General features: G+C 34.7%; 1 pseudogene; it reads right to left on the reverse strand.

The window, feature by feature from the left end:
* Positions 1-84,848: 84,848 nt before the first annotated feature.
* Positions 84,849-85,861, reverse strand: LOC100617432 (glutamine synthetase-like; annotated as a pseudogene).
* Between the last annotated feature and the right edge of the window lie 58,318 nt (positions 85,862-144,179).

Genomic DNA, 144,179 nt, shown 5'->3' on the forward strand with positions numbered 1-144,179 from the left:
CAAATAACTGATATATCTTAATAGACATAAAGGAAGTGACTACTACTAAGGCTCAAAACCATCTATGTGCTTTCCAATCACTGCCTGGTTAGATTAAAGCTCAAAATCAACATGAAATTAGAAGAATAAATAAAGATAAAAGGAAGATACTGTATGCAATTATATAAAATCCAATCTGGCTTATTTGAGCAAGCTGTTGACTTCAAAACATGAAAAATGAACAAAATTAAAATCATTTGCTCTATCTCGATTTCTTTTTTAACTGATGCAAATAGTCACCATAATGGGAAGGCTCAAAAAAAGCTTCAGTAAACAAACACTTAATCTCCTTGCCAAACAGAGAGACATGGCAGCCCAGAGCAAAACTGATTTCCAGTACAAACTCATTTTCAAGGCATTACAGAGGAAGATGGCAACAAATATGCAAATTTTCATCTTCCAAAACTACAGAAAGTAACTGAAAAGAAAACAAGGCAACAGAAACTTTGAAATGAGCCTTGAAATAACTATAATTAAAATACTAGGTAGAACAAGTAATTATAACTAATTAAGCTAATTAACTATTTATTAAGCTAAGGGAAGGGAAGGGAATTGAGGAGATCTAAACTTACACCCCCAAAAGTCAGTATTCTAACCCACTAACAACTTTCTGTGCTAATCTAATTAATTCCTTAATATCTATTTAAGATTAAGGGAGGGGCTGGTAGAAGCAAGGATGAGGGCCAAAGTAGTCTCACAAACTGGAGTCCTCTTTGGTTCTGGCAGAAGTCCCACTATGAAGAGCAGAACTGCAGGACCACACAGGATCAGGAAGAGAGTGGTGATTTAACACACATTGTCCACTGGTGTAATGTAATCACTCACTCTACCACTTCCTTAAGATGAATTGATTGATGGAAGGTCTGTCCCCAAAGATCAACTCCACCAACTGTCTCTCTCCTCCAGAGAAGAAACTGTCAGTGTGTATTGTCTTTTAGCTCTTGAGTGGAGTTTTGGAATGTTGGTCTTGTTTTTGCCCTGCAGGATATCCTGCTTTTAGCAAAGAGCTAATCCTTACAACAGTTCCAAATAAATCAAATCATCCAGAGAGCATTTGGATATGAAATGACAAGGTGTATAACAAGTAAATATAAAATGTAACAGATCCTCTTGATTGTTTACATTGATATCTTTTCTTAAAACAAACAAACAAACAAACAAACAAACAAACCCTTACTTTCCATCTTAGTTCAATACTGTGTATTTGTTCCAAGGCAGAAGAGGTGTAAGGGCTAAGCAGCTAGGAAGGGTCTGAGGCCATATTTGAACCCATATTTTCTAGGCCTGGGTCTCATTCCACTTAGTCATCTAGCTTCCCCTTATAATGATTTATTTTCAGCAGTAATGATAGTGTATAGTTAAAATTCATCAACTCAAACAATACACTATGAGAAAGGTAGAAATGACAGAAAACTTATGGTAGTAGATAGAATTTTGGACTTGCAGTTAAGAAAATTTACATTCAAATCTTTCCTGAGATGCTTAATTGGGTAATTCTGTGAATATCAGAACTTTTCTCATTCCTAATTTGCTCATCTATAAAATAGAGATAATATTTATATCTATCTCCTAGGGTTATAATGATCATCAAGTGAGATAACATGCAGAGAGCTTGGAAAATCTTAGAGTCCTATATTAATGTTCTTATAATTTTCAATTATCGTAGAAGAGAATGAGTCACACAAGATTAGAAAGGATGGAGGATTATCTGGAATTGCAGATATAATCCTTTTATCTTTTCCCATATATCTAGTCAACTTACAAATTTCCTTTCTTTGATTGTTGGCACTATCATTATATTTGTTATTTATATTCTCAAAATCTCAATATTATGTTTTACTAGTCATTTTTTTCCTAATTCACCTATCCAAGAGTTTGCTGAATCTTTGTTCTACTTCTGCATTTCTAGCTACTGTCCCCTGCTCTCTTCTCATTCAGATGTTACTATGCTTCAAATCTTCATTTGCTGTCATCTGAAATATTACAATTACTTCATAACAGGTCTCTCTTAAGTCTTTCCTCAGACCAGTCCATCATTTATAGATTTACCAAAGCGATGTACCTATAGTATATATCTAGCTTTGTCATCCCCTCCCATAGTTTCTTACCAGCTCTAGGATCAAATATTATTTCTTCTCATCACACATCTTACTTTTTTTCTTTGTATCCCTCATGTTTAGCACAGTACTAGATGGATTGAAATTTCTTAATATATGCTCTTTCTTTCACATTCAGACATACTTTTGTAGCCTGTATGTTTTGTAATTAAAATAATTATTACTAAAGTAATATAATTACATTACTTATCAATAAGTATGTGTACTCACATATTTTTTTATTTGATATGTGTGCAATTATAATAGTTTAGAGACAACTTCTATAGAAGACAAAGTTAGGAAAACTTGCCTGGAGGTAACATAATTTTGAAGGCAGTCAGGAATCAATTTCAAGGACTTTTAAAGTATGGAAAATCACATAGAATACTTCAGTCAAAAAAGAAAAACAACTTGGGATCCGTGAACCAATAATTAGGGTTGTTTTTCTATTTCTGTAATACATTCCTGAAAATAATTGAATTTCTCTTATAACTGTTAATAGGAATTTATTGTGTGTATATATGTATATATAGACATCCACAGTGTTATGATTAAACTTTTAGTTTCTCTGCTAAAAGTATTATATTTTTATGAGGTTTTTTAAAGATTAAGAAATAAAGAAAATACAAAATAAGAAAGCACGTGCCTACGAGGGCTGAAAGGCCCATTCAATTTCACTTACTACATCTTGGGAAATTCCTGTCCCTAGAAGCAGAAACTGAGAGAGAGCCTGAAGTAGGCGGAGTTAGTTTAAATAATAATTTGTTCTCTGCCCAGGTGAGAATTCAGGTGAGGTTACAAAGAATTCTGGGAAGTGGCTAAGTACTTCTGGGGATTGAAGTCCGGGGTTCAAATCTCCATTTTTACAACACACATATATAAAAATGTGTGTTAACAAATAGTCTTTAGTATAAACTTTTTCCATATCATGCCAAATTTTTAACATCATAAAATTAGCCCTTTATTTGCATAATATTTATTTACTTGTTTGAAAGCTTTTTCCTAAAGAGAACTATATGTTCTTTCTTCAAATAAAATGTTTCTTAATTATTTGTTAAAATTAAAGAAGTTGTCTTAGTACAGTAATAAAGATGACACTAAAAAGCCCTGGGTATGAATTCTACCTACGGACATTTATTGGCTGGTTGTGTGATATATTTTCCTCACAGAGTTGCTTTGAGGATCAAATGATATAACAAATTTAAAACTCTTTGCAAAACTTAAATTGTTATGTAAGTGATAATTGTTGTTGTTTTATTATAGATACAATCATGGAAATAATTCTGTTCATATCCAGTGTACAAATAGAAGATGAATGCAGTTAAAAATGTCAAGGTTTTCCTGATGTTTTTGTGAAAATGAGACATTATATTAATAGCTTTGAGGCATTTAACACTTTAGGACTTCTTCAGTGACTTGCATCATTATTTGTAAGAGGTTAGTCAAAGGATCCTAGATTGCAAAACAGTAAGTGAAAATATAGAATACTCAGATTAAGATATGTTGTTCATCTGAAACCCATTTTATTAGATCAAAGAATAAATATCCTTTAACAATTACTACAAATGGACAATGACACAGGGCCCAGAATTTGAATAAAATGGGGTTACTGAATTGGGTCATATTTAGAGTAAGTCCAGTACTCTCAAAAAACAAAGCAATAGTGTACTCCTTGTAAAACCTTATTTATTTTATAATATACATTTTCATTGACATATTTTTTCATTATCCAGATTTCTACTACATATCTCTTTCTGTCTTTCCCAGGATTGAGTCTCTTTTAATAAAGGATTTAAAAGAAAGAAGAAAAAACCTAAAATAAATAAATAAAATTTATTTGTTTGTGACATTAAAATATTCAATTAACCCCCTCTCTCCCTCTTCTCCCTTCATTAGAGAAGACATCATTTGGCCAAAACAAATATGTATATAAACTATATTTTACTTATTTCTATTCATCAATTCTTTCCCTGGAAATGGACATCACCTATCAGATTCATGGTTAGGAGAAGAATTTATAAACAAGCAAGAGACAAAAAGAATTGTGAGCTGTAAAATATAATTTTAAAAATTGTTAAATTAAAGAAAAAGTTTTGTATAAATAAAATGAATGTAGCCAAGATCAGAAGGAAAGCAGAAAGTTGGGGAAAATTTTATAGGCAGTTTTTGGATAGTAATTTTATATCTAAAACATATAGAGAACTTTGTCAAATATAAAAGAATATGAACCATTTCCCAATTGATAAATGGTAAAAAAAAATAAAAAAAACTATGTGAAAAACAAATTTTAAAATGGTTTTAAGTGTAGTTTTCCATATTCATGAACCCTGAACTTTTCTAGGCAACAGAGGGAGATATCTGTTCATATCTCTTCTTTGGCACCCAACTTTTCTTTCATAATTTTACAACATTCATTTACAATCCTAATGTACCACAAAACATATTAGTAAATAATTTGGGGGCATAAGGTACCCATTCTTATTGTCAATTATCTTTTAGGGACATATATTTAGGGACATAATCTTAAATTTCAAGATACTGAGATTTTAATCAATTTATATTCATAATTCCAGATTGATTTCCAGAATGCTTGAATCAATTCACATCTCCATTGACAATTCATTAGTGAGACTGTCATTCTTTAACCCCTCAGACACTGAATATTTTTATCCTTTGTCAATTTCTGCATGTGCGATCAAACTACAAAGGTATTTTGATTGCATTTATCTTATTTTTTAAAATTTGGATCATTCTTTTATATGATTGTTCATAATTTACCATCCTTCTAGGAACCAATTCCTTATTGGGTAATAGGCTTAGATATTTTAACATCAGTCTTCTCCCCTGAAATGCTATGTTAATATAAATAGTAGAATACTAGAATTTTATTGTATTTAAAATTTGAATTTGATGGAAATGGCATACTTAGGTAGTATTGCATTTACGAAAGTTGCATCATTTGACTACTAGTGATTCACTTTTTTGAAATTAGAACTAAGTCAGCAACCTCTTGTATGATCAGAAAAAGGGGCCATATAGCTAGAGTTTGAATAACACCCAGTCTAAATGCTGTACTTGTAACCAATAAAAGTAAAGATGATAAAGAGAATTGGAGGAAGTCTTCCAGCACATTGGATATATTTTCTATGAAGGATGTATGGAAATAGGTGAATAAGTATCACACTGAATGAGAATATGGTATAAAGGGCTCTTAATCTGAAGTCAGAGGACCTGTTTTCAAATCTTGTCTGTTGGGCTTACTATTTATGTGACATAGGAGAAAGCACAATTATCTATAAAATGAGGAATTGATAGTCTCTTCCAGCTCTCAATCTATGATGTCATAATCATAATAACAAATAATGACAATATATTTATTAGGGCAACTAGGTGGTACAATTGACAGAATGCTAGGTCTCAAGTTGAGAAAATATATCTTCCAGAGTTCAAATCTGGCCTTAGACACTTATCAGCTGTGTGGCTCTGGACAAGTCCCTATATTTTATTTGTGTCAGTTTCTCATTTGTAAAATGAGAAGAAGGAAATGACAAATCCCTATAGTATCTTTGCAAGAAAACTCACGATGTCATGAATTGTTGAATATAACTGAAATGAAAAAAAACACAAAAATATATAGTTTTTTATATATGGATATTTATGTAGTATTTATACAACATTTTAAATTGGTATTTATATAATAATTTAAAGTTTGCAAAACGCTTTATAGACATTCTCATTTTTAAGTCATTATCTTCTGCCTTAGAATTGATACTAAGTACTGATTCCAAGGAAAGAACAGAAGGTCAATAGATTAATCAAATTCCTGGCTGGCTTTCCAGGCTGTGAAGAGTTAAATTTGGGGTGGGGAGTAGGATTTTGAACAAATGTCAGTCCATAGTTTATTAAATACAAAACACTTAGTTTAATATTGGGAAATATGGATAGAAAATAGGAAGGAGGAAAGTGGAAGTAATCTTACAATAGCTTGTAACTATACCGCAGATCCCAATCCTAACTAAATTTCTCTAAAAAACCCTAAATCTATCTTTCTCAGAGGCAGAAAACCCTCGCCTACTCTCCTACTCTCACTCTCTAATCATATAACTACTATTTATCTACTTTATATGTCCAGGTTATTAGTAATCATTAAGGCTACTAAAGCCTTAATTCTGTTCTCTGAAAGTGCTAGCAGCACAACTTCTCCTCAGTAGAACTAGAGTTAAAAAGCCCCTTGCCAATCTCTGCAACTCACTAACTCCCCTTGGCCATACCCTTCTAACTCACTAACTGACAAGTTGCACACCAGGGGGTTTCTTACTGAAAAATATTATTGCTCCTTTTCCTCTTAAATAAGAAAAAGAGAGAAATTAATAAAAGCTCTCTTAACATATATCATTCATTTTTGTAATCTTTTAAAAATCAAAAACCCACATCCTATATCCATATAAACAAGGGATGAATCATATTTTGAGAATAACTTCTTGAAAGACAAATAGATCTTTTGGGAAAAGAGGTATAAACATTTACTGAGGAAAAAACTCTCTTTTACAAAGAAGAGTTGGTAAAATAGGAAAGGAGATACAAAAGGTCAATCAAGAAATTCATGCCTTAAAAAAATAGAATTCGACAAGTGGAATCTAATGACTGAAAATGTCAAAAATATCCTGAGAAAAGCAACTGACCTAGAAAATAAACCTAGGATAAGTAATTTAAGAATTATCAGGCTACCTGAAAGCCATGATCAATAAAATAGCTCATATATCTTTCAAGAAATTATCAAGGAAAACTGCCATGATATCCTAAAACCAGAATACAAAATAGATATTAAAAGAATCCATTCACCAGCTCCTGAAAGATATTCCAAAAGAATAACACCAAGGAATATTATAGCAAAATTCCAAAATTCCCAGGTCAAGAAGAAAATATTGAAAATCTGGCCCCAGATACTTACTGGCTATGTACCACAGGCAAGGTTCAGCCTCACTCATGACTCCAGGGGTTCCTGGTGGCGAACGATCAGTCAAGAAAATAACAAATGGAAGACAGCTGTATGTTTATAGCTATGGATATCTGATAGCTGCTCTGCCATCCCCAGGCTTGATGTTTATTGATGTTTATTTTTATACCCATTTTCTTGGCACACAGATACATTACCTAACACACGTGTCTAAATAGAGATAAATAGATAAGTGACACATTAACTTTTAACAAACCACTTGATTAATATTCTATATTCTTGTATTGTGATTACAGATTCTTCACAGAATCAAGGTTTCACACAAGATAAATGATTTTGTTACAGGTGTCTTAATTTTCTCATTACCCTGTGAGAAGTTTTGAGCTAATAAATAATCAAGGAAAGTTACTTGTTGCTTTTAATAAAAAGAAATAATCAATCAGACAGTCTTAAAGACAATTCAACAATCATATCATTGAGGTTGAGGGGTACTGGGAACACAATTCAGATTTAATATTAGACTGATCATTTTTCATGGAGTTTCCCACTGGTGAGTTACTGGTTTATGAAGTCGAGTCACAGAGGCATGTTGAAGCTTAGTGTACCTGTATGTTTTGTATGGGCCTTTATGATTGATTTGTGTGCTGGCTTCATGAGAAATGTTTCTGTAAGTGGGAAAGTTCTGGGCTTGACTTGTAGCTACAATTTTACTGGGAGTTATGTGCCTAAGTAAAAGTTAACCCATGGTAGTCTTTGGGGATTGGGTTTGAGGGTCTGATCTTTTGGTGATGTTTTAGAGAATTAGGGTACAAGTATTTTGCTTTTGCATTATTCCTTCTGAGAGTAGGGGAAATGATAATTATGTCAATTCCATAGTTAAGGGACATTGATGAGAGAGGTTATGCAAAGGGCATAGTGTGGCCTCCTTAGTTACCACACATGACTGTCAAGGCATCGTGGCCTGATGGCTCCCAGCAGCTATGTGACTCTGGACAAGTCACTTCATTCTGTTTACCAACAGTTTCCTTATCTACAAAGTGAAGCAAAAAAGGAAATGACAAACCACTCCAATATTTTTGTGAAAAAATGCCAAATTGGATCAAAAAGTGTAGAACCTGACTGAAAAAAATGAAAAACAACAAAAATCCCTATTGAAGTGTTTAAGATTATGTCAACTGCTATTATATGCAAACTGAGGAAATCTTAAAATTATCTACCTCCCTACTAGAAGACTGAAATAGTTTATCCAGCTAGATATTTAGTTTTCCAGCTCTCAGTTTTTTACCTTATCTTAAATATTTGTAACCAGCATCTGGAACATGTGCACAGTTCTACTGCCAGTATATCCCCTTTGCAGAGAGATTGTGGAGTCTGATTCTAAAAGTCTGGTGACACTGTAAAATAGAATCCTAGAGAGACATTAGAGCATGTGTAGACTGACTGTTTCATATGGTCAACCATATGGCAAATAAGAAGTTCTCTGATTAGATGCAGAAGCATTAAAAAAAGATTCATCTCTGACATTTTGCTCTTCTATTGAACTATAATGGATTGAATCCTTTTCTGACAAGTAAGAATTAATGTTATTGTAAGGAATTAAAATAAGAGTCTGAATTCTTTTATTTTTTTGCTAACAAAGTGTTAACTCAAAATAGACAAAGACAATAAAGAATTCCCTTTCATATCATGAAAGGAAATCCCTTTCTCCTTTTGTCCTCTGATATCAATAAATGGACTGGGAAAACAGGCAATGGTCATTTTGCTTCATTTTTTCTCTTTTCTGTTTTAGATGAAGGAACTTTCATTTTGTGGCTTTCAAAAGGTCAGAGAGACTATGAAGTCTAGAAGTTTGAACCCATTAAAGGTTTTGTAGCCAATCCAATATTGATGCTCCAAGGAGAAAGAAGTGACTTTTAAGAAGAGAATCCCAGCCCAGTAGTAGTCATTTGACAAATCATCCTTTTCATTACTGTCCTACACTTCATGACCCAATCTGGGGTTTTCTTGGCAAGGATACTGGAGTGGTTTGCCATTTCCTTCTTAAAATTACTTTACAGGTGAGGAAACTGAGTTAAATACCTCTACCATATATGAAAGTGAATTTGGTTGGACTGTTATGAAGAAAATGAAGTAAATGTAAGTCTACTTTCCCAGATGCTGAAGTGGGATGATAGAGAGTTTATGCTTAGATTGCAGAGGATAATATTTAGCCTTTTAACACCTTTAAAGTAAATATTCTTTGTTAAAATTGAATTAATGTTAACCAGCTAGATGGAAATGCCATACTTGTCACTAGTGGTTAAAAATTTGGGGAACAAAACCAGTAAGAGAAAAATCTAATGGCCAGTCAAGAACAAAGGGGTACTTCAGGATTCTTTTACAACAAATTCTGAAAGGTAAATGAAGCAGGCTTTAGTTTGGAATAATGAGCTCAAAGCATGTCTTGCTATAAAATTCCAGTCATTTTTTAAATTTAAGGAGGTGGAGTCAAGATGGTGGCTTAGATGCAGACCTCTCTAAAACCTTTCCCCACCAATCAAAAACAAAGTATGTTGCGGGGGGACATAAAATCAAATCTAACAATAGGACAGAGCTGGGGGACCCTCCTGCTGGATTCAACTTAAAAGGTACATCAAAAAAAGCCTGAATTCCTGAACTCTCAGGTTCAAGGAAAAGGAAGGAGAAAGGCCCAAGGACCCCTCCCCCACCTACAGTGCTGAGTTACCAGGGATGGCTTGAATCTCTGGGCAGACAAGGGCTCTAGTCTGGAGGGGTTGCCTTGCTGGTATGCACCAAATGGCATAGCATTCAAAATTTTAAAGGAGAAACTATTGGAGCTTAAGGAGGAAATAGATAGTAAAACTGTACTAGTAGGAGACCTGAAGCTTCCATTATCAGATCTAGATGAATCAAACCAAAGAATTAATAGGAAAGAGGTAAGAGATGTAAATGAGATCTTATAAAAAATAGAGAAAATAGATATATGGAGAAAAATAAATAGGGACAAAAAGGAATATATCTTCTTTTCAGCATCACGTAGTACATTCACAAAGACTGACCATGTACTAGGACATAAAAACATGGCAAACAAATGCAAAAAAGCAGAAATAATAAATGCAGCCTTTTCAGATCATAATGCAAATAATTAGTAATTATTAAGTATATATGAAGAGGCAAGTGAAAAATAATTGGAAATTAAATAATATGATTCTCCAAAATCAGTTAGTTAAAGAACAAATCATAGAAACAATAATTTCATTGAAGAAAATGACAATGATGAAATATTCCATCAAAATCTATGGGATGTAGCCAAAGCAGTACTGAGAGGGAAATTTATATTCTGAGTGCATATATTAACAAATTAGGAAGGGCACCTGTCAATTAATTGGGAATGCAAATTTTAAAAAAGTTAGAAAAAGAATACATTCAAAATTCCCAGATAAAAACAAAAGTAGAAATCTTAAAAATTAAAGAAGGAATTAATAAAATTGAAAGTAAAACAAATATTGAATTAATACATAATATTATAATCTGGTACTTTGAAAAACCAAATAAAATAGATAAAGTACTGGTTAATATAATAAAAAAAGGAAAGAAGAAAACTAAATTAACAGTATCAAAGATGAAAAGGGAGACCTCTCCTCTCATGAAGAGGAATTAAGGAAGGCAATCATTAAAAACTATTTTGCCCAATTATATGGCAATAAATGTGGTAATCCAGTAGATATGGATGAATATCTACACAAATGGAAATTGTGTAGATTAACAGAAGAACTAGAATACATAAATAATCCCATATCAGAAAAAGAAATTGAACAGTTCATCAAAGAACTCCCTGAGAAAAAATTCCCAGGACCAGATGGATTTACAAGTAAATTCTATCAAACATTCAAAGAACAACTAATCCCAATATACAAATTATTTGACATAATAAGCAAAGAAGGAATTCTACCAAATTTATTTTATGACATAAATATTATATTGATTCCAAAACTGGGTAAATCAAAAACAGAGAAAGAAGACTACAGACCAATTTCTTTAATGAATATACATGTAAAAATCTCAAACTACTAGCAAAAAAAACTGCAGCAAGTGATCACAAGGGTTATTCATTATGATCAGGTAGGATTTATAAGAGGAATGCAAGGATGGTTCAATATTGGGAAAACCATCCACATAATTGACCATATTAACAAATAAAACAACAAAAATCACATGATTATCTCAATAGATGTGGAAAAAGTCTTTAGCATTCCTATTGAATACACTAGAAAGTATAGGAAAAGAAGGGTCTTTCCTAAAAATAGTAAAGTGTATATGTCTAAAACCATTAGCAAACATCATTTGCAATGAGGATAAATTAGAAGTCTCCCCAGTAAGATCAGGAGTGAAACAAGGATGCCCATTATCACCTCTATTATTTAACATTGTACTAGAAACACTAGCAGTAGCAATTAGAGAAGAAAAATAAATTGAAGGCATTAAAATAGGCAACGAAGAGACCAAGCTATCAGTCTTTGCAGATGATATGATGTTCTACTTAAAGAATCCTGGAGGATAAACTAAAAAACTAGTGGAAATAATCAACAATTTTAGAAAAGTTGCAGGATACAAAATAAACCCAGATATGTCGTCAGCATTTCTATATATCTCCAACACATCCAGGCAGTAGGAGTTAGAAAGAGAAATTCCATTTAAAATCACCCTAGATAATATAAAATACTTAAGAATCTATCTGCCCAGACAAACACAGGAATTATATGAACAGAACTACCAAACACAAATCTAATTAAAACTAGATCTAAACATTTGTAAAAACATTAACTGCTCATGGGTAGGATGAGCTAACATAATAAAAATGACAATCCTACCCAAATTAATTTACTTATTCAGTGCCATACCCATCAAACTACCAAGAAACTTTTTTACTGAATTAGAAAAAGTTATAACAGAGTTTATTTGGAAAAACAAAAGATCAAGAATATCAAGGGAAATAATGAAAAAATGTGAAGGAGGGAGGCATACCAGTACCAGATCTTAAACTATACTATAAAGCAGTGGTCATCAAAACAATTTGGTACTGATTAAGATACTGAAGGGAGGATCAATGGAATAGAGTTGAGGTAAATTATTACCTCAGCAAGATGATAAACCCAAAGAACTTAGCTTTTGGGACAAAAAATCCTCTATTTGACAAAAACTGCTGGGAAAATTTGAAAACAGTATGGGAGAGATTAGGTTTAAATTAATATCATCCACCCTACACCATGATAAATTTAGAATGGGTGAATGAATTGAATATAAAGAAGAAAACTATAAGTTAATTAAGTGAACATAGAAGAGTTTACATGTCAGATCTATGGGAAAGGAAAGATTTTAAGACAAGCAAGAGTTAGAAAAAATTATAAAATGTAAAATAAATAATTTTGATTACAATGATGTGAATGAAATTTTCCACCCTGCAGAATAATTTTAATATTCCCAGAAAGTATGTTCTCCTTGCATATGCATGCTTATTCATCTATGCATTCAATGAAAACATCTTTTATATAACTTTATATTTGAATATTTTTATTTATTATGCTTTCCTAAAATTAAAGTCATGGGAGTTTACAAATTATGCTGATGTAAGCTGTTGGAAAGGGATCTGAAAACAGATAGTTTGCTCTAGGTATTAAGTATTTCTAGGAATTTAACTTGCAAATAAAGTGATACTTCATCCTCTCTCACTGACTCTTCTCAAATATCTTATGGAATAAATTAGAATCTTCTTCATTCCAGAATCAGATAAGGTATAATTTGATTCCTTCATGCAATAATTATGAAACAGACTTAACAATCCGTGATCTCTTACTTAATCCTTATAATTATACCACTGAGCAAAAAGCTGTAGTCTTTCTTTTTTTTAAAAGGCAATTGATATTCTCTTCTCTGAAAATGTTTTCTCATAATTATGTTCTGATTTTATTTTTTCTTACACATGCAGAAGAATTCAAAGACTATACCTCAGACTTTAAAGAAAAATTAGACTGAGATTTTCAAATGCCATTGAACTACACATGTATAATTACCTGTTGAATTCATACCTTTCTAAAAGAAACAACACAATAATTAAAATAATCTTGTTTATTGAAATTTCTGCAGTAAGTATTAAGGAAAGATATGTAAAGTATCAATTTAGCTTGTTTACTGCTGTTATGGTTCTTTAAGGGGTTTTCAACAAATCAGAATATTTAATTAATATTCTGATTCTATCCATAAACCACAAAATTTGCTTTGCATTTTTTCAAAACTTCTGCCATAATCTTTAGTACGTGTTCAAGTCTAGGTTGAGAAGTAACAAAACTATATGACACAACCCACTAAAAATTATGGAGATTATGCCCTTTAACAACATGTAAAGGAGATGAGTAATGACTTTAAATCACTAGAAAATCAAGACTATATGTCATACTTTTTCCAAATATCACTAAATGCAATACTTATATTTATGTGCTCAATAAACAATTGTTGAATAAATACTTGCACTTGAAATGAGTGAATTCAATTAATCAAACAATACAAAGGCAAAAAGAAATGCAAAGAGATAGAAATGAGAGAAGGAAGGAAGGAAGGAAGGAAGGAAGGAAGGAAGAAAGGAAGGAAGGAAGGAAGGAAGGAAGGAAGGAAGGAAGGAAGGAAGGAAGGAAGGAAGGAAGGAAGGGAAGAAGAGAGGAAGGAAGAGAGAAGGAGAGGAGAGGAGAGGGGATGAGAGGGGTTAGATGAATTCTTTCAATATGGTATCATGCAAGAATAATACATTTAGAGTCAAATGACCTAGATGTGAATCCTTAGCTGCCTACTTACTACCTCTATCACCTTAGACAAGTTATTTAATAGCTCTTGGCTTCTGTTTTTTCATCTGTAAAATTAGACACTTTGATCTCTAAAGTTCCTTCGTATTGCATTATTATCTTTTGAAATGCTAGTTTGTGGGCTACCAGAAGTACTGGATAAATACATGTCCCATATGTTTGATTGACTGATTATTCCCTAATTTTGATTAATTTATTCTGCTTACTTTTGAACATAAATTGCAACTTTTTCCCTCATGGTTTTCATAATATAGCAGAGCAGATGACCATGGATTTGATTTTTTTTAAGGAAAAATGCAATCTAGAGGGAGATATATAGATTAGAAAATCACTTAGTGAAACTAGGATTATAAGGCAGGTAACTGTAAATCTTCTTTCCTATTATTTTAGCTTTTCTTTCCTATCTACCCTCACAGTGATAGTAGACACAATTAATCAACATAGAAGAATAAGTAGTATTTAGATTATCTAACTACTTAGGTAAGTACTTAACTGGATGATCAAAATAAAAGAAACCAGAATGGATAAGACATAAGAATACCTTATTCTAAATTATATTGTTTGAACAGTATAAATATTTTTATTTCTCTTTTTTAGTCATTAAGAATTTCATATTCTCCCTAACCCAACTCATTCCCCCTATTCACCAAATAGCAATGCTGAAGAAAAAAAGTAACGGAAAAGAAAAACAAAATGTTTATAACAGATTCATTTATAAATTCAAATTTCTTTGTTGTCCAAATTTAGGTGTATACACACACACACACACACATGCACACACACATATATTTATATCAATGTTCTGTAAACCTCAAAATTTCTTAGACTTATAAATGTTGGAAAATTTCACCATTGGGAAATTTCATACTTGAAAATTTTCCTAGTGATTATCCTAAGAAGCAACCCCTATGTAGCCTGGCAATTGTTCCTGCAGGTGCTATACTTCATTTATATCAAAGATTCAGGAAAGATTGTTCTTGTCATCATAGTCTTTGGCACTGTTAAGTGTTTCAACATCAGACACTGAGAGGATTTTATCAATGAAAGTTATGTTAAAGAAGAGTCACTACCATACATTTTGCCACTGTACCCGAAGTATCATTTCATCTTTCCATGTGACTCACAGCTAAAATGCTCCATATTTGTTGCCTCCCAAATTAAATTCAAACTCCTTGAAAAAAAAACTGCCTTACTTTACTAATTATATTCCAGAGCTTAGCACAATTTATAGGTGCTTAGTAAGTATTCAAACTCATTCATTCATGGACAATATTGGACAAGTGGAAATGGACAAGTGAAATATTATATATATATATATACACACACACACATATATAAATTTAAATAAATAAATAATTGAAAAGATTTTATTGACTTGATATGCTTTTTGCAGAAAAGCATTGACATATTCAAGTTAGAAACAGGGGAAGAGTTTTGTATACACTATTTCACATAGCAATTTTTAAATTTTCAGTCAAATAAAATGTTCATTTCAATCGGACACATATACATATATACATATATGTGTCTCATTCTGCCTAATTATCTACTACTTCTCTTTCAGGACATAAACTTTTTTGTCATTGATCTTCCAAAATAATCTTTGATCAATGAATAGATCATAATTCTAAGTCTTTTAAAACTGTTCAACTTCACATGTTGATGTTATAATTTAAGTTGTTGTCTCAACTCTGCTAAATTCACTTTAAATCAGTTTGTCCAGATTTTTCTTGATAAACTGGCAATTGGTTTATTTTATTTTATTTCTTAACATAGAATACTAATATTCCAATAATCTCATATACAGTAATTTTTCAACAAATCATAAATTTGGTATGAATCACTTTCTTTTTCAATTATTTGATCATTCAAAAAACAATTAATAAAATTATTTTATTTTTAATCCCTTTGAGGTATATGCCTACCATTAGTATTTCTGAGTTAAAGATTATTTACAATTTAGTGACTTTGGGGATAAAGTTCTAAATTGTTTTCTAGATAGACTACACTGATTTATGACTCTGATCACTGTTTATCAATATGGCTCCTGTTTTCCCAAAGTCCAATCCAACATGTCATTTTTCTTACTTTTAACTTTAATTTGATGGATGTAAAATAGAATCTTAGAATTACTTTAATTTCCATGCAACTAATCATGTAGAGTTTATTTTAATGTGGTTATAGATTATTGTTCTTCTCTTGATAACTGTCTATAACCCTTGAATATGAGAATGATTCTTATTCTTATAAATTTGAATCAGTTCCTTATATATCTTGGAAATTTCACCTTTACCATATATGTTTACCAGAAAGATCTTTTAATCTATAAGTTAAATAATTACCTCTTAACATCAGATGAATTTGTTTTGTGTAAAACTTTTACATATGTAATCAAAATTGTCTATTTTACTTTTAATGATTCTAGATGTTTTGTTTGGTTCTGAACTCTTTCCCACAAATCTCAAAGTTAAATTCTTCTGTATTATCCTTTGAAAAATATAATATGATCCCATATATCAAGGTCATGTATACATTCAGATAATAATTTGGTACATATATTGAGGTATTGATCTAAATGTACTTTCATCTAAACTGCTGCCCACTTTTCTCAGCAATTTTTGACAAGTATCGATTCCTTAACTTAGCAGCTGAGATCTTTATTAAATACTACACTATTAGGTTCTTTCCCTTTGATATGTTATATACATAATCTGTTCTACTGGTTGAACTCACTATTCTTTGACCTGAACTCAATTGGTTTGATGATGATTGCTTTGCAGTATCATTTGAGATATTATTTTTTTCTTCCCACTTTTCCCATTATTTTCCTTGAAATTATTGACCTTCTGTTCTACCAGATGAATGTTGTTATTATTTTTCTAATTCTATAGAGTAATCAAATGGCATGGAAATGAATAAGTAAATTAATTGAGGTAATAATCATTTTTTTCTTATATTTGCAGAGTATCCAAAGCAATTAATATTTTTCCATTTATTTAGGCCTATCTTTATTTGTGTAAAATGTGTTTTGTAGTTGAATTCATATAGTTTCTTCATGAGTCTTGTCAGGTAAATTTCCAACTTTCAAACATTCTGTAGTTGTTTTAAGTAGAATCTGTTTACCTACCCCTAAAATACAACAAACACACAATCATTTCATTAAACCAAAAGACCAACCAAGGCACTATACGAACACTCTCTTGATCACAGCTAGAAAAGAATCATCTTTTTCTGATGTGCCATGAAAAAAGAGGCATGGAATTAAAAATCAATCAGTTCAAATGACATAAAATACCATCTGTGTGGTATTTGAAAACATCAATAATGAAAATTGTCCTCTGAGGAATTCATATTATCAGGTTCTTAGTTTAAAAATAAATAGCAACTCCACATAGACAAAAGTCTTGTTTTTCACAAATTATCTCAGTTATTCCTTTCCTAGACATACATCTTCATTTTCTTTAGTAACAGTAAAAACAAACACAAAACACAAAGACCAGAATTGAAGAATATCTCAAAGCATGAAGCTGCATTAATTGATTCCATGTAGACTATATTTTTAATCCAAAAGGCAAAAAACATTTTATTTCAAAGTAGAATTATAATAATATTTTTGCAACAATTGATGTGACCGATCCTTCTAGTATTAAGTATCTGTTGTATGTTAGGCAATATTCTAGTACAAGGTGTTATAAGGCAAAAATGAGGATCTCTTCACTCAAATAGCTTACATGCTTTCAGAAAAGAAAATATATGCATGTATGCATATATACAAACTACATTCAAAGTAGTAGATACTTGAGAGGGCAGAGCAAAATGGCAGTCTTATCATTTGGGATAGTGAGATCAAAAAATAATTAATTCAGAGGAGCACTTGATGAAAACCATGGCTAATGCTTTAGCAAGGGAAATAATAAAGGAGTGGTCAAATAGGTAGTTGGAAATATAATAAAGAGCAGTGAGACCAAATAAAACAAAGCAAAACACATCAGGTATAAAGAAGATAGTCTTTAACTTCAGGATGCATTAAATCTTATTGCATTATGCTCATTATCTGTCTGTTTGGCTGTTACCTATCTATCTATCTATCTATCTATCTATCTATCTATCTATCTATCTATCTATCTATCTATCTATCTATCTGTATGTCTGTCTGTCTTCCTCCTCCTCCTCCTCTATTAGCATATAGCTCTTGAGTGTCTCTTCATGTTCACATTCTCTTTTCTATTTATTACTTTGACCCACTAAACGTACCCTAGTACCCCAAAAGACTTCATGCTTCTCAGAGAGAGAAGAAGTAGTTATAGAGTTCTGAAACTCCAGCTCCATAAAGATTAATGGCTAAAAACAAGTTATATTTCAAATGAGTGGATTAAGATCCCAATGTTTTAGGTTGAGGGGACCAATTAGGCAATGGCAAAAAATCCATAAGTAAATAGATCCCTTACTTCAGTGCTTCATTGATTTCTTATCACATTTATATGGAGAACTCTCTCCTGTTCATTCTAGATCACAATCTGACAGTGTCTTTGTAGATAATTTAATGAGTTGTTCTCATCTAAGTTATGCATCACTTGATGACTTCTTCTCTGTCCATTAGCTACTCAGATGAGAAGCACAAAATTCCTCTAAAGTTTGTAATCATTTTCTTCTCAGTTTGGTGGAACACTCATCTAAACATGGGATTTTTTGGGGGGTCATTTTTTTATTACATGTAGAAACAATTATTGTTTTCTGACATTTTAGGATTCTGATTCTGTCTTTCCCTCCTCACTGTCCCTTCCACCAGGGTTAAATAGAGTGTATAAGTTATAACAGTGTTTTAATCCAATATATATTTCTTTTTGAAAATATTTTAAAATATTTTCCACGTTTCCATGATTCATTTTCTTTCTCTCCCCTTACCCCCCCACCAGAGCCAACAAACAATTCCACCAGGTTGCACATGTTATCACGTGATTTCTATTTCTATATTATTCATTTTTAATATAGAGTGATCTTTTACAGCCTAAACCCCAAATCACATACCCATATATAGATGTGATAAGTGATGCCATATGTTCTTCTTTTGCATTTCTACTCTCATAGTTCTTTCCCTCAATGTGGTTAGAGTGCTCTGGTTTGTTCCATTACTACTAGTAGCAAAGTCCATTACATTGCATTGTTTCACAATCTTTTATTTTCTGTGTACAATGTTCTGGTTCTGCTCATTTCACTCTGCATTAGTTCATTAAGGTTCATCCAGTTCATTGAGAAATCCTCCAGATAATCATGTCTTATAGCACAATAGCATTCTATCACCATCATATACCACAATTTATTCAACCATTCCCCAATTGAGGGACAAACACTCACTTTCCAATTTTTTGCCACCACAAAGATTGTAGCTATGAATATTTTTATACAAGTATTTTCCTTATTATCTCTTTGGAGTACAAACCTAGTAGTGCTATTGCTGGATCAAAGGGTATGAATTCTTTTAAAGCCCTTTGTGCATAATTCCAAATTCCTTCTAGAATGGCTGATTAATTCACAATTCCACCATTAATGTTCTGATTTTGCCACTTCCCCTCTAGCATTTATTATTTTTCTTTACTGTCATATTGGCCAATCTGCTGGTATAAGGTGGTCCCTCAGCATTGTTTTCATTTTCATTTCTTCAATTATGAGAGATTTAGAACACTTTTTCATGTGCTTATTGATAGTTTTGATTTCTTTTTCTTAAAACTGCCTATTCATGTCCTTTGACCATTGGTCATTTGGGGAATGGCTTGATTTTTTTTTTTTACAATTGATTTAGTTCTTTATAAATTTGAGAAATGAGATCTTTGTCAGAGGTTTTTGTTATAATATTTTCCCAATTTGTTGCTTTGAATACATATTTCCATATTGCTTATGACATGACAAAAGATAGGCATGTCATAGACACAATAAAAAACTCATAATGAATGATTTTTACTCTACTCTTTATAATTGAATGGAAAATAGCTTACTGTGATCTATAATCAGAATCCAACAGCTCTTTTTTTGGCTACACATAGTTTTTTTTTGTTTGTTTGTTTGTTTGTTTTTTATCATGCGTCCCCTGTGAATATTTTAGAAACTAGCTTTGATTCCAATATTTTTATTTCTACATACAGTTTTCTTCTGGTTCTGCTCACTTCACTTTGCATCATTCCATATAAGTTTTTTTCTTTTTTTCAGTAGTGGTTTTGCTAGTCAAAGGGTATACATGGTTTTTTAGACCTTTGGGCATGACTCCATATTGTTTTCTAGGATGGTTGAATCAGTTTACAGTGACCCCAATAGTGACAAGTGCCTGGTTACTGCCACATGGGAAGGTGGTCTGAGCTGCTCACATTTGCAGTGGCAGAATTGCCTGCAGGCTCTAATTAGAGCACTTGAGGTAAAAAACAGACTGGTGCTTTGAGAGAGGGACCCCAGAGGACATTCGACCCTGTTTACAAAAACTGGAATAACTAAGTCCCAGAAAAAACAAATACCAAAAAAATCCTGAAACTTGTGACAACATACCCCAGTACACTAGGAACCCTGGGACTCCAGCAAAAAAGTCAATAATTAAGTCTATTGGCTTGACTCCTAAAATAAATAAGCAGTAAAAAAAACAAACAAACAAACGAAAAAGAACAACAGGCTCATAAAGAGTTTTTGAAAGACCTTAAAAAAAGACTTTAAGAGTCAAATGAGAGAAGTTGAGTAAATTTTTTTTTAAGAGCAATACAAGAACTAGAGCTGAGGGTAGCAGCATGGAAAAAGAACAAATTTTTTTAAAAAGTCAAGAAAAAGGCTAGAAACATGAGGAAATATCAAAGAAAAATAACCCTCTACTAGTGGGGGTGGGGAAGAGACTCCTTTCTTCAATTTATAGCCTTAGAATATTGCCTAAAGCACTGAGAGTTTAAGAGATTAGGGAAGGGCTTTGATGGTGAACCTTTTGGAGGCCCAGCCCCACCCCACCCCAGTGACCACTGTGCCATACCCCTCCCCCACAGTGAGTGCTAGGTATACCCTGCTTCTCCCCCTTCTCCCATTTACCCCATAGGGGTGAGGGAAGAAGCTATCCCATTGGACTGCTTGGTGGAGAGGCAGGTGAAGTGAGAAATGTCTTCAGTGAATGTGGAGAGGGGAGAAGAGTGGCCTGAGCGCTCTGCTCTCCTCCAGCTCTTCCACCTGTGAGCAGCCCACTTTACTGCTGGGCAGAGGGGCAGGGATGTAAAAATGTCCTCAGGCAAAGTGGAGAAGGGGAGGGGAGGGACAGGTGGCCATGGGTCCACAGAGAGTACTCTGTGTGCCATCTTTGGCATCCATGCTATAGCTTTCCCATCACGGGTCTAGGGTCACATAGTATTTGTCAGAAGTGGGATTCAAACCTAGCTTCCTTGGCTTTGAGGCCAGCTCTCTATTCACTATACTATTCTTTCAAATATATGCAAAATCTATTTTAGTTCCTATTTTCTTTAATTTCAATATTATCTTGGAGAAAATGCTTTATATTCTTTTGAGAAATGACTAGAAAAAAGGGAAACTTAAGTGAACCATAGAACAGATGCAGGAGGAAAATATTTGGTCTAATTTTCTCTGACATTACACCTGTTGTATTATAAATGCATGGGATAGATTTGAAATGACAAATCCATATTTCTTTGCTTAAAACAAGACTTTATGCTACAGTAAAATAGAAGGCATTAGACCGAGTTTGGCTTCATGGTCATTCATTCTAATTCAGTGTACTTCTAATTCCCCATCCTAATTCCAAGATAATTGTCTAGGGTTGTGAATAAATCACAGACCTAACTAGGGAACACATGATTTTCCATAATCATGCCCTTAGGTAGCTCAGTGAAAGCAGAGAACAGTTTCCATATTAGATACCATTGACAGCTTTGAGTCCACTGGGAAAGGGTTGACCATCTTAGACTGTCTGTAGGTAACCCTGTACTTACTATTTTATTTCAAAACATAAAGTTGCTAATGGTTTCCAGGGATATGAAAACCAAAGTAGAGCCATTTTGATTCATTCTGTTGAACTTCTACTGAGCACATTTGTAAAGTATCATGCCATTGTTGTTGTTGTTTATCTATTACCAGACTCTGACAATGGGTTAGTACCACAGCCAACAAAACTGAAACCAGGAATGTCAAGTTGACATTTAGCAATTTGTTAGTACCATCAGTGAATTTTTCCTATGTGCCCACAACATCAGTCACACTCAAAGAGATCATATATATTCTTGGGGATGACAAGAATAAGAACATAGTGAGAAGATATGAGGAATAATTTTCTAATTTTTTACTAGTTTCTAGAAATGTAGATGAAGATTTGCTAGTTAATTTTGTTCAACAGACTTCAAGATTTAAAGTTCTGAGATTGTTTCTATCACCTTAGAGATTTACATTAAAATTCACTACAGGGTCTCTGATAGATATTTAATTCCAAATGACAGCTTAAAGAAGACAGATAACTCTTGCCAATGCTTTCCTTTCTCTTTTTTATCACTACTTTTTCTCTTTTAATATGTGGATTATTTATTTATTCCTGAAATATTGCACTTGCTTGTTTTCTATGACAGTCAACTGTCCCTTCAGTTACCTATAGAGTAGAACTGATTTTACTCTCAGGGGTGTATGTGGGAAGCTGGGAATTCATATTGATATCACTGACAAGGGACAGGAAACATTTGGCAATTCCCTCAATTTCCTCAGCTCTAAGTGGCACAATAGGAAATACTGCCTTCATTCTATATTCTTCTTAGTGCAAAGCATGAAAAAGTATTGAGGAGATATTTAAAGGATGAAAATGGTCCTTTTTAAGCAATTGGAATCAGAGTTATTCCTATTGATTGTTTATCTTCATATACATAACATTTGTTATGTTCAGTTATTTTTCAATTGTGTCTTCCTCTTTGTAACCACCTCTGGAGTTTTCATGGCAAAGATACTGAAATAATTTGCAATTTCCTTTTCCAATTCATTTTACATATGAGGAAACTGAGGCCAACAGAGTTAAATGACTTGCCCAGTTTCACATAGATAGATAGTAAGTGTCTGAGGTTGGATTTGAACTAAAGAAGATGAATCTTCCTGACTTCAGACCTGCCATCCTATCCACTGTGTCACTTAGGTGACCCATAAATAATATTAGTTTTATCTAACTATATATGAAATAACTATAAATACATGTATTTCCATGGTCTCCCTCATCCCTATACAGTCATATATACACACACACACACATGTATGTATATATATATATATCTATATATATATATCTATATATATAGATATATATATATATATATATATGAGAGACATCATAACAACAGAAGTAGTTTGGATTTGGAGTCAAATCATATTTAAAACCTATATGCCAATGAATGTCATTTAATCTCTTTGAGCAGTATGTAACTTTAAATTAGAGATTATTTGGGATCTATAGGTAAGTAGAAATTTCACACCAATCAAATCACATATTTTTGACATACTGGTCTATCAATATCAGTCCTATTTTGATGCTTTTTTATGGTATATTAGGTAATTGACCCACAAACAAGTAAATGATATTAATTCTCCTTTAACTCTGAAATATTTTGCTGAAAAAAAGGAAAAGGAAAATAGATACATTTCTCACATACAATTTAATTCCTATATTTGGTGGCAAAAACCTATTCAAATGAATAATTTTGAGGTGTTAAAATTAAAATTATCTCAAGACATTTTAGGAATAAGTACATAAGTTTATTGATTATATCAGGTTTATTGGTTAGACCAGCATCATAACCAATAAAGTGATATAAATCTTTATGGCTCCTTCAGGACCAAAGATCACTGGAGCTAGGTCAGGGAGACTTCTACCCTTTATTTTTTAAAACAAATTCTCTAAAAAAGGAAAACATTTTTAGACTTCAAAGGACAAAGAAAATGCAAGATGCAGCAGACTATTTGGTATTTCTGATGCAGATGCCAGACATGGGAATACACAGTAATTCTCCCTAATACACAGCCATTATTTTAGCATATGAAAAATAAATTCTCACAGTGACAAATCATTGTCTACATTAGGAAAGGAAAAGGAAAAAAAAACATATCCAAGTGAGAAGAATTGAAAGAGGATTCATTCAATTGACCAAGGTCTCAACAGGATTGTAATCAGGTATATTTTAAATTCCCATGTCTCTGCTCATTGGAATTCACTTTCAGGGAGTGGTATGGATGCCCTAACTTTCCCTCTTTAGTAGAGAAGAAATCTCATCTCTGGAGTTTTAGTCATTTTTTTGCTCATTTCTTACAGGTTTTATAGCAATGATTGGATCACAGGTTCCCAGTCTCAAAGCTAGGAGAGACAATAGAGACATTAAGTCTATTCCTTGCATTTTACAGATGAGAAAACTGAGGAAAGGCTATTTGTCCCTGGTCACCCAAGTAAGCAACATTTGATTCAGAACTTGAACCCTGGTCTTCCTGACTTCAAACCTGGCACTCTCTATTGTACTATACTGCCTCAGGTGAAATTGTTGCATCTGGGCTATATTTCAACTTGGGTACCACACTCTGACACCTCTTCTACCTTCCTCTTAAAATACTGGAGTGTTTTCTTCACATCCTGTCAGAACTTGTTTGGCAAAACTATTTTGAGGTGTGTGAGTGGTAAATTGGAGTCTGTCCATGTGAGATACAGATTAAATTGCAGAAAGAAAGTACTTATATCCGTGTCTTTCACAAATATTTGGAGGACAACTCATGGCCCAATCATATAATGTTTGTTAAACGAAGAGCTTTAAGACTTCTAATGTCTCGTACCTTGAACTCAATGATGCTTTTCTCTAGGATGTCTTCTCTCACAATCCTAGAGGAATAGGAACTGATAAACTAAATGGTTCTTTAGCTTCAAGTTATATCAATTTCCAGCGCTAGAGAAAAACTTCCCTCATCCCTCTTGACTGTTGGTACTCTCATCCTCAAAACTGTATTACATGTACTTATCTGGATACATGCTGTGTCCTCAAGTAGAAGGTGAGGTCCATGAGGGGAGAAATTTTTTGCCATTTTGTTTTATGGATGGACACATCTGGAACCCCAGTTAATTCCAGGATTAGTATGAGAGTAATGTTGCTTACATATAGGTAAATGAAATAGTGGGAAGAAATTTCAGAGATAATGAGGCCCAAACCTCTCATTTGAATATGGAGAAACTGAGGACCAGATGACCCAGCACAGTGTCTATGGCATAATATCCTCTTAATATATATTGAATGAATTATAGGTTCACTTAAAACAATTCCAGTCAAATTCTAGTAGCAGATCAAGTAATATGAATTATGTAAACATTAGCTTCCTCCTATATGATTTTGATGTATTTTGATAGGTTTATATTTTGTATGTTTTTCATTATACACAGCTTAGAAATCATAAATAGTTGGTATGGCAAAATTTATGGAGGAGGAAATGACAGACCACTCTAGTATCAAATTGGGTCACATAGGGTGGAACACAACTAAAAATGACTAGGTAACTACAAGAACAGAAACAAAAAAATGACAACATTTATGGGGAAAAAATGAAAAAAATACTTTGGTTTTTGTTTGTTTATTTGTTTTTATCAATGTTGTATCTAAAAGATTATTGGAAAATTCTATTCAGTTTGTCATAATGTAGAAGTTCTAACTTGGTTGAATTCTTTAGCATATTATTTGGTCTGCATTTGTAAAACAGAGATTTGTCCTATGTTAGTTCAAGAAGGACAGTAGGCTTCTTATCCATAAAACTGGATGAGGGATCATGTTGTACTAGGTATTTGAGAGGCCCTAAACTTTGGCAGTCTTCAATGATTAGAATTATTGTTTTTCATCTTTTTTCTATTATTTATTTTATAACTATTATTAATAGTGATTAAATTATTAATAATTTACTTTATGTGAAACACTGTGCAAAGTACTGTGGATACAAAAAAAAAGAGGCACCTTTTCCCTCAAGGTGCTTATATTCTAATACAGGAAAATAGCATACATAGAGAGATAGTGGTCAGGGAAAGATATTTTAAAATGAAAAATCACAGGAAAATTTAGTGAAATCAATGGGAAATGACTGCCCTGGTTTTTCCAACAACAATGTTATCATTAGCTTGACTGCAATTCCAGAGCTTGGAAAGAGGATTCAACTATTTAATAACTCGTCAGCTAATGTCCAGGTTAGGAGGGAATGTGAAATATGGCTTAGACATAATGCACATAAAATAATGCACTAACTATTCAGGATAGTAGATAATCTACAGAATACATTCCAGATATTCTCAAAGAAAAATTCCAGGGTGGTTTACATCATCCAATTTAATGTATTTAAATTAAAAATAAATAAATTATTTCTATTACATGTTTTCCATACCTTAAGGGAATTAAATTTTATTAGTTTAAAATACAATGTATTTTTCCTCTTGAGGTTAGGTTAAAAAGAAAAGATGAGTAAAATTTTAGTCAATAATTAAGTCACAGATTCCTAAAACTTGAGACTCACTAGTTGTGTATCCTAGTCACTTGGATACTTGGTGTCCTCTGGTCCTCGGTTTCTCCATATTCAAATGAGAGGTTTGGGCCTCATTATCTCTGAAATTTCTTCCCACTATTTCATTTACCTATATGTAAGCAACATTACTCTCATACTAATCCTGGAATTAACTGGGGTTCCAGATGTGTGTATAGTCTTTTTTTTTAACAATGTGAAAACCTTTTTATTTTTTAATTTTTTACATATCAATATAATTTTTAAATATTCACTTTCTAATATTTTAAAACCATATTCTTATTCTCCTTCTTGACTCTTCCCCTTCTCCAGGAAGGCAGGCAATATGATATAGGTTGTACATATATTAGCGTACCATACATATTTCCATGTTTGTTATATTGTGAAAGAAGGCACACATTGCCTACAATTGAGAAAAGTTCAGGGAGGAAATAAAGTAAAGGATAGTATACTTTTGTTTGCATTTGGACTCTATCTGTTCTTCTAATGGTAGTAGATATCTACTTTTTCATCATGAGTCACTTGAAGTTGTCCTGGATCCTTGCCTTACAGATGATAGTTTAGTTGATCACTATACATTCTTTTTGTTCTGCTCAATTTATTTTACATCACTTCATAGAAGTCTTTCCAGAGTTTTTTGATGATCATCTTATTTGTCATTTCTTATGATATAATAATATTCCATTATGAGCACATAAAAACAATTTGTTCAGCCATTCCCTGATGAATAGACATCTCTTCAGTTTCCAGTTCTTGCCATAAATATTTTTGTACATGTAAATTCTTTCTCCCTATCTTTAATCTCTTTGGGATACAAACATAGTAGGAATATTGCTGGGTCAAAGGGTAGGCATAGTATTATGTCCTTTTGGTCATGGTTCATGATTGCTCTCTAGAATGTATAGGAATTAGAATCAATTTAAATATACTAGAAACCTAAGGACAGTCAGGGTTTGGTAGAAATTGGCCTTTTGGGAATGGGAAATCAATTATTCATGACTGGATTGAATGTTCTCTGTACATGCAAAAACACATACATATGCACACATAAGTATGTTGTATATACATTATACTATATATACATATACATAATACATGTGTATACACACTCACACACACACACACACACACACACACATATATATATATATATATATATATATATATATATAATGTTGTCATTTCTATAAAAAGTGAAATAATCTCAGTAGGAAGACATTACCATTAAGGAGACATGAGAAAGACTTCTTGCAGAGGGTGGGATTTCAGCTGAGATTTGAGGAAATCAAGAGGCAGATTCATGAAGGAAAAGTATTTCAAGCATGGGGCTCAGCCAATGAAAATCATTAGAATTGGGTAATAAAATGTGGTTTGTGGCAAACGCTTGTGACTTTTTCCTGTAGTCAGAAATAATGTCTGTTAAATAACTACCCAGCTGGAGGGTCACTTATGTTTATATATATATATATATATATATATATATATATATATACCCACACACACGTGTGCACGCACACACACATATTATATGTTATATAATACACATATGTATAAATATATGGTATATGTGTGTGGCACATATATATGGTGTGTATATGCATATATATATATATTTATATATGCTATAGTGTACATATACCATATGTGTATATGTATACGCACAATTGCACTATATATTTATACATCATGTATAGACACAAAACAACATATATATATATACTTACACACATTTACACACATATATATTGCACATTCATACACTCACATATACCTATATCAGCAGAGAATGTTTAGACCAGACAGCAGTAATCTATTCCCCATTATCACAAAGCCAATCTTTCTCCATCTTCACTGGACTCAGGTTCCACCTAAGTCTAAATTTAGAAAAATGACTACATGTAGTAAATTTGTCCAACTATCCTGAGTCTCCATTCTCAACTTTTGAAGTATTCCTTCCTTATTCATTACTGATTATAGTACTTTGAAAATTTATTTAAGAAAAAAACTTGATGAAAACTCTTGATATTTTTGGATTTTTACATCATAGACATCAGCTAATTCAGACAATATTTGCAATACCACGTATTTCTGCATCTCTGAAAAGAAGTATCTTCTCAAATGTTTTCTTTGGGAATAACTTTGGTCATGATCCTGTCAAAGTCTTAAGTTTTTATTTTTTTTTTTGTTACTGCTCCATTTTACACCATTGTCATGATCATATAGGTCATTTCCCTCCTTTTGTTTGTAGTTTTCATATTTTTACCCATAATGAATATGAGGCCATTTCTCCAGGAGTAACTTTGATTATTAACAGACACATGCATCGACTAACAAAGAAAGACTTTTTTACTGGCCTCCTGAGTGAAAGGAGAGTGAGTCCTATCTTTTGCTTATAGAGGGAATTGTGTCCTCTCAAAATGGCCTGACAATTCATTCTTAACAATTCCCCTGACAGTCCCTGCTGGAGGATATTTCAAGAAAGGAGTTGGACTTAGAGACCCCCTACTTTTTCCTCATTACTCCATCACAGGAGAGGTAGATCTCATAAGGAAGACAACAGTACAAGTTTTCCCCAGGCACATGGCTGCACAGTTCAAGGACTAAAGCTCATCTACTTCCCTTACCTAAGATAAGTCTTGTTACCAGATGAAGAGCAACTCTCTATCTGCTAGAAATCTCTGTCTGTTTCTAACAAAAGCCAACACAGTGAGATGCCTTGAGGCATGGTAGTAAATTACTTTTAGTTTGAAAGCTGGCTGACCTTCAAAACCTGAGGTTTAAGAAAGGTTTTATATAGAAATTATTATAATTTAACATTACTTTTACTCAAGCTTATTTCATTTTTATCACTTCATATGTCTTCCAATTCTTCTCAACCTTATTCATATTCATTGTTGCCTGTGATTCAGTGACATTCCATTGCATTCAAATTATAAAACATATATACCCATTCCCTAATTAAGGGAAATTTGTTTCTTATTTTGTTTGTTTGTTTGTTTTTGCTGCTACACAAGGGGTGAGTATGACTCCTTCCAAACAGTATGAACTGCTGATAACAAAAATGGTACTTCTTTTCCTTTCATTCTGGTCTTTTCCTCCTACTATTTCCTCCACCCAGAATACTTTTTCCTACACCTCTATAAAAAACTTCCAGTTCTTTAACCTTTGTCTCCAATGTCATCTTTACGATTCCTCCCTCCCCACCCGATTCCCATTCTCCTTTGAAGTTAGAAATCCGTTTGTCCATCCGTTACCATTTATTTTATAGTTGTCTACCATTCTCCTAACATCCTTCAGACACACACAAACACACATACACACAATTGTATGGAGAAAATAGAATATTGATGTTTGCATTACCCCCCAGTATCTGAGAACATTCCATAAAGAAAAGGTACTCCTCAATATAGAAATTACTAAATAGAATTTGAATTTGAAGAAAATGAAATTAGAGACAGGAAATCAGTTAAAGGATATTGTAGTAGTCTACATGTATAAAGAGACATACTTGAACTTATGTGGTGGCACTCAAGATGGAAAGAAAGGGACAGATTTGAGGTATTTTAAAAGAAAAATGTGCTGTGTTGTAGATCATAGAACTAGAATTGGAAGGAATGATAGAAATCATCAAATCCATTTCCCTCATTTCAAGGTCAGAAATTTAGATCAAGGATGTTAAATGACTGGCCCCATTTAATGACTAAAAGATAACTTTCAAATGAATCAAATTTCCTCTAAACTTTTGGTCATCTTATAAGATTAAAAATGAGAAAGAACGTCAAAACAGTACTCTGTAACTAAACTTTCAAAGTCTATTCTAAACTTGACTCATAAGAATAGATAAACAATAATCTTAAAGATTAATACATTTATTGAACATTGACCTCTTTTAGGAGAAGAAAGGCTATACATGCATAAATTTAATTAAATTCTGAAATATTATTGCTTAAAATGTTTCACAATGCCAAATAATATACTTGAGACATAAAAATACAAATTTACTTTATCTTCACTCTATATTCTCTATATATTTATATAATTAAATATAAAATATCATTATGAATAAGAATTCTCAGTAACAGAATATGTACATAATAATAAAGTGACTAATTAGATATAAGGTATGAAGTTCAAGTTAATTCAATAAACTTTTCAAGTGTATAATTTGTTTCAGGAATTATAAATAAAAAAGAAAGATAGATCCTTTCTTCAAAAAACTTCCAATATAATGTGGAAAACCATTCCTGTATCTTTGCTAAGAACTCCAAATGGGGTTGGTCATGAAGATTAAGACACAACAGGTAGGAATTAGTAAATATTTGTTGAATGAGTTAATGACTGTGTAAAAGAATGAGTGAGTGAGTAAATGGATTTCAGCAACTGGAAAAATATTAATTTTCTAGGAATGAATTAATCTGATTTCCAACATAATAGAATTAACCAACTTTGCAGCTTCTCAAAAAATTAAACAATGAGTTAGGATAGTTTTAAAATAAGAGAGCTATTTCTACCTTCCAGATCACACTTTCATTGCTCAATTCCCCAAAGTACTAAGTTTGAGAGTTAAAGAAGAGATAGAAATTTGACTGGACCTGTCATCTCATTGGTATGGGGAGCTCTCAAGTGAGGAAATTCTCTCTTTCCAAGCAGGTCAGTAATTTCTCTGAAAATTATAGTCTTAAAGCGTTACCTGGAGCAGAGTTGTCTAGAGCAGTTAAATGACTTTCCCAGGGTCACAGTGTCAGTACATGTCAGGGTTAGAATTTGAACCACAGTTCTTCCTGATTCTCTATTAAGACTGTTTCTCTATTATGTAAAGTTTCCTATTAAAAGCAAAGAAGCATGATTAAGTGTGAAGGAAAAATGTCTGCATTTGTAATTTCAAAGGTTCATTCTTACATGAACTGAAGAATAAGGCATTCCCAATCCAGGTTTCAGTTTCATAATGCAAGGGAACAGGTGTTTCCCTGGAGCCTGCCAGATGGCAGGACTCTGAATTTGCACAGATCTTCAATTTTCCTCGAATCAAACATGCAATGCACACTCTAAGAGCAAAGTGTGGCTTCTCATTTAAAACTGCTTAATTCTAGGAAGGGAATTCTCTCTTGAAAAGAACCCAAGGACAAAGCCCTGTGCTCCAAGAAGGAGAGGAATTGCTGTGAGATGGAGATGTGGTCCTGGACTTCAGTTGCCAGGGAAACCATTTCCTTTGTCCTCATTCAAACTACTGCTTCATTTGAAGCCTAGTTCTCAGGTACAGAAGAAGCTGTAATAGCACCGAATAGGAAGGAAAAAAGGAGCTAGACCTTTCTGAGAAAAAAATAAAAGTATGACTTAAAATAACCATCCTATTTTTCAGGGTGAGAAATGGATTGCTCCCTGTCCCCCTTCAGTGTATTTTGATTGTAAGGGATAGGAGATTTTGACATGTATTACATATGTAATTTTGAGGGTCTTTTTTTTGGTCTTAGCTGAAGTATATAGACTTGACTAGTCTCAAAGTCTGTTATAAATTGCCAGACTCTGTGATGCCCTAGGACACTGTTCAAAGAAAGATGCTTTGACGTTCTAAGTCTAGAAGATGGTAATGGCAAGTTTGATGAATTGACTAGGAAGGAAGTCCAAAAAGGCAGTACAATCTTAATACAAGAGTATTAGACTGAAACTCAGAGAGGTCTGCTTGTGTGAAAAATTGTAAAGTTCCTATGTCATCTATTTAAGTTTCATCTTCATAGAAATAAAGCTTTTTGTACCCAGTGAAATTGTAATGTAGTTAATTTTTTCATTAATACATTAGTGAATATCATAAGTGGATTTTGTTTTACTACCAATCATATAGAATATGATAGGATGAGCCCTACCCACTGAACATGTGACTCCCATGATATAGAGAATTCCTAGTGAGGAAATTCCCTCCACAAATACAGATTAACATCTGTAGTTTAATCTTAGAAAGCTGGTGGGGGCACAGACAGGTTAAATTACTTGTCTAGAGTAATACAACTTTTAAGTGTTAGGGGATGGACTAGAACCGAATTTAAAAAAAAAAATTAAATTTTGATTATAATTCTCTATCTACTATCCTACCTTTGAGATAATTCTTTCAGATAAAGAATATGAGGCTCATATAAATTAAGTGATTTTCCTAGGGAAAATTTAGGAAATTAAAAATAAACAAAGTATTTAGCATATAATCATTTTTCTACCATATCTGGAAATAACACGGAGGTGTTATGTTCAGAGAATATAAATTTATAGACCTCTTTCAGTTTTGAGTCCAACCATATGATATGATTTTCTTTTAAAATGTTTTGATATATTTTGTTTTTATATCTCTTATATTTCCTAATGTATTCCTCATTTTTGTATGCAGAGAGCCAACCACCATAACAATGAAAATAAAAAGAGGATAAATGTTCATCAAAACTAATCAATATACAAGAAAGGTCAAGCATTATCTGCAGTATTATATACCAATATTCTCTGATCTCCATGAATAGTTTGAGAAAGGTGCCTTCTCATATATCTTCTTAGACATCAAACTTAACTCTAAATTCTTGACATTTTGTTTAATTTGTTTGGTTATTGCTCTTTTTTCATTTCATGTTGTATACTATAAGGTGTAGAAAACATGAATGGTTTTTATAAAAGGTTGGACTGTAGTATTTAAGAATAGGATCACCAGGAATTTAATTAATTCCAAAGAGATTTATTGAGCAATTTATTTATAAAATATAGAAAGAGTGAAAATAAGGAAATCAGAGAGAGGATAGGGTAAGATATCTAGGCTACACACTATGTATTTTGCTCTGGCCCCTGGCTCAACCCAGGCAGGGCTAGTTAGTCCTTAGCAGGAGAGGCCTTGGCCTTGAGCTGAGGACCTGGGGGTGCAGGGAGCCACTCTCAAGAGTGTAGGTGTCTCCTGAGTCCCTTCAGAAAATCCATGAAAGGGTGTCAGCCTTTCACTCACCACATGTCAGGCCAAAGGGGTGCATTGAAGACTGAAGAGAGAAGACAGTGCTCACAGGAAGTTCTTGGCATTTTTAAAGATCATTCCTTTTCATCACTTACTGTGGCTTTCTTCCATTTGACATGTACCAATTACTGCTAAAGCTTTGCTAAGGACTGCCCAGGGGGCAGTCAGTTGATTCTGATTCATCACCCACTATCACAAACATGGGTGACAGACCTCCCATACTCAAGTGTGAGTGGGGTATATACACTTTTGACAATTAAATCTAAAAATGGGTAGGGGAGAGTTAATTTAATCTTCATAATACTTTTGCATGTTGCTCTTTTTATTTCAATTTGTATCAATTCTAGTTTCCTCATACTTCTCTGAATTTAATGCGTCACTGTATTCCATCTTGTGATTCAATTCAGTTCTCTTATTATTTATTTATGAATCTAGTCTAATTTTTGTCTTGTGATAAAACTTTGTTCAGTTATAGGAATCATGAAAAAACTTTATTGCATTGTTTGAACCCAACCCTGTATGACTAGGAAGCTGGACTACATCTACCTATTAATTAAAGACCCTTCACTAAGACTTCAGTTATTCTGACCAGAAACCCAGTCAAATTCAAAGATTGATGCAAAGACTCAGAATGATGTATTTCAAGCAAATCATGTGTCTTACCTGAAAATTGACCCATACTGACCAATCAGGTACTGTTTCCATGGTCCTTTGTTATAATACAGAAAATTGGGAGTAGTACGACATTTTTTTTTTCTGATTTTGAGGAATAACAACTATTTACACTCCCCCTCCCAGCTCTCAAAACTTACTCATCCCCAACCCAATTCAGAAAGTCTCTAATCTTTCTTCCAATTAGAAATCAGATTACCTTATTTGTATTCTGATTCATAATCTATTAATTCTTGCTTTTAATGCATAAAATTCTGTCTCTCTCTGTATTTAGAATACAGTGCCAAATTGAGGAGGCATGGTCCTGATTTGTTATGCATTTAGCATACATTACTTAATAAATTGAAACACTCAGAAGCTTGAACCTTTGTTTCCTCAGTTATTTCATCTTTCACCTGCCACGGTATATAATGATAGCCTACCATAAAAACAACCTACACTTTGGGTTATTTTTCCAGGAGCACAGATGGATTTGTGCTGATTCTAAAACACATTTTTGCCTTTGTCATTCCTCTTTTTAAAATCCTTCCTTGATTTTCCATTGCCTGAATGATAAATTTAAAATGTCTTTAAAATTTCATTTAAAGTCTTCTAGTATCTGGCTTCCACTTTCCCTTCCACCCTTAGCTCCTACTAATCCCCCTGTAGAAAGCATTCATTTCAGTCAAACTGATTTGCTCCTAAACCTGTTTTGTATTTTCCTGTCTTGGTATCTGTGATCAATCTATTTCTTACATGGGGAATGTCCTTGGCCTAGACACTGTTAAACAAAACCCTACTGATACTTTAAGACTCACAGAATTCCCACTGCTTCACTGGGGCTTTCCTAATCAAGACACCCCTAAATAACTCTTCATTCCTCTCTGACCTCATAGCATGTTCTGCTTGTTAACACTTGTCCTTTTAGCACTGAGTGTCTTGAATGGCAATCTTTTCATGTACCCAGGTGGATAAAAAGCATCTTAACAACAGAAATAATGTCATGATTCTTCTCTGTTTCCTATAGTCTAGCACAGAATCTTTCATGTAACAAATTAAGAATAATGTTGATTGATTATTTCCTTTAGCCTTATTTGTATTTAATGGAATGAATGGGAAATTTGTGACTTGGCATAGAAAATAATTTTTGAATTTTATAGCATTTTTTATTTGTTTAAAGCTAATTCTTCTTTTTGAAGATTGAATCAATAACTTTGACAGAAAAGAGACTTGATAGGTCCTCCAATTCAATCCTTTTACCATGTAGCTGAGGAAAAAAAGTTCCAAGGATATTAAGGGACAAGTTCATCAAGTTAGTAAGAGTCAGAGCTGGAATTTGAACTCAAGGCTTCTGATTTTACATTTCATACTGACTTAGCAGCACCTTATTGTCTAATAGGATTGTAAAATTCAACAAAACCTGGTTTTAGAATAAGAAGGAATTTCAGAGATATTCTAGTTCAAATCTGTTATTTGTAATGATGAAAGTGAGGTCCACCAGAGTACTTAGAGTGACTCATCCGGATTCACAATGGCTATTGAAAGCTCAAATTCAAACTCATATTCTCTGATTACAAGAGCATATGATTTGCTACTAAATTGTGACTATGTCCACCTAGGACATCTAAAGAGCCAGAGTGTAGTTCCTGTGACATTCTACATTCCTCTGATCAATCCCCATTGGATATCCAAGTTACCAACACATTTGGGGAGTTGACCCCAACAAAACAGTCAGAGTTGTCAGATTTATTTGCCTTCAGACAAAGTTCTAACCAGCTTTATTAACTCTCATAACACTAATGGCATCAGCAACTTTAAAATGTTTGGATTTCTGTAAATATTAAATATTTCAAATATCTTGGTGAGCCTTTCAGGTTTATTAGCTTAAACCTTCACTGAGACATGTGGAATGTGCAGTTTTTAACTAAATTATTTGTTGTAATATATCCAGGGATGTCTTTTTTTTTTTTTTAAATTTTCATAATAATCTATGGTTTCAAAGATATGAGCACTTCCACCAATAATTGAGGTCAAACCCATTTACACCTGATTTTAGTGATTTTTGTCCAGGTTGTATTCTTTAGAGGGCCTACCTTATGCACTAAGAGGCATGAGTTTCTAACATTCTATGGACCCCAACACAGTACTTGAGGTATTTTCTGTCCTTTCTTATCAACATATAAACAGACCAACTGCTACAGAAGTAATCAAAGAATGTCCTTTTCTCACATGGAGGTGACTCAGTAATAACTATGCTAGTGAAGAGTGTACTCTGGTAAGTTCTATCAAGATGTGGGTTACAGGCATAGACATTTCTTTTTTCTATGCATTAGTTTTAATATAGAAGAGTCATAAGTACTAAGCAATGGGGGTTAAGTGACTTGCCCAGGGATACACAGCTAGGAAGTTTTTGAGGCCAGATTTGAACCTAGAACCTCCCATCTTCAGGACTGACTTTTTATGAATTGAGCCACCTAACTGTCTTCTAAGCACAGACTTATTAATAATTTGTATCTATCTAATGACCAACCGAATTAAATAAAGGGTGCCTCTTCCCCAAAAGGTTGTATACAAAGAATGGCATCTTTGGCTATAGAAACTAATTTCTCAACAGAGTGTCTTCCCTATTAATAATTAATTTCTTAATAAAATAATAAATTAATAGAAGTAGAGCTTCTAGATTGCAATCTTTTGAATATGTAAGGAAAATCAGATGTCATTTGGTGTTTGGTGTGCAGTTCTACCTATATGAGGAACTCTGATGAAATATTCAAAGATTTTGTGGAATTTTCCATTAATTTAAATAGCTATGGAACTTCTAAGACTCCTTCTAGTACCAGAAAGAAAACCCTTGATGAGTAAAATACTATATTGTTCCTAGAGGACACAAATCATTCAATACAAGTTAAATTTACCATAACTGATCTGTTGACTTCTTAACTTAATATCTCATTAAGCCAGTCAACATTTTAATGCAGTCAACCTTTAATGCAATGTAATATTGAATTCTTTATTTCCTTTCCATTGACTTACATTACATTCATAGCAAAGACTTTTGGACCTTGATTTAATCGATCAGCAACTTTGAGTCCTTTGCTTTTCCTTCATTGATCTGCATTAAGATAATATCAAAGTAATGCTAATCTAATAGGATTAGACTTGGGCCTTTGGGCAGGATGCTTTCTAATTTACCAAATCAAACTGTTGGAATACCCAGTATTTAGCTGAAGATAAGAGGAAGACTGAATTGCCATTTCTTTGTCTGTATGGCAAACATACCTTCACAGCAGTGAAATGAGTCAATTCTTATTTAAGGAAGCATGAATAAATTACAGCATCTGCTCAGTAACATTTTTTTATGGCAAACTTTTTTTTTTATTTACAACATTATTCAAAGGAGCCAAAAGCAATAGTTTGGATTAAAGATTAAGTTCCTGTGAAATATAAAACACATTGAGCCATTTTTTTCTTTTGAGGTGAGTAATAAAAGTGTCAGAAAAGCCATATAAACATATTGCTTTTGGTTCATGTCTAAATTAAAAGCAGCCAAATAAATGGGTTACAAAATTTGGTGAGAACATTGCTTCAACTTGAGAGTGGAATAACTCACAGGAAAAAGAAAGTAAGTTGTTGTTGGGAAAAGTGATAGCAAAAGTTAAATGGTTGGTCCAACAGAGTGTCTTCCCTATTTACTGACCTTCCAAAATAGAAGAATGAGTCACATCTCTGACTGATGAGTAAAATCACATCTTACTAGTGTTTACTATGGTAACTGGCACTAAGTGAACATCAGTCTGATACAGTGATGACTTTTTCTTTTTTTTTTTTAAAGAGGTCCTTTTTGGGAATCTGGTCTGTTTTCTAACTTATTAGGTCTTGATGGTTGTTTTGTTTGTATTTATAACTTCAATTATTGTCTTTTTTAAATTCTGAATCAATGTGGAAATCACCTATGCAGGCTAACCTAACAGGAAGAAAGGCAGGTTTGTATGCATCTCTATATATGCTTAAATTCATGGAATATAAACTCTGGAAGTGACTGGGACAATGATCAAATCTAATCCCTTCTTGACAAAGATTGGAAAGTGAAGAACTATACAGAAGAAGTTATTGTCTGTCATAACATAGCAAGTTTGTGCCAGTACTTCGGCTAGAATCCAAGTCTCCTTTCTCATAATTAGTTATTCCATGATGTTATTTTTAGTGACTATTTCCTCACAAAATCAAGATTAGTTATATTCATATATTAAAAAAATGTGAAGGACAGCATCTTAAGACTCAAGCATGCCACTTTTATCTTATGTTAACTAGCTTACTTTTCCCTATCTGGAAATGAATACTTGAGAATAAAAAAGATAATTTTCTGAATTTACTCAAATCTGTGAGAGATCATATATTCTCCTGAAATTTTACCTGGAATAAAAATCCTTACATCTTACTTCTAATACCAATTTAAATCTATCAATAACTCACTAAGTAAGCTGGAGTCATCTTCTGGGATACTTTTCATGTGTCATATTTTAGAAATGTAAATTAGAGAAGTTCACATGTGCCCCACTCTACTTATCATTTCAAGATAATGTCACTGATCAAGTAAACTTATTTCCTCCAACATGTTTCAGCTCATGACACATCCAAACAAGTTCAGTCCTAGGAGAACTTGATCACAGAGAGAAGTAATCAGTGCTTTTGGTCATAATTTCTGGCTCATTGTACTCTTACCATTGTACTCTAGAATAACATCTCTAAAAAATTAAGATGGTTCATATCTAGGTCCACTCCTATGGTAGGTGGACACTAAAGGTGGATAAGCAGCTCTGAAAAGGGCTCAATAAGCCCTCACCACAGAGGTACTAGTCTTCCCTGAATCTCCCATGCACTCAGTGTACAAAGTACTAGATATCAGGCATTTAACAAATGTTTATTTCCTCTACCATTAAAGAAGTACTTAAGGCACAAAATACTCATGAGCATGCATTGACAAATATTTAAAACATGAAATAATAATCCATCACTGCTATAATACACTCCTGGAAGTTTAGAAAGACTCCCAGGAGCCCGGTGAGACTGCTGCACTACATATGTCACTCTGTTTGCACTGTCCCTATGACATCTCAAGGCATCTTCTGGCCAGTCAGGCTATGACTGATCCTCATTAGAGTGAACCTTTCTCCTCTGAGAAAGGTGGAGTTCAGGAAGTACCATTTTTCTGGATGTTGTAAGGAAAATCTGCATTTGATTCAAAGACTGGACTCTTGAAGCTCAAAAGGTAGGCACTAAAGCTAGTAAAACTTATTTTTCAGGATCACTATTCAATGACAGAAATTCAGGGAAGGGCAGTGTGTTGTAGTGGATAGAATTATGGACTTTTAGTCAATATGATCTAGATTCAAATCCAGCCTCTGGCACTTATAAGCAATGTGTCCCTGGATAGAATTCACTTCCCTTCCTCAGTTCCTTATCTTTCAAATAATGATACTGAATTAAATAATTTCTAGAGTATCTTTTAGCTCTAAAATTTAAGACTATGAAAGAAATACAAAGTTGAAGAGGTCTTTAAGGACTTGAGATTCAGTTTTCTGGTTACTGAGAAAAGCACATGTTCTCAATGCCATCTCTTTTGGAGTCAAGAAGATCTGCCTGAATTGAAATCCTTCCTCAGGCATGAGCTGTGTGACCCTGGGCAAGTCAATTATTCTTTCTTAGCCTTTATTTTCTCCATCTGTAAATGGAGACAATAAAAGTATATGTTTCATTTGCTTTTCAAATTTTAAAACACTATATAAGTAAAAGTTATTTTGTTGCTTCAGTGTCTAGCTTAAGGTACTTACATAGTACTATACTGTTCCCAAGTACCCCATTTTCTAAAAGATTCTCCCTATGTACAGTTCTTTTAGTTGGGCATTGCTCCAATAAGAATCAGTGAAATTCAAGTCATGAAGAAGGCACTCTTGTTTATCTATGGCTCATGTTAGATGGAGTCCAAGGTCTCTCCCAACTCCAAGATTCTGTGTGAATCTATGAAAAAAGAATCATGAGCAAAGAAAGAGGTGGACTAATCTGAATGGGGAGATGGAGTGATCACACAAATAAGCTCACATATCCCCTGAGTGTTTCTAATGTTTTTTGAAGCTCATAAAAATGTAGACCTAGATAGACCCAGTGCCCCAAGAACATTAAGGAGAAAATTCTGAACTCTGTTGAGTTAGTTTAAAAAAAGGGGAGAGGTATCTTTTTCTAGTTCAGATACTGCATGGCGACTTTGACTGAAGTGTGTAAATTGCCCATTTCATTTGGAACCAACCCAAGGGAAATTAGTTTCAGGCAGGTAGGTAAATGGCTTTCAGGGCTTAAATCAGGTAGAATCTCAAATCCATTCCCCTCTTTAGGAGTTAGGATAGAAGAAATGAGGAAGAGATAAGAAAATATCTGCATTGGCTTGTCAAGAAAAGGAATGCTTCTCTTACTTGTTTTAATCTTCAATGCCTAGATGACTTAAAGTGAAGAATTCTCTTATTGGAATACATGCTCAATTAGTTAAGTGACTGATGCTATGAAGAAAGACCTCACTAATTAATAATGGAGGGAAAGAAGGTCTTCTGGAATCAAGGAAAATGCCTAAATGAAGAATAGACTATATTATTTCAGAAAAAAAAGATAAAACTGACACCTTAAAGTAAAATGAGATGAATGTTTACAATTCACAATTCACAAACTGTTCATGTTGCATAATGATATGTCATAAGCATGCAGTTATTGCACTTATTTCTAAAGTTTAAATAAATACCATGCATGCACAAAAATTACTACAAATTCCAAACCTGTAGGGCTTAAATTAATAAGGTAAAATTGCATTTAAGAGCTGTTCACCAGAGAGTTCTTTTTAAATCATGTTTTTATTCAACAAACATTTATTTATGACAACTATGTACATAGAGAAGGCAGAGTCAAGATGGCCACTGAGAAGCAGCAAAAGTCGAGACCTCTTTTAAAACCATTTCACACCAATCAAAAACAAAGTGCTTCAAGGGGACATAAAATCAAATCTAACAACAGCACAGAGTTGGAGGACCCTCCTGCTGGATTCAACTTAAAAGGTACACAAAAAAAGCCTTAATACTCAGATTTAAGGAAAAAGAAAAAGGAAGGTCCCAGGACCCCTCCCCTACTTACTGTGCTGAGTCTCCATTGGTCACTGGAATCTCCAGGAGGGTGAGGGCTCTATCCTGGAGGGAGTGTCTTGCTGGCACAGCTGTGCCAGACTCAGGGCACTGGCCACAGTTGGCAGAGAGGCAGCAGGAGGAAAAGCATGTTGTGGTCAGCCTAGTTGCAACCAAAACTTTCCTTTTCATCTTGGCTTCCTTCTTCCCCCCCACCCCCCTTGTGCTACTTCACAAGGCAGCAAGAGCCTTTAAAACAAAATCAAAAGAATAAAAAAATTTGGGGAAAATATGAAACACCTCATTGATAAAACTACAAACCTGGAAAATAGATTGAGGGGAGATAATTTAAGAATTATTAGATGACAGGAAGATCATGACAAAAGAAAAAAACCTGGATATTATTTTACAGGAAATTATCCAAGAAAACTGCCCCAATATTCACAAACAAAAGGGGAAAATGGAGATTGACAGAATCCACAGATCACCTCCTGAATTTAATTCTGAATTGACATTGCCGAGGAATGTTATAGTGAAGAAGAAGCCATTCAGATATAACGTAACCACAGTTAGGATAACACAGGACCTGTCTGCATTCATAATGAAGGACCAGAAGGCATGGAATATGATATTATAGAAAGCAAGGGAACTGGGTCTACAACTAAGAATCAACTACCCAGCAAAACTGACTATATATTTTTAACATTTTTTTTTAATTTGGTCAATTTCAAACATTATTCATTCCTTGGTTACAAAAATCATTTTCTATTCCTCCCCTCCCCTAACCTCATCCCTCCCAGAGCCAATGCAGAATTCCACTGGGTATGACACGTGCCCTTTATAAGAACCCATTTCCATGTTGTTGGTGTTTGCACTAGGATGTTCATTTAGAGTTTACATCCCCAGTCATATCCCCCATGTAGTAAAGAAGTTGTTTTTCTTCGGTATTTCTACTACCACAGTTTTTCCTCTGCATGTGGATAGTGTTCTTTCTCGTAGATCCCTCCTGGTTGTTCATCATCACTGCACTGCCACTAATGGAGAAGTTCATTACATTCGATTGTACCACAGTATATCCGTCTCTGTGTACATTGTTCTCCTGGTTCTGCTCCTTTAACTCTGCCTCAATTCCTGGAGGTTGTTCCAGTCCCCGTGGAATTCCTCCACTTTATTATTCCTTTGAGAACAATAGTATTCCATCACCAACATATACCACAATTTGTTCAGCCATTGCCCAATTGAAGGAGATCCCCTCATTTTCCAATTTTTTGTCAATACAAAGAGCACAGCTATGAATATTCTTGTACATGTCTTTTTCCTTTTTCCTGTACTGTTTTGTACAAACAAAACAGTGCTATGGCTGGGTCAAAAGGCAGACAATCTTTTAATGCCCTTTGAGCGTAGTTCTAAATTACCTTCCAGAATGGTTGGGTGAATTCACAACTCCACCAGCAATGAATTAATGTCCCTACTTTGCCACATCCCCTCCAGCATTCATTACTTTCCATTTCTGTCATGTTAGTCAATCTATTAGGTGTGTGAGGTGATACCTCAGAGTTGTTTTGATTTGTATTTCTCTGATTATAAGAGATTTAGAACACTTTTTCATGTGCTGTATAATGTTTTTGATTTCTTTGCCTGAAAATTACCTATTCATGTCCCTTGCCCATTTATCAATTGGAGAATGGCTTGATTTTTTGGTACAATTGATTTAGCTCTTTATAAATTTCAGTAATTAGACCATTGTCAGAGGTTTTTGTAATGAAGATTGTTTCCCAGTTTGGTATTTTCCTTCTAATTTTGGATACATTGGTTTTGTTTGTACAAAAACTTTTTTAATTTTATGTAATCAAAATTATTGATTTTACATTTTATGACTCTTTCTAAGTCTTGCTTGGTTTTAAAATCTTTCCTTTCCCAAAGCTCTGACATGTATACTATTCTGTGTTCACATAATTTACTTATAGTTTCCTTCTTTATGTTCAAGTCATTCACCCACTCTGAGTTTATCTTGGTGTAGGGTGTGAGATCCAAGTCTAATCTCTCCCACACTGTCTTCCAATTTTCCCAACAGTTTTTGTCAAATAGTGGATTTTTGACCCCAAAGCTGAGATCTTTGGATTTTTCATAGTCTTGCTGAGTTCACTTACCCCAAGTCTATTCCACTGATCCTCCTTTCTGTCTCTTAGCTAGTACCAAACTATTTTGATGACCACCTTTATAGTATAGTTTGCATCTGGGACTGCAAAGTCACTTTCCTTTGCATTTTTTTCATTATTTCCCTGGATATCCTTGATCTTTTGTTCTTCCAAATGAACTTTGTTTTTGTTTTCTCTAATTCAGTAAAAATTTTTTTGAAAGTTTGATGGGTATGACACTGAATTAATAGATAAGTTTGGGTAGGATGGCCATTTTTATTATGTTAGCTCATCCTACCCATGAGAGTTAATGTTTTTTCAATTGCTCAGATCTAGTTTTAGTTGTGTGGAAAGTGTTTTGTAGTTGTGTTCGTAAAGTTCCTGTGTTTGTCTCAGCAAATAGATTCCTAAGTATTTTATATTGTCTAGGGTGATTTTGAATGGAATTTCTCTTTCTAATTCCTGCTGCTGCAGAGATGAGTTGGAAATATATAGAAATGCTGATGACTTATGCGGGTTTATTTTGTATCTTGCAACTTTGCTAAAGTTGTTGATTATTTCCACTAGCTTTTTAGTTGATTCTCTAGGATTCTTTAAGGAGACCATCATATCATCCACAAAGAGTGATAGCTTGGTCTCTTCATTGCCAATTTTAATACCTTCAATTTATTTTTCTTCTCTAATTGCTACTGCTAGTGTTTCTAGTACAATGTTAAATAAAAAAGGTGATAATGGGCATCACCAAAAAGTATTTAAGAAAGGGGGGGGGCTTTTGTTAAGGGACCCAAAGAATTCAAATAATTTGTATTCCTGTAAGAAAAGATGATATTGGTAACTCTTAAAAATTATTATTATCTTCTAGGTAGCTAGAAGAAGTATACTTAGAGGGAGCAGTGACAAATTGCATAGGATGAAAGGTCAGAAAATTTTTATGTGTATATATATATATATATATATATACATATATATATATATACACACACACATATAGAGAGAGAGATATTTAAAACCAGGGGTAAAAAAAGAGGATAATACTAAGACAAATAGGAAAACAGACAAGACAAAATGATATAAATTCATATTTCATAAAAGAAGCATATGGGGAGGAGACCAATAAAATGGGAGGTTCCAAGTTTGGAGATAGGTAACACTTAATTCTTCTGTGTTTTGAAATTGACTCAGATAGGGAGGAACAATTAGATCCATTGGGCAGAAAATTGTATTGTGCCCTATAAAGAAGTAGAAGGGTAATAAATGGGCAGGTGAGGAGAGAAGGAATAAAAGGGATGTAGAAGGTGGGAGTAATGTAAAAGTCACTATAGTAAGAGGGGAATCAATAAGAGGGGAGGTACTGGGAAGGGGAATAACATTAAGGAGAGCAAAGGGGAGAACAGACTAAAAGTGAAAAGTTGGAAGGGAGGGTGAGAGGGATGTGAGAAAAGGCAGAGTCTAAGGAGGAAGTCAAAATGAAGGGAAATACACAGACAGAAATCATAACTATGAATGTTAATGGGATGAATTCACCAATAAAAAGGAAGCAGTTAGCAGAATGGATTAAAAATCAGAATCCATCCATATGTCGTCTACAAGAAACACACTTCAGGCAGGTAGATCTATACAAGGTAAAGGTAAAAGGGTAGAACAGTATTTACTGGGCTGCAACTGAGATAAAGAAGACAGGAGTAGCAATAATGATCTCCAACAAAGCTAAATCAAAAAATAGATCTCATTAAAAGAGATAAAGAAGATAATTACATCTTGATGAAAGGCAGTATAAATAATGAAGAAATATCAATACTCAACATATATGCACCAAATGATACAGCAGTCAAATTTCTAAGGGAGAAACTAAAGGAGCTTAAGGAGGACATTGATAGTAAAACCATACTAGTGGAGGACATTAACCTTCCTCTATCAAAACTAGATAAATCAAACCAAAAAAAGAAATAAGAAATAAGGGAATTGAATGAAATATTAGAAAAATTAGAGCTAATAGATATTTGGAGAAAAATAAATAGGGATAAAAAAGAATATACCTTCTTTTCAGCAGCACATGGAACATATACAAAGATTGACTATGTACTAGGCCATAAAAACATTACAAGCTAATGTAGGAAATCAGAAATAATAAATTAATTATTTTACACCATAATACAATACAAATCATAATCAATAAGGGCTTGTGGAAAGGAAGATTTAAAACTAATTGGAAACTAAATAATCTAATTCTTCAAAATTGGTTGGTCAAAGAACAAATCAAAGAATTTATATCCCTGAATGCTTCTATCAACAAATTAGAGAGGAAAGAGGTCAATGAATTGGGCATACAAATTAAAAAACTAGAAAGATAGCAAATTAAAAATCCCCAAATAATCACTAAATTGGAAATCATAAAAACAAAAACATTAATAAAATTGAAAACAAAAGAATGATTGAACTAATAAATAAGACTGAGCTGGTACTTTGAAAAAACAAATAAATTAAGTACTGGTTTATCTAATGAAAAAAGAAAGAAGAAAACCAAGTTAACAGTATCAAAGAACAAAAGGGCGACGACCTCTAATGAAGAGAAAATAAAGGTAATTATTAAGAACTATTTTGCTCAATTATATGGCAACAAATATGACAATCTAGGTGAAATGGATGAATATTTACAAAAATATAAATTGTTTAGATTAACAGAAGAGGAAATAGAACACTTAAACAATCTCATCTCAGAAAAAGAAATTTAACAAGCCATTAAAGAACTCCCTAAGAAAAAATCCCCAGGGCCAAATGGATTCACAAGTGAATTATATCAAACATTTAAAAAACAACTAATTCTAATACTATACAAAATATTTGATAAAATAAGCAAAGAAGTTTTACCAAAATCCTTTTATGACATGAATATAGTATTGATTCCAAAGCGAGGCAGACCAAAAACAGAGAAGTAAAACTATAGGCCAATCTCCTTAATGAACATATATGAAAAAAATTTAAATAGAATACTAGCAAAAAGATCCAGCAAGTTATCATAAGGATTATTCACTATGATCAGGTGGAATTTATACCAGGAATGCAAGGATGGTTTAATATTAGGGAAACCATTCACATAATTGATAATATCAACAACCAAACCAACAGAAATCACATTATTATTTCAATTGATACAGAAAAAGTCTTTGACAAAATACAATACTCATTCCTATAGAAAACACCAGAAAGTACAGGAATAGATGGACCTTTCCTAAAATAGTAAACAATATATATTTAAAATCATCAATAAGCATCATCTTCAATTGGGATAAATTAGAAGCTTTCCCAATGAGATCAGAGTGAAGCAAGGGTGCCCATTATCACTTCTATTATTTAACTTTGTACTAGAAATGCTAGCAGTAGCAATTAGAGAGGGACAAGAAATTGAAGGGATTAAAATAGCCAATTAGAAGACTAAATTCTCACTCTTTCCAGATGATATGATGGTCTTTAAAGAATTCTAGAGAATCAACTAAAAAGCTAGTGGAAATAATCAATAACTTTAGTAAAGTTGCAGGATACAAAATAAACACACATAAACCATCAGCATTTCTATGTATTTCCAACACAACTCATTAACAAGAGTTAGAAAGAGAAATTCCATAAAATCATCCTAGACAATATAAAATATTTAGGCCTCTATTTACCAAGACAAAAACAAGAGTTATATGAATACAACTGCAAACACTTTCCACACAATTAAAATTAGTTCTAAATAATTAGAAAAACATTAATTGCTAATGGGTAGGATGAGCTAATATAATAAAAATGACAATCCTAGCCAAATTAATTTACTTATTTAGTGCCATACCCATTGAACTAACAAAATACTTTTTTACTAAATTGGAAAAAAACCATAACAAAGTTCATCTGGAAGAATAAAAGATCAAGAATATCAAGGGAACTAGTGAAAAAAACTGAAGAATGGGTGCCTCCCAGTCCTGGATCTTAAACTGTACTATAAAGCAGTAGTCATCAAAACAACATAGTACTGGCAAAGAAACAGAAGAGATCAATGGAATAGACTTGGGGGTAAATGACCTCAGCAAGATAGTTTATGATAAACCCAAAGATCCCAGATTTTGGGAAAATACCTCAAAATTTGACAAGAACTGCTGGGAAAATTTGAAAACAGTATGGGGGAGATTAAGCTTAGAAAAATATCTCACATCCTACACCAAGATAAATTCAAAATGAGTGAATGATTTAAATATAAACAGGAACCTATAAGTAAATTAGGTGAACATAGAATAATATACCTGTCAGATCTATGGGAAAGGAAAGATTTTAAGAACAAGCAAGAGATAGAGAATATTACAAAATATTAAGTGAATAATTTTGATTACATTAAATTAAAAAGTTCCTGTACAAACAAAACTAATGCAATCAAAATTAGATGGGAAGCAAGAAATTTGGGAAAATCTTTATAACAAAACCTCTGACAAAAGTTAATTACTCAAATTTTTAAGGAGCTAAATCAGTTGCACAAAAAAATCAAGCCATTCCCCAATTGATAAATGGGCAAAGGACATGAATAGGCAATTTTCAGATAAAGGAATCAAAACTGTCAGTAAGCACATGATAAAGTGTTCTAAATTTCTTATAATTTGAAAAATTCAAATCAGAACAACTATAAGAAATCACCTAACAGACTGATTAATATGACAGCAAAGGAAAGTAATAAATGCTGGAAAGAAAGTGACAAACACTAATGCATTGCTGGAGGAGTTGTGAATTGATCCAACCATTCTAGATTTAGAACTATTCCCAAACAGCTACTCTTTGATCCAGCCATGCCACTGCTGGGTTTGTACCCCAAAGAAATAATAGGGGAAAATTTATGTACAAAAATATTTATAGCCATGCTCTTTGTGGTGGTAAAAGCATTGGAAAATGAGGGGATGCCCTTCAATTGGAAAATGACTGAACAAATTGTGGTATATGTTGGTGATGGAATACTATTGTGCTAAAATGAATAATGAACTGGAAGAATTCCAGGTGAACTGGAACAACCTTCAGGAATTGATGTAGAGTGAAAGGAGCAGAACCAGGAGAACATTGTACACAGAGACTAATATACTGTGGCACAATCAAATGTCATGGACTTCTCTACTAGCAGCAATGCAATGATTCTGGGCAATTCTGAAGGACTTATGAGAAAGTTCTCTGTACCCAGAGAAAGAACTGTGGGAATAGAAACACAGAAGAAAAACAACTACCTGATTACATGGTTTCTATGGGGATATGACTGGGAATTTAGACTCTAAACAATTACCCTAGTACAAATATTAATAATATGGAAATAGGTCTTTAGCAATAATACATGGAAAACATAGTGGAATTGCTCATTGGCTATGGGAGAGGGATGGGAGGAGAGGAGGAAAGGAACATGAATCAGGTAACCATTGGAAAATATTCTAAATTAATTAAATAAAATAATAAACTTAATTAAAAATATGTACATATCATTATGTTAAAGATAATTAAGACATGGCCCATTTCCTCATGGAAAGCAATCTAGTATGGTTAATATGATGCGTATGTGCAATAATTATGAAATAATATTGTTACACCTGTAATTAAAAATTGTTTTACAAAAGAGAAAAACAAAATATTATATAAAGATCTGGAAAATGATTCTTTCCAACAAGAATTTTGTTAAGCAGAAACTTTGGATCAAGAACTGTGATAGATGCCTGAGACACAAAAACTAAAAATAGTCCTAATTTTAGTGAGCTTATATTCTATTGAAAGGAAACAATAAGTACAGAGATAATTAGATATAAAATGTATACAAAGGAGCTTAGTGTTGAAGAAATAACTAATGTAGAATGAAGATTTCTCTTAATTTTTTTTTCTTTGTTTCTTGAAGTGATGGAAGACAATTTTAGTTTCTACACTGATTTTTTTCTCCTAAGCAAGTTGTTTGGCAAGGTGTGACCCTCTCACTTCTTTTATCTTATTATTCTCTTCCTCCCTAAAATATATAAATGGAAAATACATTTAGCTCTATGTTTATGTTAAAGAAGCTTGTGTATACATATGTATATATAGGGAGCATTACCTAAAAGTTCTCTTGTACCCCCTTCTCTTCTTTCTATACCCACTTGGTGAGTTCATCAGCTTCCATGTGTTAGACTGTTTTTTTCTTTATGTGACTCCCAGATATATACATCTCTCATCTGTGCTTCAGTACCATTTCACAGTCTATTAAGAATTGAAAATGGAAAAAAAGAATTTAAAACTGAATTTTCTATAAGCATATTAAGCTTACCATGTCCAAAATGGAACTTAATTTTGTCCATAATGCACCTTTCTTGCAAATTCCCCTATTTCTGCTGAAAGCACCACTATACTTCTAGTTTCCCAGATTTACTGTTTCATCATTATCTTCAGTTCCTTATTTTCTCTCAAACCAGAAATCAAATCAGTTGATACTGAAGTAGACAAAACCTACATTCCGAGGGAACCAGGAAGTCAGCAGCTTCACAATCTGTGAGCCAGGAAGCTTGTGGGATCCCCAGGGAACAATATGAGGCTCCAATGTACTTCACCCATAGTTAAATTTATGGCAGGAAAAGAAGCCTTTACTGATACCATTGGAATGCACCTTTTCCTAATTGCTAAAAGCATAAACATTCTGCATTGGCAAATTACTGCCTACTTGTTTTTGTCAACCCTTATAATGAAGTATAAATGTATGTTGTTTAAAACCACCAATCCCCTTCTTTGTCCCATGCGACAAAGGAAGATTTCCTGTCCCTCGGCACTTCTATAAAATCTGTACCCACCCTTTGTTTGGGGTGACTCCCATTAAGAGGGAGCACCCTGCTGACTGGTAATAAACAGGTTCTTATACTTTGAACTTCTGGGTGTCTGTACATTATTGTATGAAGTGTGCTCCGCTTTAATACGACTTTCTATTCTTGCTTCCTCAAAGTCAACATTGATTCCTTTCTCTCTTCTCACAAAACCCTCATCCTAATCTAAACCTTTATTGTCTCTTGAATGGACAATTGAAATGACCTCCTAAATTGTTTCCTGGCTCCAAAATTTCTCCCCATTCCAATCTATTCTCCATAAAGTTGTCCAAGTGATTTTCCAAAAGTACATATATTGGGCCTCTTTTTAGGATGTTAAACATTGATTGAATAATTGATTGATAGTCTTGCAATCTCTTCCCAATCCTTTATATTTTTTAAATCTTTTTGTAAAGAGAATCTTCTTCAGACTCAGATCTGAAGATGACCTTCATAAGCTCCAAACACTTGGAACATACTCTTTAGCCCAGGATTTAAGGTCCTTCATAACCAGTCTTTACTCTACTTTTCAACCTTTATTTTACCCCTCTCCTCACAACTGAGACACATTTTAAATTCTTAAAAAGAGTCAACATTTTTCTTTCTTTCCTTTTTTTTAAACTACACATTCATACTTTTTTTTTTAATCCCTTACCTTTCTTCTTGGAATCAATACTGTGTATTGGTTCCAAGGCAGAATAGTAGTAAGGTCTGGGCAATGGGGGTCAAGTGTCTTGCCCAGGGTCACACAGCTGGAAAATGTTTGAGGCCAAATTTGAACCCAGGACTCCCGTCTCTAGGCCTGGCTCTCAACCACTGAGCTACCCAGATGCCCCCTACAATTTTTATTAGTTGTTTTCTGACCTTTTGTATCCATGTTCTTTCTCTCCCTCCCTCCCTTCCTCCTATCTCTCCCTCCTCCCCAAGACAACAAGTATTATGATATAGGTTTTCATGTTCTAATTTTCATGTTCATGGTTGTGAAAGAAGACACATGCCACTTCCACTAGATATTCAATTCTTTTAAAATTCCAAGACTTCTTTCTACCTAATTATAGTCATTTTCCAAGCCTAAAATGAATTATTTTCATTTACACCTTTCACTACTGTCTTCTTTTAAGACTCAGCTTAGGAATCTCATTTACAAAGCCTCCTCTGAACAATAGAAAATTACTATCCTTCAACTTTTCTTAGAACACTGGATATGGAGTGAAGAAACATCAAAGAAACTAAGTAGCAGAGTAAATAAAGCCCTGAGCCTAAAGTCAGGAAAACTTGAACTTGAAGTTTGCATTCAATACTTACTAGTTGTATAATACTGAGCAAGTCACTTAACTTCAGCCTCACTTTTCTTATATAAAAATTGATGATTATCCTAATATTTACCTCACAAAGTTGTAGGGAAGATCATGTGAAATAACACATAAAGTGTTTTAAAGATTTTAAAGTTCCATGTAAAATGGAAGGTATATTAGCATATCCATACAAATATTTTGTACTCACAAGTCATACTTGATTTCTCTTCCCTTGGTTAAAACATAAGTTTGTTGGAAAGGAAAGTAATAAATGTTGTAGGGGATGTAGCAAAATTGGGACACCAATGCATTGCTGGTAGAGTTGTGAATTGATCCAACCATCTGGAGGGCAATTTGGAACTATGCCCAAAGGGCGATAAAAGACTGTCTGCCCTTTGATCCAGCCATAGCATTGCTGGGTTTGTACCTCAAAGAGATAATAAGGAAACATACTTATACAAAAATATTTATAGCTGCGCTTTTTATAGTGACAAAACAATTGGAAAATGAGGGGATGCCCTTCAATTGGGGAATGTCTGAACAAATTGTGGTATATGTTGGTGATGGAATACTATTGTGCTCAAAGGAATAATGAACTGGAGGAATTCCATGTGAACTGGAAGGACCTCCAGGAATTGATGCAGAGTGAAAGAAGCAGAACCAGGAGAACATTGTACACAGAGACAGATACACTGTGGTACAATCAAATGTAATGGACTTCTCTACTAGCAGCAATGCAATGATCCAGAACAATTTTGAGAAAAAATACTATCTGCACTCAGAGAAAAAACTGTGGTAGTAGAAACACAAAAGAAAAATAATTGCTTGATCACATGGGTTGATGGGGATATGACTGGGGATGTAGACTCTAAACAATCACCCTCTTGCAAATATCAATTATATGGAAATAGGTCTTGATCAATGACACAAGTAAAACCCAGTGGAATTGTGCATTGACTAAGGAGTCTGGGGGTGGGAGGTGAGGGGTGGGGGCTGGGAGGGGGAGGGTAAGAACATGAATAGTGTAACCATGGAACAATATTCTAAATTAATTAATTAAATAAAAATTTTAAATTAAAAAATATAAGCTTGTTGGGAGCAATATCATTGCCACTTTTTGTCTCGTATTCCCACTACCTACCACGTTGCAATGCTTATTTTTCCCCCTTATTGAATCCCTTTTCCTTTCTATTTTCTTTTTCTCTCTGTCCTTTCTCATAAAATACAGATGCACTTTGTCTTTATTCAAAATATCTTGATGCTGGATAATCCAAAATGAGCTTCCCTCTCTTCCATCTCTATATTGTTTTTCTTTCCCTTCTCCTTTCCTTCCTTCTTTAAATAACCCTCATCTTATTTAACTGACTACAATATAGAGATGGAAAATATATCTTCATATATTTAATGTATTTAGTTCTAAATATATATTTAGTATAGCATATATTATATTTCTAAGATACATAGTATATAATATATACTTTATAGTAATATATTTAGTTTAGTAAATTTCACATGCAGGGTGTTTACTAAATGCACTTTTATTTCATTATTTTAGAAAGCAAGTGGATTAAATTCTTTTTCTCTTAGAGAAAAATCAAAATAATGTCTTTTTTTTTTTACTTTTCCCTTACCTTCAATTAGAAAATTTCTATGGGAAATGATTTCAGAATTCTAAACAACTTACTTACAAATTAACTTTTGAAATGAAACCTATTCATTATCCAGGGATGGAGTACTGTCTGTATGAGTGGCCTCTTTTATGAAATATTTTCTATTTTTATCAATTTTGAAAAAGGATTACAATTTTCATCACAATTGGCTTTATTTAATATATCCCATTGTGCCATTTGTGAAACCACATATAAATACAGAATAGGATTAATACCAAATGTAAAATATAAGAATATAAACCCCATTAGCACAATTTATTCTGTCAGCTATTAAAATATAAAAGCAATTCTTTTAGGATTTGTCCAATTATTGAAATTATACTGCCTTTTTGTAACAAGCCATAATGATTTTGACTTTTGTAACATTATTTTAGGCTCCTATTACCAAAAGGGGAAAAAATCTATTACTTCATTTCCCAGCTGCTACTAGGGAACTGGAGAAAGTTGCATACCTAAGCAGAGAAAACTGGACAGATATAGTTCTATATTCCCTATGTTTATAGTGCTTTTTTCAATATCATTTAATGTACTAAGCTTCTTGTAAACCATTTTTAGAGATAAAATAATGGAGATGGCCAGTCAAGGCATTGCATCCTATCAGGGCTCTTAGAAAAATGATTTTTCAAAGTCCTCTTAAATTTGTTTTTTCTATCAAGTGGAAGCTCTCTACAACCAACTCCTCTCTGCCACAGGATGCTCTTGGCTTGACTTGTCAACCACAGGTGTGCAAATGACATCGGCAGCTGTTTGGACCATCTGGTGAGGGAATCCAGTGCCATACGCTGAGACTTGGGGTACAATCTCGTTCTTTTGGTTGTCTATATTCATAACCATCTGCTTTGTTGGGGCATTTTGCCGATTTGTAAAAAAGGATGCCAATTTCATGCAAGTGCCAACCAAAATGGATTTTCTAAAAGGCTGCCTTTCTTCCTACAGAACATGACCATCTGTGTAGGGGATGTGAAATGACCTGGCTTCCCAGAGCCCAAGTTAGTGGAAAGTAACACTGAGCTTTGGCTTCCTTTTCATCAAGAAATTTCATTGGATAAATTGAGATGCAGCACATTCAATCTCTCTTAATGTTTTGGTGTTTCAGAACATGTGCCTCAAAACAGAGCCCATATATATATAAAATTAATAGCCACAGCTGTGTTATCTCCTATTTAAAATTGGGCCCTGGTACCTTACCAGGTATCTCCTAGAGGCATTTTGTTCATAATCTATTTTCTCTATAATCTTCTAGCATTTAGTGCTCTGTGGAAACCCTATATTACAGAATGGAAGTTAATCATGAATGAAATGTCCCCTCTTTGAGCAAGGGGAAAATAGCACAAATTGTATGCCTTGAATTATGGATCATGGAATGTTAGAGTTGGAAGGGATTTTGTACATTACTTGGTCAAATTTTCTTATTTTGCAAAGGGTGACAATTTCTAGACAGATTAAGTGACTTGTCACATAGGTAATTATACATACCAGTAAAGAATGATCAAATAATAAGCAATTTAAGTTCTGAAAAAGAAAATTAAAAACTGTCTTTTTGAAATTTATTTTGCAAGCCTTTATATGAATTTTGATTTTACTTTTTTATTTTTATTTTTGGTAATGATATTGTATTCCAATGTGGTCTCCAGAAAGTCAAGTGGATTGGAGGAAGTCCCACAGCACTGAGGGAGGAATCTCTGTGGCACACAGTGGAATGCATTCAAAAGATAAGGAGAAATTGATATCCTATAATCTCCATTGTGAGAGTCATCATTTGTCTTGGAGAGATAACAGATACTTCAAAATAGTTGACTAAATGAATTTAGCCATTTAAAGATCTTATAATCTATTTTAAATCTGCTAGTTTCAAAAGTGAAGACTGGCCCATTCATAAACTCTTACTTGAAAGAGACTACAGAGACTATCTATCTAATCTAACATAAACCTAAAACAGAATCCTTCTACAACATCTCTGAAAAATGGACATGTAACCTTTCTTGGAAGACCTACAAAGATTGGGACTAGTATTCCCCAATCATCCTATTCCATTTTTGAACAACTCTAATTATTAAGAAGAGTTTACTCATTGAGCTAAAATCTACCTCCTGTAGCTCCCACCCATTGCTCTAAGTTTTATCTAGTAAGGTTTGCTGGAACAAGTAAGAACCTTATGGTATAAATGTTCTTCCAGTATTCAAAGGCCCTGATCAATTCCTATCTCTGCAGTTCTTTCATATCCCCAATATTAGGGTATATTTATAACGAAAATATAGAGAATTGTGGTCTTTGCTTAATTTCTAGGAGATTTATTTCTCTAAGACATGTCCCAGGATGAAGTATCTTTGAGAATGTTTAATGGAAGCCAGAGGAGTTATTGCCAGCTTAGGAGACTATAAGCAAATGGTCTTGGCTTAGACTTGGTCTTCCACTCTGTACATTTTCTGACGTGTCTGGCAACTAAGGTCTTGTCTGGTCCCCAAATGGGGATTTTTGTGGACCACAAAGCTCAACATGAATCTAGAATTGAGGGTGGAAACCGTAAATGGCCATGTGCCTTTGCACTACGTTAAGAGAGACATAGTTTCCAGTAATAGAAATGGCCAGCTAGGTGGCTCAGTGGATTGAGTACCAGGCCTGGAATCAGGAGTATCTTCCTGGGTTAAAATCTTGTCTCTGTAACTTACTAGCTGGGTTATAGTCTCTTTCAAAGTAAGAGTCTATGAATGGACCAGTCTTCACTTTTGAAACTAGCAGATTTAAAAGAGATTATAAGATCTTTAAATGGCTAAATTCATTTAGTCAACTATTTTGAAGCCTATGTCTAGCAATGATAAACATAGTAACCTTGAGTCTTCACACTAGGTTCACGACCTTTGCATTGGCCTAGACATGCATCAATCCATCCTGGATTGGCCTTTCTTTGGCTCTGTGCAATGACTCTTGTGTGTATATCTTGTCCTGGAATCAGACAGAATCATTAAGCAAAGTCCCATAATTTATTTAAATAATTAGTGGCATTGTTTTTATAGTCACAAGCTTTTTAAGGCATGCATTAGCAAATGCATTTCAAACTTGTAGCACTGAAAAGTCAAAAAGTTAAAGAAAATCTTAATGCTGGTGACATGTGCTTCAAATATAAAAAGGAGAGAAAAAATAATAAAAAACTGAAAAAGTATATTGCACATGCAAGAAAAATATAATAATAAAAGAGCTTTAAAAAATTCAAAAATATAGCTTATAATCATTGACACTCTGTGTCAGCTAAGAAAATATAAAATGAAAGGCTTTCTCACCAAAAATGAGATCCATTTCCTCTTAATATCTGGCCATGATCACTGTGAGTAGAAGGCAAATGAATTGAACAAGGTTAACAATATTTTCATTTTTAAAAATACAGTAGTACAAATATGTAGTTACCAAAATCCCCAAAATTCTCAATAGCCCAATTAATTACAATAGCAAATAAACACACTTTCATATTTCACATAAGTTGCTGTATGACATTTTTAAAACCTATGAATTGATGGACATTTGTCACAATTTTTACAAACGTAGCAATCTTTCAACCTTGGTATTTAAACATATTTTTTTTAAACAAAGTAAAACTCATCTTGGGTTAAGAACATAATCAAGAAATCTAGATATCATTCTGGTGCAAGTAAAGTAGTGAGCTGAAGAGTATAAATAAAGGGGGTGCTCCTTTTGGAGGCTTTTAGGGATACAAATGCCCTGAGATTGACTGCCCAACTTCCATTCACATGTGGGAAGGTTGGGGTTTATAAAATATATTTCACTTCAGCTACTAGAATGGGCCTTACCTCGCGGTAGGGGCAGGCAAAAATAACCAGAGATTGTTAAAAAAAAAATTCCAAAAATCATATTTAAAAAACCCTTAAAATCATTGAGATATTTAGCACATTAAATTTTCCAAGGTTGTTATAGCCATTGTAACCAGTTCTGAAGTCCATCTATGTGATAATTTACAAAGTCAAAATATAAAGGCTGTTTTTTTTTCATATGGGCTTAATTACAATAATATTTGTTTAGCACAGTTATAGGGGAAAAACAACAGAATTTCAAAACTCAGTACATTCAAAATGAATTCAATCAACCTTCAGTGTAAGAGAATATTGATTCCAGTAATATATGAACTTAAAATCACAAAGTTAAACCATAACAAAAAATGTAATAGAATACAGAGATTTTTATAAACCATTGAAGTCTGAAATGCCTTGGAATATAGCCTTTAGTCTCTTCAAAGTTCCTTGGGTTCTTATCCATTTAAATGTCTATTGTCAGAAGGCAGAGTGGTAAGGGCTAAGCAATGGCGTGTAAGGGGTCTGCTCAGGGCCCCACAGCTGGGAAGTATCTGAGGCCAGATTTTAACCCAGGACCAAATGTCCTCAGGTCTGGCTCCCAGTTCGTTGAGCCACCCATTTGCCCCTTCAAAGTTAAAGTTGAATCTTTGGGCTGAATCTGCTCCCTGACAGGCAGGTAAAATCAATAAAATTACCAGAAGAGTCAAAAGGTATCCTTTTAAACAGCCCATTGCTTTTTAAGTTTCTGTTTGAAAAAATTTGTTTCTTCTTCTCTCCCTTTTCTCTCTCCCCTGCTCTGATACCTCCTCCTACCCCAGTCCACGTGGAGCCCAGGCCGCCCACGTGGAGTCAGTACCCCCTTCCACTCAGAGGCTTAGCCTAAGGGAAAATTGCTAGTTCTCCTTTCCCTCTCGTCTCTCCCCTCCGCCCATGTGGTTAATACTGTTACCAGCTGGTCGAAATGAGTCCTGAGTGATCTGCTCCAAGGATATGGGTGATGAGCTGTCTGGGTTGGAGGCCAGATGGGTGAGAGACAGACCACCGGGGTGGGTAGGGCCGGGAGCTGAAGTGCAGACAAACAGGGCCGGGAGCTCGGGCACCAGGTGAGAGGCCAGGAGCAGAAGCAGGAGCTGGAGAGGGCTGCAGGCAAGAGCTGATCAAGATGGTTTTCTAAAAGGCATCTTGGAGATATGTGGCTTAAAAAAAAATTCTCTAGGCTAAAAAATTTGAGAAGTTCTCATCCAATATAGTGGTCACCATCTGTAACAGTTAAAATTTAGGAATATGGGGAGACTGAGGCAGGTAGAAATTAGTTTCTCTCTGCAAGGAGTATTATATTTTTTTAGAGGTTTATTAAAGGTTAAAGATTAAAGAAAATACAGAATAAGAAAAAAACATGTGCCTAGGCCAGAGGCCTGGGCCAGATAACCTCATATCATGGAAGAGACGCATCTGTTCCAAAACGGAAGTCCAAAAAAGGAACCCCAAAACCTTTGCCACCAGCTTAAATCCTTCCTCAATCTCGGCCCACCTCAGAATTCCCGTGAGATTACAAAGCATTTTGGGGAAGTGGAGCAAAGGCTTGTGGGGATTGTAGTCCTGTATTCCAGTCCATTTTTTACACCCTGTTTATCTCCGTTTCTTATCTGTAAAATGACCTGGAGAAGGAAATGGCAAATTGCCCCAATATCTTTGCAAAGAACACTCAAAATTATTGAAGAGTCCAACATGACTGAAATGAATGAACAACCTCAAAGTTTTTTAGTACTCTGCCCTGGTCAGATTCCATTTGAAATATTGTGTACTTTTACAAACCATAATTTGGGAATAACATTGATAAACTGAAAAGCAAATCAGAAGAGAGCATCTAGGATGGTACAAGGCTTCAAGTTCATTTCAAATGAAGATTATTTGAAGCATCTGAAGACTTTTAGGAGGAAAAGGGAAAACTCAGGAGGTCCTGATAGTTGACTTCAAGTAGCTGATGGACATTATATGGATGAAGGTTTAACTTAAGTCTCCTTAGCCACAAAGAATAAAAGTTGCAACAAGTAATAGAATTGGAAAATAGGCCCATTTATAATTAATATAAAGATTAAACATCTGAAAATTGAAGTTATATATATATGGATTCATCTATTTAGATGATATAATATTCTATATTCTCATAAATGAGTCAGTCAAAATCAATTAAAATTAGTTCAAGAATACCAGTTTTTTTTATTTTTCATAGTTGAAAATGTATTTAAATTTGGGTTGAAATGTTATAAAAGTGGTTTATCTCTGGAGATTGTGCAGGCATTGGTGATAATTAGAAATTGAACGAGTTGAAATGTTCATGTTCATCCACTTTTAAAAAATTCTAAATTTTTTCCAAAAATTTATATCAAAATCGAGTAAAAATAACACTTATTCCATAACTTCCCAATCAAATTAATTAGATAAAAGGATTGAAAAGGATTTATTTATTTTGATCACAAGCTCTTAGGTAGACAACTTGAAGGAAAGAGATGATAGAATTTCTTCCATTGAAGAGGAGCAATGTTCTGGTAGAAGTGAGGATCGAACCCAGGAAGGAACAGGGCCTGAACCAAAGAAGTTTTGAACCTCTGAAACTGTTCTGGTACTATATGAAAATCCAAGTGAATCCCTTCCTGTTAATTACATACTAGTAGCTACTAAATTTTTCAAGAATATTAAGTTTTAAGATAAAAATGAATTGTACTTAAAATTAAACATTCTAAGGAATTTTTTTTTGGAACTTGGGAAAAGATATTCCTTACTAAAAGTGGGAGAACTAGAATATAACATTTGAATATTTGAAAGAACATCATGTGTGAAAGCATTTGACACCAGAGGACAGAACTTGGTGTAATGAGTCAAAGTTACAGAGAACCATCTCAGCTCAATTAAAAACAAAAACAAAAAACAGAGACTTACTCCTCCCTAAACAATTGCAGTGGACAAAAATGGAATGGGAAACTTTGAACAGAAGTGAGTTCTCATCACCAAGGTCTTGAAACATAGGTTAAATGGCCATTTGTCAAATATGATATTTGATCAATTGTGATGCAATATGATGTCCTATTCAAGAATGGGATTAGCTAATATAACCACCGTGTGGCTACTAGTGTTTTATTCCAGCTAGCAAATAGTGTCAGAATGATATTATGTGTTTATGTGGATATTTCCCCACAATTTTATAGTTAAGACCGGTTGAGTTCTTGAACCATATATTTTCTAAGAGACACTTAATATATCGAGCATATGGGAAATTGAAATAGCTCCTTGGTCATTCAAAGCCATATGAGAAGCAAGAGGGGAAAATATTTCAAGTAAAAAATGAGTCATTTCTCAGTGAAGGCAAGATAAAGCCATTCACATGTTTATCAGTTTCACTAGAGGTCCAAGGAATACTGGTTGGCCCAGCCCAAGAGGACTATTTTAATAAACTTTCTTTCTAAATTGAGGAAAAAAAGTCAATTGAAGCAAAACATTGATTGCAAAATTTCAAATTAGCAATTAACTTCTTGGCAACTAATCCCTGGGAGTAGGAGAAGATGCCAGAGAACTGTGGTTTCCCTGTAGATTCCTCTGCAACGTTTAATTACGTGGCTGTCACATAGGTTGATGCAGAGAAATTTTACTCTACATTGTCACTGCACTAGGAGAGAGGGACTGAGAAATAAGGGAATCAGGGAGACAATCACTAGCTCAGGCATTCAGGGAGTTTGGAGATTTTCCCAGCTGCTTCCTTTAGATTTGAAGATTAAAGTCTTTAGGTCCAAAGTCACTTTTTCTGGACATCAGCTTCCCATTATCCTTTGGTATAATGACAGTGACTTGAACTTTCAGTTCAGCAAAATCTTTTGCACAGTGGAAACAATCTTACGGTTCAAGGTAAAGGGGAAGGAGGGAGAGGAGGGTGTATTTTGAGGTTCTCCAGATCTAGTTTATTTTTGCCATGGCAGAAAATAAAATTGGATGGTCCCTCCTCTCCCCAGCCCCATTCTCAAGCCTACTCTAACTTCAACAGGGATGATTAGCAACAGATCAAACAATATCTGTTTATGAAAAGCAATGTTGTTTTGCACCCTGCTCGCTGGGCAGGCAGCTCCAGAGAAGCAGTAAGTTTCAGCTGTGATTTACTGCTTCTGCAAAATGTTCATACTGCATTAATCTTTGCTTGGTACTGAGTCACCGCAGAAAGTGACAGAAGATATAAGTGGCTTCAGTCAGGCACTGGTATAGAGCTGTGTCAGACAACTTCCAGGGGCTACAATGAATCATCCTGCTCCTTATTTTCAGCAAACCCACAAAAACAACAGAAGGTGAAAAAGCAATTCACTGCCAGGGTGGCAGGCTTTTGGACTGATTTAGAGTTTTCTCTTCTCCACCTGTTTACCTGGTACTCTGTGAATAAGGAGAGTCAAGAAAGAGAGGAAGATAAGTGAGATCCCTGATGACCTGTCCTGAGTCTAGAAGGTAAAATTTTGTTTAGCCCTTTGAACCTGTCTCTGGAGAATTCTCTGTGCCCTGGGCTAAAGAGACTGAGATTCAGAGAACTTAAAACAAACTTGCACCCTTGGATACAATAATTCAAGACCTGGAAAGATTCTGCCTTTGTTGCATGTTCCTTTTCACTGAACAGCCTAACACAGAATACATTTATTTACTCATGCCCAGACACATAGGCACTAGAGTCACCTGTAAAAGACAAGAACCATTAACCAAATGTAAAGCACTACAGCATTACACCTATGACCTATTTCATAGAGAGTACTTTGTAAACCTTACAGGGCAATACAAATTCAGGTCAGTACATTAAACATTAAAAAGTAGAATCAGAAAGACCTGGTCTTAGACATATACTATCTATGTGACTTTGGGCAAAGTACAATCTCTCAGCCTCATAAAAATCATCCTAAAAATGTGGATAATAATAAAGAGAAAGACCAAATCAGGAGTATGAGAATTCTAGTGAGGAACAGAATATCTCCGTGATTATTTTTAGGAGAAATATAATTTAGGTTTTAAGAGAAATATAATTGAGGTAAAAAAATAAGAGTAGAGTGATCCTTACATATTATGATATCACTAACTGGGTCTCAAGAGAATCTTAAAAACCCCAGCTCTCTTGGAGTGCCCATCCATGTTTTCCCATTGTCTATGACTCTTGCCAACATCCTCCCATAAATCTTCCACCAGTGGGGCTATCTGACACACAGAAACCTCCCTCTAGATCTCTTAACATTGTTTGCATGCCAATGGAGCTAGCTGCTCATCACTTATCTCTCACTCTTGCTATAACTGGCCCATGCTGTTTTCCAGTCAGGTATCTCTCTGATAGCATCCTTTTCGATGTTTCTCCTGGACAGTTCTTCATTGGTGATGTGTTGCCACCTACTCACGCCTACCATCTCCATTGTCCTTTGGGTGACCTACCTTAAGTCAAAGAAGGGAGCTTAGCATTTAATAAAGGAGAAACTATTTACAAGCTCTGAGGCTATGATTAACAAGCAGGCTTTGGTTGATAACTGTATTAAACCGACCCATAAGAAGCACTGGCAAAGGTTTTCAGGATAAAGGAAACATACATAAGCTTGTGCACAGCCACACATATACCCTTGAATGCCAAGTGAATTAATATAATTATATTTATCTCCTAATTAAAAATTGTCATTATTGGATCAAAATATAAGGAACCTTAAGCACATATTTGTAAGCCTTACTGTGTACTTACAAAAGTACAACCTTTTAAAAAAGTGTTATTGTTGTCATTAAGTGGATTCTTTTTAACAACAATTGAAAAATGTGTTGTGATTCCTCAAGGAAAATTAATATCTTCATAATAGTATTGTTGAAATTATTTACTGCTTCAAGTACCATTAAAATTTTTTTTTAGCATAAAAAATACCCTTGGACCACTATTGTGAACCATTACTAAATAGGAATCATCTTCTGTAGAGGAAGTTTTCTGGTAGTCAAACAAACTGAATTTGAGATTTATTTCTGTTAATTATTAGCTATGGGATTGTGCATTAGTCACTTCATCATTCTAAGTATCAGTTTTTCTCATCTGTAAAATGTTATTAACAGTATTTTCACACCCTAATCCATAGGGTAGTTGTAAGGAAAGAGTTTTGAAAATTGTCAAGTACTTTATAAATTCAATTTTTTTTTCTATTAGCAATACGTCAGCCTCCACTTTCTTTGGCCTATTCCTACCAACCCTTTACTATTAAGGAATAGACTGGTAGGCACATTATGTTGGAGAATTCATAGAAAGGGGAAAAAAGCTGTGGCTATTATAAGACTATTGGAAGAATCTTATGGTAATTCCACTTAATAGGCAAAGGTAAAAGAATTGAGTATTTTTATTAGCAGAATGGAAAGAACACTGACCTTGAAATCATTTCTGATTCTAATATTAGCTCTTTCACTGTAGAAGCTTGTACAAATTGCTTAACTTATCTGAGCATCATTTTCCTCATAGGTTGAATAAAGATAGATACTAACACATATAATCTCCAAAGGTTATTGTTAACTTGGTAAGTAGGATAACCCAACAGAGATACAAAGAATAATGGGGAAAGTAAAAATGCACAATTCACAATTTAGAGATGCAGTATTTAGATAAGACATGTAGGAAAAACAAAATAGACGAAAATTATCTATTGTTTAGATTGTAACATGCTGATCATGTCTCCTTGTCAGTCCGCTGAGTTAGTCAAAATTTTCATAAATCTGAATTGGATACTATAAGTAGACAATGAGTTAGACTTAGAATAATTTAATAGTCAGAAGAGATTACACAGAATTATCTTAAAAGTATTCCTGTAGTGCTTTTAATCCCTTCAAGCTAACCCTTGCCTACAAGACCCATCTTTTATTAAAATTGTTTCATTGTTTCCCCCATTAATACTGACGGGCTATTAATCTTGGGATATCACAATTTCTAGAACACCAAAGTTATAGGTGATCCCAGGATAGATAGAGAACCTCATTAAATACACAATTGGGCTATAGTATGTTTCTGATGATGCAGAAGGCACAGTATAAGAGATATTAGAGAGGAAACATAATCAAAAAAAGGAAGCAGCTCAGTTATATGGTAAGGGAGAGCAAGAATAAATGAAGTACCTACAAAAATGTACAAAATCCTATAGGAAACCCTCCAGCAATTTAACTGGATTCTCTTTTGGAAGAAAACAGGCAGGAATCAATAGAATGAATACAGGAATGGATTAGTTGCAATTATTTCTGATCAAAGAAATACCCAAATGAATGAGATTCCAATTCTCCATTGAAAAGACTGAAGCATTAAAAAAAAAGTAGGGCAATATTAATGTCAATTGGATATAAAATTTCAGTTTTTAGGAAGAAATAGGGATAGTAGTATTATTAAGCTGGAAGAAGTAGAATTAATCAATTAGCTTATTAGAATTTATGCAGCACATTTTATGTTCCGGGAACTATGATAGTTGGGAATATAAATAGAAAATTTAAATATTTCCTCTCTTAAAAGAGATTACATTATCCTGGAGGATGCAACATGTTTCTTATCGTTCATTTGTTTGTTGGTAGTGACCTGTAGGTTGGTGACCCCTTTTGGAGTTTTCTTGGCAAAGACTTTGTAGTGGTTTGCCATTTCCTTCTCCAGACCAATTGTCAGATAAGGAAACTGAAGCAAATGGGAATGTTGCCCAGGTTTACACTTGAAGTAAGTGTCAGAGACAAGATCAGAACCTAAGAAGATGAGTCTTCCTGATGTTTGGCCCAGAACCTTATCTACTGTGCCACCTAACTGCCCCATACTTGGAGCAGTTTCATAGTAGGTATATGTATTTGATCAAAGTCTTCTTTCCCACTTGGCCTAAGAATAGCTCTTGAGATGGACTTTACCAATACTAGAAAGAGAGAATATTTCTTGAATAATGTCTTTAAATCTTTAGTCTGTTTAAAGAATTGAAAAGTCCTGAGTAGCTTAATCTCATCAACAAGCCTTCTGGCTAGAGAAACAAGATTTCTTGCATAGTGAGTCTTAGAATATTTCTTTGAGAATCATCCCAAATTCAAAAGTTCTGGGACTTGTTTTCTAGAAAGACCAGTGTTCTTTAGCAGCATGGCCATTGGAGAAAAAAAAAAGGATTAATTACATGACCCCTAAACCTGGATTGGTATTCTCAATTAGGCATAGGGAAATAAGAGAATAGGCAAAGAAATATTACAGTTCTGCTTAAAAAATCATTCGGATGTAATGAATGGTCAGTAAATAATTTATGTATGCAGAACAGAGAGGTAGAAGTGTCTTCTATAAGGAGAAAATTGTTTATTTGACTTCTATAATGAAAATAAACAGAGCTTTGGAAAAAAGCTTGATTCAGCTAGTCTGTAGTCAAGAAAATTTCTTTGCATTCCTGAGCCTGTTATTTTTTTGACAGATTTTCTCTAATCTAGACATACATGGTCACCATGTCTGTAGAACATAGACCTTTTATTGTTTATATAGATCTTTAATGAAATTTTCTATGGTTAGAATACTAGAAATTTTCAAATTTCATGAAATCTTGATAATTAGTACTTCAGACATAAAGTGGGAAACCAATTAGTTGTATATGGCAAAAATCTCCAATAACTTATGCCCATTCTCTTCCCCACACCTGTATTGCTAAATTGTACTGCTATATAAGTTGAAATTCAGAAACACAATCAATTCACCAGGAGGAAGGATGAGAGTGGCAAATTGGAAGTGTCATGTATAACGGATGCATCTCACAGGGGTTATCAATCACTTTTCTCCTCTCACTGGGGCCCAAAGATCATTTCACTTGAACCCTCTTTTCTCTGACTGAGTCATAAGTATACTTTTTCTCCTGCAGAAATCTGCCTATATTTTTTCTTAGTAGATTATGTACCAGATGCATCCTTGTCCCTTCTTCTCTGCTGTCCTCCAAATCCCTTTCTCTGCCTCTTTCCTGTCCCTTGCTAAGTATTTTTGGATCTTCTGACTTCTCTTTTTTTTAACATTATTTTATTTGGTCATTTCCAAACTTTATTCATTGGAGACAAAGATCATTTTCTTTTCCTCTCCCGCCCCCCTCTTCCCTTGCCGACACGCGATTCCACTGGGCATCACATTTCTTACTTCTCTTATATAGGTTTAAATGTCCCTGTAATAGAGACCTATTTTTCTCAGCAATTTTTGGTGTCTGCCTTTTTAGTGGCAATTTCCAAGTCACTGAAGTAACTAAAATAGACTGGAAAGATGAATCCATTGTAGAGAGTAACCAAATTTTCAAAGAAAAAGAATCAAGGGGGAGAGAAAGTGACTATCTCAAAAGAATCTGAAAGGGGATGGGGGTGGGGGAGGGCAACTGGGTGGCTCAGTGGATTAAGAGCCAGGTCCAGAGACATGAGGTCCTGTGTTCAAACCTGGTCTCAGATACTTCCCAGCTGTGTAATCTTGGGCAAGTCACTTAACCCCTATTTCCTAGCCCTTACCACTCTTCTGCCTTAGAACCAAAACACAGTACTGATTCTAAGACAGAAGGTAAGGGCTTAAAACATAAAATGATAAAAACTAAAGTAATTAAAAGAAAATATTACAAGATTATTAGAATCACAGAATTCCAAGTAGAGTACAACTTAAAGCAGGAACATGTAATGGAAATATGCAGAAGGCATATGGAACTCTAAGAGATGAAAAAACACAATTTTATTGCAAAAACAAAGATAAATATGAAGATTTATTACACAGAGAAGGAATAGAGCTGAGGCTCAAAAAGGAAGAGAGTCTTACAGGCAGAGTCATATGATTTTTATTTAATGCAGAAGATGAAGATGTTTGTAAGATATAAGTACTGGTTGGGAAGAGATGTTATCTAACAGAAATTAAGAAGGGGAATGATTTGGGATTAGTGCATGTTTCCAAATGAAAATGGAAGGAAACAAAATGGTAGTTGGAGCTTTGGCTTCCTGCTGGCACACAGAAGTCCTATTCAGAGGGGGTTTTCAATTACTCTTGGGAAAAAGGATCCCACATGTAACCAAAGTAAGGAGGCATATTTTGCAAATGAAGGTTATGTGTAACATTGGTTATCTCATTGGGAGACAGAAATGAATATATCTGTAACCTTTCTAGCTGCCATTCAAGGGAGACTTTGATTCTTTCCAAATGGGAAAAAAATATGAATTCACAAGGCTGGTCACTCCTTTTTCCTCAAAGAGGGGTACAAGATGAGACATATTTTCCTTCCTTCTCTAAACATTGCTAGTGTAGGGAAAATGATTGTTTTTCACCAACGTTCAAGACATTTTTCTGGTTGTTCTCTCTTAAATGGGAAAGTTTTACTCCAAACATATATAGGAAGGTTTGATACTTTCCTATAAAATTCTAGCTACACTCAGGACACAAATAGTGAATACAAAATAAACCCATCTATCTTGTCAGATAGCAAATAAAAATCAGAAAAATCATTATAAGTTTAGACTATGACCAGGAGTATGCTAAGAGTCAGCTTGAACTAGTTCATAACAGTCTATTGCTACATTGTCAGCATGAGCATTTTCAGCTAGCAAAACTTAAAATGCTCAATGCAGGATTTGAATTATTGTTTTCCTGATTGTCTATGCTTAAAAAGTTGATGGAAGAATTTATTACTGCAGATTAAATGGAAATGTTATACATATGTACATATATACACACATATATAAACACCCATACACGCTCCCACACACAGGTAAACTAGTTATTAAATGTTATCCCTGACCACACCAGACAATTTTTGGAGTGATGAGCTTGTCTCATAGGATCAAGATATTTCAGCTCAACTGAACCAATTTCACTCAAGGGGAAATTCCCTGATGTCTTTAGGGTGGCAAGCTGCAAATCGGGGACAAGCTAATGAGTTAGCTTTCCTCTGCATGTTTCTATTCTCAATTCATTATCTCTCTCCCTGAAAAAAAGGTGTTTAAAACTTCATGTATCCACTCAAAACAGTCTTTTTTTTCCAAAAGCTCTCAATAATAAACTTCACTTCCTACCCTTATCCCCTACCTCAGCAGGCAAAAATCATTGGATCAGTATTCTCTCTACTAGTGGGGAGAGCCTTTAAGTAAGTGGTCCAGATCTAAATCTTGGTTACAAAAGTGACAATTAAAAACAGCATATAGAGCCAAATGCTCTTAATTAATATATCAATATTTATAAGATTAAGACATGCTTAGTTGCATACTAAATGAGATAACATGTAAATACATTTGTAGAACTTAAAACATTTTATAAAGGCTAATTTTTATGATCATCATCTCCATCGTTATTGTACAGACATAGGGAATGGCTTATGATTTTCATTTTATGAAACTCCTTGTTGTGCATGGTGGTTAACTCAAGTAAGAAAATCCCCTCTATCAAAGTAACACAGCACCTTCTCTACAGTTTACTATCTTATTTGCTTAAGGAGGTGAGGGTTTCAAAGACTGACCCAGGTTCACACAGACAGTAGTACAGTGAATAAGCAGGGAGGATCTGCATCTAGGACTTTCTAGCACCCAGATCAATTCTTTATCCACTATACTACATGATCTTTTATTTCATTAAATTTGTGAAAACCTAGAATAAACAGTTGTTTAAGAAAAAATATTTCAGTAGAGTTGATGTGATTTATATGCAAGAAAGGATCAGTAGGACTTTGATAAATGAAGATTCAGATACTGCATTCCACCCTGAGGGGATGACATGAAAAAGCTAGAGATTGGAAAGTATAGAGTGTGTTTAGGAGAAAAGCAAGTAGTTATTTCAGTTTGAATGGAGAATAGAATATGTGTGGGGAAGACACTATTATGCTGAAAATTCAAGAAAGGTCAATTGTATGCAAATAACAGATAAATGAATGCTAAGTGAAAGAAAATCCCAAAGGTCCCCCAAACTCCAAGTAAATTGGGCTAGTTTTTCCTAAAGGAAAAAAAATATATGCATGTATGCATACCTATATACACATACACACGCATATATATGGATATATGTATTCCATATGTGTATGTGTACTTTTTATGTGTGTATATAGGTATGCATACATATATCAAAGCCACTATGGAGGTTTAAACCATTGACACAATTAAATGAATCCTGTGTCCAAAACATCCAGATCTTAAACAAACAATGCAAATAAGCTAGGCTTTACTGAGTCAATATTTTATCCTGGATGGACATACATTCTTTATTCTGAACATTCTTCCTCTGTTATACCTAAGTAAAGCTCCTTCTGCTAACAGTGAAATGGAATATCTAATTTCTTTTCACTCTGGAATCTAAATGACTTCTAGAATGAGCTAGGCAGACACAGCCTGCTGTAGAAACATTGTTTCTTAGCAGGGAAATAATCTGATCTAGATATCTTTATGTGGTATGCTGGATGAATTGATGAGAGAAAGGAAGTTTAAAGTGGGTTGCAGAAAATCATTTTGGAGGTGATAAGAAGAGTTCAGGTAAAAGGTCATTATTATAGTCTAAATTAAGCTTATAGAATGGGATCAGAAATTAAGTGAAAGAAATATAGGAAGAATCAAAAGGACAAAGGATCTGGAGATAGGAGATGAGGGTGAAAAGAGAGGAGATGGAGTGCAAATATCACTAGTTCTTAAATCAGAGTGGCACAGGCATTGTACCCCCAAAACTATAGAAATGTTTCAGTCAAACTAAAAGCAGGGAAATTCCTTTGCTCTCTTCTATCCTTGTAATTCCTAACCCCAAATATCTGATAACTCCTATAAGATCATAAGAGAATTATTCTCCTTACATTGTCCTTTAGGTGGCCCGAAAGATTCACCTCCTTGATATCATTAAGTTGTATCTCAGATATCCATCTGTCCTCTGAACTATGAAGGTTACCCCCTATGTCTTCAGGCAAACCTCCCCCCCTGCCGGTGCCTCAGTGCATATCATCATCTTCACTGTGGCACAGTCATGTCTTCACTGTTGTAAAGAGTATAAGGACCCCAGAATTGATCTCATCTGGGAATACCTTTTCATCTTTGCTGTTCTACCTAGGAGGCAATCTTCCACCTATGCTATCCTCCTGGCCAGATTCAACATTACCTTTTAAATTAATATATTTCTCTTTTTTTATTTTTAAGTTAAGTTTCAGAGTCTTGCATCCTTGCAAAAGGTACCCTTCCAGAATCCTGGGGGTTCACCTCAAGCCCCTCCACAACATTAGGACCCAAGTTTAAGTTCCTCTTGTATAATTTACTAACTATGGGACCATGAACAAATCACTTAACGTGCCTCTCCTTTAGTTTCCTCTTTTTGTAAAAATGATGTTGTTGGACTATTAGATCTCTGAGGTCCCTTTTACATCTAAATGTATTGTTCTATGACTCATATGAATATTGAAAATTAACTCTCCCCTGATTGTGAAGATTAAAATTGTAACCCCTGCCTATTTTTAGATTTTAATCGCCAAAAGTATAAACACCCTACTTAAAAGTTGAGTATGGAGATCTGTCCATTTTAGATCTAATCACCAAAAGTGTAAACATATCCCTTAATCATTAAGTGGGAGGTCTATGACCCACCTGTGTGATAGTGGGTAACGAATCAGTATCAACTGACTACCTCCTGGGTAATCCTAAAGCAGGGCTTCAACTGTCATTGGTAGACATAGAATTAGGGGAAAGCACAGGAAGTGACTCAAGAGAAAGTGTCTTTAAAAGGGATTGACAACTTCCTGAGTGGAGTTCTACTGGCACTTCATTCTTTGTAGGGGTGGCTGAAGGAGAAATCTGCTGACTGAACCTGAGACCATGTTCCTGGTGAGACTGTTGAACTGACATGTGGTTAGTGAAAGAGCTGACTCCTTTCCTGGATATTTTCTGAAGAAGCTAACCTCAGGAGAGACTACCCTCTTGAGAGAGTTTTTCCCCAGGTCCTCGGCTTTGCCGAGGCCAGTTAAGAACCAACTCTCCCTGCCTGGGTTGGGCTAGGGGCCAAAAGTAAATTACTTAGTGCTTAGGCTAGATATCTTACCCTATCCTCTCTCTGATTTTCTTACTTCACTCTTTCTACATTTTGTAAATGAATTGTAAATAAATCTCTTTGGAATTAATATAAATTCCTGGTGACCACACTCTTAAATAATCTAGTCTAACCTTTATATAAATTAATTCCTTTACCCCTCTTATATTCAAAGGTGTGAGAATTTATTTTTTACATACTGTAATATTTCTAAATCAGGGTGATCCTAGATTAGAGAAGATTCCTGTGTTAAGTTTCTGGATTAGAAAAGTTGACCTTTGCACACTCTTCCTTTGTTCTTAGGAACTCCAAGGAATATTTTCCCCCATAACAACTAGTTTAAAAAGAAGACTCTTCCTGCAAGGATCCAAACCACCAGCTCCATTACCTATGGGGATAGGGAGAGTTAAAAATTCTTAATGGATGACCTCTGCATTAATTATTCAAACATCAAAGATGCCTCAAGATGTCCAAGGGACAAACTAATGATGAACTCTCAAATTGTATATATGGACGTATAAGAGGGAACTTCCTAGTTTTTGGCCATGGAGAGGACTACTGACCTATTAAGTTATTGGTTATATATTAGCCTAACCAATAAATTGATATTGTTATGCAAAATCCAGTTTATCCAATATTTTAATGGTCACAATAGTCTTGAACTAACATGACAATGAAAATTGTGGTACTATTAATGGAAAACAGGAATATCTGAAAAAATTTTGGTGTTAAGATGGCATAGTTATCCTCGACAAAATGGAAATTTTCGAGTGATAATAGATGCTAAGTGTTTGGAACCAATAGTATGATAACTTGCTCTTCCATAACATGATTTCATTTGTAACATTTGGTTGTATGAAATAAAATTCATGTGGCTGGCTTAAGGAAGCACTTGTCTTTGGTGTCCAGGGAATAAGCTTTTTTTTTTTCCCCTCAAGATTAGCTTGACCTTTTGAAAAAGGATGATATTTTCACTGGCCCTTTTAAATGGTCCTAAGAATGTGTAATGGAGAAGAACATGGAATATAGGTAACAATATTACCTATAAATAGCAGAGGAAGGAACAGAGCAGGTCTGGTGACTATTATTATACTTGACAAAACTGGAAACAGCAAGTTGAGTTTAAAGGTACTTCCTCCAGTCTCTAGTATCTTTTTAAAATTAAATTTTATTTTACATTATTTTATGATTTATTTTGATATAATTATATTTATAGTTATTGTATTTTTATTTATTTATGTATATAGTTATTTGTATTATTTCATTATATATTATACATATTTATTAACTATTTCTTTTAATATGTAAACAAAAATTAACTTTAGGCAATGTGATTCAGTTTTCCAGGCATCCTATTGATTATGGCCAAAAATATCCTTAAAATAATTTTGGGTTACTCAGGTTCTTAAACACTTCTTAGTTTAAGAACATGGGTCATTACTTCATGGAAGTGCATATGTTCCTGGGATATGACTGAAATATTAAAATGGTGAATACAGAGAACAAAGAGAAGCATGAGAAGGCATAAGAATACAGAGAGCATGGGAAGATATATTAACTGATGCAAAGTGAAATAAGCAGAAATAGGAAAACAAAATACCATATATCATAACTATAACAATGTAAATGGAAAGAACAAGCAAAAAAACTAATGCTATGACACCAAATGTGTCCTAGAATAAAAGATAAGAAAATGTACCTTCCTGACAAAGGTAAGGGCTACTTATATAGAGCACTGCATATATTTTTAGACTTGGTTGAAATATTGGTCAATTTTACTGAATTGATTTTTCCCTTCTCTCTTTAACCTTAGCTTAAGAGGAAGGAAGTATAAGGGAGGGAGGATGGATATATTTAGAAATTAAAATGAAGAAAATGAATAAAATATTTTTAAAAGAAAAAATAAACTGTGTCCTCCAATGCTCATAACATTCATGGTAGAGAGTATAAATGTAATTTATTAAATGTCTTCCTATTTCATGGGACTCATGATACCAGTTTTGTCTGTATTTGAGAAGTCTGTCATGCCAAGCAGATTACTGGAAATGTAGGCATAAGTTTAGGAAGGAGGGTGTAATTGGAGATAGAGACTGATATAGTTACCTTCATAGTAAGAATGGCAAAAACCTTGAAGGTAAATAAAATAAAAAAAGATTAGAATGCAGAAAGAAGGGGAGCAAAGGAATGAAAGTGGAACTTTTGGGAATCTCCACATTTAGAGGGTGAGGAAAAAGAGAAGTTATAGGGAAAAAATACCATGTGTTTCCAAAGAAAGAGAAGAACTAGATCATTGTCATTTCTTGGAAGTATTTAAAAGAAGACCTTTCCAAAGTGTCAAATATTGCCAAAAGGTCAAGGAAATGAGCACCAAGAGGATCTTGGTGATTTATGAAATAAGTTTCAGCCAAAATCTAGGGCTAAGGATAAACTCAAGAAGGGATTAAAAAGCAAATATATAATAAAGTAATTCAAATTTCGTATGAAGCTAGAAACTTATAGAAAGTATTATATGTAAAGATAGTGAAAAGATAAACTATGCTTTGGAACTCTTATTTAAAGTTCTAAAGGTAACTCTTTTCTGAACTCAGCCAGCAGAATCATTCACTTAGTTTAAAACAGTTATTAAGCTACTGTACTAAAATATAGTATTACAAATAAAGACAAAAAATGCTCTTGAACAATTCATGATAGAATCGGGAAGATGATATGTAAACAACTATTTACAGACAAACTATGTACAGAATAAATTGTAAATAATCAACAGAAAGAAGAAATTAGACTTAATAGAGATTGGGAAAGAGGGTGAAATTTTAACTGGGACTTGAAAGAAGGCAAAGAAGAGAGGAAATAGAGATCAAGAGGGAAAATAATTCATGACTATAAGGCAGTAAGTGAAAATGACAGCAAGGAGGCTAGTGCTGTGTGATTATAGAGGAGGAGAAAAAGAATAAGCTTTTATATATCATCTGTTACATGCTAAGCACTGTGTTAAGTGCTTCCCAAATTTTATTTCATTTGATCCTCAGAAACACCCTTTGAAGTAGATACTATTTCTATCACAATTTTGCAGTTGAGGAAACTGAGGCAAACAAGGATAAAGTGATTTCAAGGCCACATAACTAGTGAGTTTATGAGACTGGATTTGAGCCCAGAGCTTCCTTCCTATCTCTAGGTCCAGCAGTTTATCCACTGACCACCTAGCTTCCTAATATTTTGGAGTAGAAATTATAAGAAAACTAGACAGGTAGAGGGCAACCTGGTGATAAAGACCTTTGAACACCAAATAGGGGATATAATATTTGGTTCTGAGATGCTAAAAGTAGTGACTGTGGCTTGAACTCTGGAAGCAGAGCCCCTTATGTATAATAATTGTTTGGAGACCAAACAATATACTTAAAATTAATCTTCATGCACATATGCATATACCCAAAGAAAACTCTCATTAGGCCTATACAAAGGTTTTCTCCCTACTGAGGTAGTTATGCCAGTTTTTTCTTCAGATTGCCATTTCTCACAGCCTGTTTGGTTCTTCTTCTTCCTTCTAAAATGTGAAATATAAGGCTCATTTGATTAAAATAAATTCTTATTGCTATTAGATGTGGCTCTTACTGTCCTATTTTTCCCACCATTGAAATCCCAACTCTAGATATGAACATGGATTGCCTTTGGTTGCAGTTCTTCATTGACTTTTGGGAATAAAGTGAAATGGTTATTAAAAAGAGACCAAGAATATTAACATTTTTAAAAGAGAAAAAACATCATAAATTGGAGGCCATTTTGATTACAAGATATTGAAAAAAAAAGATTTATAGCAGGATTCCCCAATAAAGGTAAGTAACATATGGTTTATAAATGTATTATACCAAAAGGTATTTGGAATGAGCTGGCTACCATTTAGATAACAGAGTAGAAAAGTTATAACAACAATAAACAAATTTATCAGGTCTTGTTAAAGGGAAAGAGGAAAAATTAGCGAATCAATCTTAGAGCAAACACTCGAATCTATAAATGGGATAAAAACTCAGAATAGTTAGACAGATGGATAAAATACATAGAATGTGGGGTAATAAATAGAAAAAAGCAATGGCAATTTGATTGCATGTGTATTAGAAAATTATTAAGAAATGTCTATACATTTTTGTCTGATGAAAAAAGATACTTTTAAAAATTTTTGACCAGATGTGTGGTGAATTGCTCTCTACCAAAACAGATTATCAGTGGTTTTCAATTTCTAATCTATGAGAGTTGCCTGAGGGGCAAAGAAATATTAGGTGCCTTCCCCAGGTTAATGTAGCCTGTAACTATTAGAAGCAATATTGAATTCAAATCCACCTGAATTCTTAGCTGTTTGTTCATCTCTATCCATTGCCTCTTGAAAGAATTATGACTATGTAAATATGTATGATTGGTCTTTGATAAAAGTATTACTCCAATAGCTAATTATGCTATAGAGGTGACCCTGGGTCCTCGAAGAATATATCAGTGGCGTTTAAGCTTTCTCATGTTTTATCAAATCTGAAAAATTTATGGGGTGGCAGGAGTAGATAAGTGATCCTCTTGAGCTTACTCTGTATTAAAGTCTATGTCTACAATAGGCAAAGATCCAGAATAACTCCACTCCAAGGGACGAATGACGATAAAGGATGTCAACCACCACAGAAGGAACTGAGTGAGTCAGAATGCAGATTGAATCTTAGTGTTATTCACTTCATTTCCTCCATGAATTTTTGTTTAAGGTAAGCATTATGTTTTTTTGTTTCATAATATGATGAACATGGAAATATATTTTTATATGATAATGTATGCATAATCTATGCCACATTATTTGCCTTCTTGTGGGAGAGAGAGAACATGGATTGAAAAAATGTAGAAAATGATTATTAAAAAGTGCAACTACATCTAATCTGGAAAAAAGTGAAAATAATATTTTAAATACAGGTACTGAAAGCAAAAAAAAAAGTCTGTTTACTATCCTAGGAACTGTCTAGCTAAGAACTAACAGAGTTACGTGTAGTATCTTGGCTTTAAGGAGATGAATTCTTTGGCCATGGCAATTATCAAGCCAAAGAAGCATACAAACTGACTCTCGGTCCAAGAGATGCCATCTCTTGTGTCTGCAGTGGGGGAGTGGTAAAGAAATGGTAAGGATTACCAAAATTCACACCATTTTTGACTATATGTAGAGTGAAGAAAAAAGAAAATAAATATTTAACTGATGAGGGAATAATTTTATCTTGACCAGTTCGTTGGAGTTGTACTCTCTGCAGTTGAGTTTGAATCCTTGGCAACTCACCTTGAGAGAGGGCCTCAGTGTCCATTACCTTATCTTACCAGGCAATTTTCAAAGTCAATTTAAATGGAAATAATTCATTTTCCTGACATGGCATTGATATACTTTCAGGTTTCACAGATGTACAATAAAGTCAGTGTAACAGTTATGAGGACCTTCTCTTTGGGGGAAGCCTAATACCTCTTCTCTTCCACATTCTCTTTTGGAGCCTCCAAAATATTTAGCTAGTTCTGGTAAGTATGCATCAACCTCATCATCTATGTGGACATCCCTGGTATAATGCCAATGTAAGTCAACTTATTATAGCATTCAGAATTTCTCCCTTTGGGGTAACACTGATGGTTTCACAAATGAATGGTGCAGTGCTTGCTGGTAGAGAACCTCTGGGTTTTTTTTTTTTGTGCTAATTGTCTGGCCAAAATTCATACAATCAGAAGAAAACTGATCCATATGCATCATATGTATATATGCATATCCCAACATTATGTACCCATGTGTATGTGTGCATAAAACATTCCAAATCTAAAGTCCCCACTTCTTAAAAGACCCAGAGCAGTATGTTTTCTCATATCTTCAAGGGCTAACTGGGTCATTATTATTATTATTACATTGTTCTGTTTCATTTGAAACTTTCTTCTTTCTATTAATAATGCTGCAGCCAGTCTTCCTATGAGTCTCTTCTGCTCTATTCATAATGTTTGTTGTTTCTTACAGCACAGGAATATTCCATTACATTCATGTATCACAGTCTGTTTGGTCATTTCCCTAATTCCATGTTGACAAACCTATGGCACACATGCAGGCACATGCTGGAGATGGCTGCTCCCCTCCTCCTCTCCACTCCACCTGAGGACATTTTTCACATGACCTGCCCCTCTGCCCAGCAGCCCAATGGAAGTGCTTCCTCCCTCCCCTGTCTTGGGTAAGGCAGAAGACTCACCTGTGGTGTGAAGGTTGCAGTTTGAGCATTTGGTCTCTAAAAGTTTCACCATCACTGTCCTAAATAATGTATATCCATTTTGTTTTCAATTATTTGCTATAAATTTTGGTGCATATGTAACTTTCTTTTCATTCATTTCCCTTACTGGAGTGTATATGTCACTCTGTGAATAGTAAGCAGAGTTCAACACCTGCTGAGAACAAAGAGAAGTTGGTGGCAGGAAGAGGTAAAGAGGGAGGTACAATATATTGGATTGGAGGGAGATGGTTGTCTGGTGCCTGTAGGAGCTAGTAAAGGAAACTACTACTGTAGAATGTGACTATGAATAGATGTGTATCTATTCTTAAAGACTGCTCAGTGGAAAGTATTTACTTATAATGAAAGGTTCTGTTGTGATTTTTTCCCTTTAGATAATATTTTATTTTTACTATTACATGTAAAAAACAATTTTAACATTCTTTAAAATCTTTTTTGAATTCTCAACTTTCTTCCTCCTCTACCTCAAGACAGAAAACTATTTGATCTTTTTTCATTTTTTTCATTTTATAGTATTTTATTTGATCATTTCCATGAATTATTCATTAAAGGCAAAGATCATTTTCTTTTCCTCCCCCCCAATCCCCCGTAGCCGACGCGTGATTCCACTGGGTGTCAGATGTGTTCTTGATTCGAACCCACTGCCATGTTGTTAATATTTGCATTAGAGTGTTTGTTTAGAGTCTCTCCTCAGTCTTATCCCCTCAACCTCTGTAGTCAGGCAGTTGCTTTTCCTTGGTGTTTTTACTCCCACAGTTTGTCCTCTGCTTATGCATAGTGTTTTTTCTCCTAGATCCCTGCAGATTGTTCAGGGACATTACACCGCCACTAATGGAGAAGTCCATTATGTTCGATTATACCACAGTGTGTTTGTCTCTGTGTACAATGTTCTCCTGGTTCTGCTCCTCTTGCTCTGCATCACTTCCTGGAGGTCGTTCCAGTCTCCATGGAATTGCTCCACTTTATTATTCCTTTTTGCACAATAATATTCCATCACCAACATATACCACAATTTGTTCAGCCATTCCCCAATTGATGGGCATCCCCTCGTTTTCCTATTTTTTTTTCAATTTTTAAATAAAACTTTCCCTTCTGAAACCTCGTTTGCAAGGAGGATTGGTTTTAAGATTGTGAGAGAAAATGATTGCCCCAGATCTCTTCATTGAAAACTATGAGCCAGAGAAGTAAGAAACCATCCTAATAATCTTAGATTTTTCATGGTTTCTGAATGTCAGCAATAAGTATTATGTTTAAATATCATTTAAAATTATACCCTTTTAGAAAGAAAGATTAGGAACAAAATTATCTCATTAAAGTGGGAAAGCAGATACTTTTACAAATGAAGGGATAGGGGAAACAGTTGATTCAACCTTGAAGGAAGAACACAGACACATGCAATTAGGTACAGAAGTACATTTAATTCAATAGTGAAGTAGAAGGAAAAGGGGAGGGGGAAATTGGTCCAAAAGGTTTGACAAACATAACTCTTTTTGAGTTGCTAGAGAATGGGAATCTGAGGACGTTTCCATAAATTGGAGAATGAACAAGTTATGGGATATAAATGTGGAAAGTTTTCTAAAAGTTGTGCAGTAAGAAATAATGGAGGGGATGGTTTCAGAGAATATTCTATTATTTTCATACACCATTATCTGTTCAACCATCCCCCCATTGATGCACAGTTAATAAATTCTGTGTATCTTTATTTCCATTTCTTAGAACAGATTTCAGGTTAAATATCTTTTGAAGTCTCATGCATACAGGAAATCACAATTCAATCATTCCCTCCTCCACCCAAATAGTAATGCACATTCAATAAAGAATACTTTATTGTGTTTTTAAAAAATAATACCCTTTTAAACCTGTAAAAAGAAAATGAGATCATGGAGGTAAAAATGCTTTCAACCATAATAATAACATATTATTATATGACAGCATAAAATATACTATATTAAAGATATTTATCAAAAGATCAGTCCACTGAAAATCTTGTTTGTCCTTTTTTGAGAGGGTCAGTCTGGTGTAATAAATTAGTTTTTAGGGATAAGAAGACCTGGATTCAAATCTTGCCTTTTGCACATCCAAGCTATGAGGCTACAGGTTAGGTGTATAAGGTCTCAGGGCTTCAGGAAAGACTATGAATTTCATACAAACTGCATATTTGTATTCTTGGAAGGAGATTTTGTATTGAGAAAAGCTTAGACTAGAAAAAAGAAAAATCAAAATAGCAATAACTTGTATAGTTGTTGCTGAGTAATGTCTGACTCTTTATGATCCCCATTTGGGGTTTTCTTGGAGCAATCTACCATTTCTTTCTCCAGTTCATTTTACAGATGAGGAAACTGAGGCAAAGATGGTTAAATGACTTGCCCAGGGTCACACAGCTAATAAGAGTTTGAGACCAGATGTGAACTAATGAAGAGGAGACTTCTTGTCTCCAGGCCTCGCATTCTAACCACCATGCCACTTAGCTGACCCAAAGTAGCAATTAATAGTTATTAATATAATAAGACCTTAATCAAGCTATAGTGTTTATCATTGTATCTTAGCCTATTAAAATTGGAAGAGGCCTTAGCAATTATCTAGATTTTTTTGTTTGTTTGTTTCTGCCTAATGTAACAGTTAAATTTAGTTTCGGCCTAGGTGAGGAATTCAGGTGATATTAAAGGGAATTCAGGGAACTGCCAAAGACTTCTGGGGATTAAAGTCTGGGGTTCAAATCTCCATTTTTACACTAAAGGCCTGAGAATGGAACCCTAGATTTGGCGTCAGGAAGACCTGTGTTCAAATTTCCTTTCAGATACAGCTGTATGACCTGGTTATCACTTGACCTTTCTCAGCCTCAGTCTCCTTATCTGTAAAATGAGGATAATCATTGCATCTATCTTGCAAGGTTGCTATGAGTCTCAAATGAGAAAGTACTTGTAGAGTCCATCATCAACATTAAAGTACTATGTAAATGCTATAAGTTCTATTATTTTGAACCCCTTTTCCACTCCGGTAAATTTTGTGGCTCCTTTTTCAGAACAGTGATTGTAAATACATCAAATACCAAGGATACAAAGAAGGCAATTATATATAAATAAAATTTATTTAAAACAAACAAATACTTCTTTAAATTGAGACCCTTGCCTCAGGAGTACCACTGACAACCCCTTCAGTTTTCATGGAAGCAAAGAGATGTTAAAATGACATTATATTCAAAACCAGATTGTTTTAGAGTGGAGATTCTCTAGAAATTTGAAAATCCTGCATGTTAAAATTCACATTTCTAATACAATTCTACTCAACCTAATATTTGCTCTCCTAAACATTTTTGCAACCCTGCTCAAGTCTTCTTGAGGCTACTTTCATCTTAGTCTTATTTATACAGGCAGAATTCTGATTGCACAAAAGCAATAGTCTCACTTATGGAAGAAGGTCCTTTTGCAAAGTGAGGTCTGTAAGTAAATAAAGTTTTATATTTTTCCCAAACATCCCCCACCACCTCCTCAAAGGCTAGAAGTGTACAAAGAGGCCCTAAGGTTGTATGCAAATCAGGGACAGAAATGTGAAAAGTCCCTCCCCCCACCTCCATTCCCTAAAGCCAGATTTTAGACAGCTAGACAAATTGGTCTGAACTTTCTGAGTGAGTCCTTCAGCTTACAAACAAAGCAAAAACTCAACTAAAAAAAAAAACCCTTTTGTATCCATCCTTGATTACAGTCACAGGGGGAAATGCAAAAGTTTAGTTGACATTCAAAATCTTTTTTTGTTGCTAATGGTTCATTGATTGACTCAAATTTGCCTCTAATTTGAGTTAAAGGGAGAAAAAAAGACATCTCTGCCTAGGGTATAAGGTACTGGAATAACAAGGTGCCTGATTTTTTTAAACAAATACACGAGGAATTGTTCATTTAAGTAAATGGTTCCTGCAGAACCCTTGGTTTCAGATCCTAGTTCCATCATTATCTAATTCTGTGACTATGGACAAGTCGCTTTCAGTTCTGTGAAACAATACTGTATTCCCATTTGTAAGAGACAATTAGTCTAAGATCTGTGGGCTTCATATGCCTCTAAACTTTTATGTCTTATCTTTAATCACTAAATTAGAACTGTTGTTTGTCCTTTTTCAAAGAGGATGGATATATGATATTATGATCTTGGAGAAAGGGTGCAATAGCAGCTCAGATGGCTCTCCCACAGATCAAGCACAAGTAGTCTGTTAGAACTTTCAGGAAAGAAATATTTTTGGATTTACAGAGCTCATAGATTTTGAAGTAAAAAAGAACTTACATATACCTAGTCTGAATTCCTCATTTGATAACTAAAAAGAAACCTCAGAGAAGTAAGATGATTTACCCAAGGACAGAAGGTATTAAATAGACTTAGCCATCTTGGTCTTGATTGGGACATTTTTTAAACTTCTATTTTTAAAATCTTTCCTTTCTTCCTTCCTTCCTTCCTTCCTTCCTTCCTTCCTTCCTTCCTTCCTTCCTTCCTTCCTTCCTTCCTTCCTTCCTTCCTTCCTTCCTTCCTTCCTTCCTTCCTTCCTTCCTTCCTTCCTTCCTTCCTTCCTTCCCTATATCCATCTTTCTTCTTCCTTATTTTTGCATCTCCAGCACTTAACATAGTAACTGGACTATAATAAAGTCAAAATAAATGTTTAATAAATGCTTGTTGCCTAACTACTTATTATATTATCAAAGTGAATATTTCTTCTCTTTGAGCAAATTGCAACCAAGCTACACACACTATCTTGTGATTCTTTCCTGAAATCTTCTGAAGACTTTTAGTGGAGTATCTACCTGTTTTTTAAGCTTACATTGTACACATTTTCTATCTTCTTACATGCCTATGTGGTATCTTTCCTGACAATGTCTCTGACAAGTTCTGACAAATTTTTTTATTTTTGCCTTTGCATCCACAAGGCCTAATTAGTACTAATCTGATATATAGTAGGTACTTAAAAATATTTGTTGCTTGTAGAGGACTATATTTATTGTTGATTTCAGGTGTTGATTCCAGAATGCAAGTCCTGTTTGTTCTAGCCTCCTAACAAATGCCACAAGTAAGATCTTATTCCTTCAGTTTTTTCAGTCCTTGTTTCTCCCTAATTTGCCTTGTCCAAGACTCTTCTGGGAGATAATATAGCAATAAAGCACATAGTGAAGTCATGTGGCTATTGATGATACTCCTCCCTCCAAACTTCCTTAAGTGGGACACCAGCAGTCAGTACCAGAGAAAGATGGGTCACTTAGTGTGAGAGTTATTTATGTCCTGATAGCTTCTTCATTTAATTCTTGTTTTTGTTAGAAGGGTTACTGACCATAGTGTCATCCATGATCTATGAGGAAGCTGCTGAAGGCCTGAATTACAGGAACCATGTCACCTCCCACCCCCACAACAGACACTCCAGTGACTCCCTACCTGTTATTTCCATGTTCAACTAGAAAATCTTTTGTTTGGCAATTGAAGTGCTTTACAAGTGGGCTTATTCTCCCCTGTCTAGTTTTATTATACTGTATCCTCTCTAAGCTCTCAACAGTCAAACCACTTGTTCTTCCCCACCCTTGATAAACCCTCTATCTCCTGACACTTATTCCTCCATGTCCAGAATATTTTCCCTCATTATCTCCACCTTCTTTCCAGCAACTCTAGTTTCCTTCAAGACCAAACTTAAATTTCATCTCCTGTAGGACACCCTTACTTATCTAATACCTTCTCACAGAAATTACTTCCTTTTACACTATGTATATTTCAAATATACATAATCATTTGCATGATTTCTTTCTCATTGGTATCTTTGAGTGCAAAGATTGTGACTTTTCCCATTTCTGTATCTCTATCATTAAACTTAAACCTGGCATGTAGTAGGTGCTTAAGAAATTTGTATTATTGTCTGACTTCAAGAATCTATTTTATTATAACCATGAATGCCTCTTTTTTCCAATCAGAAATCCAACTCAGTTATCCTTACTTTGGTGGCCAGAAGGCTAAAACATTTATCAACAATTTGCCTTCCCCCTTTACAAATTAGCTAGTATTCCCCTAACAAAGGACTTAATGAGTATGGTTTTCTAATAATGATAGAGGTTAGTCTTGAAGTCAGTATTTTTGAGGGTCAAGCTTGCTCCAACAATATTAGTGATGAGTAAGAGGGCAGAGAACTCTCAACCAAACTATTCAGCTTTGGAGACAAAAGGAGCTACTGAACTTTTTAATTGCTTTCATCTAATTAAATGGACAATTCTCTTACAATGAATTACCTTTGGAAAAGAGCTGAGTGAATATTAAATTTTATGTTAACTATTAAAACATAATAGCTGCATTAGAGTTAGAGTTCCAATAAATAAGAAGCTCAATATTTATTTGACCAAACTATGTTCAGTGTAGGGAGGAAAATTGTTTTCTTGTTAATAGGGCTGATCTCAGCCAACACTTCAAAGAAGATAGTTTGTTTTCAGTATTTACTCTGTCTTTTATGCACTTTTTTCTCTTTTCTTTTTGTGATTCCTTTCTGATACCCTTGTGTTCTCTCTTCCACTGTTCCATATATTAATTTTATTTTAGTTCTTTATATAATTAATGGAAATTTATGTTTCATTTTGTAAATTGGTATTTTATTCTTTTACACTCATTGTTTAATGTTATTTTCTCCTGCTACTGGAAATTCACATATGAAATAATAGGGAAGGGGGTGCATTTCTTGAACTCATACTTTAATGAAAAGGGTGGAAAGGATAATTTTACAAGTTCATAGAGAAAAAGCCCAATGAGTGCTGAGAGAATTTTTGAGTTAATCTATCTCAAAATAAATCTATACATCAGTCAAGATCAGAATATAGTCAACAGGATCCACCTCACCACTGATGATGCCTTCATGTGGCTGCATGATTTCATAAGTATTGGTGTTGTCTCTCCTAGGATAGCATATGACCCATCCATCCACACCTTTTCCTGTGGGATTCTTATCCATTCCTTTTTTTTAAACAGTCTTCTTCAAAACCTTGTAATAAATGATCACAGTAATAAAGCAAAAGATCCAAGTTTTGGGACAAAAACTGTTGGGAAAATTAGTAAATGATATGCCAATGACATGGAATATACAAATATTTCACACTATGCACTAACATAGAGCTGCCATGGATAATGATCTAAACATAAAGGGTGATACTGAAAGCAAATCAGAGGAACATGAAATAGTTAACCTGTCAGATGTATAGGTAAAGGAAGAAATTAGGACCAAATAAGAGATAGTAAAATGTAAAATGGATAATTGTGATTATATTAAATCCTAAAGTTTGTGTACAAATAAAACAAATACTACCAACATTAGAAGGTAAACAGAAAGCTGGAGAAAATAATTTTATAACAGAAATATTCTTATTTTACCTTATTTTTGTGGGCCTAAAATATGATATTTTGTGCCTTCAATTCTATCTAGTAGAGAAACTTGGAAGAGGGAAAAGATGAGGAGGAAGAGGAAATAAAGAGTTATAGGATGGAGGATTCAGAAAGTATTTGTAGTCCTAGTCCACTTAGTTTTTTCATACTGAAAGGATTCATCTCTTGTATCCTTGAGGAGATAGGTATGGTTAAACCTCTGACACTGTATAAGGGTCGCAGTTGTCAGAAGAACAGTGATCTTCAAAGTAATCCTTCTGATCAATGGTCTTGGCAATGGGGATGTTGGTGCAATGTTTTGCTGTGCCAGCAAAAACCTCACTGATGTTGGTTGTCTCTTTGAAACCTGTCAGGTGCTCAGTATTGTCCAGACCCCCTTTGCAATCACAGGCTCTGGATGTGAAACGAATGTCACTTATTTAATTTCTCAATTGCTTTATGAATATATGTTCAACTATTTTTATATCTCATGGCCTTGATACTGATGTTAGTGTGGCAACTGGCTCATTCCAGTTTGAGGGATTTATGATATAGTCATTCCAAAATCTTTACATGCTTGATGGAGGATAAAGCAGGCAATCCAGAATGATCTCCCATTTTGATCTTCTCACAAGGTCTTATCTGGAACTCCCCCTGAGCTGGTATCACTTAAGTATTTGTCCCCACATCCCCCAAATTTTGACTCCAGGTTATATAGGCAAGCACAGTGAATGAGCTTCTGCTATATCTCTTCTGAGGCTTTGTCAGCTCCTCCAACACAATAATACAGACCCTGGGGTCCAGGAAAGACATTTGAAGGCCAATTAAAAGGGTGTCCATCTGTTCAATGAAAGCATATTCTTGCTCCATGTCAAATCAGGGTCTATGGTTGGAGATCATCTCTATTATCTCCTTACAAGTATGCTTCAAATGGATTTCTACAGGTTTTTGGTAATTCTTGAAAATTTCACAGAGGACCAGTTTAAGAGTGCTTTTGGAAGGGTTCAGAGCCTTCAGATGGAAAAGTGCTGGAGCCATCAAAATTCCATTCAGGTAGACCATCAGTACTCTTCAGTTCACAATCTAGGGTTCAGCTTTTACAGTGTAGTTCCTGATCAGTGCCATCAATCCAGATATACATAGCCAGGACTTTATTGCTTCAAGGCAGGTTCATGTTCATCTGCTTGATAATTTTGTTCAAGTGAGAACTAGCCAAGGTGCCCATATTGGTATCTGTCCTGGGCTTGGATGCCTGGGAAAAAGAGATGCCAAAGGTGAGGGCATAGGACAATTCCGGTGTGAGACCAGCTAGACTGCAGGGAGGATCTAGCTGATGGCCATGGAGGTGGCACTGGTGGCTGCTGTGACTGTAGCTTAGAGTATGGCTTCTATCCCCATCTCTTTTTCTTTTTTAAAAATCAAGTTACATGTCCTTCTCCCATCATTTGTCCATCAAGCCATCCCTTATAACAAAAAATTAAAATAGACTACCTCAGTGAAATTATACAAAACCCCTGCCAAGTTCGACATACTATTCAGTGTTCCAAACATTTAGACCACCCCCATCAGCATAGAGGAGAAGTAAATATATTTTCTTATCCATTCCATATGGGTAAGCTTGATCATTATGTAGCATTCAGGTCTTTGGTTTTGTTTTTCCTATTGTATTGCTGTAGTAATCATGTATATTGATTTTTGATGCTGTTTCTCTCACTCTGCATCAATACATATAAATATTTCCATGCTTCTCTGGATTCTGCATATTAGTGATTTCCTATGGCATGGTAATTTTCTATTGTATTCATGCAACTTTATTTCTTTTGTCATTTCCAAATCAGTGAAAATCTATTTAGTTGTCAGTGCTTTACTAGCTTGAAAAATGCTGCTTTTAATTTTTTTTTTTAAACTCTTCCTCAAGAATATACTGGATGGAGTAAGTTTGAAGTCAGCTTTTGAAAGCTTATTGTTGTTTCCAGCATGAACATTTATACTTCAGTAACTGGAAAATAGTACTAAAAAGGGCTTGATTTAGTATTTTGTTGATTGACCAAGCCTAAGAAAGTAATAAGAAAAAGGTAATGATTCAGGTTTAACAGAAGTGTTTCATGCAAAGTCATTGGGTTAAGCTGATGGTTAAACATTTAACAACCAGACATATACATATGCTAGTTAAAATAACTATTGGGATTCCCCACCAGAGTAAAAGCATTTAGAGCTACCACTGGAGCAATGGGGGAAATGAAGAGTCCACTTTCTTAAAATCAACAAACTGGGCACTAGACCTATGATTTTATTGGTAACAATGATTCCTATATGAGAAAATTCCCTCTATTGCTGCAGGTGAGCCCTTACCTATAACTCAGAGTTTTGGAGAGTTCCTCTACTCTGTATCCTTAGGGGTATATATTGAGCAATATGTTAATTTCTATATCCATACTTTTTCATATGTTTTGCAAAGACATTCTACCTGAAAAAACTTCATGTTCTAAGAAATGGACTGCATTATCCTAATATATTCTGCAACTTTTGAGGAGTAAAAATGGTTGTTTAGGAAGAGGAATAGCTTAAGACATTTAATTTTTAAATTTTTAACTTTTTAAAATTTAACATTTAACTTTTAACTTTTAACTTACCTGCTGGATATCTTCTGAAAGATTCTATCCATGCAAAGAGAGAGGTTTGAATAATTTTAAATTAGCAGTAATAAATCCAAAAAACTGAGATTTTCCTTGCATTTTCTGAATGTATTAACTACAATTAGTCACTCCAGTATCATCTTTCTCTTAAGTCTCTTCTTGTTATAGAAATTATTCTGGGTTCTCAAAAGATAATTTAATAGAAATCAAGCTCTAGGGAGTGGTTAGGTGGCTCAGATGTTAGAATGTCAGGCTGAGGATCAAGAAGATTTGTCTTCCCTAGTTCAAATCTGACCTCAAACACTGACTCAAACCACCTCAAAAACTGTGTGTCCCTAGACAACTAACTCCACTGGACTCAAGTTCCTCATCTGTAAAATCAGTTGGAGGAGGAAATGGTAAACCACTCCAATATCTATGCCAGGAAAACCCCAAATGGTATCAAGAACGTCAGAAAGACTGAAATGACTGAAGAACAACTACAGATCCAAAGAAGCTACAAATGTTTCACACTGGAGATTGGAAATGAATGGAGTATTTGTCATCCAAAGTCCATTCTAAATAAGTGCAATGGAGATCTTAATCAAACACTTAGTCAACAGGTAAGAATTTATTTTGTTTAGCCCCAACTAAGTATTAAGTCACAGAGATGTGGTTGCATCAGTGGATCACCCAAACCAATGAAAGCAGTTATTCATAAAGACTTCCTTTTTTTTGATATTCTATTTTCCCCACAATTATGTGTAAAACAATTTTTATCATTTGTCTTTTTAAAAAATTTTGAATTTTGAATTTCTTTTCTCCATTTTTTCACCCCTCCTGTTGAGACAGTAAGCAATCTGATAAAGATTTTACCTTTTAATCATGTAAAACATTTTTCCATATTAATCTTTTGGTGGAAGGAAACTCAAAAATAACTAAGAAAGAAAATGAAAAATTGTTTTGGTCTAGATTTTGATTCAAATGACTTTTTCTCTAGAGACAGAGGGCATTTTTTATACTGTCTTTGGTAATTATATTGATAAGAATAACTGTCTTTCATAGTTGTTCATTATACAGTTTTCCTGTAACTATGTACAATGTTCTCATGGTTCTGCTTAATTCACTCTGCTTCAGTTCATGCAAGTCTTTCCAAGTTTTTCAGAGCTCCTCTGGCTCATCATTTCTTAAAGCACAATAGTATCCCATTATAATCATATACTATAATTTAGCCATTCCCCAGCTGGTAAGTATATAACCTCACTTTCCAATTCTTTGCCACCAAAAAAAAAAACTGTTTTAGATATTTTCATACATGTGGGTCAAAGTTTTATGCTTTTTAGCTTTTTGGTACAGAAACCTAGAAAAAAGTATCATTGGGTTAAATGTTTATATACTCTTATATATCACTTTGGGCATAGATTCAAATTGCTTTCCAGGATGGTTCAAAACAACTCTCCCAACAGTGGATTAGTGTACCAGTTTTCTTATAACCTCACCAAGTTTTTCCTTTTTCTATCATAATAACCAGTATGATAGTTGTATGGTGATACTTCAGAATTGTTTTACTTTGCATATCTTGAATTCATAGTGTTTTAGAGCAGTTTTTTCCAAAAGATTATAGAAAGTTTTAATTACTTTGTCTGAAAACTACCTATTCATATCCTGTGACTGCCAATTTGGGAATGACATGTATTTTTATACAGTTGACTCATTTTTCTATGTATTTGAGAAATGAGACCTTTTTATTTAAGTCCTGAATTTTTTTTTCACTATTGTGATTACCATATAGTACTCTCCATCCTATTTCACTTCATGGCCATCCAATGCAGCTGAGGAAGTCTCCAGATGTAACGACTTTTCGTACCAATGGACCCAGGCTTCCAATGCCGAGAGAGTGGGACTGTCTCTGTGCATTGACTTTTCCACTTAAATCTCCTTCACTCACAAGTGTCTTTGTGCAAAACGCACAAAGACAATCGTCATTCTCGGTTACTGAGGGACTACTACTATACTACTATTCTTTTCTCTCTCCTTTCATTGTGTTATCTTCAAAAATATTTAGCTTCTGACTACCTCCATGCAGTCTTTAAATATTACCCACCATAAGAAAAGGCCTCCTCATCATCCACCAAATCAATACTACTTTTAAAGAAGTCAAGGTAGGGGTGAGGGGCAGGGAGAATGCTTGGTATATAGAGAGCCCAGCATGGGAATGGGATGTCCTAGATCCAAATCTAGCCTTGTAAACTTTCTTGCTGTATGACCATGGGCAAGTCACTTAACTTATTTTGCCTAGCCCTTACTGCTCTTCTGCCTTGAAGTCAATGCATCGTATTGATTCTAAGACAGAAGGTAAGAGTTTTAACAAAGGGGGCCAGGGAATAGAGGTTGGAAGAGAAAATGAAGTTCACAGGAAATCTCTTAATCTTTTAACTTACTCTTTTTAAAAAGATATATAGTCCTCTATTTTGGGATAATAAGATCATGGATTTAGTGCTGGAAGATCTTAGAAAATAACTAGTCCTTTCATTTTACAAATGTTGGAAGACTGTCAGTCATGGTAGGATATAAGACAATCCATTTTCTCAAAGAGTTCAGCCATCATTCTTGCTGGGATTGGAGGAAAAGGAAGGAAATAGAATGGGATACAACAGCAATGGAACTTTAAGGGTGGCAGCTAGGGAAATGTGTTCAAATATTGTGGTATGGGCTAGAGAAGAATCCTAAAGTTAGTTGCATTGCATTGATGTTTCATTAGCACTCTTAGGCAAATCCCCATTTACCTCATTCTAGAATCAATGATGATTCTAGGGAGGGACCATAGATGGGATGGACTGAAAGAAAAGTAATCATGAAGGATAAAGGAGTTCTGGAAGTAAGAAAAATATTCCTTGACCCTTCCATTTCACATCATGATTTGTTCATACTGTGAATGGAAGGAACCAGTCTCCACTGGGGCTTCAGTGTAGATACACTTTTATATATTTTTGCTCCAAGACCTTGCTTTAAGGGTGAGATTTTAAAGACTCTTGTCTGTTGATCAGTTTAATAATCTAGTTCCTTAGAAATGGAATCTTAGGGACTCAGGGCTTATTGAAACTGAAAGCTTTTCTGAGATGAATTGTATTACAGTAGAAATAAGCCTATACTTCTTCTAAAAAGACCCTAGTTCTTTCCCAGTTCTTCCTTCCACTAGCTCACAGTATAGCTTTCATCTTTCCTTTCTGTGCCTCATTTCTTCTATTTTAAAATTTGGATTCTGGATCAAACAATTACTGAATTTCCTTCCTATGATATTTGCCACTATTTTTCCCAAAGAGATAAATAAATTGCATTTATCTCTTAGGAATGGAATAATAGAATAATCTTTGACTTTTTTTCTACTCAATGACCTAAAGTTTTTGAACTTCTAGAAGGGATAGGTTCTATAGTCCTTAAAGTAAGATTTACATTTGTGCCTTCTGGGCAAAGTGCAATAAGAAAGATATAGGAAATATATAATGACATTTTAATACTGTATATATTTTCCCATTTATCACAATTGAAATCTACTAAATATTCTATCTTTGCTGTGAGGCCTTAAGAAATTTGTTGTGATTCTCTTGAAACTCTCTCCCAGTCCTTGGAGTCAGTGAATTTCAATGGAGTGGAAGAGACAATAGTTTGTCTCGTTCAACATTTTTACTATATAGATGAGGAAACTCAGAGGGGTTAAATAATATGCTCAATGTCACTCAGGTAGCAATGCAGCTCTTTACATGGGAAATAAAGTAAAAACAGGACCAAGAAAGGAAGAATAGGGGTCATAGTCCAGTTTTTGTCACTGATAACCTTTATAATTTGGGAAAAAATAATTTCTATTTTCTGAACCTTAGTTTCTATTCAATAAAATAGTGGGGATGAGGGGTGGGGGGATGGCTTCCATATTCTCATTCTATTTATGTCTTTATTTGTCTCAAAAGAGTTTGGTCTGACCAATCACATTAGGAAGAACAAATGGATTAAAATTTCTTTTGTCTAGATTATCATGTGATGGCTAAAGATTAGAACATGTTTATTATCATGACAAATAGACAAAGAATTGAGCATAGAAATGAACAAGACTGAGTTGGATTGTTTTCATGAAATTACAAAGCTCCTTAAATAATGCCAAGTTTCTCTAAGAAATAAAGTCTTCCCACTCCACATTTTTGTAATACTAATCTTCTTCTGGTTTTGTTGTATGTCTACAAGACATGGAACACAGTGATATCCAAAGAATAAAAAGGACACATGGAACAATGGAGAAGTATATAGTGATCATGAATAGATTGCAACATATAGCCCATGGGAACTTCAATAAAAAAAATTAGAATTAAAGATGTCATCACAGAAATGTCTGATAGAAAGACAAGTATGTTGGTTATATGACAAAGTCAAAGGTTGATATGTGAAGAATCATAATACTCCTGCTATACCCTCACAATGTCACCAGAAAACAAGAAAGACCTCCAGTATATTGGAAGACATTTTGCAGCAAATGTATTAGAAGACATAAATAAAAGCTACAAAGGATGAACTAGAACAGATAGGTTGTGATCCTTATCCCTGGGAAGAACAGCCCCCCCAAAAATCATAGAAGCATTCAAATATTTGTTTTTAAAAGTTTTATTTGTTTTTTTCCCTGAGGGCAGCTGGGTGGTTCAGTGGATTGAAAGTCATACCTAGAGACCATAGGTCCTAGGTTCAAATCTGACCCCTCAGACACTTCCCAGCTATGTGACCGTGAGCAAATTACTTAACCCCCATTGCCTATCTAGCTTTCACCATTCTTCTGCCTTGGAACCAATAAACAGTATTGATTCTAAGATGGAAGGTAAGGGTTTTAAAAAAGGTGTTTTTTTTCTGAAAAGCAGAAACATGTCATTAAATATATTCTACAATCATTTTTATTTACTTTATTGGGGAGCTCAATTAATTTAAATTTCAAGTTACAATTTCTACATTTTTAGTTTCCTCTATTTATTTATTTTGTAATGATTTTCCACTTTTCATTTCTTAAAGTTCAGTACTTATTATGATTTGTTTTGCTTCCACTAATATAATAACCAGATTTCCCCCACAGGCTTGCCATACTTCTCTATTGTCATCCACCAAACCTATTACCAAATTATTTGATTTTCTCTCTCTGTTTCCCTGATTTTTGTCTTTTTCTCTCCTGTGAAAGATGGTTGTGGAAGGAGAAGCATTTGAGTTGAAGAAAATCATGTAGGTGGCTTGGAAAGATCTAGATTAGTTAAGTTGGAGAGAGGTAAAATTCAGGGAGGAACAATTTCAGGGAAATTGCCTAAACTTTGATGTATATAAAAAAAATCCTAATAAGTAGAGTTATCCAAAAGTGAAGTCATTTTCTGTTGGAATAAAGACATCAGATGTTCCCCATATTAGATATACCACATTGAGAACTATTTCCAACTTCTGAGAGAGAAGGTAGTAGAAAAAGAAGAGAGAGAAGGACTTAAAACAAATAGGGAGAAAAGAATCATTTCCGTGTCTTGGAAAGGCTTGGACCATCGAAGAAGGTCAGAGGTAGAATTTTAGGCATATAAATCTGGGAGAAATGAAAGAAAATTTAGATGATAACAAATTTTAGAACAAAGTACTGGCCCAGGTTGCCATGAATTGAATAGAATCAATGCCAATTAAGGAGGATTGAGAAAGATTGAGGAAAATTATGGAAAATCAGAGTATTGGAGAATAGAACCTTAAGAGACAAACTTGGAAGGAAAGTAAAATGGTAATTAGCAAGATATAGTAAAGTAAAATTAAAAAAAAGTAATTGAGTAAAATTAGTTAATAGACCAGTTAGATGGTTAGGGCAAATTTGTGAAAGATATATAGGCTGGAGTGAATGTGGTTATATAGTTGTTGACAGCAAGGAGATTTGAGTGAGGTTGTCAATGTGTATAGAGCACTGGTCCTGAAGTTTAGAAGACCTGAGTTCAAATACATCTTCAATCATTTGAAAGCTGTGTGACCCTGGGCAAATCCTATTTGCCTCAGTTTCCTCACCTGTAAGATGAACTGCAGAAGGAAATTATAAACCATTTCAGTATCTTTGGCGATAAAAAAATTCAACTGGGATAGAGTCAGGCAACTAAATGACAAGAAGTCAATATATTAGGAAAAAGAATTTGTCATAAAACTTTAACTAGGTAATTAAGGTTGAGGTGTAAACACCCATAATTCAAAAAAGGATTGGCTGAAAATGTTCAATCTTTATGGAGAACAGAGGAAATAGCTCAATGATTTTGCACTGAGTGTGATGTTTGTTTTCCTTTTGTTCCTGAATGATTAATTTCTATATTTAAGCAGAAGCTGACCTCTCTCTTGGAAAAGGTGAAAGAACCCAAAGAAGAACTCTCCATTGTCCAGGTTGTAAAGGATAATGAAGTGTCCCTAAAGGAAATAAAAATAAGATTGCAGTAGGAAAAAATGGGATATGAGGTAGAGGAGAGGAGTCCTAACCTTTGACAGGCTATTGGGAAGAGGACATGTGTTAGAGAAGAAAGTGAAGGAAATAGATAACTACACTACTAGAATTTAACAGGTTTGTCACTCTTACTGAAAAGGAAAGAGCTGAATACTATGAGGAAGAAGCTGATTGTCCTCTAAAGCACAATATGACAGAATCATATAAGCTAGCAAGTGAGAAATCATCCAATAAAGATCAAAGGCAGGAGAGTAGTGATGGTAGTTGGTGATTTCCTGTTCAAGAGTTTGAGGCAGTTATTTGTGAATCTAACAGCATAAAGGTCTATTGTCCTCCAAGGGCATTTATCTCAGACATAACAGAGAACCAAATAAGACTAATCAAAATAAATGACTCCTATCACTACCAATGATTCATATTAGCAATACATGGCACTGTGAGAGGGAACAAAAAAAATATTCTAATGATTATAGAGGTTTTGGCAAAGATATGGAAGGCCAAGGGAGTACAGACTGCATTTTCCCACAGTTGCCCATAAATAGAAAGGGATATAGGAAAGGAAAAAAAAAATAGTATGCAAAATACTGACTAAATTGGTCCAATGTGAGAAGAGGTGCACTCCATCACTGAACATGAATCAGTTATACCAATATTTTAAAACAGGCTTTTAAAAAGGTTCATCCTTTTCTCAAACTACACCAGGTTAGCCAGAAGTTTGCTTACAAAATTAGATTCCAGGGTAAGTAGATACAGAAAGCTCTGAGGAATAACAGTAAAGACATCTAAAGGTTCATATGACACAGCAACCAAGAAAGTGTATGTTGAAAAAAAACTCATCCTCAAATGTTTACAAATAAGAGACCAATTTTATTTGATGAACAAAAGGAGAGATCCTAACCCAAGGAGATAAATTTGATCTTATAGGTAATAAGGATTTTGTGAAATAAAAGCTATGATGACAGCAAGAATAATTATAGCTTACTCAAAAAACTATATAAGTAAAAGGGGAAGGGCAGCATTATATGTTAAGAAGGTATATTCATAGGAGGAACACAAAAACAAGAGGGGAAGATGGTGTGTGGGTGGGTGTCAAGGTGGGGATGTTATACTCCAGATGTTTGAGTGAAGGCTAAAAGAGATGATTTTCTCAATGGAGTATATTCCAGACTACTTAGTCAGAAAGAAGAAATAGATAAGGAGTTTGAGAAAGATATAAAAAAATCTTGCACAGAGGCATGCTGGAGAAATTCAATTATTCAAACATCTACTGGAGAGTTTTCTCTCTGCCAAAAATCAGAGCAAGTAAGAATTTTAAAGTTTTTTTTCTTTTTTAATTTAGTTTTTAACAGTAATTTCATCCTTCAAAAGGTGGAACAACCAGTAAGAAGCAATTCTATTTTTGGATTTGATTTTCATTAATATTAGAGAACTAGTTTGGGTAACTTGATTGGGAAGTAACCTGGTGGGTAGCAGCAAGCAAATAAAATGCAAAACAAATTATATACATGCATTTATTTCAATTTCATTAAATATACATATATATATGTACATATATATATAGAGAGGTATACATATACCTCTCTTTTTCCCTCTGTCTCTCTCTGTCTTTCTCTCTGTCTCTCTATGCTTTTTTATCTCTCTCTTTCCCTCTCTTTCTTTGTCTTTCACGTTCTACCCCTCAGTCTTTCTCTCTCCTCTATTTATCTCTCTCTGTCTTTCTTTCCATTACTTTCTCCATCTCGGTCTCTGTCTCTGGGTCTCTCTATCTCTGTCTCTCTGTCTCTATTTCTCTGTCTCTGTCTGTCTGTGTCTCTCTTTCCCTCGCTCTCATTTAGGTCTTTATTACAGAATCTTCTCAACTAACTGGCATGGTAAATAGAGTGATGAGCCTAGAGTCAAGAAGACACGAGTCCAAATCTGACAGATACTTATTAGCTGTCTGACCCTAGGTAACCTAACCTCACTGTGCCTCAGTTTCCTTAAATATAAAATAGGAATAATAATAGTGCAGAGTTTGCAGTTTTCTGTGAAGATCAAATGAGATAGCATTTGTAAATTATGTGCTCAACAGAGTGCCTAGAAACGAGTAGACTATATATATTTGTAAATATATATATATATATATATACATACATACATACATATATATGCTTATTTCCTTTCCTTCATCTGACTCCCACTGCTCAGATAGAGCTTTTGTCTTATTTTGCTGGTGCCTTGGATTCCTCTTCGATATATTTTCTTCACTTTGACCCCAGATTTCTTTCCAGAAGAACCCTAAACCCTATTGCTGGAATTGACCTAGTTTCTGATAGAGACAATTTTCCCTCATTTTATTTGAGGAGGGTTGGACTAGGTCTCTACCTCAATCCCTAGAAATTTCTTATTTTTATTTTTGTCTCCAATCTTTGTGACCCTATCTGGGGTTTTCTTGGCAAAGATATTGGAGTGGTTCCTTCCTTATTTCATTTTATAGATGAGGAAACTGAGGCAAACCGATTAAGTCACTTGCCCTATGTCATCAGTTCCTTCTTTGGTAGTATATATTTTTTTTTCATCTTGAGCCTCTTGGAGTTGTCTTGGATCCTTGCATTGCTAATAATCGTCAAGTTATTCATAGTTGACCATAGTAATATTGCTGTTACCTTGTACAACATTCTCTAAGTTCTTCTCACTTCACTTTGCCTCACTTCACCTAAATCTTTCCAGTTTTTTAGAAAAATTATTGTCACATTCATCATTTCTTATAACACAACTTGTTCAGCTGGTATCCAACTGATAGACATGCCTTTAGTTTCCAAGTATTTGCCACTACGAAAGAGCTACTATAAATATCTTTGTACAAGTAGATCTTTCCCCATATCTCTGATCTCTAACATATAGACCTAGTATCTTTCTCTTAAAATTCTGTTTTCAGGTTCACTCTTCCTCCTTCCTTCCTCTTTGTCATCTCACTGAGAAAGCAAGAAAAACAAAATCTGTCACAAACATGTGGAGTCAAGGGAAACAAATTCTCCCATTAATCATGTATAAGGAAAAAGGAAAAAAAAAACAAAACCCAAAAATTCTCACACAAAAATTCTCTGAATGCTGTGTATCATGCCTAAAAATAGGACTTCATGAAGGAGATTGTGTGGTATTGTGGGACTTGAATTGTATTACAAGTTATGATGCCACCTATGATCACCTGACTTTACTATCATCATTAACCCTTCCAAAGACCACTGTGTCTTTCTTCTGGATATTTTTATATATATTTGATCTTCTATCCTGAATCCTGTCCCTCCCTTCCACTATAGGGACCCATTACTTCCATTCCACTTCTTTTTTCAATTCATTAAAGACATTGCCTAAACTATTTCTAATTTTACTTTCCTCTTATTCCTCACCACTACTACTCCCCCTGCACATAAGGAGAACTATAATTCTTAAATGATATTTTATAAGAATTAAATTTCTGCAACTAGCCTTAAATTACACTTTATACAACCTATCTTCAAATTTAACCATTTTAATTTATATAGATTCTATAGGTTTTACCAGAGTCGCTTTCCTTATAATCAATGACAGTGTTTCAATGATTGCTTAACTACTGAAAAGTCAACATACTGCATTAATTTCCTGAAAGAATTGTAGAAGCTTGAATTATTATGCTTTATATTAATTAATTGATGGTCACAAGTAGGTAGGGGAGTGATCTATAATTGGTCAGAAGAATAGATAAACGAGGGAGAGATAACAAGAAATATATATATATATTTTCATTTATCATATAGGCCTTCAAAACTGTCTTTTTTAATTATGGGAAGAAAATTAAGGATGAGTTAGATGTAGGCTTTAAATGAACACGCCTTATTTACACTCAGCATTTTGGATCTTGTACTGATATTTCAGTACTGAATGCCTCATATTGTTATTAATGTTCTTATAATTATACCATTATTGATAATGTTACCATAACATAATTTTATTAGCAACTTTTTTTCCCAGACAGAGTGATGGTTCAGTGCAGCAGAGAATAATTGCTCAGTGTAATGACTTGAGAACATCATTTGGCTAATATGCTTCATTAAAATGTCAAAGAGCTACTGAATACATTGGCTAAATTTCATTGCATGGGTTAAAAAAATGCAAACCTATAAGCTAATTTTGTGATGTGAAAAATGAGATGTTAATAGTGCTTTAAAAAACTCTAGATTCCTTCACACATAAGAGATATGTTAATTTAAGTTCCAAGAATATAGCCCCACCTGCCTCAGTGTATATCTAACTTCTCAGCACTTTGCCAAAGGTAGAGACAAAAACCTATTTATTTCACATTTATTCATCATGGTTTTGTAGAGAGATTTTGTAGGGAAAAGGTGGGGTGAGGCGGGGTGATGTTGGTTATTCCATTTCTTTCTGTAATCAATGCAACAACAAAAATTTATTAGATACTTGATATTGTATGTGCCTGACAGTGTGCTTGGTGTTGAAACTTCAAGTATAGAGAATAACATAGTTCTTACTTGCAAGGAGCTTGCATTCTTAATAGTGGATTCAGTAAATTTTTATATATTCACTTGCACATCTACATACAAGCAAACTTGTGTACAGGAGTTTAGGAGGGTACCAGTAATAAGGATCAGGAAAGATTTCATGCTGAAGAAGCTATTTTGAGGTATGTTATAAAGGTGAAAGAGGGGATATTTAAGGCTGAGAAAAGGAGTGCATTCCAGGCATGAGGAATAACCAGTAAAAAGCAATAGAGATAAAATGTGGAGGGTCATGTATGATGAACAAATAGAAGTCCACTTGTCTAGATCATACAATGAAGGTGGAGGGAAAAATGGAGAAAGGGACTAGGAAGACAGGCTCGGTCCACTCAATGTAGAGCTTGAACAGCTAAACAGAGAGGGGGAAAAAGATAGCTCAGAGGATAAAGTGCTAGACCTGGAGTTGGAAGGAGCTGTATTCAAATTTGGCTTGAGACACTTCCTAGCTGTGTTATGCTAGGCAAGTCATTTAACCATATTTCTGTTTTTCTGTCTTAAAATGGATATTAAAACAGAAGATATGGGCTTAAGAGAAAAAAAAACTGAATAGAGAAGCTACTAGATTTGATTGAATATGGTGGCATGGAAGCCACATGACCAGACCTCTGTCTATGGAAAATATTTTTTGACATCAGTGTGCAAAATGTATTGAAATGTGATAAGAGTTTAGTGAGATCAATCAGGTGGTCACTGCAATAATCTAAGTGAGATGTGGTGAGACCTAAAATAAGGTAAGTGGAGAGAAAGACAGGCATGAGACGTATAGAAATGGCAAGATTTAGCAATTATTTGGATATGTCAGATAAGGGAGAATCAAGAGTTAATGCTAAGACTATAAACCTGGGAAGTGAGAGGTCTGATGATGTTTTCTATAAAAACAAAAATGTTTAGAAGAATGGAGAGTTTGGGAAATGATAATAAGATCAGCTTTTGATGACATATTCAGTTTGAGATTTCCAATAGACAATTGAGACACTGGTTTGGAAATCAGGACAGACTCTAGCCTCTTTATTAAGTTTCAAGGACGATAGTCTTTGCCCTGAGCTCCAATTTTGTGTCTTAGTTGCCTTTTGGAAATCTAGAGACCATGTGAGTAGGAATAAGTATTGCATCACCTTTGAATTCAACCCATAAACAGTAATCCTTTGAGTCTTTTCCTGATGTAGATGTACAAGTCATTGATTTGGAACAGAGTAAGTTAAAAGAACCCACACTACCCTGTGATAGAAGGCTTAGAACTAAAAGGCATTTTAAAGGTCATCTAGTCCAATTTCTTCTTTTATAGACAAGGAAACTGAACTTCAGAAGCCAACATATATTAAAAGTAGGATTCAAATTTAAGTCTTTCTGAGTAAAAGACTAGAACTTTATTCATTTTATCTTACTTCTTTGTGTCCAACCTCTGTTTCAAAGGTCTGGATGACCATTTTCCTCTTCTCTAATCAGTCATTTCTTTCATTTAAGACACATCCATTTTTAATCATCTCCCAGCAAACCTCTCTTACCACCACTTTCCCTTTGACCATTTGTTCAGCCCTTGCTACAGTCAGATTTTGAGTGACTGATCAGGTCACATAGATGAAAGGTTTCGATACAATATGAATGCCAGAGACAGCCAAGTGTCATTCTCAACAACCTCCTTCAGTCTAGTGCTTTCAAGTAGAGCATTCCAGGGAAAAGCGATGGTCCAAAGGCTTTTCTTTCAATTCAAGCTTGATTACATTTTAACATTACCAGATTCCTGTTCATCCTCTTAATCTTTATTGCCTCCATTCATTGAAGTTTCAGATTGTGTAAGAAATTTTCTATGACATACCATCAGATTTCCAAGATGAATTCTTGGTATTAGGAGCCTGATTTTGGATATGTCAGTACTAAAGTGTTCATAGTAATACCGATAGCCAGGGTTGACTCTGGAGACCAAGACAATTTTTGTTGTTATAGTTGTTGTTATTGCTGCACTGTCTAAATAGAAAATTTTATTTTAAAATGAATCATGAAATTCATGGGTTTATGTGAAGTGTACTTATTTATATTATGATGTTTTTGCATAATTGGCTTACAAAATGCCTCTTTTTTTCTTTTTTTAATTCAGACATTTTATTTTCTCAATTACATGTAAAAATAATTTTAACACATTTTTCCAAAATTATAAGATACAAACCATCTTCCCCCATTCCTTCCCTTCCCTGAGTCAGAGATGGTAAGCAACTTGATCTGAACTATATATGTATTATCATGCAAAACATATTTTCCCTAAGATAAATGCAGGAACTATATATATGAACACAATTACAAAACACTTTTCACACAAATAAAATTAAATATAAACAATTGGAAAAATTCATAGGTAGACAGCTAATATAATTAAATGTATTAAAATATATAAATAAATGAAATAGAAAAATAAATAAATGAAATTTAATAAAAATGACTATCCTACCTAAATTAATTAATTGGTGCCATAACTATCAAACTACCAGAAAATTATTTATAGGACTAGAAAAAATAATGAAATTTATCTAGAAGAACAGAAGGTCAAGACTTTCAAGGGAACTAATGAAAAGCATTGTGAAGGATGGTGGTCTAGCAGGACCAGATATTAAACTTAACAAACTGTATTAAACTTTATAAAATGGTAACCATCAAAACAATCTAGTAATGGCATAGAAATAGAAGAGTAGATCAATAGAATAGACTAGGGGTAATTGACTTCAGCACTCTAGTGTTTGAAAAATCCAAAGATTCCAGCTTTTAGGATAAGAACTCACTAGTTGACTGTAGCATTCCAAGCATATTCACATCTATGAAATATAAATGATTGTATGATTACTGTGTCTTCAGACACAAGGTTATACCAATGATGTTTGTGGGTGGTCTTTTGACCTGGCCATGTGGCCTGTTGCCTAAGACAAACTCATTAACATTTTGGCTCCAAGTAGCATTCCATTGAGGAAGCATGGGTTGAAATCTACACGCCCAAAAAGGTGTTACTCTTACTTTGCCATCCATTCTTAATTGTCTATGCTTTGTAACGTTTTCCCTACTTGCTTGAGAATGCCACCCTAATCACTTGGGAATAAAGACAGAGGCAGCCCCCATGAATTTCCTCTTGGATCTTCAATCTGCTCTAGGAATCTCTCTTTCTCTCTCCCTCTCTAATCCTTCTCCTCCCCCTCCCCCAGGCTGTAGCCCCTCTCAGTTTACATTCTATACCTTAATCTCCTCCTCCACCTCCTGTTCCTTAGTTCTTATATTTTCCTTCCAAGGAGAATATCATAGGGGTTTGCCTGCCCTATTTAATCACTGATTTGTCTGTGTCTGTCATTCTTCACCCTGGTTTTCAGATTCCCTATCTCTCCTTGGGTCCTACCACAAAGGAAGAACCCCTCTTTGTAGACCTGATTATCAGGACTCTACACTGACAAAAACTACTAGGAAAATTGGAAAAGATTATGGCAAAAATTAGGTTTATATCAATATATCAATATATCAAATATAATTTTAGATCAATAAATCATGCCCTATACTAATATAAGGTCAAAATGGGTATGTGATTTAAACATAAAGAGTGCTATTATAAGCAAATTAGTGGAATGTAGAATATTTTACCTATCAGGTCTATGGAGAAGGCAAGAATTTACAACCAAATAAGAAAGAGAGAGAACATTAAGAGATGGAAAATAAATACTTTGATAACATTAAATTAAAAAGGTTTTGTACAAACAAAATCAATTCAACCAAGATTAGAAGGGAAGCAACAAATTGGGGGAAACAACAAATTTCTCTCATTAAGGTCTTATTTCTCAAAAATATAGAGAACTAGGTCTAATTTATAAGAATCCAAGTCATATCTCAATTGATAAGTGGTCAATGGATATGAATAGGCAGCTTTCAAATGAAGAAATCAATCAATAGTCATACCTACCAATACTCATATAAAAATTTTCTAAATCCCTCTTGATTAGAGAAATACAAATTAAAATAACTCTGAGGTACAACCTCCCACCTATCAGATTAGCCAATATGACACTAAAGGAAAATGACAAATATTAGAGGGGATTTGGCAAAATTGGGAAATTAATGCATTTCTGGTGGAGTTGTGAATTGATTAGACCATTCTGGAGGGCAATTTGGAATTATGCCCAAAGGACGCTAAAAGACTATCTGCCCTTTGATCCAGTAATACCATTTCTAGGTCCCAAAGAGATTTTAAAAATGGAAAAGGACCTGTTTTTACAAAAGTACTTATAGTTGCACTTTTTGTGGTGTCAAAGAATTGGAAACTAAAGGGGTATCCCTCAATTGGGGAATAGCTGAACAAATTGTGTTATGTGATAGTAATGGAATACTATTGTGCTATAAGGGATGATGAACTGGATGACTTCAAAAAGAACTGGAAAGACCTACATGAACTGATGCGGAATAAGATAAGCAGAACCAGGAGAACATTATACATAGTAAATGCAATATTGTAGAATGATCAAATGTGATAGACTTCATTGCTAACAGCAATACCAATGATCCAGGATAATTTTGGTGGACTTATGAAAAAGAATGCTATACACTTCCAGAGAAAGAACTGTTGGAATAGAATTCAGAGGAAAAAATATGATTTGTCACTTGTTTATTTGGCTATATGATTTGGGGTTTAAAAAAATAAATGACATGGAACTATGTTTTGTGTGATAATACAAGTATAACTAAGAAAAAGAAAAAAAGAAAATTTGAAAAAAAACATATTTCCATATTGGTCATTGTTGTAAGAGTCCATAAAAAAAACAAAATAAAACTATGAATACATTTATATGAAAGATGATATGCTTTGATCTGCACCCATACAACTTCCAATAGTGCTTTCTCTGGAGATGGATAGCATTCCCCAACATAAGTCTTTCAGAATTGTCCCAGATAATTAATCTGCACCTTTTTCAAAAGAAATTCTATGACTAAAAACACTGAACTACAAAGAACTGAAATGATTATCTGAATCTAGATTATTATTGTAAACTATATAATGTTAAGATTCTGGATGGCACTGGACACCTCTGACTCTGGGGGAGAGAAGAGGGGTCTCAGGCTCTGGTAATGGGTTCAGGTGGAGAAAGAGGATGATGGTTAGAAAGCAAACATGATTTGGAGATGTAAAATATTTTGAAATGGCTAGTAGGTAAACTAATGCAAGTAGTTGTTGGTCTGAAAAATAAAACAGAGACAACAGAACTCAATGATTGCATAATCCAATAAGAAGTTTCTAAACAAAATTTAAAAGATTAGAATATTAGATGAACAAGTGAGATTTCTCCTATCAAAAACAAGTGGCCTGGAAAACAGGACAAGGAAAGAAAATATAAGAACCATTAGATTCCTGCTATCCTCCCAAAACAAAGAAAAAACTCCCCACTGTTTCAAAATACCATAAGCAATAACTGTCAAGATTTGTTAATACTACAGAGCAAAGTGAAAACAAAAATAATATACTCATCACATCATAGAAGAAATTCCAAATTTGTAAATACAGAAATAACATAGTCAAAAATCAGAATTCTTGGATCAAAGAAAAGATGCTATAAAGAGCCAGGAAAAAAAGAGATCAAGTATCAATGAACCAAGCTAGATTTCAAAACACTTAGTATCATTAACTATGAAGGAAAAGAAATATTGTGATGGTATATGAAAATGAAAAGGAAAAAGACTTACAATTATGAATAACTTCCTGAAAAACTAATTATAACTTAGGGAAAATGTAACTTTAAAACAATGAGATCTTCTTTTAAAACATTCTCTCAATTTTATAATCTCTTTTTACAAATTTTCTCTAGTTCCATGTTAAAATAAATTTTAACATTGATTTTTTTTTCAAATTTTGAGTTCACGTTTCTCTCCTCTTTCTCCCACCTCCCCTCCTTGAGATGGCAGGCAACTGGATATATGTTATACATATGAAGATATGGAAAATGCATTTCCTAATTGGTCATGTTGTGAAAGAAAATACAGATCCCCAATTGAAAAAAAAAGAAATAAAAAAAATAGTATGCTTCCATCTCCATTCAGACACCATCAGTTCTTTCTCTGGAAGTAAACAACAAATTTTCATCATAAGTCCTCCCAGAATTGTCTTGGATCTTTGTATTGCTGAGAATAGCTTAGTCATTCACAGCTGATCATCATACCATATTGCTGTTCCTGTATGCAGTATCCTGCCAGTTCTTCTCACTTCACTTTGCAAAAGTTCATGTAGATAATAAAGGTCTTTCAACTATCCTTCTTGAAAATACCAGAGATATTGCATCTTTAAAAACAAATAATTAGACTTCCGAGTAAATATGGCTGCAATCTAGACGCGACTCGCTTCCCCTCCCTGTCACCGAAAGAAATAGACTACCTCAAAAGAGCATAAAAATCACCTTTGGAAAAACAGAGGGACTCCCCAGTACCCCACAGAAACGAAAGGTACATGGGGTTTGAACATTTCCACACTATAAGGAGGAGGAAAAGCTTGCACAAAAACTTGAACTGAGCCGCCCCTACCCCCCCCCCAAACCAGAGTAAGCTATCAGAGTGCTCACTGGGACAGCGAGTGAGTGAGGAGCATCTCTGTCTGGGGGGGGCACACCAGGGTCCTTGGGATCTAAAGACTGCAAGGAAACAACCTCTCAGGGCGGTATCACGGGAAAATCCTGCACTGAGCAAAGGGGTGGCCCCTCTGAGAGGCTGTGCTGAGCAAAGGTGTGACTGCACTGAGAGGCTGTGCTGAGCAAAGGGGCAACTGCACTGAGAGGCTACGCTGAGCAAAGGGGCTGCCGCACTGAGCACAGGGGCCTGCATTCTAAGAAACCTCGGAGGCTGGGAAGAACTAGTCTGAGGCAACCTAAATTCACAGAAAACCCACCCACATCACGCAGACACTAGACCAAAAAAAAGAAAGTGGAATAAAACCACCAAAGGGATGGCTCACATATCCCAAAATCAAGCCTCCAAGAAGAAAGGGGGGAAAAGTGACTATTGAAAACTTTTATGGAGGGAGTACCCAAGGAAAAGAAGAGAATAAGGATGAAATCCAATCAAAATCAGAACATGCCTCGCAAAATGGAAACTATCCACAAGCTCTGGAAGATCTCAAACTGGAGCTTACCCAAAAGATGGAAACCTTTTGGGAAAAAAATGGGAGAAAGAGATCAGTCTGATAGACAAGACTTCACAATTTGAGAAGGAAATGGAAGCATCTAATAGAAGGGCAGACAAAGCTGAAAAGCAAAACCAGTCCCTAACGACCAAAATTAAGCAACTAGAACAGCAAGCAGGCCCAAAAGATGGAAAAAATTTTGCAAAGAAAAATGGGAAAAAGAGATCAGCAGTCTGATAGACAAGACATCACAATTGGAGAAAGAGCTGGAAGCATCTAATAGAAGGGCAGACAAAGCTGAAAAGCAAAACCAGTCACTAAAGACCAGAATTAATCAAATGGAGGACAGCAAGATTACAAAACAGCAAGAATCAATAAAGCAAAGCCAAAAAATTAATGAATTAGAAGAAAACATGAAATATCTCACTGAAAAGGTTACAGACTTGGAAAACCGAGGAAGAAGAGACAACCTCTGAATTATCAGTCTCCCCGATAAACCAGAGATAAACACAAACCTTGATGCTATTCTACAGGAGATTATAGAAGAAAATTGCCCACATGTTCTGGAGCAAGGGGGCAAAATAGAAATAGAAAGGGTTCATAGGACACCCTCTATACTAAATCCCCAAAAGACAACCCACCAGGAATGTAATCGCCAAATTCACGAGCTTCCAAGAAAAGGAGAAAATCCTACAAGAAGTCAAGAAGAGGAGCTTCAGATATAGGGGAGCCCACATAAGGATCACACATGACTTAGCAGCTAACAAACTAAGAGACCGAAAAGCATGGAACACGATATTAAGAAAGGCAAGAGAGCTGGGTCTCCAACCAAGAATCAACTACCCAGCAAAATTGACTATATACTTCCAGAGGAAAGTATGGGCATTCAACAAAATAGAAGATTTCCAAGCATTTGCTAAGAAAAGACCAGAACTTAGTGGAAAATTTGACATACAAGCACAGAAAGCAAGAGAAACATGAAAAGGTAAATATGAAAGAAAGGGAAAAGGAGATGAATCTTATCTTTTTCTTTTGGTCAAACTCTCTTCTATAAGGACTACATTGAAATCAAATTATATATATTAATATGTGGGGAAATGTATTGTTTAACTCTCAAAAATTGTATTCATCATAAGAGTAGTTAGAAGAATCATGCATAGGGAAAGATTGGGGCATCAAGAAGATTTGGTGAAAGGGGGGGCAAAGAAAGAAAAAGGGAGGGGGGAATCATTGATAATACTAACATTTACTTCAAGAAATGGGGGGACTAAATAGAATAATCTTTCTCATACAAAGATACACATGGGAAGGAGAGGGGAAGAACTCTCATATGAGAAGGAAAGGAAGAGAGCATGAAGTGGAATTACTTAAACCTTACTCTCAGTGAAATCAAATCTGAGAGGGAAGAACATCAAGATCCAGTGAGAACCTGAATTCTATCTTATCCATCAGGGTAAGAAAGAAAGGAAAATCAAGGAGGGGGAGGGGAAAGGAACATAAAAAGGAAGGAAGGAGAGGGGGAGGGGAAATGAGCATAAAAAGGGAGGGGCTAGAAAGGGAAGAATATCAAGGGGGGGGGGATTAGGGGGACTGACCTAAAGTAAATCACTAGTTCAAAAGGATATACCTAAAGAAGAAAGGTCAGAACTAGGGGAAGTTATCAAAATGCTAGGGAATTCACAAGTGACAATCATAACTTTGAATGTGAATGGGATGAACTCACCCATAAAACGTAGACAAATAGCAGATTGGATTAGAACCCCAAACCCTACCATTTGTTGTCTTCAAGAAACACATATGAGGCGGGTTGATACTCACAAGGTTAGAATTAAAGGTTGGAGTAAGACCTTTTGGGCCTCAACTGATAGAAAGAAGGCAGGAGTTGCAATCATGACATCGAACGAAGCTAAAGCAAAAATAGACTTGATCAAAAGGGATAGGGAAGGTAAATATATTCTGTTAAAAGGGAGTATAGACAATGAGGAAACATCACTAATCAACATGTATGCACCAAATGGTATAGCATCCAAATTTTTAATGGAGAAACTAGGAAAATTGAAGGAGGAAATAGACAGTAAAACCATATTAGTGGGAGACTTGAACCAACCACTATCAAATTTAGATAAATCAAACCAAAAAATAAACAAGAAAGAGGTAAAAGAGGTGAATGAAATCTTAGAAAAATTAGAATTAATAGACATATGGAGAAAAATAAATAGGGACAAAAAGGAATACAACTTCTTCTCAGGACCACATGGCACATTCACAAAAATAGATCATACACTAGGTCACAGAAAAATGGCATTCAAATGCAGAAAAGCAGAAATAATAAATGCAACCTTTTCAGATCATAAAGCAATAAAAATATTGATTGGTAAGGGTACATGGAGAGCCAAATCAAAAAGTAATTAGAAATTAAATAACATGATACCCCAAAATCAGTTAGTTAGAGAAGAAATCATGGAAACAATTAATAATTTCATTGAGGAAAATGACGAAGGTGAGACATCCTTTCAAACTTTCTGGGAGGCAGCCAAAGCAGTACTTAGAGGAAAATTCATATCCATGAGTACATATATTAACAAATTAGGGGCCAGAAATCAATGAATTGGAAATGCAAATCAAAAAACTTGAGAATGAACAAATTAAAACCCCCCAGAAGAAACCAAACTAGAGATCCTAAATATTAAGGGAGAAATTAATAAAAAGAAATGTGATAGAACTATTCTATTGCACTAATAAACAAGACTAGAAGCTGGTACTTTCAAAAAACAGACAAAAAAGACAAAGTACTGGTCAATCTAATTACAAAAAGGAAAGAAGAAAGGCAAATTAACTGCATCAAGGATGAAAAGGGGGACCTCACCTCCAATGAAGAGGAAATTAAGGCAATCATTAAAAACTACTTTGCCCAATTGTATGGCAATAAACATACCAACCTAGGTGATATGGATGAATATCTACAAAAATATAAATTGCCTAGACTAATACAAGAAGAAATAGATTTCTTAAATAATCCCATATCAGAAACAAAAATCCAACAGGCCATCAAAGAACTTCTTAAGAAAAAATCCCCAGGGCCTGATGGATTCACCAGTGAATTCTATCAAACATTCAATGAACAACTAACCCCAATACAATACAAACTATTTGACATAATAAGCAAAGAGGGAGTTCTACCAAATTCCTTTCATGACACAAACATGGTACTAATTCCAAAACCAGGCAGGCCAAAAACAGAGAAAGAAAATTATAGACCAATCTCTCTAATGAATATAGATGCAAAAATCTTAAATATGATACTAGCAAAAAGACTCCAGCAAGTGATCAGAAGTGTCATTCACCATGATCAAGTAGGATTATACCAGGGATGCAGGGCTGGTTCAATATTAGGAAAACCATCCACATAATCGACCATATCAACAAACAAACCAACAAAAATCACATGATCATTTCAATAGATGCAGAAAAAGCCTTTGATAAAATACAACATCCATTCCTATTGAAAACACTAGAAAGCATAGGAATAGGAGCGTCTTTCCTAAAATTAATAAACAGTATATATCTAAAACCATCAGCTAATATCATCTGCAATGGGGATAAACTAGATGCATTCCCAATAAGATCAGGAGTGAAACAAGGATGCCCATTATCACCTCTACTATTTGACATTGTACTAGAAACACTAGCAGTAGCAATTAGAGAAGATAAAGGAATTGAAGGCATCAAAATAGGCAAGGAGGAGACCAAGTTATCACTCTTTGTGGATGACATGATGGTCTACTTAAAGAATTCTAGAGATTCAACCAAAAAGCTAATTGAAATAATTAACAACTTTAGTAAAGTTGCAGGATACAAAATAAACCCATATAAGTCATCAGCATTTCTATATATTTCCAACACAGCTCAGCAGCAAGAACTAGAAAGAGAAATTCCATTCAAAATTACCTTAGATAAAATAAAATACTTAGGAATCTATCTCCTGAGACAAACACAGGAACTTTATGAACACAACTACAAAACACTCTCCACACAAGTAAAACTAGATTTGAACAATTCGAAAAACATTAACTGCTCATGGGTAGGATGAGCCAATATAATAAAAATGACCATCCTACCCAAACTCATCTATCTATTTAGTGCCATACCCATGGAACTTCAAAAAAAATTTTTTTACTGATCTAGAAAAAACCATAACAATGTTCATTTGGAAGATCAAAAGATCAAGGATATCCAGGAAAATAATGAAAAAAAATACAAAGGAAGGGGGCCTTCAAGTCCCAGATCTCAGACTATATTATAAAGCAGTGGTCATCAAAACAATTTGGTACTGGCTAAGAGACAGAAAAGAGGATCAGTGGAATAGACTTGGGGTAAGTGACCTCAGCAAGACAGTATATGACAAACCCAAAGATCCCAGCTTTTGGGGCAAAAATCCACTATTTCATAAAAACTGCTGGGAAAATTGGAGGACAGTGTGGGAAAGATTAGGTTTAGATCAACACCTCACACCCTACCACAAGATAAATTCAAAATGGGTGAATGACTTGAACATAAAGAAAGAAAACTCTAAGAAAATTAGGTGAACACAGAATAGTATACATGTCAGACCTTTGGGAAGGGAGAGGCCTTAAAACTAAGCAATACTTAGAAAGAGTCACAAAATGCAAAATAAATAATCTGGAATATATCAAATTAAAAAGTTTTTGTACAAACAAAACCAATGTAACTAAAATCAGAAGGGAAGCAACAAATTGGGAGAAAACTGTCATAAAAACCTCTGACAAAGGTTTAATTACTCAAATTTACAAAGAGCTACATCAATTGTACAAAAAATCAAGCCATTCTCCAATTGATAAATGGGCAAGGGACATGAACAGGCAGTTCTCAGTCAAAGAAATCCAAACTTTTAATAAGCACATGAAAAAGTGTTCTACATCTCTTATAATCAGAGAGATGCAAATCAAAACAACCCTGAAGTATCACCTCACACCTAGCAGATTGGCTAACATGACAGCTATGGAGAGTAATGAATGCTGGAGGGGATGTGGCAAAGTAGGGACATTAATTCATTGCTGGTGGGGTTGTGAATTGATCCAACCATGCTGGAGGGCAATTTGGATCTGTGCACAAGTGGCGAAAAAAGACTGTCTGCCCTTCGATCCAGCCATAACAGTGCTGGGTTTGTACCCCAAAGAGACAATAAGTAAAAAGACTTGTTCAAGAATATTCATAGCTGCACTCTTTGTGGTGGCCAAAAATTGGAAAATGAGGGGATGCCCTTCAATTGGGGAATGACTGAACAAATTGTGGTATATGTTGGTGATGGAATGTTGGTTGTCTCTCGAACTGAGGATGAGGATTGTCTTTGTGCGTTTTTGTGCACAAAGACTCCTGTGCATGAAGATTTAAGTGGAAAAGTCGATGCACAGAGACAGTCCCACTCTCTCAGCATTGGAAGCCTGGGTCCATTGGCACAAAAAGTCATTACACCTGGATACTTCCTCAGATGTATTGGACGGCCGTGTTGTCTTTTGTGCTCCATCACACCCTAAGCACTCCACAGTGCCTTGCTGCATCGCCATCTCAGCCGTTGATCCTTCTTGTTGGTTTCTTCCGCCTGTTCTGCCAAAGCAGTCTTCACATGCTGGTTGAGCAAAGCCCTAGTTCACCAGGGGTCGACGTCAACCCGATGGCTACCCTCACAAGGTTTAGCTGGCCTGTCGAAGCTGTTGCCCGGGGTGTTGCCGGTGCCACATGCTAGCAGCTACTAGGAGCCACAAGTGAAAGCTGGGTGTCAGGTGAGGGTCAGTGGCCGGAGAGCTGCCCTAGAAGGGCACGACAAGCCCTCCATACCAGAGATATTACCCCTCCCTGAGCAAATACTATTGTGCTAAAAGGAATAATAAAGTAGAGGAATTCCATGGAAACTGGAACGACCTCCAAGAAGTGATGCAGAGCGAAAGAAGCAGAACCAGGAAAACATTATACACAGAGACTGATACAATGTGGTACAATCGAAGGTAATGGACTTCTCCATTAGTGTCAATGCAATGTCCCTGAACAATCTGCAGGCATCTAAAAAACACTATCCACAAGCAGAGGATAAACTATGGGAGTAAAAACACCGAGGAAAAGCAACTGCTTGACTACAGGGGGGAAGGGGATACGACTGAGGAAAGACTCTAAATGAACACTCTAATGCAAATACCAACAACATGGAAATGGGTTCGAACCAAGAACACATGTGATACCCAGTGGAAACATGCGTCGACTATGGGAGAGGTGGTGGGAAGGGGGTGGGGAGGGAGGAAAAGAAAATGATCTTTGTTTCCAATGAATAATGTTTGTAAATGACCAAATAAAATAATGTTTAAAGTGGAAAAAAACCCTAAATAATTAGAGAGAGAGGAGAAATCAAGAAACAGCTATATTTGAGGAATTTAAAATGCTTAATAATGTTCTGATAGGGAGAAAAAAGACTATTTCCTTTACAAAAACTATTTTATTTGATTTAATAGAATAAAGAAAAATGTTAAAAGTAATACCTTAGGGATGACATGAGTGAAAATGAGAGTAATTTTGATATTTCTCTTAAATGAAAGATTTCAACCTTTTGTTTTCTCTTACTAGCTAACAATGAGTTTAATGAGATACCCTTTTCCCCATCTCTACATCCGTGTCCATACATTCTTCTGCTTGCATGTTGTCCAATGTCCATTTAGCCACATTTCTATCAGACATTAAATTCTTCATACCAATACTGCCTTTATGTCAAGTATGGGCTGGAGATCTTCCCATATAATCCAGTTTGTGCTCTTTCTCCTATCTGAAACATTGAAAATGATAAATAATTGAAATATTCCTTTTTTTCTTTCAGAACTTTTTTGCTCATCTACTGGTATGTTTTTGGCTCAATTGTCCCCTAATGGTCTCTCTGGGATACTTGCCCTATAAATTCCACAGAAGTTAATGAAAGCAGAGAAAGTCTGGAGAGCAATGGAGCCAATAGGATTTTGAGAGAGCACAGCCTGTAATATCTATGGAGGGTAGTGATGGTATGGCAATTCAACAACAGATGGGAGTTTGGCTAAATTGACAATCGCCAATGCATAACCAGGTTTAAAACTTTTATGGGCACATGTAGCTTTGATTGTGACAGTCCTTTCCTCAACCTTTTGTCTGTCTCCTAATGCCAAATTCCTGCAGCCAGAAAACCCTTTCTTTTGTCAGTTCTGCTCTGAGATCTTTTTGTTATAGACACAAAATTCTGATTGTCCCAAACCTATTAATTTACTGGTTCCTAGAGCTCCACGTGCCCATTTCTACTGGGTCTTCCCTACTGTCATTTCCATTCCATTCCTGGGGTGTGAGAATTTTATACTACAATCATGATCCTTGCCTAATCAGAGGCTTTACTAAAGATCTGGCCAGTTCTTTTGAAGGGCCAGCACCGTCATATGGGGCCATGCAATACACTTGATGTTAGTTCTGATTTTGATATAATCTTTCTATAGTTTTCTCCCCTACTGACCAATCTTTGGTTACTAACTTTTTATTTTTCCCCAGATATTATGTATATAATACTTACATATTCTATATATATATATGCCAACTTTTTTGATTCATAATATTTCTTCTCCCTCTCCAAATGACCTCTAAGTTCTTTTACTATTCTAATTCAATGAAACACATGCATACTAATTGTCCACCTGTACAAGGCACTATACCAGGTACCAAGGATACAAAGGCAAAAATATTCTATAAAATTCTAACAGAGAGATCTTATTACATGCTAGGGATGCTTCCCTGAAGATATGGAAATAGAGCTACTTCCTGATTAGGGCAAATAATGATTCTCTTGAAGTAGTTACATTATTCAAATTCACACTTCATATTCCCAATGAGCTAGAACCAATTACCATATTTTACATAATTATAACTTCAAATAGTGTACAGTTGGATACATTTGACTACTTTGAGGAATTCATTATTTAAAGTAATTAAGATCTAGATATTTTTGTTTCCTTTATCATTTATTTTGTGTTGAAGATCCATCATCAATATCATCATCATCATCATCATCATCATCATCATCCTCTACTATACTGGACCTACATGTGGGAATAAAACTGGACCAGAATTAAGATTTTAGTTCCAATTCTACCACTACCTGTGAGACTTTTTGCAAATTACTTGACTTCCTTAGAATGTACCTTTCTATTTCATAAAATCAGATTGAGAAAATAGATAACATTAAATGTCCTTTCTAGTCCTAAATTTCTCTAATTCTAGTATATTCATTAGCAAAGAGATATAAATAAAAGGATCAAAATAGTTATAATTGGGCTAACTATAAATTCTGTAGATCCCTTCCAATATACATAAGCCAAAATATCATAGGGAAGCAAGGAACTCAAACCTTAAAACAAATAACTTCAAAGCATCCTAAAAACAGATAACCAGGAAATATATATATATATATATATATATATATATGTGTGTGTGTGTGTGTGTGTGTGTGTGTGTGTAAACATATATATATATATTTAGCCTCTTTTAGAAGAAATTTACATTTCTATCAGGGGTCCTTGCAAAGTTTTATAGCCAGAGAGTATATTGATGATATGAAGTTAAAAAACCCCACTCCAATAAACGTGAAAAGAAAATGAGTAATGGAAAAGTTAGGAATATCTCTGCATAATGCTAAGCAAATCGAATGGTGAAAATGTAAACTTGGGGCTCTAGTGTCTCATTAAATAAGCATCAATCTATTCATTTGCTCAGGATGAAATCATTTCAGTCCACACAGAAATATACTTTTGTTCTGGAATATGCATGTAGTTAGAAATGTATATTCTACAAAATATCTTCTGATTTCCATTATATTCATAGTTCAGAGCTGCTTTGATTCACCAATACTCCTCCAACGAAGGTCAGAAAAATTAGTTGGAAAATGAAAATGAAGTGGACATTTTGATGTGAAAAGTTTACTTAAATTACTTCAAGACCAGTGAAATGTGAAGAGTTCAACATAAGATATTGAACCTCTGTTTCACAAAAGTTGTTTTTCCCTTTCTGTCTCTCTTCCTTCTCTTACTTTCTCATTCCTCTTTATCAATGCATTTGTTTCTTCTATGTTCTGAGTACAGAAATCATCTTCAATATTTCAAAGATTCTAGTATCTCATCCATACATATAGTCCTTCCAGGGATAGATTATAATCCATTCTTACCTTCTCATCCAGTGGGACTTGTTCATGTCAAATTCTATGGAAATTATTATTAATCATTTTTTGTGCTATACAAATATGTGTCAGTCCAATAAAGTGTATCTACCCTTTCTCAGAATAACATTCTTTTATTTTTTTATCCCATTTGAATATGTTTATTTAGTTAATTTAGCACATTATTCCTTGGTTACAATAATCACATTATTTCCCTCCTTCCCCTCCACCCACTCTTCCTGCAGCCATCATGCAATTTAATTGGGTATTACATGTGTCCTTGATCAGAGCCCATTTCCATGTTGTAGTTTACACTAGGATGTTCATTTAGAGTCTACATCCCCAACAATATGCCTTCAACCCATGCATTCAAGCAGTTGTTTTTCTTTGGTGTTTTTACTCCCACAGTGTTTCCTCTGGATGTGGATAGTAGTTTTCCTCATAGGTTCCTTTGAGTTGTTCAGGGTCATTGCATTGACACTAATGGAGACGTCCATTACCTTTGATTGTACCACAGTGTATCAGTCTATGTGTATAATGTTTTCCTGGTTCTGCTCCTCTCACTCTGCATCAATTCCTGAAGGTTGTTCCAGTCCCCATGGAATTCCTCCAGGTCATTATTTCTTTGAGCAGAATAGTATTCCATCACCAATATATACCACTATTTATTCCCATTCCCCAATTGAAGGGCATCCCGTCATTTTCCAATTTTTTGCCACCACAAAGAGCGCAGCTATGAATATTTTTGTACATGTCTTTTTCCTTATTATCTCTTTGGGGTACAAACCCAGCAGTGCTATGGCTGGATCGAAGGGCAAACAGTCTTTTATCACCTTTTGGGCATAGTTCCAAATTGCCCTCCAGAATGTTTGGATCAATTCAAAACTCTACCAGCAGTGCTTTAATGTCCTGACTTTGCCACATCCCCTCCAACATTCATTACTTTCCTTTGCTGTCTGTTAGCAAATCTGCTAGGTTTGAGGTGATATCTCACAGTTGTTTTGATTTGCATTTCTCTGATTATAAGAGATTTAGAGCACTTCATAATGTGCTTATTAATAGTTTTGATTTCTTTAACTGAAAATTGCCTATTCATGTCCCTTGCTCATTTTTCAATTGGAGAATGGCTTGATCAGTCTCAGCCTTTCTGCTGACTTCCACTTTCACATTTCGAACTCCCCGTCAAGGCATCTTGACCTGAATGTCCATTAGATGCCTTAAACTCAACATAAAAACCAAACAGAACAGAACAAAACAAAGCAAAAACCCTTACTATCTTTCTCACTAAACTTTATTCCTCTCTTTCAAATTTCCCTATTATTATCAAGAATACAATCACCCTATAAGACATTACTAACTCCTCACTTTCTCCTCCTCAAACTGTCCCACCCTCACATTTAATCTCCACCTCAGTTTATTGCTTTCCTTTTTGTAACATACCTCAAATATGACCCATTCTCTCATCTGATACTGCCACCACTTTAGTGCAGGTTCTTATTGCCTCATGACTGTATTATTACAATAACCTCCTGGCTCATCTATCTGCTAGGAGTCTCTCCTTACTCCCATCCACCCTATATTCAGCTATCAAAGTAATTTTCCTAAATCACAGGTCATCCAAGGCGAACTCTATGCTCAATAAACTCTAGGGACTCCCCTTCACTTCTAGAATCAAGTACAAAATCCTCTGTTTACTGTTCAAAGTCCTTTATAACCTAGCCCCCAAGCCAGATTCTTTTCCCGTCTTCTTACACCTTACACTTCACCCCACCCACCATGTACTGACCTCTTTGCTATTTCAAGAGCAGAACCCCAGATTTTTCAACTTTGAGTATTTTCTCTTCTGGTCCTCCATATTGGAATGTTCTCAGAATTCATGCCCCCAGGTTCCTCTAGCTTCTTTCAAGTAATATAACTTTTTCAGAAAGCCTTTCCCAATATCTCTTAAGTCTTATAATTTCTCATTATTTTCTAATTATTTAATATATTTAATACATGATCTAATATATAAAATCTCATTATTTTCTATTTATACTGTGTATAACTTTTTCATACACATTTATTTGCATTTGCTTCTTATTTCCTCTATTAAATTGGGAGTTTCTTAAAAGTAGGGGCTATCTTTTGCCTCTCTTGGTATCCCTAACATTAAAAACAGTTTCTGGAAAATAGTAGGGACTTAATAAATTTTTGTTGACTGACTGACTGAGATTCCTTGGGAAAAATGGAAATATCTCTATAGATTTTTGATGTGATGGCTTATGCATGCACAAATGAATACAACAGTGTATATGTAGAGAGATGTAGAAAGATAGTTATAGCTACACATATAATATATGTGTGTAGCTACACAAAATACAAACATTTATAGATTAAGTATATATGTGCATATATTCAATAAACCACTTATGTGTGTATAATAGGGGGTGACATAGACATGTGACACACATAGATGTCTGAATGTATTTTTATATGTTTAGGATATGTGATAGATATCATAGACAGAAATAAACATTTCTACAGTATTTCCCCTTTTTGCAAGGAGCTTACTACTAGATCCCTTGAGATTTTGTAGTTGCCAGATTGCATACTGCTTATTAACAATTCTATCCTCCTACTACAAGACTGGTTTACCTAATTTTCTAGTCGACCTTTTCTCCAAATGGAGATTTAAACTGCAATTAGATGGCACAATGGATACAGGACTGGTCCTGGAATCTGGAAGATCTAAGTTCATGTATGACATGAGAATTCATAATTATGTGATCCTGGACAATTCAATTCTGTCTGACTGAGTCTCCTCAACTCTGAAATGGGGATAATAATAGCACCAACCTCAAAGGATTACCATGGGCATTAAATGAGACATTTAAAATGCTTATTTAATGTCATTTAAATGATACATATTAGGTGCCTAATAAATATTTGTTCCTTTTTCTCCTTTCCTTTTCCTCTCCTGAGCCATTTGTTATTGATACTATATATTAGCATCTATATGCCCATGGTATATTTCTTTGATGTCTTTTTTCCTTTTCTCTGGAAACTCAAAATTTAAATATAATGCTAAAATTATTTTTACATGTAATTTGGGAAAAAAGGAAATCTTAAGTTTTTAAAGAAAAAATGTCTATTGATCAGAGTGTAATATGCAAACTAATGTTTCTCACAAACAATATACCAGCTACCATCATTATGCCTTTTCATTGACTATCCAATCCCACATAGCTGGAATAAATGCCCTCTTAACCTTAACCTTTCTACATCTCACCTCACCTTCCCAGAAACCCTCTCTTCCTTTTTTTTAAGACTTTTTCTTAATCCCCAAACTTAGTGGAATCCTCATTAACTAACTACCTTGTATTTAACAACTTATATTCACTTTATTAAATTTATGCCTATATATATAAATTTTGTCTTACATATTGTAATATGGGTCTCTTTTAAATAGTTGTCATTTGAGGTGGAGTCAATATGGTAGCATTGAAGCAGCAAAAGTTCAGACCTCTGAATATCCTTCCTTACCAAATACAAACTAAATGCTTCTAGAGAACTGAAAATCAAACCTAACAACAAGACAGAGCCAAGGAACCCTCCTGCTGGATGCAATTCAAAAGGTACACACACAAAAGCCAGAATTCGAGGGCACTAGGGTTCAAGGGGAAGGCAGAAGGAATGTCCCAGGACCCCTAGAGCACTAAGCCTCCAGGGACAGTGGGAACCTCTGGGCAGGCAAAGATGCTGGTCTGGAGGATATACTTTGCGGGCAGCTCTGTGCCATGTTCAGAGTGTCAAACATAGAACTTAATGGAAAATTTGATATCCAAAGACAGAAAGCAAGAGAAACATGAAAAGGTAATTAAGAAAGAAAGGGAAAAGAAGATAAATCTTATCTTTTTCTTTAAGTCAAACTCTCTTCTATAAGGACTACATTTACATCAAATTATATATATTAATGTGTGGGAAAAATGTTTTGTGTAACTCACAAAAATTGTATACATCATAAGAGTAGTTAGAAGAAACATGCATAGGGAAAGATTGGGGCATTAAGAAGATTTTGTGAAAGTGGGGGCAAAGAAAGGAAAAGGGAGGGGGGAATCATTGATAATGCTAACATTTACTTCAAGAAATGGGGGGGGGTAATAAATAGAATAATCTTTCCCATACAAAGTTACACATGGGAAGGAGAGGGGAAGAACTCTCATATGAGAAGGAGAGGAAGAGAGCATGAAGTGGAATTACTTAAACCTTACTCTCAGTGAAATCAAATCTGAGAGGGAAGAACATCTAGATCCAGTGGGATCCTGAATTCTATCTTATCCAACAGGGCAAGAAAGAAAGGAAAATCAAGGAGGGGGAGGGGGAGGGACCATCAAAAGGGAGAGGAGAGAGGGGAGGGGAAGGGAGCATAAAAATGGAGGGGCTCAAAAGGGAAGAATATCAAGGGAGGGGACTAGGGGGACTGATCTAAAGTAAAGATATCAAAATGCCAGGGAATCCACAAGTGACAATCATAACTTTGAATGTGAATGGGATGAACTCACCCAAAAAACGTAGACAAATAGCAGATTGGATTAGAACCCCAAGCCCTACCATTTGTTGTCTTCAAGAAACACATATGAGGCGGGTTGACACTCCCAAGGTTAGAATTAATGGTTGGTTGGAGTAAGACCTTTTGGGCCTCAACTGATAGAAAGAAGGCAGGAGTTACAATCATGATATCTGACAAAGCCAAAGCAAAAATAGACCTGATCAAAAGGGATAGGGAAGGTAAATATATTCTGTTAAAAGGGAGTATAGACAATGAGGAAACATCACTAATCAACATGTATGCACCAAATGGTATAGCATCCAAATTTTTAATAGAGAAACTAGGAGAACTGAAGGAGGAAATAGACAGTAAAACCATATTAGTGGGAGACATGAACCAACCACTATCAAGTTTAGATAAATCAAACCAAAAAATAAACAAGAAAGAGGTAAAAGAGGTGAATGAATTCTTAGAAAAATTAGAGTTAATAGGCATATGGAGAAAAATAAATAGGGACAAAAAGGAATATACCTTCTTTTCAGCACCACATGGAACATTCACAAAAATATATCATACACTAGGTCACAGAAAAATGGCACTTAAATGCAGAAAAGAATAAATACTAAATGCAGCCTTTTCAGATCACAAGGCAATAAAAATATTGATTGGTAAGGGTACATGGAGAGCCAAATCAAAAATTAATTGGAAATTAAATAATATGATACTCCAAAATTGCTTAGAGAAGAAATCATAGAAAAAATTAATAATTTCATTGAGGGAAATGACAATGGTGAGACATCCTTTCAAACCTTATGGGATGCAGCCAAGGAAGTACTTAGAGGAAAATTCATATCCCTGAATGCATATATTAACAAATTAGGGAAGACAGAGATCAAGGAAATGGAAATGCAAATCAAAAAACTTGAGAACAAACAAATAAAAACCCCCAGAAGAAAAGCAAACTAGAGATCCTAAAAATTAAATGAGAAATTAATAAAATCGAAAGTGACAGAACTATTGAGCTAATAAACAAGACTAGAAGCTGGTACTTTGAAAAAACAGACAAAATAGATAAAGTACTGGTTAATCTAATTACAAAAAGGAAAGAAGAAAGGCAAATTAACAGCATCAAGGATGAAAAGGGGGATCTCACCTCCAATGAAGAGGAAATTAAGGCAATCATTAAAAACTCCTTTGCCCAACTATATGGCAATAAATATACCAACCTAGGTGATAAGGATAAATATTTACAAAAAATATAGATTGCCTAGACTAACAGAAGAAGAAATAGATTTCTTAAATAATCCCATATCAGAAAAAGAAATCCAACAGGCCATCGAAGAACTTCCTAAGAAAAATTCCCCAGGGCCTGATGGATTCACCAGTCTCCTCTCGTTTAGTGGTAGTCTCTCGGTGATCAAGTATTACTATTGTTTTTGTGCAGTTTCATATATGGTGTACCTTCATGTGGCTTTGGAGTCCAAAGGCTGAGGCACAAAGTTTGTGGCACATGGGGTATGGGACTCAAATTGTTACGGGAGGTGCGTTAGTGGCCTGGTGTCTGCATTCACGTGCAGCGGCGAGACATCGACGTCGCTCATCTTCAATGGTGGTGGCGGCATGGTTAATGTGGGTTCGCCAGCTGCTTCTGTTAGAGGCAGCTAGTTCTAGTTGCTTTGGTGTGATGCCAGCCCACTTCAAGTTTGACTTTAGCTGATCCTTGAATCTTGTCTTTGGTCGGCCTTGTTTCCTGAGTCCAGCTGACAGTTCACCATAGAATACCTGTCTTGGTATTTGCTGTGGGTCCATGCGGATGACGTGTCCATACCATTGTAGCTGGGTTTTGAGGACCATTACTTCGATGCTAGTGGAGTTGGCTCTGTCGAGGACTTCCTGATTGGTGATTTGGTCCTGCCATCGGATCCTCATGATTGACTGGAGGGAGCATTGGTGGAATTGCTCCAGCTGTTTCATGTGCTTCTGGGACAGTGTCCATGTCTCACAATTGTACAGGAGCGAGCTGAGGACCACTGTGTTATACACTTTGAGCTTAGTCGCAGTGCTTACACCTCTGTATTGGAGGACTTTGGAGTGCAGCCGCCCAAGTGCCTGGCTGGTCTTTTGGATCCTCGCATTGATCTCGTGGTCTAGGGACCTATCATTGGCGATGCTGCTGCCCAAGTACTTGAAAGTGTTGATGTTAGAAAGCTGTGTGCCGTTGATTGTAATGCACAGCTGGTTAGTTGGCCTCCCTGGTGCAGGTTGGAATAGCACCTCTGTTTTGCTGAGGCTGATAGTCAGGCCAAACAGTTTTGTTGCAGTGAAGAACCTGTCCACAATGGTTTGAAGGTAATTTTCTTGGTGGGCCATGAGAGCACAGTCATCTGCAAAGAGAACTTCCAGGATGAATCTCTCTGTTGTCTTTGTTTTTGCAGTCAGGAGGCGGAGGTCAAATAGTGAGCCATCCAGTCAGTATTTGATGTAGATGTCCAGGTCTAGATCCATCACAGCATGTCTTAATACTTGGGTGAAAAACAGCATCAAGGATAAAAAGGGGGGACTCACCTCCAATCAAGAGGAAATTAAGGCAATCATTAAAAAGGGCTTTGCCCAACTATATGGCAATAAATATACCAACCTAGGTGATATGGATGAATATTTACAAAAATATAAATTGCCTAGACTAACAGAAGAAGAAATAGATTTCTTAAATAATCCCATATCAGAAAAAGAAATCCAACAGGCCATCAAAGAACTTCCTAAGAAAAAATCCCCAGGGCCTGATGGATTCACCAGTGAATTCTATCAAACATGCAAAGAACAGCTAACTCCAATACTATACAAACTATTTGACATAAAAAGCAAAGAGAGAGTTCTACCAAACTCCTTTTATGACACAAACATGGTACTAATTCCAAAGCCAGGCAGGCTAAAAACAGAGAAAGAAAATTATAGACCAATCTCCCTAATGAATATAGATGCAAAAATCTTAAGTAGGATACTAGCAAAAAGACTCCAGCAAGTGATCAGAAGAATCATTCACTATGATCAAGTAGGATTCATACCAGGGATGCAGGGTGGTTCAATATTAGGAAAACCATCCACATAATTGACCACATCAACAAGCAAACCAACAAAAATCACATGATTTTTTCAATAGATGCAGAAAAAGCCTTTGATAAAATACAACACCCATTCCTATTAAAAACACTGGAAAGCAAAGAAATAGAAGGGCCATTCCTAAAAATAATAAACAGTATATATCTAAAACCATCAACTAATATCATCTGCAATGGGGATAAACTAAATCCATTCCCATTAAGATCAGGAGTGAAACAAGGATGCCCATTATCACCTCTATTATTTGACATTGTATTAGAAACACTAGCAGTAGCAATTAGAGAAGAAAAAGAAATTGAAGGCATTAAAATAGGCAAGGAGGAGACCAGATCATTGCTCTTTGCAGATGACATGATGGTCTACTTAAAGAATCCTAAAGATTCAACCAAAAAGCTAGTTGAAATAATCAACAACTTTAGCAAAGTTGCAGGATACAAAATAAACCCACATAAGTCATCAGCATTTCTATATAATTCCACACAGCTCAACAGCAAGAACTAGAAAGAGAAATTCCATTCAAAATAACCTTAGACAAAATAAAATACTTAGGAATCCATCTCTCGAGACAAACACAGGAACTATATGAACATAACTACAAAACACTTTCCACAGAACTAAAACTAGACTTGAACAATTGGAAGAACATTAACTGCTCATTGTTAGGATGAGCCAACATAATAAAAATGACCATCCTACCCAAACTCATCTATCTATTTAGTGCCATACCCATGGAACTTCAAAAAATTTTTTTTACTGATTTATAAAAAAAACCATAACAAAGTTCATTTGGAAGAACAAAAGATTAAGGATATCCAGGGAAATAATGAAAAAAAAAAAACAAAGGAAGGGGGCCTTGCAGTCCCAGATCTCAGACTATATTATAAAGCATCGGTCACCAAAACAATCTGGTACTGGCTAAGAGACAGAAAGGAGGATCAGTGGAATAGACTGGGGGCAAGCAACCTCAGCAAGACAGTATATGACAAACCCAAAGATCCCAGCTTTTGGGGCAAAAATCCACTATTTCATAAAAACTGCTTGGAAAATTGGAGGACAGTGTGGGAAAGATTAGGTTTAGATCAACACCTTACACCCTACACCAAGATAAATTCAAAATGGGTGAATGACTTGAACATAAAGAAGGAATCTATAAGAAAATTAGGAGAACACAGACTAGCATACACGTGAGACCTTTGGGAAGGGAAAGACTTCAAAACCAAGCAAGACTTAGAAAGAGTTACAAAATGCAAAATAAATAATTTTGACTACATCAAATTAAAAAGGTTTTGTACAAACAAAACCAATGTAACCAAAATCAGAAGTGTAACAACAAATTGGGAAACAATCTTCATAAAAACCTCTGACAAAGGTTTAATTACTCAAATTTACAAAGAACTAAATCAATTGTACAAAACATCAAGAAATTCTCCAATTGATATATGGGCAAAGGACATGAACAGGCAGTTATCAGCCAAAGAAATAAAAATATTAGTAAGCACATGAAAAAGTGCTCTACATCTCTTATAATCAGAGAGATGCAAATCAAAACAACTCTGAGGTATCACCTCACACCTAGCAGATTGGCTAACATGACAGCTATGGAAAGTAATGAATGCTGGAGGGGATGTGGCAAAGTGGGGACATTAATTCATTGCTAGTGGAGTTGTGAATTGATCCAGCCATTCTCGAGGGTGATTTGGAACTATGCCCAAAGGGTGATAAAAGACTGTCTGCCCTTTGATGCAGCCATAGCACTGCTGGGTTTGTACTCCAAAGAGATAATAAGGAAAAATACTTGTACAAGAATATTCATAGCTGCACTCTTTGTGGTGGCCAAAAATTGGAAAACAAGGGAATGCCCATCAATTGGGGAATGGCTGAACAAATTGTGGTATATTTTGGTGATGGAATACTATTGTGCTAAAAGGAATAATAAAGTAGAGGAATTCCATGGAGACTGGAACAACCTCCAGGAAGTAATTCAGAGCGAAAGGAACCGAACCAGGAAAACATTGTACACAGAGACTAATACACTGTGGTACAATTGAAGGTAATGGACTTCTCCATTAGTGTCAATGCAATGTCCCTAAACAATCTGCAGGGATCTAAAAAATACTATCCACATGCTGAGGATAAATTGTGGGAGTAAAAACACCGATGGAAAGCAACTGCTTGACTATAGGGGTTGAGGGGATATGACTGAGGAAAGACTCTAAATGAACACTCTAGAGCAAATACCAACAACACGGAAATAGGTTCGAGTCAAGTACCCATTTGTTCTTGTGATAACCAGTGGAATCATGCGTCAGCTATGGGAGAGGGAAAGGTAGTGGGAGGTGGGGAGGGGAGGAAAAGAAAATGATCTTTGTTTCCAGTGAATAATGTTTGGAAATGATCAAATAAAATAATGTTTAAAATTTTAAAAAAATTGTCTCGGATCTTTGTATTATTGAGAATAGCTAAATCTTTCACAGTTCATCATTGTACAATGTACTATGTAATACAGCTATGTACTAGACACTGTGTTAAGCCTAAAAATCATAAAAGGAGCCATAAGTACTTGGCAAATAACATTCATAATAAATGCCTGTTTCTTTCCTTTTTGGGTTATAATATAAATAAAGCCAGTATTTCATCAAGATGATTTTGAAAATCTAGTTAGTTGATCATATTTGATGTTTTTATATAATTGTATATTTTGTATATACACATTTCTTTATACATATGTATATATATATATACATTTGTATATATACAATTTTATAATTGTATATTTTCCTAATATTGAATCATCTTTATATTCTTTTAATGAGTTCAACTTGATCACAATGGATCATTTTCTGAATGTGTTACTGTAATTTCCTTGGAAGGATGAAATTTAAAATGTTTGCATTCACATTATTTAATTACCTTGATATATAGTTCACTTTACCTGTTTTGGATATTAGTTCTATATTTTTCTAATAATTTTTTCTCATAAAAGGAGGTAAGCATTTCCTCCCCTATTATTAAGAATATTTTAAAGACATTATATGTAGTTAATGTTTGCATTTTAAATATTTGATAGAATTTGCTAGTAATTCTTTGTGGATAGAGTTCTTTTACCTCATTCTCCTTTGTTAGTTCATTTATAACTTGCCAGATATATTTTTTCTAAGCCAGGGTTTTTATTTTGTTTAGTTCTTATTTTGTTCTTATTTTGTTCATTTAGGAATTTTGAAAATATTTTTGTAGTTGTTTATTTCCTTTTATGTTTCACTGGCATATAGTTATAAAGATATAATTCTTCTTTGTTCATTGATAATTATTTTTGTGCATTTAAAAAATTTTGGATTTCCTTATGATTTAAAAAAAAATTAATTTAGCTCCTGGTTCCTCAATTTTGTTAGTCTTCATAAGAAATTTAAATAAAAACCCTCAATTTTGATCATCACTCCATTGTCTTTTTGTCCTGAACATTTCTATTTCTGATTTCCCTGTGCTTACTACTGTGGATTTCTTCTTTTGTGCTTGTTTTGAGTTTGTCAGTCTATTGACTTTTTTTATTTTAAAACAAATTGCATGTTTGCTTAATCTTATTTATTTCCATTTTCTTTTATAGTTTTTCAAATATATAATTTTTCCTTGGTTGAAATGCTTTAATTGCATCAATCTAGTATCCACATCATGATCAATATGAAAATTATTCACACGTAAAGACGGGAAAAACAGCATATAGCTTGTAGTTATAGATTTTTCCCATCATTATTTTTAGAGATAGTAGTAAATTTCATAATTATGTCCTTCTGTCTGCTAAAAAGAATTTTTTGTTTCTCTTCTTCAGATATTTTGGAAATAAATCTTTCAACACCTTTATAAATATGTTATCTTTTGCATATACCTCCCCTATCCTTGTTTTATCCTCTATCTTGTCCTGTTCTATCCTCTACTTTTTGTTCATTTTTACTTTTTTTAGAACCAATTTTATATGTTTATGAAAATCATCAGGGACTAAAATGCTATTCTCCGAATATGGTTATACTTTAAATAGTATAGTATATAGTAGTAGTCTCTCGGTAACCAAGGATGAAGATTGTCTTTATGCACTTTCATCTGTGATCTAGATGAGTGTGCACAAAAACACTTGTACATGAAGGAGATTTAAGTGGAAAAGTCAATGCACATACTTTAAATATGGTAGCTCTATTGTCATTGATGGTGAATGTTTTTTTAGAAATATTTGTAGATTTAGAAATTTAGAAATTTTTGTCTTGTCACTTAACCTCATTGTGGTTTTACCTTTTAATGTCCACAGGGATATCTGGCTTAGTCAGTTTTCCACACTTTAAACAAATCCTAGAGTTTAGAATTGCTAGAATCAATATTATCTTGTTCAAAGAATATAAGGATTTCCAAATTGTGGGGAGTTAAATTTCTCACTTTATAGCCCTTATTTGAAAAGCTATTGTCATACCACCTACACTTTTTCATTTTTAAAAATCTGCATGAATATTTTTTCCTAACTTTCATTTATTCAAATCAAAGTAAGAAATGATTATTTTTTAGGAACTGGTCTTAAACATATGATTTAAAATAACAATTGCTAAGCTATATTCAATCTCAAGAGATGATACATTTAGAGCTGAAAGGGATTTCATAGTTATCCTTTCCAGACATGGGAAATTTGGTAAAAATGAAGCCAAGGGAGTCAAGTCATTACTTCTGTGCTAAAATGGCCACAGAGTAGAAGCAAAGGTCTTCTTCTCCTCAACACTTAAATGATATAAAATGCCTCAAAAGGACAAAAACCAAAATCAGATAAGCTAAGGGGCTCTACTAAAGGGCACAGCCTTGAAGGTAGTCAGGGTTTGGGCATTTCCAGGCTATAAGGGGGTAAAATTACTCCTACCATAGTGCAAGCTGATCACCCCTCCCCCACTCCCCCTACAGTGCCTGAGTCAGAGCCAGCATGGGGCAAAATCTAGGTTCTCAGGGGCTGGCTGAGGGCATCGCAGACTTATCCCTGAGCAGTGAGACTTGGGACTCCAGGAGGCTGAGGAATAAATTTAACATGGAGTTTGGGCACAGAGATAGGGCAGAGAGGGGCTGACCACAGCAGACTAGGCAGAAACTGAAAAATAGCCTCAGGGCAAAAACCATTCTATAGCTTGATACAAAGAGACCTGTCTACCCTCCTCATTCAGATTTCTGACTGGGAAGGGAAGTAAAAACTAACACAGCAGTGGGCTTCAAGACCCAACAACTATAATGTTCAACCACAAAAAAAAAAAAAATCTTTGATCCTGCATAAATTCTATGGTGAAAAACAACAGTCTACTGAGGAGAGAGCAAAAGGCAACAAGCAAATACATCCCAACTTTCAAAAAAAATGAAAATTTATCACAAGCCCTTCAGGAAATCAGAAAGGAGGCAGAGGACCAAGTATGAAAGATAGAACAAACTTGGCAAGAAAAATGGGGAATAGTTCAAAAAGAAATAGTGGTTTAAAAGACAGATTCTTCTCCTTGGAAAAAGAAGCCCAGAAATCAAATGAAATGATAAACAAATTGGAGACCAGAAAGAACTGTGGGAGCAGAAACACAGAAGAAAAATAACTGCTTGATTACATGGTTCAATGGGAATATGACTGGGGATATAGACTCTAAAACAGCGGTTCTCAACCTGTGGGTCACGACCCCGCCGGGGGTCGAATAACCAAAACACAGGGATTGCCTAAAGCCATCAAAAAACATATATTTCTGATGGCTTTAGCCGCTGAGAAATTGTACTACTTTACAGCAAGATCTTGGAAAGAATGGGGACCCTGCTGCCCGCACATTGTACTAATATTAGTTACCTATCAGCAGCCCTCCCCCTATGAGGGGCAATGGATTTACCCTGTTGCCTGGAGACCTGCCTGGAGGCAGATAGAGCACCTGGGCCCTGGCTTCAGAAGGGTTAAGAACAAGTCCTGGAGTGGATAACTTCTGGAGAGGATAACAGAGCCAAGTAACCCCAGCAAAGTGAAGCCTGAGTTCGAGCTGGAGGGAGATGACAGGAAGAAGAAGGCAGCATCTGTGGACCCCCTCCCCAGGCAGGACTTACCTCCTGCCCCAGCACTCAGGCTGCCTCCTGCTGGATTAATATTTCTGAACATATAATTAAATATTATTTTTGTCATTAATCACTACGTTTAAATTATGTTTGATTTGTAGCAATGAGAATACATAATGCATATCAGGTATTTACATTCCGAATCATAACTGTAGCAAAATTACAGTTTTGAAGTAGCCACCAAAATAATTTTTTGGTTTGGGGTCACCGCAACATGAGGAACTGTATTGAGGGTCACGGCATTAGAAAGGTTGAGAACTGTAAATCTTGAAATTTCTCAGACTCTACCTTAGAACATTTGGTTAAGACCATTCCCAATTTTAAACAGTGAAGCTACTTAGATCTAAAATGTGAGAACTCTACTTCTCAGAAATGGGAGGACCTCTACTCCACCCGTACTTAGGACTGCTTTAAGGGAGAAAACTCCTTGCTTAACAATGAGAAATGCTTACACCCATACTTAAGCCATGCCTATTTTTAGAATTAATATAATAGGGTGCTAAGTACCTATAAAGGTCAGGCAACTTGTAAACTTGCCAGGACAAAAAGGTGAAAAACTTTAAAAAGGATTAGTCGACTCAGCTGTGTTTTTTCTGGTTCAAACTTACTAAAGGGATTAGTCGACTCAGCTGTGAATTCAGAATGGGCTGTCCTTTGGAAAATGTCTACTGTGATTGGTAGATGGAAGAACTTAGGGGAGGTGACATAGGAGAAAACCCCCTATATAAGAAAAAGGAATTCTCTTGAGAAAAAGTGCTCTTGAGAGACGGGCTCTAAGGAGGGTCTCTTGAGAAGAATCTCTTGAAGGACAATCTCTGAGGTCTCTCAAGGGAGGCTGACTCTGGCTGGAACTCCCTCTGGGAAGACTCTGTCCCCCATAATCCTCACTTGAACAGATCTTGTGGTGAGTGATAACTGACTGACTGATCTTTTCTTTTAGGACTTAGGCCTGGGTTGGCCAGGGTTACCCTGGGCTGGTCTATCCTTTTCTCATTATTTCCTTTTTCTCTCTTTCTCTCTTTCTTTGATTCCCCATTGTATTATTAATTAAATTCTCTATGAAACCCAGTTGACTTGGGTATATTCATAATTGGGAATATTTCCCTGGCAATCACCTTAAATATTTTATTTAAAACAAGACACTGTGGTGAAAACATATTTTCTGTGGTCACAATTTACTCACCCACTCTTATATCTATCACAATTTAAGTCTTCCACTGTTTTAGTCACTACAGTTTAAGGCCTTCAACCATTTTAACTCTCACAGTTTATTGCTCCCACTCTTTTAAATATAACAGAACCACTGCTCTAAACGATCACCCTAGTTCAAATGTTAATAATATGGGAATAAGTCTGGATCAATGACATGTAAAACCTAGTGGAATTGCTTGTTGGCTACAGGAGGGGAGTGGAAGGAGGGGAGGGAAAGAACATGGATCATGTAACCATGGAAAAATATTCTAAATTAATTGATTAAATAAATAAACTTTTAAAAATGAGGTCAAGGGAGATTAGTTGTCTTTTTCAAGTTAACATATGTACAAAGAGGGCATATTTAGAATTTCAACAAAATTCTCTGATTTCAAACCCAATAATCTTTCCATTGCAACATCATGGCTCCTTCTAGTGAACAGGGAAACATGATAGTCTCCAGGAGGATTTTGAGGATAGAGGGCCCAAACTTTAAAATTCAGAACAGATATGTTCTAGGGATGGAGGTACAAGGATAGAGGAAAAGGCATTTTGTTCTTTTTTAATCAAAGTTTTAAAAAGTTTAATTTTATCTGTATATTTTAAAATTTATGTATTTATTTATTTAAATATCCAGTTAACTCTTTCCATTCTCTATCCCCTTTAAAGAAGGCATCATCTCAATTATTTTTATTTTCAACTCTTTCTCTTAAGGTAGATATACATTTTTAAAATAATATTTTTTTTGTAAATTGCATATAAAAACAATTCTTAAAATATTTTAAAAAATAAGTTGCAAATTTTGTTTCTCTCTTTCTTTCTCCCTATTTCCTGCATAGTAAGACTGGTATGAAACATTATATCTTAATTCAGAATAAAAAGTAGCACACATGTACCCCCTCCTTCTGATGGAATGGCCCTTTCCTTTTCTGCTATGGCTATTACCTCTACCAAGAGTCCAGGAAATATATATTTGCTTATATCACCATTTAGTTATTTAGAGTGAGGAAAAGTGATGGATGGTTTGATTTACAAGAGTGAGAGGGATACTGCTTGCTCAGTATTGGTAGATGCTTGTTCTGCTACCCATTTTCAATTACAGCAAATTCATGTGTTAGGTCAAATTTTGTTACTTCAATTTGAATTTTATTTTCTTAAAAATGGATATACGTATGGGAAAGTTTTCTGTGAAAATCTTGAATAATTTTTACTATTGTTTCATTCTATGATATAGGGTGTGGGTAGGTTTTCTGTGTTTGGAAATGTCTGAAGTTTCACAAAACACATCAGACACTTAAATGAGAAACTGATTTATCTTCTTACTTCAGTCATTTTTGATAATAGGAGATTTTTGGAGGTTGAACAAAGCATTTAATAGTGGATCCTAAAAGTCAACAATTAATCACTTACTTTGTTCAAGGCAATGTACTAATAAGCACTTGAGATAAAAGGAAAGGCAAAACTGCTTTTCCAGTCCTGCCAGGAATAAATGTTGATGCCAGTGGGAAAAAGCAAAGTCCTCTTCTTTCCTGACACTGGTGGCCCCGTTCCTTCTGAATCCTTTCCAATTTCTAACTGTATTTCAGTTTAGTCTCCCACTCTATGAACCTGTGTACCTTCTTTCTAGAGTTTATTTGAAACCAAGAAGCTTCTTAGTGTGGAATGTAGTTAGTCAGAATTAATATCATTTGCATAATCTAAACAGGCTCCCTCCTTAGACATAGCATTATCTCAAAGATGCATAGGTTTGGGGAAACACCAAATACCCTAGAGAAGAAGGAATTGCAGTGTCTGATACTCTGAAACTGCTGCCTGAGGGCTGAAGAAATCAAAAAGTGGACTTGAAAGTTTTCCAAAGGCAAAGCAGTTGGTCTTCCTGAAGCTGACAAGTAGAGAGGAAAGTGAGGGAGAAGCAGTAAACTGAGATCATTCTACCAAAGGATGAGAAGAGAAGATTAGTTTTTAGCTTTGTGGTTTTGAGGCTGAAGGTCAATTTGATTCAATCTGAGAATTTTAGGAATTGAGAGTGAATTTATTTCTAAGATAAGTAGAAGTAACACTATTTTCTCAGTTCTTCATGTGGTTCCTAAAACCAGGGTCTGTTGTTAACCTGAGTTTTTCTGATGTAGGGACCATAGGAAATTTTTTTTTCCTTTCCAGATAAAGCCAGGCTATTTTGTGGAAATAGATGACAATATATTTTAGTTATATTAGTCCCTGTTCTCAGTTTAAGAGAAGAGATCAAACAAACAAAAAGAAAGCCAGCACATTTGTATCCTTTTGGATTTTTCTTTTTGGTTCATGCATAATTCACCAATTTCAGTTTACATTTAATCCATGGTCCTACTCAGATATATTTCTGTAGGAATATTGCTTGAATTTCAATGGTGAGTTTCCAGTTAATTTCATAAAGAAGTAGGCAGGCAAAAATAATCCCCTGTCATCTGTTTCTTTTTGCAACTTTTATTTTCCCTTTCTTCAACTGTAGAAATAAGTCCAAACCCACCAGTTACATGTTGGAGGTATCAGTTTGGTCTCAATTTTGTTTGCACAAAATATACAGATGGAACTAGATGTTCATCCCCATGCCTCCGTTTTGCATCAAGTATTATGATCTCTGGGGAGTAATAAACTGAATCCCTTTGCAAAAGAAATTGTACTTTGTTATGTGGAAATAATACACTGATGCTCTGATATTCCACTAATCTTTATTTTCCTGGATTTGTCACTTGGAATACTAGAAAAGCATGCATGCTTTTGGAAGCCATTCTGTTCTATGGGTAGTGTTATTATACAGTATATGGAAAGTGGTGAACAGCTGTTCTCCACCAAGGATTCAGGCTAGATAAAAGAAAACAACAACAGCAATAACTTTTTGCTTAGCAAGCAACAGAGTGGCATTAAGTAGATCTGTTAAAAATCTCATTTTGACACAAAAAAGCAACTTGGACTCTTCAATTCCTCACTCCACATATTCAGTTAGTTGCCAAGTCTTTCCCTTTCTAACTCTGTAATGTTTCTAATAATCAATTCCCTTTACCTTCCCAACATCCTTCCCTCAGAATAATATTATGGAATGCATATTATTGTATGAATTTGTATAAACATGACCAAGTCGTTAAAATGATTTTTCTTATTTTTAAAAATTGTCTTTACAAATACATTTGAATGCAGAAAGTATATAACAAAATTATATAAATATAGACACATAGAGTTTCTAAGTATATGTTTATATATATATGTAAAATTTCTAGGCTTATATATTTACATATATAGATACACAGAGAGTTTCTAAGTATATATAATATACACACATATACATACATATATAAAATGTCTAGGCTTATATATACAGATATATAAGTATATACACACATATATTTATGTATATCTAAATATCGATTTATCTGTCTATCTATCTATCTATCTATCTATCTATCTATCTATCTGTCTGTCTGTCTGTCTCTCTGTCTGTCTGTCTGTCTAGCTAGCTAGCTAGCTATATCCACTAATTTATACTATGTGTGTATATACACATTAGGCTAAAAATAAGAGCAAATAGATAGTTACTAAAGATCTGGATAGGATAAACTGAGATAAGAGTATTCCATAGTTGTGATAATATATAGAAACATTATTATTTTCAAAACTACCTTCTCTCTTAGATTCAATATTTCATATTGATTCCAAGGCAGAAGAGTGTTAAGGACTAGCCAAATTGGGGTTGTCAGTTGCCCAGAATCACATATAGGAAGTCTCTGAGGTTACATTTGAACTGAGGACCTCCTTTCTCTAGGTCTGACTCTATCCACCAAGCCACCTAAGTGCCCCTAATCTTTATAATAGCTGGGAAAACAAAGGAATGACTAACCTTACCTCCTTTTTTATTGCCAACTTGTTTACGAACTGCAGGTGCTAGATATTGACTCCCCATTCAAAAACTTGGAGCAAAAGCTTTAGTGATGAGAACGTGGTGAGGTTTTTACCATTTACTCAAAGCCTAGTTAGTCATGACTTATTTTTCTAAAATAATTGTTCATGGTTTCTTGGTTTAGGTTGTTTTCTTGTGTCTAACTTGCTTTCCAGTTTAGGATGTGCCTTGTATATAAGGCCAGGGAAAAGTCATAATGTTGTTTTAATAATTTCCATTTTCATCCTTATGAGCAGTATGGCTAGGTGTCATCTCTAGTCCTGTGTTGACAGTTGTGGCTGAAATCGGAGTCATTTTTCATTAGTAATAACACTGTGCTGGGATAAGGGTGTTTTCAATATGTAAAGTATAGTTGTAATCATTCATTTCTTTCTATGTGTTTGTTTTCATTTTATTTGAAGGGCTGGTGAATTATTTCCTGTCATATTCTTCTGAAACTTCCCTTTTACCATAGAATAAATGTATTGTCATTTTAAATATCACTTCTGAGTTTCATCCTTAAAATATAGAAGCTTTTTTCTACAATAGAAAATTTCCAGGGCATTTTGACATTCTAAAAGCTATGGGATATGATAATCCTATGAAGTATATATATAGAACTTCCTTCAGTAACCAAGGAGCCTAAAAAGGTCTTTTCTCTTTATAGGATATTAAAAAAGTTTGTGGTACAATTTAAAAACTTAAAATGCACATTCATTTAGGTTGTGAATTCCTTGAGGAAAAGGACTGCCTTTTTCCTCCTTTTTTTAAAACCTCTCCTCATTCCTCTTAACCTGGGCAATTATGTGGCACAGTGGATGGCAGAAAGACTCATTTTCCTAAGTGTAAATCCATCTTTATAAACTTTCTAGCTCTTTGTCCTCTGTGACTCTTTGTAGCTTTTGCCCTCTAGGAAAGTTATTTAACCCTGTTTGCTTTAGTTCTTCAACTGTAATTTGAGCTAGAGAAGAAAATTGGTGAACTATTCTTGTAACTTTGTCAAGAAAACCCCAAATGGGTACACAAAGAGTCAAACATGACTGAAAATGACAGAACAATAACATAGGCACCTAATGAATGTTCATTGACTGGATAACATATTTACTGAGACATGACTCTCTCTCTTCACTCATAGGTAAGGCAAAAAGATGAAAGTGACAATTCCTTACTTCATGGAGTTTATAGCTTAGAAAGAGAATAAGGCTTAATTCAATACTTCAGAATTCTATGATTGACTGGTATGTGTACACCTTCTAGCAACACATATAAAAACCATTTTATAAACAAATATATATCATATTATGACATAAGCATAGATCATTGGGAGTTGTCATGCTTGAAAAACTCATCTTCTTGATACCATCTTGGCAATGAACAATACCAAAGCCCCCAAATTATAATACATTTTGATACTAGTGCCATACTTAAAGCCTATCTAGCTTAGAAAGACTTACCAGAGCTGATTTTCTGTTGCCATTATCTTCCAGAATCAAAAATTGCCTCTATACCACAATGAGGCATTGGTTAATCTAGGACCTTAACATATAAATAGCTATGAAACAAGATAGACTGTAAAAAGCCTTATAAAAGAGGCACAAACAAAATTACTTTTGATATGCCTTATAGCCTTAGAACTCCACCAAAACATATTGGATCATCAGTCAAGGCCAGATAAAGAGAAAAAGGAGGAAACACTTTGGAGGAAATAATCTACTCAATTTTGGAGTGAATGAGGTACAGGACACAGATGATAAGGTTAAGAGTAAGGACCTCAAATAGACTTCATCATTTATAACCAGCTTGCCCCAGGAATACAATTGGATCTTTGAAGAGATTGTTAGTCAAGACAAGGTATCTACCTTGCTATTGTATGCACCATTTCCTTTGACTTTTCCTCTTTTCATTGAATAATAAAATTATCGTTTTTGACCTCATTCCCTCAAGTCTGTCTATCAAGTTATTCTTGACCCTCTGGTGTACCCATCTCATTCTTTCCTGTCTTTCTATGTTGACCTCTGGAATGCCTGTTATATTGTTAGCAAGTTGTCATTCATATTAGACATGTATCTCTCTCCTCCCCACAAATTACTAGGGATAAGGACTAAATCTCTGATTTCATTGTTATGTGAAACTTTAAAGAAAGTTATCTCATCCACCAAATTAGTAACTTCTTAAAAGTTGTCTAGAGTAATGTTGTCATACTCAAAGAGAAACAGGGTCCTAATTCATTCAAAAGATCTCTGAGGGCCTTATATACTTATTTTAAAAATATAATAGCATCTATATTTTATTATAGTTTTATTCATTTTGTTATATATTTCTCCAGTTGCATTTTAATCTGTGCTGGCTATATTTGAGAATTCATGAGTGGCAGGTGGCCTATCACTGTATTTGACATCTCTGACTTAGGGCACTGAGGAATTAAGTGATTTGCCCAGCCAGAGACACACAGCTAGTAAGTGTTAAAGGAATACTTGGACCCAAGTCTTCCTGGATCAGAAACCAGCTCTTCATCTTTATTTCAAATGTGGCACATTCAACCATGGATGCTTGAAAAACTCCTGTGTTCTTCCAGGATCAGAAAAGGATAGAACTGGGAAATGTTCAACAACATTGATGATTACTTGGTGGTTTTCTAAGTTAACATGCTACCTGAAGGGAACCTTTTCTCTTTGAGTTTAACCAGTGAATTTGACCACTACTCTATATTAAGCTGAAAATACTTATATATATATATATATATATATATATATATGAATATATATATATATATGTGTGTGTGTGTGTGTGTGTGTGTGTGTGTGTGTGTGTGTGTGTGTGTGTTACTTCTGATTATCCTCATCCCTCCTCCTTGAGGAAATGGGCTGTTTAATGTTTGCTTTGTATTCCCACTATCTAAAAAAAATATCTATCACTTAGTAAGAATTTAATATATATTTACTCTGTTGAATTGAATTGATTTAAATTCATAAGGGTAGTGGGCTAGAGTAAAGTTCATTAGGGAAGACTTCCTCAATTAGATAGCGTTTGAACTGGGCCTTAACAATGAGTCAGGGCTAGGCAGGTAGAGATGGAGACATAACTACTTTTCAGAGAGAAGGAATAGAATGTGTAATCACCAAAGCTTTTCCAGGAAAAGCAAGTCAACTAATTTGGCCAGATCAAAGAATACCTGTCTGAGTGGTGAGGGAGGGAAGAGAAGAAGTCCTTGAGGAAAACAATGCTGTGAGTAGAATAAATAATAATAGCTGCTTTATTGTTCACAAAATGTTTTTTCCATATCAATTCTACCAGTGCTCTCTTTTAGAGTTGAGGAAATTGAAACAAAGAAAGATAAATGATTTATACCCAGGATATACTATTAAGGTATGGCAGGGAAGGGTTTTGAATCCAGACACTCTGATCCCAGATGCTATTTTCTTCTAGCTCTGCTAATTCTGACACTAGACTAAAGTAGGTACAAGTCTGGAAATGACTAAATCAGCTAAGAAGCTCTTATAGCTCTTATATCCAAAAAAGGGGAAATGAAGACCTTCAGTGTTGACTATAGTAGTTGTCCCTTTTAAATTCTACTAATATGGGGCACAGTCAAGAGATGATGGTGTAGTAGCAGGAACCTTCTGAATCTCCTTTCAACTGAGGGTCTCAAAAAGACAGAAATCAAAACCAGATGAGTAAAGGGGCTCTCCCACCAGATTCAGTGTTAAAGGTAGGCAGTGAGTGGAGATTCCCATGGTATAAGGGGGCAAAACTACACTAATCAAAGTCCAAGGTGATCACCTCTCCCCCACACCACCTTCCACTACAGAGTTAGAGGTAGGGCTGAGGCAATCTTTAAATTCTTGGGGTCTGGCTGAATGCATCACAGACTTATCCCTGAGGGCAGTGTAAGACTTTGGCAGCAACACTTAAGGCTAAAGAGCATGGACCTTGGGCAGCAAAGCATGGAGCTTGAGCAGAAACACAGCTGGCCATAGCTGAGGCAGCAGGGGCTAAAAGGATAGCCTCAGGGCAAAACTCTTAACAGTGTGTAACACAAAAAAATCACAGATCTACCTGCCCTCATTCAGGCTCCTGATGGAGAATGGAAGATATAACCAAATCAAAGCCCTGGGATACAGAAGCTAAGAAAGCAATGGCCACCAACATGCAGGGACTCCAATCCACTAATGCTTAAAGAAATAAGCACCAGCAAAAAAAAAATCTCTTGACCCTGGATAATTTCTATGGAGAAAAAGCAAAATACAGAAGAAACAACAGAGAGTGAAAACAAGCAAACACATCCAAACTTTTCCAAAAAAATGGAAACTGTTCATAAGCTTGGGATGAACTCAAAAAGGAGTTCAAGAACCAAGTAAGAAAGTTAGAAGAAAAGTTGGTAAAAGAAATGAAAGTAATTTAAAAAGAAAATAACAGCTTAAAAGACAAAATTTCCCATATAGAAAAAGAGGTACAGAAATCAAATGAAGTAATAAGCAAATTGGAGACCAGAATTGACCTGCTGGAAGCCATGAAAAGCAGGCTAGACCAAACTGAAAAGGAAAATCAAAAGATCATAGCTGAAATCAGTCTTTAAAGACTAGAATCATACCACACAGTTGTCTCTAAAATATATTTAAGGACACATATTCTCTATCTCTTCCTCTCCTTCTCTGTCCCCCTCTTTCAATTATGTCGTTATTGAAGGATAGGGATGGGCTAGATAATTTTCCTAATATAAGGAACTCCTATATGCAGGTTGGCATCTTCTCTGCATCATGTAATCTTATTCTCTAAAATTCAGTGAATTGTTTAAAGTCACACATGAAATAAGACTTAGGGATAGAACATGAACCCATAACTTGCTGACTTTGAAGCTCTATTTCCTATGTTACACTGAACTAAATGAGGAAAGTAAGATACAATTCATATTGCTACTGTCTATCATTACATGAGTATATGATCAATTCTATCTTTAAACAATACAAACATCCCCAATAGTAGTATTTTTTAGAAATAACAATAATAACTAAACATTTAACTTTTTGAGGCACAGGTTGAAGATCCACTGATGCTCTGTATCTGATAGAGACAATACAAGGCACATACATCATAGAATCATAGGATTTAAAAATAGATGAGAACATTTAGCTCATTTCCTACAATCCACTCATTTTACAGTTCAGAAAAATGAAATGCAAAGAAATCCCTTCAGATCACACAGGTGTCTCATTGAAGGTGATTGACTAGTTTGTTAATTAAATGGATTCCTCCTGAGCATTTGTACATTATATTTTTTGATATTCTAGTATCTAATTAAATACACAGATGCAAATACTAAAATTCTCTTTATTTCTTGAATTGAATGAGAAAATTTGTAGTTGTATAAAATCACTATATTTTATATATATATGCCCCTTTCACAGATAATTGCATTCACTATTATATAATATATCTTTATATTTTATATTCATATGTTATATAATCATGAATGTAATTTTCTATGAATAGGGCAACCTGTTATAATGGATCAAGTGCTGATCTCAGAGTCAGAATCAATGAAACTAGGTTAAACATATCCTGATGTAACCAGAGGAAGCCATTGAACTCAGTATCACCAGGTCAATTGTCTAAGTCCAAAATTTCAGAGTAGACATTATTCTTCATCAGTACAGAGAGGTTCCTTATGAAGATTTCTATAGACCAATGGTGCCAAAATCACATAGAAATGGAGACCTCTAAACTGTACATAAAGATCACTGGGCAACATGTTGACTTAGAAAACAATATACTAACATATATTCTTCCATTGTGCTTTTAAGTTTTATATAAAATCTCAATGGTCATTTAATAAATTTCCTTGTGATAATCACAACATAGAATAAAAAGAAATATACTCCAAAAATTAAAGTAAAAATGGAAAATCTTATGTTCTCCCTAGTTTTTTTCTGATCCGTCATTCCTATGAGAGAACAGTTTATTTGTAATACCCCTACCCCATGCTCCCATACTTGAGTCTTATGCTCACTAAATCAAAAGCCATCAAAGTATGCCACTAAACCATGATCATATTATGGAATTCCTCCTCAGTAATATTACAAAGTATACACTTACACACAACCAATATAATGAGTGAGCATTTATGGCTATACTTATGGACACCAAAAAATCTAGAGCTAGAATTTGATAGCAGATGATGAATATCTTTACATAGCATAATGTCTCCATCTCTTTATGAATTCAGCAGACACATCTAAGCCCAAGACTCTATTTACTTTCTTTATTACTTAATTTTTTCCTATTCTATATATAACAAGTACTAAAATTATAAGTATTTCCATCTATAAAGAAGAGAAAGAAAGATAGCAAATGAAATCACAATTCTCCTTATGTGTGGTTCAAAAATTATATACTTGGGGGAAATAATGTGGCTCTGTGGATTGAAAGCACCAAGCCTAGAGATAGTTCCTGGGTTCAAATCTGCCTCAATAACTTAACTATTAGTCATTTATCCACCATTGCCTAGCTGTTACCATTCTTCTGCCTTGGAACCAATGCACAATATTGATTCTATGACAGAAGGTGAAGGTATAAAAAGAATTATATCATTTATGCCAAGTTTTAATTTTAAAATTGCCCATTTGTTTCTTTCCTTCTTATCCTTTTTTTGACTTTTAAAAAATTTTATTTACTCAATTTAGAACATTATTCCTTGGTTACAAGAATCATTTTCTATCCCTCCCTCCCTTCCCACCATCCTTCCCGTAGCTGACAAACAATTCTACTGGGTTTTACAGGTGTCATTGTAGAACAACTGACTTTAAGGATCTCTCTACTTTGAAATCCTGGATCAAACTTTAGGGGAGACCTTCTGCTGGGAAACCTGCCCCTATATTAATTCTCATTTAAGGTGAATTTCTGTCTGAGGTTTTTGAGGTGGGAGCTACACACCCTGAGTTTCTGGATCTTGACTAGAGAGTGTGGGCTTTGCAGACACGTATTTATGGGATTTTGGAATTGAAAAGGTCTTAAATATCATGTAGTTAACCCCCCTCCTAAAGAGGAGCAGGAATATAAAGAAACTAAGGCAGGTAGGGAATTCGGGAAAGGATTGACTTTCCTAAATTCACATAGCTAATTAGTTTCTCCACTAGAACCAGACCCCAGTTTCTGACTCCAAGGCCACTGCTCTTTCCATCATATCTGACTAGTCCATATTCATTCAATGACTTTCCTTCATGAATGATCATCTTACTAGTTAGTTTTTTTAAAAAAAAACCTTATTTTATTTTGGTCATTTTCACACATTATTAATTATTATTATTAACATTATTATTAATTATTATTAATTAATTATTAATAAAATATTATTAATAATATTATTATTAATAATAATAAAGGTATTAGAGAGAGAGAGAGAGAGAGAGAGAGAGAGAGAGAGAAAGGAATAGGGCTTAAATACCCCCTCTGTTTAGGCTGGGCCAAAAGGCCCAAGCCCCTAGATAGCTGAGGCAAAGAAAAGAGATCAGTCCCTATCACTCACGTGACCAAAATGGAGAAACAGTCTCAGAGGCCTCCACCTCCAGCTTTCTTCAGAGCAAGCTCCTCAGAGCACAACCTCTCAGAGCAAAACCTCTCCAACCTCCCTAGTCCTCAGACCCTGCTATCTTTAAGGAAACCATCCAAGTTCCCTCCCCTCAGTTCTCACATCTACCAATCACTGTCCATGTCTTCCCTATGCCAATGGTGGCTCTACCTTAACCCAGGACCACCCAGAGGTCTGTGGCTTTGCACATGTCTGTTGAAGGTCATATTCTCAAATAATTAAATCTTGATCCTTTGCTGCAGCCCTTCCTAAATCCTGTTCCCTGAGTAGGCTGGAGATTGGAAGTTCCAAGCCCTGGTTCTGTCATTCCAAGTATCTCTATTGTATCAATTCTAAAATCAATCATGACTCAAAGAACTTCCTGTTCTATGCTTAAGCATAGGTCAAAGCCCTTTTCATTGTTCAGCAAAAGGTTTCTGTCCTAAAGTAATCTTAAGTAGGGAGGAGAAAGACCCTCCCATGCCAAGGGGGTTAACATTCCAATAGACTATCAGTAGGAAATTTTTCAAGTATGAAATTTCCTAATGGTGAAATTTCCAACATTTATAAGTCTAAGAAATTTTAAGGTTTACAATCCCCCCTGATGATCATTGGGAGACTAGTCTCCCCATTGATCATTTAACATAATCATTTTGTAGTTCTAAATGCACTTCTAACTATAGATATACACAATATTCAATTTTCTAAGAGAAATTAGAATAGTGAGAGAGGAAATAGAAAAGAAAAGAAAGCAAAACCAATGTTTTGCTAGGTGCATTGACAGAAAGCCTAATTAGGGGCAGTCCCTTTTGGCATAAATGTGTACAATTACAATAAATGTTCAATCAAAAGCTCAGTCCAATCAAATCATATCCAAAGTTCATTCTTGATCTTCTTGATGAAGTGTAGGTTTTTGGCATCTTTCTACAACAGTTCATTCTCTGGATATAAAAGTTTCAAGCTTCTTTCTTGAAGATCTTTTCTAAAACAGAATCAAAATCTTTGATTTTTTTATAACAGTAAAATCTCAAACAAAAAAAATTCAAAAATAAAAAAAATCTTAGATTTTAAATTAAAATACAATCCCCCCTGAAGTAAGTATTAAAAAAAATATCAAGTTTAGCACAGAATGAAATGTTCAGTTATGGGGGTGTATATGTCAATTATCAAAAGAATAGAAAAATAAGAAAAAACATAAGAAAAAATTCAAAATAGGCCTTGTATAGGTCCAGTTTAAAGTAATTTCTATCCCACAAGTATGTAGGACAGAATGCAGTAATATTTCACTTAGCCATTTGTAGCCAAGACTACAGGAAGTTGCCATAATATAAGAAGGAAAGAATTAGAATTCTATTTTGATGGGGAAATGTCATTCCCTTGTCTGATTTTTTTTTCATCACAGATATAGGGAGCCAGCATGATAGTCAAGCTTTGTACTTGTTTGAGTACTTCATAAAGAGTGTAGATACAAGGAAGTCCTACGACTTAAACATAAGTTAAGCGTCGCAACCTCGAGTCTCACTTTAATATTTCTTGTGTGCTCTATTGGCACTATTCAGATTTAGTCTGTGCTCCTTGTTTTTATCCCTTTTCCTGGAATCAGACACAAACATTAATCACAGTCCTATAAAATTTTATCAATAAATGGCAGGTTCCCATAGTTTAAAGCTTTTAGGAATATATTGATATTATAGCAAGAGTATATATATTAACTTGTATTACTGCAGGAAAAAAATAATATTAATATTAATTATGTGTACCTTCATTACAAAAAATGAGAAAAAAATCAAATATTCTGTTCAAAAAATAAAAGAAAAGAAATAAGAAAAATAAGAAAAAAATCAGTAATTCAATATGTTCTTGAAAAAACAGCATCCATTTGTCTATGGATTATTATCTCCAATTCATATGATAAGATAGAGTCACAATTGATATGACAGGATACAGTCAATCAGTCTCAACAGAAGATGCTTTCTTCACATGTGAGCAGTGAATCCAAGAGTCCCTTTCTCCAATCTTTATAGATGTTGGAGTAGTTAATAATATTTGGAATGGTCCTTCCCACGAAGGTTGAATTGCTCCAGTTCGTTTGAAATTCTTGATATAAACTTTATCTCCTGGGTTCAGGTCATGCAGAGAAAAGTCTAATGGTCCAGCTTGTACTGCAGCTCCAGATTCATGAAGTTCATGTAGTTTGTGCTGTAACTCCTGTATATAGGAAGCAATAGTAATATCTCCCCCTAATAGCAATGTATAAGCCGGAGAGAAAGGCTTAGCCTGTATAGGCGGATGTCCAAAAAGCATCTGAAATGGGGAAATATGTAAGTCTCCTCTAGGCCTGCTTCTAAGATAAAATAGGGCCAGAGGGAGAATTTCAGGCCATTTTAAATGGGTCTCAGTGCATAATCTGCCAATCATAGTCTTAAGTTCTTTATTCATCCTCTCCACTTGACCTGAGCTCTGGCGGTGATATGGAACATGGAATTTTGTAGTTACCCCCAAGCAAGAATATATTTGGTTTAAGACAGAATCGGTAAAATGACTTCCTCTATCGGAGTCAATATGTGCTGGCAGGCCAAAATGAGGAATAATTTTCCTATCTTTGCAACAAAATCCGCTGTGGCTCGGGTCGTAGGAAATGCTTCCGGCCATCTGGTTAGTTGATCTACAATTACTAGACAAAATTTATAATGTCCAGCCTTTGGCATTGTTATGAAATCTATCTGTAGATGTTCAAAAGGTGTGTAAGCCAGAGGACGTCCCCCAAAGGCTTTTCCACGATATGCATGTTGGTTATATGCCAGGCAAATGGAGCAGACTGAACATACTTTAGAGGCTATAGTAGTTATACCAGGGGCTATCCTTACTCTCTTGACAGAGTCCACGATGCCCTGGGTGCCAAAATGACCATTTTTATGAATAAATTGGCAAATTTGATTATAGAAACTTCTAGGGAGCAGGGGTTTTCCTTCAGGTGACACCCATACTCCATTAATTTGTTTTGCTTTAAATTTTTGTTTCCATTTTTCCACCTCCTTTTCATTATAGGAAAGTGATAAATTTAAATTATCAGTGGTTGTTAATGTTAAAATTAATCCAGGTCCTTCTCTGGCTGCTAGTTTTGCAGTGGCATCTGCTTGGTCATTTCCTCTAGAGACAG

Source organism: Monodelphis domestica, chromosome 2 (genome assembly GCF_027887165.1).
Source record: "Monodelphis domestica isolate mMonDom1 chromosome 2, mMonDom1.pri, whole genome shotgun sequence".
Classification (NCBI taxonomy): Eukaryota; Metazoa; Chordata; class Mammalia; order Didelphimorphia; family Didelphidae; genus Monodelphis; species Monodelphis domestica.